The sequence below is a fragment of the Nelumbo lutea genome, chromosome 1 (assembly GCF_056320005.1).
Source record: "Nelumbo lutea isolate HS-2025 chromosome 1, American lotus-T2T, whole genome shotgun sequence".
In the NCBI taxonomy this organism is placed as follows: Eukaryota; Viridiplantae; Streptophyta; class Magnoliopsida; order Proteales; family Nelumbonaceae; genus Nelumbo; species Nelumbo lutea.
In genome coordinates this window covers 94566630-94710808 of record NC_142684.1, presented here as the reverse complement: position 1 = coordinate 94710808, position 144179 = coordinate 94566630, and the positions used below count along the sequence as shown (strand labels likewise).

Sequence of the window (144179 nt, the reverse complement as noted above, 5' to 3'; positions counted from 1 at the left end):
GGAGATGTTCTTCCCAAGTATTGTTCAATTGATGCCTACTTATCAGACTGCAAAGAAAATTATATAGGACAGCATGCTTTATAAACTAGTTAGGTGAACTTAAACAAATACATATACTCAATGTAACTATATTTTTTTTATCAATAATGTAACTGAATTATGATGGCAGACTGCAAAGAAAATTATATAGGACAGCATGCTTTATAAACTAGTAAGGTGAACTTAAACAAATACATATACTCAATGTAACTATATTTTTTTTATCAATAATGTAACTGAATTATGATGGTTGAGATTTATGGGTTGTAGAACTAGGAGGGATATAATTAGAAATAAACTCATTAACAGGAACTCAGAGGAGTAGGAGGGTGTAAGTGAAGAGCTTTAAAAGAGTAAGGAAGTGATTGATTGGTTTGAGTTAGAAGAATGGATACAACAGCTAATTTTTCAACAGTGGCTCCATATACAGCGAAATGATTGAGAAAGGCTTATTTAGCATATTGATAAGGCTTTGATGATGATGGTTTCTGAAATTTGTATGGTATCTTTATATCCACTCCAAATTTAGGATCAGCTTAGTATTAGAAACTTCTAGGATCAGCTTAGTAAATATCACCAGTGACTGTAAATAGATTAATAATTATACATTTTGGTAAATGACATTTTATAAAATACCATAGCCATACAAACAGCCATGTTTTTATGGAGCAGAATTTTTTTTTGTTAGTCTTTGATTTTTGGATTGTTAGTTGTGTAACTTTATTGGTCATAGAAAAAGAATGTTATTAGCAACTTACATAGTGATATGCCTTTTGTTAGGCTAGTCTCCACTCCTCTTTTTTACATATTTGTTTACGTGTGATCCTCATTGGTTACCCCCCCCCTCCCCCCACACCATCAGTCCCTTGTTGATTCCATGTCTTGCAGGTGAATCAGCTAAAAACTTGGCTAATCTTGTTATTCCCAGAGCTGTTGCTCCAATTCTCTTACTAAGCTCCTTATCTCCCTCGAAGTGTGTCTATAATGCCATGTTCCTTGACTGGCTTTCCTTAACCATCACACCAGAATTCTAGGATCTGCTACTACTTTGTTACTCATGCTTAACCTTATACTCAGTCTGAGGCCTTGTAGGACAGCCATCAATTGAGCTCATGTGGAGTTCCCAAAGCCTATAGGATCAGAATATAATGCCATCACTGCTCCTTGGCTGTTCTAGATTTATGAAAAGCAATGTGGTTAGCCAAGAAACATCTTTCATAGAATTGGTGTAGTTTAACAGAAGATGTTAAGATTCTGACACTATCAAGTGCAAGTGTGTCACTTGTGGATTTCCTTTTTTTCCTATTTACAATCTGCCAAGCAAAGCCACAAGTGAGTGGCTACTGCCACCTAATCCAAACACTAACTTCAAACCCTAGTCCTTCCCCAAAATAGCTGACCCCTATTTACCGTGTTTGGATGGTGCATCTTCCGTAGAGTTTGCTGATCTTTGTTTCCAAGCATATTCAATTTTCATCCCTCTTGTTAGAGCCCTTATCTCTTTAAATGTGTTCCTGTAAAGCCAGGAACCTCTGCTGTTTTCTTGAGCCAGTCCACTATATATTCCTTATCTCATCAGAGCCCTTATTTGTATGCCCTTGTGTCATATGAAGTAAACCTTTAGCAGATAGATTATGTATAGTATCCATTTCAATGGAAAGTTTCCTTAAGGTCAGTTTGGTAAGAGTACAACTGCAAATATATAGAGTGCAAAACATTATATTTTGTATGCATTTACACTGTACATATTTGTATTTGTACTCTTTCCAAACCGAGCCTTACAGAAAATCTCCTATTAAACCTTTGTCCTTACAAATGTTAATTGTTTTTCTGACTCTTTTTGCTATTGTTGGTCTATGTAGAGAATTTTCGTAAATCTCATTCCTTGACTGTTAGAATTTTAGGCAATGCTTTAAAAACCGACCCGTAGGCCGAACCATTTTTGCCTCCGGATTACAGGTCACTAGTTTGACTGTGCCATGTCATCGCATATATATGTGTGTGTATAAATATATTTTAGATATGTTATATGTATTATTTATATTTAATTTATGTTTGTAATTCATTTTTAATTTTTAAATATATAAAAAATATTAAAAATTGCAATTTGAGGCCAAAAAAAGGGTTTTTACACGAAAATAGCAGGGCAAGGCGCCTATGGCTCCTTGGGACGCATAGATCTCAAAAAGTTACCCAAAATAAAAAAGATATCCCAACAGGACATCGGAGTGCAAAGTTATGGCCTTTAAAAGATTTGTATGCAATTGAGTGTGCAACCCGTGACCCAATCACTGGGTTGAATGGTTATGGTTGAACTAGCCAGGTTGAATGGTTCTTGACAAAGTCAACGGTTTTTGACCGTCTAATGGGTCTTGACTGAACCAGACCCGGAATTCTAACCGGGTGATGGTTTGAACAGTTCGACCAGCCAAGTCAACGGCGGGTTGAAAACATAGATTTTAGGTTATTCTCTTTTTGTTCGATATGTTCTGTTGGACATAGGTGAAGGTTCCTTAAATTTCATGTTATATACTCCATAGAAGTTTCATTCTCAGTTCTAACTAAGAAATTCTTGAATGCATCACCTACAAGGCATGAAATCAGCAATGGACGCATGGTCATGTTCGTCATTTCTTTTTATTTTTCCCTCTTTTCATTAACTTCTCGGAGATGTTGCTTTTGGATATAATGTAATGCTAGAATGAGGTTCCAATCCAGTTGTTGACCATTAGATTTAAATAAACTCATAGTTCAATTCTCATAGTTTATTGATAGCTAGCAAATAGGGTTGTCAACTTTGGGTCCAGGCCAGGGTCCATGTTTAGTTTGGTCTTGGGGTGGTCCTTAATCCAATTTAATCCATCTAATTTATACCCCTGCATTATCAAGAGAGTCAAGGGGTGAGAAGCGATTTGATGAAGAAGTAACAAACATCAACTTTTGGAGAGAGAGAGAGGGAGAGAGTTTTAATAATGATCTTATTAGAGAGAGAGTAATGACAGGTTTTATTAGAGAAAATGAAAACCTAAAATGGTTTTTATTCTGACATTCTATATTTAAAACAGTTTAATTTAAAAATAGATAACCACATGTGTGAGAGGACTGTTGGCTTCCCCCTCTTCCCTCTTTCGATACAGATGCTCTCTGATTATAACACGAGTCATGACTGAAGGAGGTGGGAGCATTGAGTGTTAGTGTAGCAAGATGTTCCAACCATATTTCAGCTTTTGCTTCAATTTTCATTTTGCAACTCCTTAGAAAATATCACCATTTTTTTTTGGGTATTGAAAAACTCGCCTTGTACCCTTATAGGGGCTGTAATCGTGGTGGTAGGAGTGAGGATATTTTTTTCATTTTATTTTATTTATTTATTTGTTTGGAAGGAGGGTGTTCAAACGTTTTAGACAGTTTAATCTTTCTTTTGTTAAAAATGTAAAAATGTTTTATGAGACATAATGAACATCAAGACATTTTGGGTTGATCGATTTTGGTACCGTAGCTGTTTCTATCTGAAACATTTTGAATTGATTAATACAAATTGGTGAGATACATATTATCACGTTACATATAAGAGTCAGTTCAGCTAGAATGATTGGTACCATTGATGTTTCCACATGAAAGACCAAGTTAAGCTTTCTAAAAGTCACTATAAACAATTGTATAGATCAAACCCAAAATGCTTCAGTTTAAACCATTGGGTGACATGCATGCATTCATGGTTCTAAATATCGATATTGACCGATATACCAGATGGGGTGTAGAGGACTTTTTAACATAAAACTTTATAAATTTTTTAATTTTTTTTTTTCAAACCTGTTCAGGGGGGGTTGGTGTAAAGCTTGATTACCCCATGTAACAAGTCAAAACCCCAAAGCCTAAGAATTTCATATGTCAGTGATCCACCAAGACAATGCGTATCAGCCCAGCCGATATGTTGCAAAATATTGATCCTTACGTGCACATAGAAAAGCCAATAATTATCCATTGAGGTTGATTTATCACAAAAAAAAAAAAAAGATGCATTGAGGTTGTCTATATATGTGCAAGAGGATCCATGCCGGTACAAGGTCTTGTGTGTTGTTTAATGGATTTGAATATAGGATGGTTGTAACTTGTAAGAGAGAACTTTCAAATATTGGCGCATCTGGAAAATGAGTAGCATGGTTAAGAGTTAACAAGTGATCCTAAAATTAATATCAGAGCTATGGATTCATAGCCTCATAGGAATAATGGGCTAATATTTTCTGGAGATGCAGCTTGGGTAGGTTCGGGTTGAGATTTTGTTAAAATATGAAGGGGCTGGGCCCGAGGGATGAGACCCAAATGCATTGTAAATTCTTTAAAATTGTATTGCTGGTGCCAAATAGGTTCATAAAATCAGTTCAACCATTGGACAGATTGATTATTTATTCAAAGTATTTGGGACCATTCTTTTATTCAAAGTATTTGGAAAGGATGCTTCTCTGCAACCTTCCTTTTAAACACAATGATGCTATTGTCTTAGTTGTGATGTGGACGCATAAAAGCAATTGAACAAGTTCTATTTTTTTTTTCCCCTCAAATCTCTTGCAAGTGTTAACATCTATTTTTTGCCTTCTTTTTTCTTCTTTTCATTTAATGGAACATTACGCATTAATGGGGACAGTAGTGGGTACTTGGCTAATAAGTATATATCAGCTTTGGAGTTAAATTTGGTTTGTCCCTTTCATGGAAATGGAAGCACTTAAAAAGTAGCCACTCGAAATAAAATTGAAGTTAGGATAAGATGGCCATCCCCATCGCATCAAGTAGAACTTAGAAGGAATCCATAAAGAGGAGGCTAATGTACATGGAGAAATTAGGAGATGCTCCCAGTCCCACTTTATGTGTTTTAGGCAAAAAGGGTTTTTTGAGATTTGATGTTTAGGATCAGAAATCTGAGCATCTCTATTAACTATGAAGCCCAAACAGGATATTTCTCTTTCTATCTTTGGAAACAATCAAATTGCATTAGATAAAGTGAAAAAAAATATAAACCAATTAGCTACCATCTCACCCACGTGTTACTCTCTCTCTCTCTCTCTCTCTTCCATTATTGCAGCAGATATCAATCAAAATCTCTTACCATATTGTCTCCAACCCCTAAACAGGGATCTTGGTCTCAGGCCCCCTATGACTTTGTACCTGTACACTGTCCCAACTCCCATGTTTCGCGAACCACAGCCTCTACCAAAATAAGTCAGTATGATCAGATTGATTTTCTAACCATATGACTGAGGTATTCTTTGGAGAATTTTTCTTTTGGCGTTGGGATAAGATAGCTAGTGATTGGCACGATCATGAAGAGGATTCGATTCCACTTCTGGGGTTTCAAACTCCTACAGATATTGATTGTAGAGATCCTGCTTAACTTTAAGAACTTTTCCCACCGATCAATTCAATGCCAAAAGATTGATTAAAAACAATACGATGTTGCTAATTTCCATGCTTGCTTGAAGGAAAAACAAGCAAACGATGCCTGTGTTTACTACCCACTCACCTAGAGATACTGAGATACACGAACCAGGACAAAATGCAATATTCGAATACATTTTAATATGTTCTTTCATTCAAATTGAATCCAAATATTCAGTTGGTCGACTCATTAAAATGTTAATATGGATGGAACTACATATTCCGTAAGATCCTAGGCTTTTTGACTTATTTGTCTTATTGAACGGTATTATTTAGGCTTTGTTCGTTTTACAGTATCCGGGTAATGCACTTACCTGGACAAATAGTTCTCGGGCAAGAGTTATCAAAGCAAATTACAGTGCCAATGTTTGATTGCACTGATACTTGGGTAAAGACTTTGGCAGAAGATTTTTAGGCTCCGTTTGCTTTTCAGTAAGTTATTTATTCGGGTACATGCAATTATCTGAGTAAATTTTTTCTAGAAAATACTTATCCAGGTAAGTGTATTTATCCATATTTTTTTATTTCTCAGGTAAATAAGGTAATTATGACCATTTTAGTCATAAACATTCATTATTAAAAGGGGCATTTTTGTCCCATTCAAGTATTATCAACTTTCTTCCTAGGTGGAAAAGTTCTTTACCCACCTAGGAGATGGGTGTGTAAGTAATACCCAAGAAAATAAACTTTCTCAGATCCCCACATTAATCTGAAAAATGAACATGGAATTCTTGGTCAATGAGAACCAAAATCCCATTGACCAACTTTCCTCCTCTCAAAATCCAGAAAAAAAAGAAACGCCCCCTTAACTTAAGCAACTTACCCACCCATAGGGGAGTATCAGGTACCCGACACTTAGAACGTGGAAACCAATACCCTTCAGAAAATAATCTTTCCATGAGACCCATTATGCTGGCACTTGAACACAGGAAATTTGGTCAATTATCCAGTTGACCAACATACCCTTCCCTCTCCCTCGGGATAAACATACGAGGCCTTAATCTATTCTACAAAATTTAGGGGTACTTTAAATATCTTTGCTTCAACTTTTATTTTGTTCTATTTACAATGCAAAATAACCATTACTTAAGTACCATTTAGGGGTAATAGGTCCAATCAACAACCTCATACTCATGTGAAACAAGAAGCAAGTTAAGGTCTATTGTATAGCTTACCTACAGGAAAACAAGTCTAAATAGAGCTCTGTTTCGTTGGATATTGATGTAGGCACACATGGCACAGCCCTGGATTGTGCCACATGGCATCAATCAGATGTGATTTTGGTCGTTCATCTCTAACTGCCTCTAACCACTCCATGGAAAGGTCAATTATAAAAGGCAGTGCCCAGCTCAAGATAAATTCATCTTCCTCACTCTTGCTCTCTTGCATTCCTATTCTCGAGAGGCCTCATCTGAGCTCTTAAAGACTAAGCCCTGAGCCCTCGTCTTAAGCCTAATCCGACCCCTTTTTAAGCACTTGATTAACTTGACCGTTGGAGCCTCCGCCCCTAGGATAATACCTGGGGTCTCTGACGTGTGCTCTTCTCCTGTTCACAGGTTGAACCCATTGGCCTCAGACATTAGTGAAGTTACATTGTTGTCCTCGGCCCCATCCTTGGCAGCAACAGATATCATTTCTCTCTACAGGTAATTGGACTAGGGTAAAATTGAAGCTCGAACCCATCTAAGCATGCCATTTTTCAGCGTTGGCTGAGCTTGAATTCTGAAATGGGCAAAGAAATGGGTTCCTTGGTGTTTGGAACTGGGCACATTTTTGAACCAGGGTCTTACCGATCAGCTGTCAGCATGCTTATTGATTCATTAAAAAATGGAAAAGCTTGACCAATTGATAAAGCAAAAGTGATCCTTCCAAAGCACTTTGCTTTACAATGTGGACACTTTTGAGGTATATATTCCAATTTTAAGTGAAACATGTCTCCAAACAATGTCATTATATTATGAAAAATTCTATGCTTGGTTTGACAAACTCTGTGTTGTGGGTCTTGCCCTTGATTCAGCTTTTAGAAAATTCATTTTGTAGACAACCTCTTGCTTGGTGCATAACCAAAGTGGTGTTCCCCAACATTAATCACCTTTTTGGGATGTCATTCCCAGGAAATTGGGCCCCATAAAGTGATTTCAGTTTCATGATTTCCAATAATAAAAAGAGAAGTAGAAGTGCTTGCTTTAATATGGATTGATTCTTCTCAGATGGGACCCATGTATTGCATCAGCAAAGAAAAAAGAAAAACCAGCAAAGCAGAGAAATGGTGGGATTATCAAAAGCCTCTAAGTTTGAGATTCCTGAATTGGTGGGGGGGCAGTATTTAGAAATTGAGTTGTCTTGGATTTCATGACTATTTCAAAATCAAGTGGTTGGGGAATGAGATTCCTCCATTGAACCTTTAAATGATAATGACAAGAACATGAAAACAATGTTTGGCTGTAAATCAGCTGCTCTCTCTCTCTCTCCATGTGCAATCTAGTGTGACTGGTTATTGTCCTCCTCAACTCAATTCAAGTTAATGCTATCAGCACTTCTTTTGTTATTTGGTGTTGGTAATACATTCGTTACTGAAGTCGTTGGAAATGAAATTGTGACAAATTCCAATAGAACTGAAAAACCAAAACGAAAAATGTCGACGAAAACACAGCACAAACAACACGGTATGCAAAATTTGTCTGTACAAGGGTATTTTGGTCAATGCACATGGATTAGGGCATCAGCAATTGTAAACTCTAGTCCAATAATATAAGAATTAAGAAATAGTTTTGTGCTAGGGCTATGACAATTTGAATCGAAATAGTGGAACTTCATAGAGATCTTCTGTGGACATAGGCTTAATTCAATATTGGGGCCATGTAAATCTGTAAATGCGTTCTTGTCCTTCGATCCATTTTCTATTCTTTGTTCTCTTTAGTCTTCAGAACACCATCCAAACCAAGCACAGCATTACGTATTTCTCTATCTTACCTCGTCAAAATAAAGTGGAATATGCAAAAGTTACTCCCATCATTCCCTGGTCGAAGGATGAAAGTCTACACTCTGTAGTCTTACACTCTTACCCCCTGGTTTTCCATTGCTTGGGTAATGTTTAAAAAGTCAGTCACCATAAATACCGAGTCAGAGACTAGACAGTCTGGATTCCAAGTTCCATAGCTTTAAGAGATTTTGATTCATGAAAACTCAAATTCCCTCCCTTTCTCCATTGTTTGAATACCCCCTTTCATCCCTTTCATCTCAAGTCATGGTGCTCCAAATTGTGAAACTGCAATTAGTGTAGGACCCACCAAAATATTAGAGTAGTAATGTAGGACCCACATGCAACTAGTTCCACCCAAGGATGATGCACCATATCATACTACATCTTGGTTTCCTGGTGAGCCGAGTTGGATGATTGAAAACCCACCTGTTCATGATCTCACTCTTTGCGGGGAAGTTATTTACCCGAGTAAGGCTGCATTTGGCATTTCTTATTTTAAGGATTTATCTCTTTTTTGCTATTAAAATGCTCCTATGAATATTGAATTTTTTTTAAGTCCTACCCACAAGAACACTGCCCAATGTTTACCCACATAACATCACATCTAGAACGTCTCATTCTCCTACAAAATATTAGGTACACCTGGCAAAAAGTTGACCCAACCTGTGAACCCGACCCAACCTAATCCGAAAAAACAGGGTTAGGGTCTCATATTTAGCTACCCGAACGTGAAAATGACCCAACCCGACCCACCCCGAAAAAACTGGGTTGGGTTGTGTCATGGGTCAACCCGTTGACCCGATTGTCAAGTCTAATTGGGATTATTTATGCATTGTTAGAAGTTTCCACTCTTTAATTTTTTCTATTTAGTATTTACTTTTTATTGTTTACTCATTAAATTGTTAAATGTTCAAGCTTTTTATTTTATATTTGGAATTTTAAGGTTAATTCTTTTAATTTTGACATTTTTCATATAATTTTTCTTTATTTTTTTAAATTTCAATTATTTTTTGGGATGACTCGAATTGACCTATGGGTCAACCCTAACCCGAACATTTAGGGATAGGGTCTAGCATTTGATAATCCAACCCAAAATTCAACCTGAAGTACCTTGACCCAACCCGAACCCGACCCACCCATTGCCAGGTCTAGTATTATGTATGGGGAGATGTTTCCAATGCACAGGGGTAGTATGTTGGGGGTAAAGTTCGTGTAGACAGGAGATCTAGAGTCAAATTTTAATTGTAAAAAGGAAATAAGTCCTTAAAATAAAGAATGCTAAATGCAACATAAATATACTTATCCGGGTAAGTGTTTTCTAGGAAATAGTTATTTGGGTAAGTGAATATTTACCCATGTTTTTTATTTTCTAGATAAATAAGAAAATGACCATTTTGGCCATAAAAATCCATTATTAAAAGGGTAATTTTTAATGCATAGGGGTAGTGTGTTGTGGGTAGAGTTTGTGTGGACAGGAGACCTAGAGTCAATTTTTAATTGTAAAAAGGAGATAAGTCCTTAAAGTAAGGAATGCCAAATGCAGCATATCCAGGTAAGTATTTCCTAGAAAATAGTTATTTGGGTAACTGCATTTACCCATGTTTTTTATTTTCCAAATAAATCAGAAAATGATCATTTTAGCCATAAAAATCCATTATTAAAAGGGTAACTTTTAATGCACAGGGGTAGTGTGTTATGGGTAGAGTTCATGTGGATAGGAGATCTGGAGTCAGTTTTTAATTGTAAAAAGGAGATAAGTCCTTAAAATAAGAAATGCTAAATGTAGCATAAATATACTTATCCAGGTAAGTGTTTCCTAGAAAATAGTTATTTGGGTAAATGCATTTACCCATGTTTTTTATTTTTTCAGATAAATAAGAAAATGACCATTTTAGACATAAAAATCCATTATTAAAAGGGTAATTTTGTCCCATCCAAGTATTGCCAACTTTCCCCCCAAGTGGGAAAGTTATTTACTTGCCTAAGAGACCCAAGGAAAATAAATTTTCCATTGACCCCACAAAAATCTGAAAAAATAACATGAGTATCTTGGTCAATGAGAACCAAAACCCCATTGACCAACTTTCCCCCTCTCAAAATCTCAAAGAACAGCCCCTTAATTAGATTCCTTAGATGGTGATCCTAATTTTGTTATGTAGAAAAAGAAATACTACTATGGCGTGTGAGGAATTATTCTCAAGAATCAAAATATCGATACGATAGCTGTATCGTATCATCTCTATTTCTATACAGGTCTAAATAATAAAAAGATAGGAGTATCATCTCTATCGAAATTTTGATCCTAGATTATCTCTTGTGTGAAATTTGGTCCAAACCTTGTGCAGACCGGATGGCCAGTCTAGCTGAACCAAAGAAACAGGGTCTGAGACAGTATGTTTGATCTAAAATTCCATTGAAACTTGAATGCTTAAAAGTTACCTGAATGATTTTGTCTGCCTTGTCATCAGTTAGGTTCTAAAATATGATGAGATGGTGAAGGCTTTGAATTAGAACTTCTGGTCAGCCAAGCAAGCTGAACCGAGAGCACATGTGCTAGCTAGCTACAACCACCCAATGAAAATACAGGCAGATCAGCGATGGAAGTTTTTAGTGCAAATCCATTTTGACGAAAGAAAGCATAAAACCAATTCGTCTGGGCCATAGAGATCGACCTCTGAAATGAAAAGCATCTATGAGATTAAGATCCACAATAGTGTGTCAAGAATAGATTATTCATCAGATTTGCTTTAAGCACTTTGTCTTCACAGTGAAATCCAATACTCAAAGTAGGTTCATTCTGTCGGCAAGCCAGCATATGTTTTGATTAGAATCCTTGGTGGGGTAGTATTGTGCCCATTTTGCTCTTTGAGTCATTTTCCTTGCAGCGATCCAAACATGTGTGCCACTTGTCCCAAGTTCTTTCATGCATGTATGAACATATCCATGTTCAGCTCCCATTATTGAAGAAAATTATCAGCATAATTGGAATATCTTAGTCACTTAATCCACTAGGGAGGAAACTTCCAAAAGATAAAAGAAAGAAAGGTTAACTGAATGGATGGTTTGATTTAATGAATAATGATGGCGCCTAGACAATGAAAAATGAAAGCCCCCTCAAATTATTCATTGATTTAATGAATAATGATGGCGCCTAGACAATGAAAAATGAAAGCCCCCTCAAATTATGCATATCTGTGGGGTGTCCTAGTGTGTGCGAGAGAGAGAGCGAGAGAGATGATGATGAAAAATAAAAGAGCTCCATTAGCTTAGATTAGATATACATGTGGAGTGTTTTGGTGTGTGTGAAAGAAAGAGAGAATGGAAAGTGTTACTAGATTAGACATACATGTGGGCTGTCATGGTGTGTGTGAGAGAGAGAGGGAGAATGAAAATTGAAAGCCCCATTGCCTTGTACTAGACATACATGTGCAGTGCCCCTGAGAGAGAGAGAGAGAGGAGAGAAGGAGTGAAAAGTGAAAGCCCCATTGGCTTGGATTAGACATTCATGTGGAGTGTCCTGGTGTGTGTGAGAGAAAGAGAGAATGGAAAGTGTTACTAGATTAGACATACATGTGGGCTGTTATGGTGTGTGTGTGTGAGAGAGAGAGAGTGAAAAGTAAAAGCCCCTTGGATTAGACATACATGTGTAGTGCTCTTGCCTTGTGTGTATGAGAGAGAGAGAATGAATAATGAAAGCCCCATTATGTTAGGTTAAAGATACATCTGTTGTGCCTTAATGTATGTATGTAATATGAGAGAGAATGAAAAATGAAAGAGAACCATTGGCTTAGATTAGACATACATGTGTAGTTTCTTGATGTGTGCGTATATATGTGTGTGTGAGAGTGAGAGTGAAAGGGATACATGTGTAGTTTCTTGATGTGTGCGTATATATGTGTGTGTGAGAGTGAGAGTGAAAGGGAGAGAGGTGAGTGAATATGATTTAGAGTTTATTTTCTTATTCTCAATACTGGAGAATGAGTTTTTAGAAATTGAATTTGTGCGTTATGAATATCTAGAAGGGAAGAGTTACATGCCAATCACAAAGTTCTGAAGTGAATAAGAGAGGACAATCTAACAAAAATTGGGAACAGTAATGAAAAGGGTGCTTAGCAATGTTAAAAGTATCCATATGCCCCATGTCAGTTATATCAATACAGTATTATGATATGCTGGACAGGGCAAGATTTTTAAAATTGAACCAGACAATGAACTGGTCAGGGGTCGGGTTCTTGAGTCGAACAGTTCGATTATTTGAATCGAATGGATGGTCTATTCTGATAAGAAAATTAAAAATAATAATAAATAATAAAAAATGGTAAAAACCATTAGACAGTTCAAACAGTTTTTGGCGAAATAACGGTTCTAAGGTAAAATGGAACTGATTACCTAACTGATTCCCAGTTTTTCCAGTTTGGTCTAATTTTGAAAACCATGGGACAAGGTGTATCTGACTTTAATATCAAACATTTTCATTTTATTTTAGTTTTTTTCAAAACAGGTTCATGAGGGTCAGTATAAGACTTGGATAATTGTTACGGGGGTAATCGTTGGGGCCCCGTGCGGCACTCGAAATGGGCGAGTAAGCCTACGAAACAAAGCAAACACACACACAAAGGCAACAAGATGGCACACGAATTAGCAAAAGGCTATTTGTATTGCATTAATCAGTGGTAAGCACAAGCACACAGTACAGTGTCGAGGGGATCTCGTGCTTAACCTTTACACGCTTATGAGCTCACTCGACTACCTAACTCCCCTCAAAGAGTACGTTAAGCTTTTGGGGTAGTGACAATAGGAAATATCAAAATGATGGAAAAGCATACTAAGTAATTACAATAACGCCATTGGTGGTCCCCCTTACAAAATACAAGCAAAGCCCACCCATGACACACATGTTGACACCATGAAAGCACGCGGTTGGCACTCGGATGGCTCACTGTAGGTGCTTGATGGCGCGACGAAGGAGTCACCTGTGACATTCTCCCCCACTCAATTCGATGTACGTCCTCGGAGATCGGCTTCGGCTGGTCGCTTAGAGTCACTGTTGCGGAAGGAGGGTTCTTCTGCTGCTCCCCGAACCGGCTGTCGTCCAAGGCCAAGGTGTATATTTTGGTGGCATGGTCGGGTTGGCTCATTCTGTTGGGGTTTCCTATGGCTAAGTCCTTTCCTGGCAGCCTCAAGGTATGTTAGTGGCTGGTCCTGCTTGGCTAAGGGGTAGGTTTGGGCCAGGTAAGGATCAAAATGGTGTTTTGGATTATTAAGGTGTGGATTCCCATGCATTTTTCCCCAGGGGTATCTCACAGGGCTACTACGGGAACTAGCCTTAGGGATGATGTGAATGTGGTCCCTAGATGGCTTGGGTGGCACTCGCTCTCCCCGGTGGTTGTGGTAGTAGATGTGGGCAAGGTTTGACACGGCTTTGGGTCTTCTTCTGTTGGGCCCACCAGTTGCGGGCACTTGCGGCTTCTGCTGTGAAGTCGACTTCTGCTGATGTGGTTGGCGTTGAAGCTGATGTTGCTATTGGTGTTGACTTGGGCGCTGACATTGGTGTTGGCACTGAAAATGGAACTGTCTTGGGGGTGACTTCTTCCTGGTGACGACTTCCCAATCAGTTCCAGTGTCGATGTGAGGTACTTGACAGGGGTTCTTCCTTGTTGACGCAGAGCTGTCTTCATGGTTGATAGTTTCTTGGTACAACTGCAAGGCTGAAAGCTGCTTCCCAAGTATCTGCAAGGCTGACGAGACAGGAACCATGCAAGGGGAGTGTTCGTCCAGAATAAGCAAACTGTTGATGTGTGGCATAAGTGCTGCTTCCGCCTGCTTGAGGAACTCCACTCCAAGAACCACCTGAAAATCATCCAAGGGAACCACAGATAGATTGATGGGTCCTTTCCATGGTCCAACTCGGAGTTCTACTCCACGGGCCGTGCCCTCTACTGCTTTGTTCCCGGAGTTGACAGTCTTGACCCACCCAGTTTGTTTGGTGGTGGTCAAGCCGAGTCGCTTTGCCTCCGCAAGCGAAATGAAGTTATGGGTGGCCCCAGTGTCCACCAAGGCTTGGGTCGGCCTCCCGCCGAGGGTGATGTCTACATAACTCAGCCCCTTGTGGGCTTTGGTGGGCCGCTTTGATGTGGCCTCTTTCTTGACCATGGCATTGATGAGTTGGAGGGCGCCTACTCTGGGCGCCGCTGTGGGTTTCTCCTCATCGCTCTCTTCACTATCACTGAGTTTGGCGATGAGGGCAGTTATTTTCTTTCGGGTTGGACAGTCACTCATCCAATGCTTCCCGTTGCAAAGGTAACACGGTGCAGGAGGAGGTCTCCTAGAGGATTGGTGGCCCTGGTAGCTTGGGCCTCCTTGTGGTTTCTTCCCTTGTTGGTAAGTGTAGGGCTTGTCCGCGGGCACTGGCTTCTCCTTTGTAGGGGTTGATTGTGGATCTCCCCCACTCAAACTCATGGTACCTGGGCTGGATGGTCTTTGTACATCTTCCTTAGGTGTTCTCAGATCAACAAGCTGTTCAGCTATGGCCATGGCGGTGGCGAGGTCCTCAACCCCACGTCGCTGGAGTTCGAGCTCAGCCCATGGTCTGAGGCCGTCCATAAAATTGAACAGAAGATCCTTGTCTGACATGTCAGTGATCTCCAGCGTCAAGGCCGAAAACTCCTTGACATAGTCATGTAGTGATTCTTGATGTCTGAGATTCTTCATTCTTCGGCGCGCCAAGTACTCCACATTTTCTGGGTAGAACTGCCGCTTGATCTCACGCTTGAATCCAACCCAAGTGTCGATGGTACGGGTTCCACGTTCAATGTCTTGGCAACACCTACGCCACCATAACATTGCGATATCAGTCAAATACATAGCAGTTGTACATACCTGAGTTTGGTTGTCAATGATGCCAATGACAGAGAAATATTGCTCCAATTGCCACAAGAAGTTGTCAAGCTCCCTAGCATCCCGAGCACCCGAGTAAGGTGTTGGCTCTCGGATCTTGATGTTCATGGAAGCTAGGGTGGAGGGAGTGCTTGGTGTGTTGGCCACTGCCCTCTTTAGGAGAGTCATCTCATCTCTCATCTCATCCAATTGCGCTTGGAATCTGTCTAGCAAGCCCTATAGGCTGCTTTGGGTAGGCCCAGCTCCCGAATTCTATATGGTGGTGTGCATGTCTCTGAAGGCGCCATTGAAACGTCCTTCTAGTTCCACCACTGCATTCTCAACCGTCTCTAGGTTGAGGTGGAGTTCATCAACCCGATCTCGGGTTTCTCCCACTGTCACCTCGCAACGTAGGAGGCGCATGTCCACGGTAGCTAGTTGGTCGACTGATTTGTCGCGCTTGCTAGCTTTGGTTGTACGCCCCTTTGGGGCTTGTGTCTTGGTAGGTTCGTCAAGTGGAGCTTCGTCAGTGTCGTGGCCTTGAATCCGCCCATGTGGTGTGTCATCGGAAACGCCCCGATTTCTCTTCATTGGGTTGATGTAGGGACGAAGACGGTCCAGAGTATTTGTAGGAGCACCTGCTCTGATACCAACTGTCACGGGGTAATCATTGGGGCCCCGTGCGGCACTCGAAATGGGCGAGTAAGCCTACGAAACAAAGCAAACACACACACAAAGGCAACAAGATGGCACACGAATTAGCAAAAGGCTATTTGTATTGCATTAATCAGTGGTAAGCACAAGCACACAGTACAGTGTCGAGGGGATCTCGTGCTTAACCTTTACACGCTTATGAGCTCACTCGACTACCTACCTCCCCTCAAAGAGTACGTTAAGCTTTTGGGGGAGTGACAATAGGAAACATCAAAATGATGGAAAAGCATACTAAGTAATTACAATAACGCCATTGGTGGTCCCCCTTACAAAATACAAGCAAAGCCCACCCATGACACACATGTTGACACCATGAAAGCACGCGGTTGGCACTCGGATGGCTCATTGTAGGTGCTTGATGGCGCGACGAAGGAATCACCTGTGACATAATGGATACTCTCTGAAACTCTATATTTTGTGTACGTATTGGCTGAGTAATACATTGTGAAATTTTGATCCTTGGTCTTGGCTCAATTCCTGAAACTAATTATTATTTTTTTTTTTATCTAAGTGTATTGCCCGAAAGAAATGCCCAATGCCCAATTTTTGCTTAGGTTTTTCTGGAAATGTTGACTTAGTCGAAATTACCCCAAATACAAGTGCAACTTATTTTATACATTGTTTTACAACCATTTTGATAAAAAGTAGGTTTAGAGTGTTTAAATGCTTTGTTTTGCTTGGAAAAATAAAATCATATTGGCAAACACCCCTTTAGCAACTAAACCAAGGTCATCAACCAGCCCTTTTGTTTTTCGTTTTATTTTCTTTTATTTTCTCCTATTTCTTTTTATAATCTTAATAAGTGTAAATGTTTTCAACCCATGGTTGAATTGGACGGTGCCCTAACTTGTCGCTAGCTAGGTTTTCCGGTCTGTTTAGTTCCCAAACTGTTTATTTGCAAAAACATTGATTCAATCAATGACCCAATGATCTGGTTGGTCGAATAGCTAAACCGTTTTACCTAATTAGTGTGTAATGACCTAGTGGATTAGACACTAATTATTTTTTATATTTTTAGCCATTTCTATCATTAATAATAATAATAATAATAATAATAATAATAATAATATTTTCATTTATTACACATATTTTTTGTTTAATATAATCAGTATATAATATGGGAGACATCTAAATTTTATGCAAATCTTTTATAATTCTCTGTATTTTTATATTTTTATATTTTTATTATTTGATTTATGACATCATGAACTGACTCATTTGACCTGGACATTTGAGACATTGACCCACTACCCAAACGAATAAGCATTTCAGTTTCCATGTCATAATTTAAAACATTGTTGAACACTTGATAAATAAAAATCTTGACGGTTAAGAGTTTTTCTTTTTTTTTTTTTTTCGAGTGGAGATAAGAACGTTGATAGTTAAGATAGGAATATAATATGGTCTTTGAAGAAATGATTTGCCACAAGTTGAAAGAGCTAGAAGTGGTAGGGGTAGAGCAAAAGGAGACATTATATTGGTAGGAGCCCAGATTTTCTATTCACTTTTCCTACCCATTTTCTACCCACCGTGAATTGAAGCCACACATGATAGAGATGTGTGGCAGCAATTCAAGGAAAAGTGAGTAGGAAATCCCAGTGCATTGGTAGAAATAGTATGAAATGATATATATTTAGGTGCCAATAATTTAACAATGCATATGATATTAAATAAAATAGAATGACAAAACAGGATTCACGTAGCCAATTCTATATAATTGGGATAAGGCTTGAATGATAATAATGAATATTATATAGTCATTGATGTTTATTTGTGTCTTCTAGCTTAGGATAAATTTGTCATGACTATAGGGATCTGAGCCAGGAGTCTAGAATTTTACATAGTGGGAAATGTTGGATTTCCCTAACATCTCTATCTAATGGTATATTTCCTTTCAGTCATCTGGTGGTGAAGTGATGCAATTGGAAATAAATTCAATGGAATCTTATGTAAACAATTACATTAAACAGAAAAAAGGTATTTGCTTTCAATTCATGTGCACAACTTCAAAATTTTTTTAGTCAAAAAACAAATCCCTTTTCAAGTAGACATAAAATAATTCCTTTCCTAAGGCCAAATCAGGTTTTATTTGACATGCTTTCAAAGAATTAACTCTAGCGAATTTTGTGATTCTCATCATCATCATCTAATCTTTGTCCCAATTATATGAGGTCGGCCACTTGAAGTGTATTTTGCCATTTTGTTCTGTTCAGTGTCATATCATATATCGTTATGGGAAAATTTTGTGATTCTAAGAATCATTAGTTAAATTAACTTCAAAAAATAATATATTTTGCTCAAAACTCATTTTTCAAATAGTGATTCCTTGGAATAGAATTTTAAGCAAACATAGCATTAGAATCTAAAAAGGCCCAATATATCATTAGGAAGAAACATGGATTATTTAAAAACTTCTAATCACATTAACCCTACTTTATAGAGCAGAAATTAGATTAATATGTAGAGTCCTTTGGTTTGTGGGAATATCAATTTGGAATCAGGATCAGAATGACTCCAACTGTTTGATAGAGTGGAATTGGAATTTGATCTTCATTTCTTGTGGAATGGCCATTTCCTCTCCCTTCCTTGAGAACGAGAATTCCATTCCGTTCCAATTGACTCTGATTTCAATTCTAATTCTTGTCCGGGCCAAACAGGAAATGGGAATAGATCATTCCATTTCGATTCTGAAGAATTTCAATTCCAATTCTAATTCCAACTGTGAAACAAATATGGACCCATAAATATTAAAGACTATTTAAAAAAAGAAAAAAACTACAAAAACAATAGAAATACTGCAAAATGTTTTCTCAGCGCTCAATGAAGAATAAGATAGAAATGGACTATACTTAGTGAGAGAACCATATGCTCCTGGACAAGCACATTTGGTTTCTTTCTCCCTAGGTGCCTCCTGTCCCACGAATAAATAGAGATTAGGATTCTGAGGTCAAGCTCTTGGCAACATTACTTAGTGGCGCATGCAATAACTAATAAATGCGGCCTTCTTTCTCATCTCCTTCATTCCTCTTATGATAATAGAGAGTGGTATATATAATGGCTAAATCAGATTGTAAGTTCACTAAATCGTATATTTGGTTTATTGTTCCTGAATTTTTAAACTCTTTAATTCATGGAAGATTTGATGCAAGGAATTGCATGTTCTTCATGTTCTATTAATTGCCTTCTTCCACTTAAGGCCATTTGCTGCCATGACATCGGGGGTGGAGCTAAGATTTTCTTTTGAGGGGTCAAAATGTAATAATCATGGATAGGGGGGCTAAAAGTTAGTAAATATAGGTAAAGGGACCAAAATATAGGTAAAGTTAAAATGGATATTCTAGGAATTTTCAAGGCATAAGGGGGGCCACGGCCCCCCTCTGCCACCCCTGGCTCCGCCCCTGCATGACATCAACTTTCTTCACAAGATTGAAGTAAAAATAATGCTTAGAAATTGAAAGAAAAAAGAGGACATTGGAGAGGAGAAGAAATTACTTTGTCAAAGGGCTTTTAAAAAATCAATAATTAATTCAACCATTTAGGTCAAATGGATCAATTCATGCAAGTAATAAAAATATAAATATAAACAAATATATAATTACGAAAAAACTAAGCATATTTTTAATATTATATATTCATCATATTAGACTAAAAAAGTATGACAAATGAGAATTATTGTATGAATGATGGAAATGGTTAAAATAAAATAAAAGGAAAGAGAATTAATGTTTAACCCATGACCTATTCATTGGATAAAATGGTTCACGACCAAGTCATTGAATCAACTTTTTCTTTTTAGTAAACAGTTTGGGAGTTAAATAGACCTGGACAATTAGCAATCTGAGTGGATCAACCAGTTTGCATGACCCAAGCTGAAAACATTGGATACAACTATGAGGAACAATCATGAAAGACAAGGCAACGAAAGAAAAGTCAAGGAAAAGAGATAACAATGGCAATAGTCTTCCTTTTTTATGTTATAAAGCAGAAGTAGAAAACGTGCCCGAATCTCCTATAAAAAAAAAAAAAAAAAGCTATGTACATATACGGCACCCAGCTGTACATTGGAAATATCTATCATACATGTGTGTAAAATTCTTAGAGAGATGTTTCGGATTTGCAGCTAGATGCCGCTGCTTTTCAAGTGTGTGTAGTGTTTTTACTTGTAGGAAATTCCATTGCACAACAGACACCTTGAAATTGCCAACCCTTAGTGGCTAAGATGGGGATGTACCTTCAACTGCAACTTTAAGTAAACGTATATAAATATGAAATATGAAAGTGCACAGATTTCAAATGAATTGGAACTGTCAGCATAGTGAAAAGTATTAATACACCCAATATGCAAGAAGTGTTTTAAGGGGTACACTCCCATTTTTTTCTGATAATTCCCCAAAATTTGACAAGGGGTTTAGGCCTGGTTACCCGTGAAACAACCCAAAACCCTAATTAAGTTGAACGTATTGGTAACCTAAAGATATAATATGATAATGTTTCTTCAAAAATGAAATCTTTGAATAAGTTTTTAATCTCTAACAGTATTAATACTTTGAACTTTCACTGCAACAACATTTCGATACAGAAGATCGTGTATTTGCTCTGTGCTCCCTCACATGGCTGATGGCCCTAAAAGAACAAGTAATCTATACAAACAAAACCGCTCTCAGCCAACAGATTTCAGCAGCACCAGGTTTCCTAAATTCTATGTGTCAGCTTTTTTCAAATTTTATGAGAAAAAACCGTTGTAATGTTATACTAGCTAGCCTCTTTATGACTATCCAGATGAGATGAGACCGGATGAATCATACTATGCCGTATTAAGAAACCTAATCATACCAATAGGACCAATCGGTCCAAGCATTGCCGAAATGCGAATTCTAGGATTTCTTTTTTTTTCTTTTTTTTTATTTGTTAGGCAGTTTTAAAGTATTAATATCGAGCGTATCGTAGCGTATCTTTTGAAAATGATATGGTTTGAATCTCCAATTTTTTTAATAATAAAAAGCATATTAAAAGTTTCTCAAAAAACCAAAATTTGAAAAAAAAACTAAAATAAAATAGAATTCCAATCATTTCTAAGTGCCGATATGATACGGCCGTAACTCATATCGTATTGATACTTTGAGCCTTGCTCTTAGGGATGCAAAACGGATTGGATGGGTTTCGAATTTGATCTGAAAATTGAATCTTTGTATCTGATTCGATCTAATTTGTTTTCTTTAAAAATTAATCAATTGTTAAAAGAAAAGTAAAATATATTAATTTAAATAAAATAAAAAATATAAATATTTTTTAATTATTTTTGTCATATATGTATATATTTTTTTATAAAAAAATAAATAATATAACACATTTATAAATAAATAATATAAAACATATATTTATAAATAAATAAAATATATATATGTAGATAGAGGTGATCCGAATCCAATCCAATTTCTGATCGAATCATGTTATCCGATCTTATCAGAACAGGGTGACCAAATAGGATCGGATCACCATTTGCACCCCCTACTCTCTCTCTCTCTCTCTCTCTCTCTCTCTCTCTCTCTCTCTCTATCCTTTTTTGCAACACAGACAAAAAAAAAGTGCAGCAAATTCAGTGTTTACGGAGAAGGCTCCAATGCTCTCTTTTATTCAAAGTCTGAAAAAAAAAAAACACTTTATCTTTTCATGAGGTTCAAAGTCTCTGATACCCCTAAGAAAAGGGAACAGGTGTGCAGATTTTTTGGACATTTTGGGCATCTCCAAGAAGAGACATGGTCATGTTTATGACTCGATTCATGGGGTTCCTTGTGAACTGATAAGGTTGCTTAAAGAAGAGTTCAAATCAGCCCCCCACAACGTTCCACAGCACATCCCCGCCGTGTATTGTGAACATCTCTCGATGATGGCATCATCATTTCTAGTATCATCATCAGGAGATGTTTCCAATACATGGCTTGAATGTGCTATTGGACATTGTGGGGGGCTGATTTGCTCTCCTTAAAGAAAACTACATGAGGCTTCTGGTTTTACGTCTTGACTAATGCCTTATTCAGAATTATTTAATATTTATTATATTATTTTTTTTGTTCTTCTTTTGTTTCTTTGATTCCTTTTGGGCAGGGTTGAGTGGGTGAGGAAGTTTGTTTTTATTTTGGGTTTTGGGAAAGGTAGGATATGTCATTTCCTCTATTAACTTTCCTTTCGTTTTATTGGTTGATTAATAAAATAGGAATTCTCATCTGCACCCCACAACACATCCCAACCATGTATTGAGAATATCTTCGGCCCCATAACAAGTACAAGAGATGTTCCTGATGCATGGTGAGACATGCATGTGGGACAGGCTTTGTGGATGGCCAACTGAACTCATAAAATAGGTCATCATCCCTCCATCTGGTGTAAGGTTTAGAACTACTTTGTTGTAAAAAATGAAAGAAAATATCTGGGTTTACAGCAATATATAGCAGGACCCTTGTGTTGTTCACAGCTTTAATTATAAAAATAAAATAAAATAAACTAAAGGGCTAGTATATTTTAATTTTTTTGGGTGAATATTTGAATTGCTAGTACACAAGTCCCATTAACCTTTTCTGTGGGTTTTTGAAATATTTTGTTTGGAAAACTAATGACTAAAGTATGTTTAATTAAGATTATGACATAAGGCAAGGAAATATCTATATCTATACTATATATAAAAGTGTGGATGTAGAGCGAAAGTTTTTTGGGACTAAAATTATCCTTTATTTCTTTGTTTGAAAAATGTTATAAAAGCCGTTTTATCACAGTTTTAATGTCAGATTTAATGACTACTAAAATACTCATTTTTTATAAAAGAAAATATCTGGGTTTACAGCAATATATATTAGGATACTTATGCTGTTTACAGCTTTACTTATAAAAAATTAAAAAAAAATGAAAGGCTAGTATATTTTCATTTTTTTGGGTGAATATTTGAATTGCTAGTACACGAGTCCCATTAACCTTTTCTGTGGGTATTTGAAATATTTTGTTTGGAAAACTAATGACTAAAGTTTGCTAAAGAGTATGACATGAGGCAAGGCAATATCTATATCTATACTATATATAAAAGTGTGAAAGTTTTGACTAAAATTATCATTTATTTCTTTGTTTGAGAAATGCTATAAAATTCACTTTATTACAGTTTTAATATCAGCTTTAAGGGCTAATAAAATACTCATATTTGTGTATTTAGTCAATCTCTAATTCTAAGGGTTAAAAATGTAACTTCAATTATTACTTTCACTTCATTTTCTTATGCTTAACTCCCATTTTCTTTTATTAAATCCTATATCTAAGTCATTTTTCACTAATAAATGCCATTAATTAGATCTATGCCAATATTTTTAACAATATAAACCCATATATTTTAAAACTGACTCAAAAACAAAACCATTCTTTATCTAAGTGGTGGCTAAGCAATTTAAACAATCAATCAAATTGATCAACCTATGAAGTTATAGTTAAGTAATAAAATTTTTAAAATAGAAATAAATATAGATAACTACTAAAATGAAGAAAAAGAAACATTTATGATACTTTTATTAATCAAATAAAAAATTATAATAATCAAGAATCAATTTTATTGATAATGAAAATGAAAGACATAATTTGGAACAAATAAAAAATGAAATTATTTTACTATTTGGCAAAGATTAATAAATGTGTCAACATTTAATGTCACAAATAAATAATAAAAATTAATAAAATATAAAAATACAAAAATGAAGCAAATACATAATTTTTGCACGAAAACATTCAGACATATGTATGATATCATATAATTATCATATTAAACAGAATGTAAGTGTGATATATCATAATTATTTTTACACACAAAAAATATAAAAAAAATATAGAAAAAATTGAGCACATCAATAATTCTATATTAACCATGATACTAAAAATGTGAACAAGATTGTGGAACTTTCTTTTGATTAAAATAATTTTGCATTTAGTTCCTATTTAATTGTATGGTTTAAATTGGTAAATTGAACTATTACTTCCGGCTCATTCAATTCTCTCTACTTAAATTATACATTTTTTTTTATAAATGGAAAAAAAAAATACACCAAAAAAATAAAAATATTATAAAAAGAAGAGTCTAGCCAAGCAGGTAGGCCTACCGATGATACTTGAAACTTCTCAATTCAATCCGATTATCACATATTTGGGTGAGGTGTTTATGTAATCAGATTTGGATTTTGAAATTTGCATTTGATTAATAATAAAAAATATATAAAGCTTATAGGAAAATTTGGATATAGTATTCCTATTATTATCATCAAAGAAAAATATACCTCTTAAAATAATATGGAAAACATTTTTTTTGGATATTATCTATGTATTTTTGCTTTGCCATAATTCAATGTCATTTAGTTGATTTGGCCACTTCAACCATTATCGAACATCCTCAATAGTTTACCTAATACAAACGGTTGAAGATGAGATTTATAGTAAAAAAGTGTACCATCTTAGGGTGCAACATTTACAACCAAGGCTGCAAATTTTAGAGCCTTAAACATTACATGTTGTTTATAAAAAATGAGAAAGAAATAAAGAAAACATGTTTGAGATATGCATTCACCCCAATGAACAAGCTTTTTCACAGAATGTCAAAAACCGACCAAACAGACTAGATCGACCCAACTCCACCCAATGTGGTTGGTTTTTAACTTAATTTGGTTGGTTTGGTTTAGAAATATACATAACCCAACTAATTGGTTTGGTTGCGAGTTATAACTTTGTAAACCGAAATAAATTGACCCGAATTGACCATATGAATGATGCTTTCATGTCCTAGTTCAATCTTTAAAAAAAAAGCCAAAAAGCCAAAAGTCTTTTTATGAGATAACGTGCAAGAGGGTGGAAGTGTGAAGTGTAATCTAAATCTTAGGCCTAGCCCTTAGGTATAGTACAACAAGCCTAAAGTTTTAAATGCTAATAGGACAATAATAAGACTCTACATGTATTATGTATTATTTTATTACTTTTTCTTTTTCTATATGTATTATTTTTTGTAACCTTTTCTTATTTTACTATGTTTTGAATTTAATTTAGTATATGAAATGACATAAAAGAATTCTCACCAAAAAAAAAGAATGACAGAAAAGAATAAAATTTCTTGGGTTGTGGGCTTTAAGTCCTATCAATAATAGTAAGAGTAGGTAGGAGGTCTCGATTCGGTTGAAACCGACCAACTGATAATTTCTATTGCAAGTCGGTTTTTTGTTTCTTTGGGTCAGTTTTGGTTGATTTAGTAGTCAACCTGATATAGTTGGTTTGGTCGACAAAACTATGTATAACCAAATTGAACTGACCCGTGTACAGGCCTACCAAAGAAGAGTGTGGAAAAGCAACTTTTCTTCGGTGCCAAATGGATTGGAGACAAAATCATGCACAGTAGTATGGTTGACCAATTATGAATGAACATTCCATTGTTTTGTATACAAGAGACCCACATGAGATCCACACCTTATTGTATGGAACATTAGTGTGTTCACTTGTGATAGGTTGCCCAATCCACCATGTATGATTTTGTCTATGATCAATCCTGACTCCTCTATCTCTCTCAGTCTCTCTCTTATTAACTTGACTAGTCTATTGATGTGTGCAAGATATCTATGCAATATAAAGCAAATACTTGCCTTCATTTTAGTGTAGGTCATAAAAGCTAAAGTTGTTTAATAAGACTAGTGTCTTCACTTGTGATAAGTTTCCCCACTATGTATGAGTTTGTCTCTGGTCAAATCCATACTCCTCTCTCTCTCTCTCTCTCTCTCTCTCTCTCTCTCTCTCTCTCTCTCTCTCTCTCGCTAATTAACTTGACTAGAGTAATGACATGTGCAAAATATCTATGCAATATAAAGCAAATACTTGCCTTTTAGCGCAAGTCATAAAAATTAAAATTGATTAAAAGACATTTAGGTTTTGATTTTTTAAGTGTGGTTCTTTAAATATCTTAACTTAGTGATAAGATTTAAAGATTGAAATATTAGGAAACCTACTCTTTACAAGAACCATATCATCTATATCATCATCCATGAAGCCTTATCCCAACTATATAGGATTTGACTACATGAATCATGTTTTATCATTATGTTCTATCTAGTGCCATATTTAAGGTATAGTGCATTGTTTTTGGAAAATGCCTTAACATGAGCACACTTGCAATGGAAAAGTAATCATCTTCCATTTAAGCTTGAGATTAGTGGTGTATGATAAGATCATTGATGATGCACGATCTGGTCGCTCCCACGTGTATTGTGACTTGGATAGAACAATGTTTCAATCTGGCAGAGCCGAGCTGTATGACCCAGCTGATGTCTAGATGTCTAAGCTGAAGTGAGCTGTAGAGAAAGAAGAGTGAGAGTGCCCAGGTAGGTTTTACCCAAGGAGAACATTCCGATGCTTAAGTTAGAAAGGTGGTATGCAAATATTTTGAGTGTGAGAGAGCTTGAGTGTATCAATGCGCATACCTTCCCAAATGGATTCAGAGTCCTTTTATAGTTATCGGGGATTCAGGTGCTTTGGGAAAGGTCTATGAGTCTTTGACGAAGCTGTTTCTGCAATATAAGGTGTGTTATGTGTCATTTAGTAGATCCGCGCAGCGGTTACAAGTCGCCCACTTAAATTGTGGCGTGCGATTCGGTGAGCTACTCCCATGGCCGATGTGTGGCGCATTGTGACACTAGCAAGTGCACTAGCCGTTCAAGTAATAAAGTAGTGAGTGAAGTATCGTTCCCACGAGGATTTAGGAAACAATTATCAATACTAAATTGAACATTTCTTATCTGATCAACAAATAAATCAAAACTCTAATGAAAGCTAAGAAATCCTAAATTAAAATCTATCTAAATCATTGGTCCAATTGCCTTCAATTCAGGTTAGAAGAGTAAGCAGTAAATGTCAATCTCAGAATTCAGCAATCTATCAATTTGGATCATTCGAATGAATCATGATTGAGCCTTGGTTTGATGAAACCCCAAGGTCATGAACAGCCTCTCTCAAGCGCATGTTCATCCTATGCATGAGTGACGGTTCTTCTATCTCTAGCAAGAATCTAATCCCCATGCATGCATTTCTTCAAACACTTCTAAGGCATCAATTCAAATCTGAATTGATCACCAACTGAATTGTGCAAGTTATCTCTAACCTTGCACTCAATTCAGTTCTTGAATAGTAGATCTGAATTCCTAGAGTCTCTCTCAAGCACTCTAGGAATTCCAAGCTGTAGATTAATTCGCCCAATCTGAAATTTGCAGATCTGAATTCTCTTTCAAGCAATTCAGATCTTGCAATCTCAGATCTGAGAATTCAGATCTGAGTTTTGAAGGTTAGTTGGCCGAATTGATCTGCAATCACACCCTTATTCAAGAAACTTCAAGTACAATGCATGATCATTTGAATGAATCAAAAAGAATTAGATTGCTGAACTGAAATTTTACAAGCTGAAATACATCAAGGAAGAATGGAAACAAGGAGAAAGAAGAAAGAACATATAACTAAGAAACTGAATTCAAATCAAAAGAGAATGAAACTACAAATGATTTATTACAAAAAATCTTTGAATCACAATCCCTCAATTCGAACTCACCTTCTTCTTCTAGCTTGCTTGTCTTGAACTTCCTTCAGCCCTTCTTCTTCTTCTTCCTTGCGCTTAGCCTTCTTCTCTTCTCTTCTCTCAAGGTGGCTGAACCTCTAAGAGTGGGAGAGCTTTCCTCTCAAGCAATTGAACAACTTTCTCCCCTCCTAGAGGCCTCCTTATATAGTTTTTCAAGGGGGCTCTTGCCCCTTCTTGAAGCCTCTAGAATGGGGTGTATTACACCCCTCATGAACCTTCTAGAGTGCTCCCTCCTTCTCTTCAAGAAACTCCTAGAAGTTGCCGCCCCTAGCTCCCTTTGGGCTGCTATTTGGGCTACAACTTAGCTTGCTTTTGAGCTCATGTGGGCTACACTCTAGGCTGTTATTTGGGCTAAAAATGGGCCTTCCTTGCTGGGCCGAATTCTCCTCATAGCTAGGCTTTATTTTCTGGGGTTTTCTCAAGGAATTCACTTGCTCTTTTTGGGCCGAAGTGCTCTCTCTTGCTTCCACGACCGGGCTGGACTGAAATTGGTCTTTTTGAACCTTCTTTTCTTGCCTTTTTCCTTCCTTCTCTTGGATTGATTATCCCTGAACCTATTCTTAGCATTAAGCTAAATTAAGGCAAAAATTAATAAAACCGGCATAAAAATCCATGCTAAAGTCCTCAAAAATTATAGATAAATTGTAAGTTCATCAAATACCCCCACACTTAAGCTTTTGCTTGTCCTCAAGCAAAGACATCAGCCATAAACTTAACATTCCCCCCTTCTGTTCTCACCATTTACCTGGTGAACTTTTTAAGATAGAAATGCATTGAGTAGTCGGGGAACTTTTGTAAGTGCTCAACTCTTATTCTTGTAAATTACCAATTAAGATATGTATCAGATCCAAGGAAAGGAGAATATGAATTTCATCATAGTCTAGCCTTCACTCCTAATTCATATATAAATCAGCTCCTTAATTGTCAAGGTTAATAATCAAATTTCACTAAGTTTCACATCTGTAACTGAATCTCAATGAGAGTTCAACTTTAGAGTGCCCCTTTGAACCTCAGCTATCACCACAATTTCTTAATTCTAGGGGTGAGTGCATCTTATGCTCCATCTCACCCTTTTCTTTTCTTTTTTTTTTTTTTTTTTTTCGGTGTGAGTGCATTTTATGCTCCATCTCACACACTTTTCTCTCTCTTTTACTTTTCTTTTTTTTTTTTTTTTTTTTTTGGTGTGAGTGCATCTTATGCTCCATCTCACACTGGTCACTTACTTGAGGTAGGTAAATAGGACTCATGTTCTGAGCTGCTAGTTTTACTATTCAGCTCAAAATAGCGGAGTCAATTTGGGCTTTTGTCCTTCTTTGCAATTATTGAACCTCAAGAATCAACACTTCAGATGTGCACTTAGCTTTCTTGACCATTAACAATGAAATCAAGGGCTTCCATACACATGAAGGAAGTTAGGGCTAGTCATGCTGAAAGGCATATTCAGCTCCCCTTTTCTCTTGCATATATCAAATTGGGTCATTCACAAGAATAAAAACTTAACAAGTACATCAGTCTCCCTCAACTCATTGAATTTCTTCTTAAAAAAAATCATCAAATAAATAGTAATGAACTTGAGGGGTTCCAGTCTTTTTTTGGGTTATGTCATTGCCTGCATATGTGTGTTGGGGTGCATGGTTTCAGCCCTCATACCCTAGCCTCGGGCTCACTCCCCCACACTTAAGATGAACATTGTCCTCAATGTTCGTAGTGTTAGGCAGTAACAATAAAACTAGCAAGAGCATCAACAAGTAATAGGAGGTATTTAGAGGACTTCCCTGAAGATCATTCTTAAATTCTGCAATATGTTGTCGGTGGAAAACTTCTTCTGCTAGAAATCACTTGCAAACTAGAAGAGGAGATCAGTATCTTTATTCAATTAAATTCTAAGAAAAACTAACTAAACTTAAATGCTATGAAAAATAAAAACAAAAAGCAAGTAAGACAGTTTATGACTAAGTATCTGAATTGGGAATTCTCCCAACAGCCTCTTGTTCCCTTGGGTTTACCATGGTGTTACTAGGTAAGGTACCCGGAGCCCTTTCTGAAATCATCTGTGCCAGCTGCCCAACCTGAGTTTCCAAGTTCCTTATCGATGTTTCGTTTTTCTGAAATCTATTTTCCGCACTAGCTATGAACTTGGTCATCAGCTCCTCCAAGTTAGATTTCGGTTCCGGCTGATAGAAGTTTTGGTGGAAAGGCTTAGGTGCATGCTGATTCAGGTGGCCTCTCCATCCGGGGTTATGGGCATGATGGTACTGATTTCCTGGCTGTCTTGTAAAGTTGCCAACAAAGTCTACTTGTTCTGTGGACTGAAAAGTCTGACTGCCAACTTGGAATTCAGTGCTATCATGGCCTCCCCCACACTTATCATACTGTACATGCATAGCTGCCATCTGCATCTCATCAAATTTTTTGCTAAGTGCTCCTATTTGTGCAGAGAGAGCTGTGTATGTATCCACATTATGAAGGCCATGCTGCTTTCTAACTGGTGTCCTTTCTGAATGCCATTGGTAGTTATTGGCTGCCATCTCCTCGATGAGTGCATGGGCAACCTCGGGAGTCTTATTGTTTATGGAGCCCCCAGCTGCTGCATCTAAGATGGTCTTGTTTGAATCGGTCAGACCATTATAAAATGTTTGCACCTGCAGCCAAATCGGAAGGCCATGGTGAGGAACCCTCCTTAGTAGCTCTTTGTAACGTTCCCAGGACTCATAGAGAGATTCCCCCTCTTGCTGGAAAAATGTAGTGATGTCATTCCTCATTTTAGCAGTTTTAGAAGGGGGAAAATATTTAGAGAGAAAACGACTGGCCATTTCATCCCATGTGGCTATAGATCCTGCCGGTAATGAGTTCAACCAAGCTTTGGCTTTATACTTCAAAGAAAATGGGAATAACCTCAGCCGGATGGCATCATCACTTACACCATTGTGTTTGAAGGTGTCACAGATTTCCAAGAAGTTAGCAATATGGGCATTCGGATCCTCATGGGCCATACCACAAAACTGAACCGTATTTTGTATCATTTGGATTATGGCCGGTTTAATTTCGAAGTTATTGGCAGCAATAGTTGGCCTGATAATGCTGGAGACAGTCCCGGTGAGGGTGGGCTTGGCATAATCCATCATAGTTCTTTGTTCAGCCATTTCTTGTGCTTCTTGTCTGACTTGCTTAGCAGCTCTCAAACGGACACGGAGAGTCCGTTCAATCTCCGGGTCGTAAAGGATCTCTTCCAGTTCAGGTCTGCTTGTCATAAACTGTAAAGGTCAAAGCAATAAAAAGGCCAATATTCACAAAAGAAAATAAATAACTAATCCTATTACAACTGAAAATGTAAAGTGAAGTATTGGAATATACAAACCTACATCCTAAAATAAATAAATGCAGCTAACTAAAAGCATATCAACATCTTATTCAATATACAAAATTCAGTAGCAATTTACAAACAGGTCTGAATTCAGTAATCTCTGAGTAGAACAACAGTTTACAAATTCCTCTTCTTTATATTGCTGAAATCAGGGACGGGATTTAATTACACAGATCTAAACTGCTGAGAGCTGAAATCTCAGTAGCTACTGAGAACAGTAATATACAGTTATGAAATCTTAGCAGCTACTGAGGACAGCCAAGTGCGGATCAGCAGTGATTGTGTTCAGGTCTGAGTTTCATATTAAAAGGCTCTTCTGTGCTACTGAAGGTCAATCAATGTACAAATGATTGATAGCAATTCAGACATCAGTTCTATACAAAATTGAGATCAGCTCTGAAATCTCAGAAGCCACTGAGAACAACAATAAATATAATAGCAGCTGCTGATAACAGTACAGTTGTGCTCAGGTCTGATTTCCATATTGGAAGGCTACTAAATATCAGATCTGAGCCCACTGTTTTGATGAGCTATGCATCACCAAACACCAGATGGAGTAGCCATACTAAAACTGAGCAATTCAGCAGGATAACCTACTGATATCAGCAATGAAACATGCTGTATACAGATCTGCACAAAACCAAAATCAATCAGTTAGTAAAAAAAAATCTGAAATCAGACCTGTATTCACCATGGTGTGGCTGCTGGGATCTTATTTTCTTTTTCTTTTCTTTTTCTATTTTTCTTTTCTTTTCTTTTTTTTTTTTTTTTTTTTTAAAGGAAGAAAACTAAAACAAAATACAGCAATGCAACCAAAATCTTTTTGGATGAGTGCAGGTCTGATTGATGAATGCAATTCAGATCTGAACTCATTTTGAGATTTATTTATTTATTTATTTATATATATATATATATTTTTTAGAACCAAAAGAAGAAGAGAAATTTGATTTGCATAAGCTACATTAAAACTGAAACTAAGGATGGAACAATCAAGTATCAAGAGAAGAAACATGGCTCCATCAATGTAGCCCTTGATGGAGTATACACTTATTGGAATGTAGTACACATGGCTGCACACACCCATTCAGATCTGCTAGACTTTCTATTCATGCATAGCTGAAATCAGAGCTATCTATCTTGAAAAAAAAAAAATTTCAAAGATCAGCCTAGGACAATTCACAATGCCAATTTAGTAATGTTAATTGTAATACAAACCTGTTCAAAACCTGCCCTGGTTCAGTCTTGCTGTAGCAGGTCTGCTATAGTAGCCCTGCTATAGGTCTGAACTCTAATAGAAAAAATGGTGTGGAAGTGCCACTTTTCATGAAATCTCTTGAGGCATAAAAAATTCTCAGATTAAATATACTTTTCTTCAACCAAATCAGCTCAGATAGATCGGAGTACAAGTTATTTAATACAGCAAAGTATGCCCTGTATCCTGCTCTGTTCACAACCCCAGTTCAGATCTAGGTGATTGCAGATTCGAATTTTTTTTTTTTTTTTTTTTTTTTAACCATGACTATCCAATTATTTTTGGGAGATAGCAGATTTTTTGTAGGGTGTATTGGGGTGAAGATAACCCCCAATTACCCTTTGAATTTACATCAGTTCAGGACTGAGTTCAAGAGAACTCAGATCTGAACTGTTGCAGATCTGCTACAGCAGAACTCAGATCTGAACTCAGATCTGAGTTCTGATCCGAATCCTTGGTTTCCATGGTTCTTTCTCTCTCTCTCTTTTTTTTTCACTATCTAAATATATATTTTTTTTCTTTTTGCAACGAAAGAAAAGAATAATAAAGGGCTGAGAACAGATATTTTTTTTTCTGAGTATTGCAGTTCTGCTATAGCAGAGTTCAGGTCTGAACTCAAGTCTGAGTTCGGATCTGAAATCTCAATTGCCTTACCTTCAGTTATTGCTACCAAATTGTTTTTGGGGAATAGCAGAAGTGCCCTAGGGTGAATTGGGGTGGTGATGACACTCAATTCCCCTCAAAATTTCATCAGTTCAGGTCTGAGTTCAGAGGAACTCAGATCTGAACTGTTGCAGATCTGCAATAGCAGAATTCAGATCTGAACTCAGATCTGAGTTCTGATCCGAATTCTCAATTGCTCCTCTGGTTGTTCAAAATATCTCCCCCTTTTTTTTTTTCATTTGTTTTTTTTTTCTTTTTGTAATGAAAGAAAAGAATAATAAAATCTGAAACACAAGCAACTCTTTTCGGCTGAGTGCTGCAGATCTGAAATCTGCTGATCTGAGTGCCGAATGCAACTCAGATCTGCAACACTCATGTTTATGTGAATTTTTTCTTTTTTTTTTTTTTTTCTTTTTGAAGGGAACAACATCGATATTGAATAGAAATCAAATATGCCTTTATTAAAATGAAACTGAAACCAGAAAAAGAGAGTAATCTACTTAAGAAAGAAGAAACATAACTACATGAGTACAGCAGTTGCATTCAAAACTAAAATGTAAAGTTAAGCAAATTAAACCAACTATGAATGCAATGCTGAATGATACCAGATTAAGAATACTCAATGTTTCCTAATATTGCTTCTATAAATCCCCGGCAACGGCGCCAAAAACTTGATGTGTGGCTCATTGTGACACTAGCAAGTGCACTAGCCGTTCAAGTAATAAAGTAGTGAGTGAAGTATCGTTCCCACGAGGATTTAGGAAACAATTATCAATACTAAATTGAACATTTCTTATCTGATCAACAAATAAATCAAAACTCTAATGAAAGCTAAGAAATCCTAAATTAAAATCTATCTAAATCATTGGTCCAATTGCCTTCAATTCAGGTTAGAAGAGTAAGCAGTAAATGTCAATCTCAGAATTCAGCAATCTATCAATTTGGATCATTCGAATGAATCATGATTGAGCCTTGGTTTGATGAAACCCCAAGGTCATGAACAGCCTCTCTCAAGCGCATGTTCATCCTATGCATGAGTGACGGTTCTTCTATCTCTAGCAAGAATCTAATCCCCATGCATGCATTTCTTCAAACACTTCTAAGGCATCAATTCAAATCTGAATTGATCACCAACTGAATTGTGCAAGTTATCTCTAACCTTGCACTCAATTCAGTTCTTGAATAGTAGATCTGAATTCCTAGAGTCTCTCTCAAGCACTCTAGGAATTCCAAGCTGTAGATTAATTCGCCCAATCTGAAATTTGCAGATCTGAATTCTCTTTCAAGCAATTCAGATCTTGCAATCTCAGATCTGAGAATTCAGATCTGAGTTTTGAAGGTTAGTTGGCCGAATTGATCTGCAATCACACCCTTATTCAAGAAACTTCAAGTACAATGCATGATCATTTGAATGAATCAAAAAGAATTAGATTGCTGAACTGAAATTTTACAAGCTGAAATACATCAAGGAAGAATGGAAACAAGGAGAAAGAAGAAAGAACATATAACTAAGAAACTGAATTCAAATCAAAAGAGAATGAAACTACAAATGATTTATTACAAAAAATCTTTGAATCACAATCCCTCAATTCGAACTCACCTTCTTCTTCTAGCTTGCTTGTCTTGAACTTCCTTCAGCCCTTCTTCTTCTTCTTCCTTGCGCTTAGCCTTCTTCTCTTCTCTTCTCTCAAGGTGGCTGAACCTCTAAGAGTGGGAGAGCTTTCCTCTCAAGCAATTGAACAACTTTCTCCCCTCCTAGAGGCCTCCTTATATAGTTTTTCAAGGGGGCTCTTGCCCCTTCTTGAAGCCTCTAGAATGGGGTGTATTACACCCCTCATGAACCTTCTAGAGTGCTCCCTCCTTCTCTTCAAGAAACTCCTAGAAGTTGCCGCCCCTAGCTCCCTTTGGGCTGCTATTTGGGCTACAACTTAGCTTGCTTTTGAGCTCATGTGGGCTACACTCTAGGCTGTTATTTGGGCTAAAAATGGGCCTTCCTTGCTGGGCCGAATTCTCCTCATAGCTAGGCTTTATTTTCTGGGGTTTTCTCAAGGAATTCACTTGCTCTTTTTGGGCCGAAGTGCTCTCTCTTGCTTCCACGACCGGGCTGGACTGAAATTGGTCTTTTTGAACCTTCTTTTCTTGCCTTTTTCCTTCCTTCTCTTGGATTGATTATCCCTGAACCTATTCTTAGCATTAAGCTAAATTAAGGCAAAAATTAATAAAACCGGCATAAAAATCCATGCTAAAGTCCTCAAAAATTATAGATAAATTGTAAGTTCATCAAGGGCGGGGCACACGAATGATTTAGGCGAGCATGCCTCGCTAGTTGCCCAAGCTCACCCCAATTCGACTGTCTTTCTGGTTAGTCTGTGTGAGGTGCTCCAGGCTGACCCATCAAGCTGGTCTGCTAACTTGGTGTTGTGTTGTTGAAAACATCCACGTGTCGCTATTTGTGTGGGAGGACCAAAATTCCCTCCATCAATCATATTCATAGAATTGCTCATTATAAGCATCATATGACTTTATTAAAATACTCAAATGGATTTGATCCCATGTCTCAGCTACAACGTGTCAAAGATCCTACCAATTAAACCACCATTAGTTGGTGTAATGCACAATTGTAATTAATACTAAGGCCCCGTTCTCTTTTTGGAAAGTTACTTACCTAGGTAAATGCACTTACTCAGGTAAATATTTCCTAGGATGCTTACCCATATAGGGGCATTCACCCATGTTCTTTTATTTCCCATGTAAATAAGAAAATGACTATTCTAGCCATAAAAAGCCATTATTAAAAGAGGCAAATTTCTTAAAGTACTCCTTAGGTTTAGGAAATTGACTAACTCAACCCTTACTATTTAGATAATGTCTTAAAAATACCCCCAAATTTTCTGACAATTGACATCGTTGTTAAGCACTAACAAAAAAATTAAAATTCTGAATTTGCCTTCCACTATTCCTCAAATTTTCAGAATAAAACTCAACTGATAAAAATTTCAAGAAGAGCTTCCTCAAGTCAAGTTTACCATCCAAAGCAGTTGAGATAGTTCAACATTAAGGCCCAACTACTCTTACCCATTAGTTGAACATCCTAGGAGAGCTAATTTGGATTAATTGATTACAATTCGAGCCGTCAACAAAAATGATCTCTACAACTACACTTGTGCATTCCTATGTTAAGTTTTTGCAACGTCCCCAAGTCCCGATTGTAGGCTTTGTGATGATCGGAATGGGCCCACCAACATTGAACTAATAATGACTCTCTTAGATTCTTTTGAATCCAAAGGAGGACCTGTGGCCATTGGGAAATTTTCAATATTAAGGTTTCTAATTTAGATGGAGACTTGGAGAATAATAGCGGAAGCAACAGTAGTGGAGGGTAGGGGAAGTAATCGCTGGCAACGTTGAAGCTCTTTAGGCTCCGTTTGGTTTGTGGGAAGATTTGGGTGGGATGGGAAAAGAGGGATAGGATGAGATGGTAAAGTGTAAAAAATTAAGTTTCCATTATTTGATTTTATTGGGATGGGATGGGATGGGAAAATGTAAAAAGGGGGAGAAATTTATTAAGGAATCCACTATTCACCTTCATTCTCCTCTCGATCGAACAAAGTGGTGACTAGGAAGAGAAGCGGCGGATCTGAACCCATCTCCAGCTTCCCTCTTCCGCTCTCTCTCCCTGATCTTCTTCTCTCTTCTCCTTCTTCTTCCCCTCTTCCCCCATTTTCTCTTTCGCTCCGATCCATCACCACTGCTGCAAGTTGCAGCGGCGGTAGATCTGTGTGTCCCCTCTCTCTCTCTCTCTCTCTCTCTCTTCTTCTTCTTCTTCTTCTTCTTCTTTTTCTTTTTTGTTTTTCGTCACCACTGAACGAAGGTGGCGCCGACGTACTAGTATGGATTCCTTCTCTGTTAATGCGTGTGGGATCTTCGACATGGTCATTTTACGGGAGGAGGGAGATGGAAACTCAAGTTTTCTCACCGGGGTCGCACCAAAACAGTGCGACCCCGAATCTACGATTTTTGGATTTGCATTCTATCCCCTTCTTTCCCTCAAAACAAATATGAGAAAAGGTAATATTTTTGGAATATTCGCTATTTCTTATCCCCATCCCACAAACTAAACAGAGCCTTAGGGAACTCATAGCTTTCTCTTTTCACTATTCTCAAGTGTCTCGAAAGCTTGGATTAAGGTAATTCTCCCTCTTTCTCTCTCTCTCTCTCTCTCTCTCTCTCTTGAGCTGTAACTCTTTGGGTTTTACCATAGTGATGTAAGGGATTGTTATTGTACGGTCTCCTAGGCATAGGAAAGGTGTCTGACTTAACTTCATTTTGATTTCATGGCCCAAAAAAATTTAATTTTGCTATTGTTAATAGTTATTCTTTAGTTCTTGTGATTTGAATACGAATTGTGCCTTGCAATATTTGTTAAGATTTATGAAGCAAATTTTTGGACTTTATCGTTTCTTAGACAAGCTTGGTTTGTGCCATTGTTCCAGAATGCAATGCTCACTTGACTGTAATTAGATACCACTAAATTCTTTAGTTCTTAATGACACTAGTCATTTACTTATTATCTTGGCGATTATGATGATAATTGGTTAGTGAATTGGCAGTTCAATTGATTTTGTATGCATTCACTCAAATTATTTGTTGTCATTTTATTGATTTTAATTCCACCATGTGGGTTATCTCTATAGTCCACATTCTGTTCACAGAGCACATGCTGGAGAAAGTGAGAAAATTCTACAAGAGGCTTTTTCAGAAGCACTATCTTTTTAAGAAGTATTGCATAGTAGCAGCAAGGTTCGATTTCTTGTTAAAAAATAATCCACTTTCTAGAAGTTTTCTAGAAGTTTCCTAGAAGTTCAAACTTCTAGATTTAATTAGCACTCTAGAAATTAAATCTCAGTCTCTAGAAAAAGTAATACATTTTCTAGAGGTTCTAACTTCTAGAATGTATTTGGGTTTAGAAGATGATGATTTCTAGAAAAGGTAAAATTCTAGAGAGAAATGTCTAGAATGTTGGTTGGCTTTGCTCCACCTACTTGGCTCTACTATAAATAGGGCTAAGCTTGTACATTTGAGAACAATCCAATACAAGTTCCCATTTTCCCAACAACTTGAGCTTTTATCATTTGCTACCATCCTATCTCACCTAGTCTACTCTCTCTCACAGTCCAAGTCCTAACAACTCTACTCTCTTTCATATCCCAATAGTGGTATCAGAGCTTGTTCGATTATTTTTGGGTGTCATTTCATTTTAGCTAAAATTCCCTATTATCTCAAAACTTATCATGGCCACTATTCTAGCTAATAGCCAAATTCCAATCCCTATTTTTTTGGAGAAAATTATGACTATTGGGCCATTAAAATGAGGACTTTCTTCATGTCTCAAGGTTCATGGGAAACTGTAGATAAATCCTTGAAAGCAGCTCTACTCTATCTGCAATAGAGCAAAAGAAATTACAGAAGAATATGGAGAAGGATAATCTTGCTCTCTATCCCATACAGATGGCAATGGCATAATCGATTTTTCCAAGAATTAGTGGTGCTACAAGTGCCAAAGGTGCATGGGATACCTTAAAGGAGGAGTTTCAAAGTAGTGCCAAAGTACTTACTGTTAAACTTCAAAATCTTAGAGGGGATTTGGAGAATATGAAGATGAAGGATTCTTAGACCATTAAAGATTATTATTCTAAGTAAAGAGAAATTGTCAATCAATTGAGAGCCTATGGAGAAGATATTACTGAAAAAGGGGTGGTTGAAAAAATATTAATTAGTGTGGTAGAAAAATATGATCCAATAGTAACCACCGTTGAGGAGACAAAAGATATCACCACTCTGTTAGTAACAGAGTTGGTGGGCTCTCTAGAAGCTTACAAAAAAAGACTGAGTAGGCATGATGAAAGCTCTATGGAGAATGCCTTTCAGTCTAAGCTCCATATAAGGTCTCAGAAATCCAAAAGAGATGAAAGAAAATTTATAGAAAATTCTAGAAAAGAAGCAAGTTGTAGAAACAATGAGAATGGAGGAGATATTAGGAGAGATAAAAAAGGAAAATATCTGCCATGTCGTATTTGCAAGAAAACCAGTCACCTTGAGAAAGATTGTTGGTTTTAGGGAAAACTAGAATGTCAAAATTGTAAAAAACTTGGGCATGTAGAGAAGGATTGTCATCTTAAGGAAAGACATCAAGGTAATTACTCTGAAGAGAAGAATAAAAATAATTATATATTCTATGCTTGTCATGCTGCTTCAGAAGTAAAGGATGATACTTGGTATTTGGGTAGCAGCTGTACTAATCACATGACAGGTAATGAAAAGATCTTTAAAGATATAGACAAGTCAGTCAAGTCACAAGTCAAGCTTGAAAATGGAGAATTAGTGGAGGTTGAAGGTAAAGGAACTATCACTGTTAAGACAAGGAATGGGACACAACTCATACAAGATGTGTTGTTAGTCCCAAGACTGGAGACAAATCTATTAAGTGTTGGGCAAATGGTGGAAAGAAGATATTCTCTACTCTTCAAAGGAGACTCGTGCATGATATATGACAACAAAAATAAAAGCTTGGAGATTGCTAAAGTAAAGATGCAACACCAAAGAAATTTTCCAATCATATGGCAATACATCGAGATAGCAATGAAGGCTCAGGAAGATGAATCATGGCTTTGGCATCGAAGATTTGGCCACTTCAATTTGCATGGGCTAAAAGTACTTCATCAAAAAGACATTATGGAGGATCTACCATCACTCAAGTGATGAATGACATATGCGAAGGATGCTTACTTGGTAAGCAACATCCGAAATAGTTCCCATCAAGCGGTGCATGGAGAGCCAAGGGAATCCACGAGCTTGTACATATAGATGTTTGTGGACCAATGAGAATGATATCCTTCGAACAAAGCAAGTACTTTATTCTCTTCATTGATGATTTTACAAGAATGACTTGGGTTTTATTTTATGCGTGAAATGCTAGAAGTCTTTTAAGATTTTTAAAAGATTTAAGAATCTTGTTGAAAAACAAACAGGCCAAAGCATAAAAGTGATCAAAAGTGATAGAGGAAAAGAATATACTTCAAATAAGTTCAACAAGTTTTGCAAAGATGACGACTTGGAGCATCCATTGACCATTGGCTACGCTCGAAAGCAAAATGGAGTTTCAAAAAGGAAGAATAGAACAATAATGGAGATGGCAAGATCAATGCTATTGGAACAAGGCATGCTTAAGATGTTTTGGGTAGAAGCAGTATATACTGCAGTCTATCTACTTAACAGACGTCCAACAAGAGCAGTAGAAAACAAGACTCCTATAGAAGCTTGGAGGAAGGAAGCCGTTGGTACAACACTGAGAGTTTTTGGATGCATTTGCTATGTTCACATTCCAGTAGAGAAAAGGCACAAGCTATAAGAGAAGACAGAGAATGGAATATTCCTGGGATACAGTACACAATCAAAAGGCTATAGAATTTATAGCCTAAAGAGCAAGAAGCTAATTATTAATCGAAAATGTGGAGTTTGACGAGAATGCTACATGAAAATGGAAAAAAGAAAAAGTGGAGAAACATAGCATCATGGTACCAAAAGTACAAAGACTAAAGTCAATCAGCAATGAAGGAGAAGAAGGACAAAAAAGTCCTCAATCTACATAATCACCATCAACTCCATCATCAGCCACAATAGAAGAAGAACAAGAAGAGTCATCTCTAGAATCGCCACTAAGGACGAGGCCACTTAGTGAGATATATGAGACATGCAACTTTGTAACTATAGAGCCTGAAAGCTTTGAAGCAGCAACAAAACAAGAAGTATGGGTAAAGGCGATGAAAGAAGAAATCATAATGATTGAGAAAAACAAGACATGGGAATTAGTGGATGGTCCTCAAGACAAAGAAGTGATTGGAATCAATCTATAGAAGCCTTATTGGGAGTTTACTCTATTTCACAGCTACGCAGCCAGACATTATGTATGCAACAAGTTTACTCTTGAGGTTCATGCAAATCCCAAGTCAAGTTCACTATGGAACAGCAAAAAGAATACTAAGATACTTGTAGGGCACAAAAGAATATGGCATTTGGTACAAACTAACTCAAGATTGATTGGCTATATTGATAATGATTGGGCAGGACCAATGGATGACATGAGGAGTACCTCAACCTATGCCTTTTCACAAGGATCTAGAATATTCTCTTGGGCATCAAAGAAGCAAGCCACGGTAGCACAATCATCAATAGAAGTTAAGCACATAGCAGTGGTAGCAATAACAAGTCAAGCTATATGGCTAAGAAGAATACTTGAAGACATGGGTGACGACAAAAGGAACCGACAACAAGTCTGCTATAGCAATGGAAAAAAATGCAGTATACCACAATAGGACGAAACACATTCCAATCAAGTGTTACTTTTTACGAGAGGTAACTAGCAAAGGATAGGTTGAGCTCAAGCACTGCAAGTTCAAAGAATAATTAGCAAATGTTGGGGACATGGCTGAGCTGGCTATGAGGCCCCTGGCCATCTATCATAGCTCGGCCACGTTGGCACAGTCCGGCTGGGCTACGGCATTGCCATGATCCCGCCAACCACGTCAGATACACCCCATGGATAAGCCCGCCTAACAAATAGGGATGGGGAGACAACTCCGCCGAGGAGTAGGACTCTACCCCTATAACCTCGGTAGGGAACTTTGTCCCAATTTCCCTAGAAACCTACTTCGATCAAGATACGGACCCTCTGGGTATAAAATGGTACTCCATGCTCGAGGTAAGGGACTTTTGACTTCGAACACCCACATTGCTAATTAGCCTGGACCATCATCCCTATAGCTCAACCCAGTCATCCACCACCTCCTACTGAATTGAGCGTTTGAGTACTTACCCGGTGGTAATTCCTCGGGCCTCTAACTTCTTCCTTGATCATAGATTTTCAATCGCAGTCTCATCCTTGAAGCTCGGCCCCGACCTGCCAGCGAGAATTATCTGATTGCCATCCTCAGTTCGTGCACTACCTCGGATTGAGAAGTATCAGATTAGCGTCGTCTGTGGGAGCAGCACAAAAAGCCTTTTTGGAAAATCTCATTCCTTGCCACGCAATTAAGAAAGCGATTAAGATGCCTAAAAACTAGTCTAAATGATCAGCAGGACATTCCCCATCTCGGGAGAACCAAGAAGTCCCGCAACCTTCAGCCGCAGTAGATCCATCACAATTCCAAGCCATGTAGGAAAAGGGTTGATAAGATCTTCGACTTCATGCAAACTCTAGGGTCTGCTGCGCCACCTAATCGGGCTGTCCCCCCTCACACACCGATGCACACGAAGGACGATCCTCGGACCGAGGACCCCAAAGCGTGCTAGTCAGATGTAAGGGGAGAGTGGTTTGAGCAAATGAGATAGGACGCGACTCGAAGGTCCACCGCCACCGCCCATTCCCATGGACGGGATTACCAAAGCCAGACACACCAATCGACGTGCGTCCCCGCCAAAGAAAGGCTTGGCAAAAGGACACCGCCCTTCATAGTCTCAGTCACCGATTCTAGCTCGATCAAGGATCACCCCACACGACCCAAAATGGAGGCCATACACACTGCAGCCCCTGGCAATAGAGATGCCAAAATTAAAGAGCCCCGGCAACTTTTGGAAGAGTTAGAGCGCACTTCCGCCCATAAGAGTGCAATTCCCGCAGTAGACCAACCTGTGCAGGCCACCGCGCATATCACCAAGGAGCCACCCTTCATCCAGGACATAGTGGACGGGATACCCCCTATCGGATGGCGAGCCCCCCAATTTGACAAATACGACGGGAACTCCTACCCTTTTGACCATGTCATAGTGCTCAAAGCCCAAATGATGCTACATGGTGCATTAGAGGGACTGATGTGCAAAGCCCTTGTAACCACGCTGCAAGGCCCAGCCTTGGCATGGTACTCTTCCCTGCCACCGAGGTCTATAGCGTCATGGACCCAACTGAAGACCTAGTTCTTGGCATAGTTCACAGCTAGTCAGAAGCATTGGAAAACCTTGGCTCGCCTTATGCAGGTTCGACAGAGAAAGGCAGAGTCCCTTAGAGATTACCTGGCGAGGTTCAACAAAGAAGCACCTCAAGTCAGGGACTTAAATCAATTAGTCACGGTGACGGTCATACAACATGGACTCCGACCTTCCCCATTCAACTTCTCCATCTCTAAGAATCCTCCTCAAACGTTAGCTGCACTAATGAGCCACGCATAGAAGTATATCAACGCTGAAGAGGCCTAAGCACAACTCAGAGACGAGGATGAGAAGCCCGACAGAAAAAGGAGAGAGAATGACAAGCGAAAGTCTGAGAGATTGGACAAAGACCACAAGAGACAAGACCGCCAGACTGACCATAGACCTCGCACCCCTCCGCCGACTTATCAGAATTTCACGCCACTTAATATTCCGTAGTTTGAAGTTCTGATGCAAATCCGCGATCGCAACTATGTTAGGTGGCCTGAGAAGATGAAGACGCAAATAACAAGAGGAACCGAGACAAATATTGCGAGTTCCACAAGGACCAAGGCCACAATACAAAGAACTGTTTCAAGTTGTGCAACCACATCAAAGATCTAATCAGGCGTGGTTATCTCAGCAACTTCATAAACAGAAAGGAGAAGTCAGCCGAAGAGGAACGAAGAGTGGACGAAGCATGGCAACCCCCACCCCGAGGCCCCCCAGCTGGCGTCATCCATGTGATATCGGGAGGAACTGCCTTCAGAGGGGAAAGTAGCTCGGGTGGAAAAGAAATGCTCGACTGTGCAAGATAGACAACCAAGGTCACGGGAGGAGGCGCGACACATCTATCATCTTCACCAACGATGACCTCCGAGGGGTCCAGACACCGCACGATGATGCTTTGGTCATCACAACTGAAGTGGCCAATTTTAAGCTGTGGAAGATCCTAATTGACACCGGGAGTTCTGCTAACGTATTGTTTGAAGATGCATTTGAAAAGCTCGACATTGACAAAGAACGGCTTACACCAATTAGCACTCCCTTAATGGGATTTCTAGCCTACTAGGAGGATAACTCTTCCCCTCCTGATCGGATATGGTGACGTGACTACAACAGTTATAGTAGACTTCATTGTGGTGCGTTGCCCCTCCTCTTACAACATGATCTTCGACAGTCGACCCTCAACGCCCTGCAAGTCGTAGTCTCAACATACCACCTCACCATGAAATTTCCATCCAAGTATGGCATAGGGGTGGTGCACGGAGTCCAGAAAACAGTGCGACATTCCTATCAATTATCCTGCCGAGGACCACGTCCAGTGATCGAAACATTGATGGCGGAAGCATATGACCTATGTGATGAAGTAAAGGTACAGCACGACCGGCCCATGGAAGACCTCATCCAGGTCCCCCTATTTGAGGAAGATCCTGAAAAGATCGTCAAAGTTGGCTCCCTACTAGGCGACTATCTCTGAAAGGAACTTGTTCGACTACTGAGGAATAATGTCGATGTATTTGCTTGGTCGGCAAAAGACATGCCTAGAATCGATCCTGAAGTCATCATACATCGGCTGAACGTCAACCCTCATTACCGACTTGTGAAGCAAAAGAAGAGAAACTTCACCACAGAGCGGTGGCAAGTGATCACTGATGAAGTACAAAAGTTGCTCAACGCCGGTTTCATTAGAGAAGTCAAATACCCTGATTAGCTGGCCAACATAGTGATGGTGAAGAAGGCCAATGGAAAATGGAGAATCTGCATCGACTTCACCGACCTAAATAAGGCCTATCCAAAGATAATTTTCCCCTGCCAAGGATCGACCAGCTCGTCGATGCAACAGCAGGACATGAGCTCCTAAGCTTCATGGACGCCTTCTCAGGCTACAACCAAATTCGGATGGACTTGGATGACCAAGAGAGAATAGCTTTTATCACTGACTACGGCTTGTATTGCTACAAGGTAATGCCCTTTGGCCTCAAAAACGTTGGCACCATGTATCAGCGGTTGGTGAATAAGGTATTCAAAGAATAGCTTGGTAGGAACGTGGAGGCATATGCCGACAATATGCTCGTGAAGAGCAAAAAGGCCGAACACCACCTGGTTGACCACCGCGAAGTGTTCGACACACTTAGAAAGTACAAGATGAGGTTAAACCCAACCAAGTGCTCCTTCAGGGTTGGCTTCGACAAGTTTCTGGGGTTTATGGTAACACAGAGAGGAATCAAAGCAAATCTGAAGAAGATAAAAGACATTCTTGACATGCCATCCCCCCAAACCCACAAAGAAGTGCAACAGCTCACTGGGATAATAGCCACCCTTGGTAGGTTTATGTCCAAGTCCGTGGACCGGTGCCTCCCCTTTTTCAAAGCCCTCAAACAACCAAACAACATCCATTGGACAGAAAAGTGTGAGCAGTCTTTCCAGGAACTAAAGCAGTACATGAGCTCGCCGGCCCTCCTAACTAAGCCAAGCCCAGAAGACGAGCTATTGCTCTACCATTTGGCCAGGGATGAGGTTGTCAGCTCAGTACTGGTCAAAGAAGAGGACTGGATACAGAGGCCGATCTACTACACCAGCAAGGTCCTTAGTGGCGTAGAGACCCGATACTCCAATCTCAAAAAGTTGGCTCTGGCCCTCGTCATCGTAGCCAGAAAACTCAGACCCTACTTCCAGGCCCACAACATTTGAGTACTCACCAGCCAGCCCCTCAAAAAATTGCTACAGAGACCGGAAGTGTTAGGCCGCCTAGTCAAGTGGAGCGTGGAGCAGAGTGAATTCGACATCAAGTACACACCCTGACTGGCGACCAAAGCCCAGGCCTTGGCAGATTTCATCGCTAAAGGTACATTTACCATTGAGGAACCGGCCCCACTGCCCCCAACATGGACCCTCCATGTTGATGGCTCGTCAAACTAGCAAGACAGCGGCGTCGACCTTACCCTCCTCAGCCCGGACGATGTAGTGTTGGAACACACTCTTAGGTTCAAGTTCAAAGCATCCAACAATGAGGCTGGTGAGGCCCTGATTGCTAGGCTCCACCTTGCTTTAGACCTCGGGGCACGACGAATCGAGGCATTCAACGACTCTCACCTCGTGGTCAACCAAATCCACGGCTAGTTCGAGGCTCAAACTCCCTCTATGGCGAGCTACCTACAGAAGGTGCAGGAGCTCATTTAGCAACTCGAGCACTTTGACACCCAGCAGATCTCTCGAGCCGAGAACACTTGAGCCGATGCCCTTTCAAAACTCACTAGCTCGTCATAGACCGACCTTGACTCAATTGTCCGGTTAGACACATTGGCCCAGCCGAGCATTGCACCATCATCCCTCCTCATCCTTCTAGTGCAACATGGCTCATCTTGGATGGACCCCATAATCGAGTATCTTTAAGAGGGCACTCCCCGATGGATCAAGCATAAGCGAAAAGACTCCAACATAGAGCAGCCATGTATTGTCTGATACAGGGTCAACTCTACCATTGTTCCAACACGCTTCCCTACTTGAAATGCCTCCCCCTAGCCGAGGCAGACTACGTCCTTAGGGAAATACATGAGGGCATTGCGGAGATCACCCCGACGTGTGCACACTAGCCCATAAGGCGCTACTATAGGAGTATTTCAAGCTGACAATGAAGCAGGATGTCGCCCAGTTAGTCCAGAAGTGCGATAGTTACCAAAGTCACTCTAATCTACAACACTAGCCTACAAACCCTTTGAGACTAATCCCCATCCCATTGTTGTTTGCCCAATGGGGAATGGACATCCTCAACCCCTTCCCCACCGCGGTTGCACAGAAGAAGTTCCTTCTCATAGTAGTGAACTACTTCACGAAGTGGGTAGAAGCCGAAGCCCTGGCATGCATCACTGCCCGCAATGCCCGAAACTTCCTTTGGTAGGGAATCATTTAATTCTTCAGTATCCCGCATGTGCTCATCACAGACAATGTAACAGAGTTCACCAACAAGAAGTTCAAGGCCCTTTGTGTCGACCTAAGGATCGATCACCGGACTACCGCAATACACTGACCTTAGAGCAATGGGCAGACCTAGGTAACCAACCGCATCCTACTACACAGCCTGAAAACACGCCTGGATCAGGCCAAGGGAAGGTGGGTTGAGGAGCTGTCGAGCATTCTCTGGGCTTATAGGACGACCCTGCGAACTGCCACTGGAGAGACCCTTTTCAATTTGACCTACGAGGCCGAGGCCATGATCCCCATGTAGATAGGTTCCCCAACCCTTCAGATCGAGCTCTTTGACGAGGGGTAGAATGACGAAGATCCACGTGCGGAGTTAAACCTAGTAGAAGAAGCTCGAGACCGAACACATGTGAAGATGGTTGCACAACAACAGAAGGTGGCATGACATTACGATTCTAAGTTAAGAAGACGCGAATTCAAGACAGGTGACGCCATTCTGCGCAAAGTCAGTCCCTACACTAGGAGAAGGAAAGCTCGGACCGAATTGAGAAGGGCCGTATAGGGTCACCAGAGTCCTCAAACCAGGTACTTATAGACTTGAAGACCTTGAAGGTCGACCAATACTGAGTAGTTGGAACTCGGGAAACCTCAGCATGTACTACCAGTAGACCCCGAAGCAATAAAAGTCTCCTTTTAAGCTACTTCTTAGACCCAGAGGCCCACCCATGACCACTGCACACACTACACACACACATGCTAAGTTGCACTACCAACTATGTTGACTCCGCCGATCCCCAAACGGTTGAGCCCACTACGCCTAGCTTGGCAACACATTGCCAAGCAAGCTACCCGACTCAGTTGCCAATGGCTGAGCCTAAATGTGGAGGAAAAACATCCCCGCCCACCAAGGCCTGAGGGTGGTCGAGGAACTCCGCACTACCGTTGGCTTAACGACTGAGCTAGTTGGGAAACAACTAGCCCTAAAAGAGCCCCAAAAGCTCCCGAGACCAAAAACTTAGCATCCCATGGCTGAGAGCTCATGAACTGAAAGATTCAGACAACGACACCTCGATCACCGCAATACTAGGGACGCCGAGGCATAGCCCGACCAGCTACACCTTGGTCAGTACAAGATTGGGGGCGCCAAGACATAGCCCGACCGGTTACACCTCGGTCAACACAAAACTCGGGACGCCGAGGCATAGCCCGATTGGCTACACCTCGGCTAACGACACCTCAGTCAGTACAAGATTAGGGACACCAAGTTATAGCCTGGCCGGCTACACCTCGGCCAACGATACCTTGGTCTGCACAAGATTGGAGATGCCGAGGCATAGTCCGGCCGGTTATGCCTCAGCCAACCATACGTCGGTTGGGGAACTAAAATTGTGAAGTGCAAAGAGGCCACCCAAGGCACAACCAACCCTGGCCCATGCAATGGCATAGCCGGCCACACTCTGACCAACATAATCACAAGAGGCATAGCCCAGCCCGGCACACACAACAGCCCGACCAAATGGGCCTCGGCTGGAAAAGGAGACACAAGTATAGCAACACGTGATTAGATAAAGAAATATTAACATTTAACTAAATTGTTCATTACATTGTTTAAAGGCTCGGCATATCGAGCCCCAAAAAAAATCAAACACAGAAGATAATAAACATAGGAGGCCGCCGATCAATCCTCAACGGTAGAATCAACAGCACCAACAACAGCTTCAGCCTCATCTTTAGCTCCCTCGATGGACCCTTGCGGAGAATTTGGATCAAGGCATCCTAGCCTTGCGACTCAATGGCCAACTTCGGGTGACAGCGAAGTATCCTTCATCAGAAAAGACTGAACCCAGCCGCGAAGGAAGCCTCGGCGTACTCGTCCTTATGCAGCTGCATTTCCTCTGATGCCTTGTACTCATTGATGGCTTCCTCAGCATCCTCCTGCCTCAACCTGTCCCACTCAGACTTAAGCTCGGCGATCTCCCGCTTCAACTCCCGGACAAGACTAGCCAGCTCAGCCACCTGCTCCTTTAGCTCGGACACCTCCCTCTACAGCACGATCGACCACTCCCTAGTAGCTTGAAGCTCAGCCAACTGGGCCTTCTATCGTAGATACTCAGAGTGTTCCCACTTGTACGATGATCGAATGTCTCGAAGACGATCAACCAGCACGACCTCTGCAAAGCATTTTGTAGATGAATATGATAAGTATACCGAAATGGAGAGGAAAACACAAGGAATAAGAAGAAGAGGATTTAACTAGGCAGCAGACCGCAGCAGCGCACATTCCAAGGCTCCTCGACCAATTCCTGAGCTATGGACATTGTCATGATTCCCCGTAGTAATTGCTCAGGAACCCTGGGCGTCTCCAGATTATCATCTATACGAATCGACCACCTCGGCACGTGAAGACCTAAGCTGCTTCTTGCCTCAATTACCGATGCACCAGCGGGGCGACAGACCCCTTCAGGGTCAACCATGACAATGTCATCCTCCTCGACCTCTCGTTGTCGAACTCTCTTCGCCAACGAGCCGCCTTGTCAACCACACCAGCTCGTTCCTACCTTTTTCGGAGCGCTTTCATCTGATGAACAATTTCTTCCTCGCTAGCCATGCTCACACCTGCAACGTAGGATACCCAAGATAAGTACAAAGCATGCAAGGTAAATTTAATTCGGCAAACAAAAGTAAAGGAAACAGACCAGCCACCCTTTCCATCAACCTATTGAGCATTAGCATCTCCGAGCATGTGTACGCGATAATGTCAATTTCCTAGATCATGCTCGAGGCAGATCATTCCTTCCAAGTAAGCACTGACCATTGGGGTTGTCATAGAGTCGTCCTTAGCCTTCGTAGCTCGATAGGACAAATCCTCGGACTAGGCCGCTTAGGGCTACAAGGCTGCATAGTAGTCTGGTCGAGCACTCCCCCTCCTCGACAACAGAACTGGGGGAGTGGTTCAGGAACCGAAATTTCAATTCTTATTTAAGTTCTACGGCCGACGATCGAAGGACTCTTAGGCAACGACCAACATGGCACGGACAATATGCATGCTCAGAAGTTCCTCAATCGGGCAACGAACCTAGGAAACTTCCTCCCTAGGCTTCGAAACTGGGGGAGTGGTGTTGGGGACATGGTTGAGTTGGACATGAGGTCCCTGGCCATCTGTCACAGCTCGGCCACGTCGGCACAGTCCGACCATCCTATTGTATTGCCATGATCCCACCAACCACGTCAGCTACGCCCCATGGATAAGCTCGCCTAACGGATAGGGATGGGAAGACAACTCCGTCGAGGAGTAGGACTCTACCCCCTATAACCTCGGTGGGGAACTCTGCCCCGATTTCCTTGGAAACCTACTCCGATCAGGATACGGACCCTCTAGCTATAAAAAGGTACTCCATGCTCGAGGTAAGGGACTTTTGACTTTGAACACCCACATTGATAATTAGCCCAGACCAGCATCCCTATATCTCAGCACGGTCATCCACCACCTCCTACTAACTTGAGTGGCGAAGTACTTACTCGGGAGTAATTCCTTGGGCCTCTGACTTCTTCCTTGATTGCAGATCTTGAAGTGCGGCCTTGTCCTTGAAGCTCGGTCCTGACCTGCCAGCGATGACTATCTAATTTCCATCCTTGATTTGTGCACTACCTCATATTGAGCAGCACCAGCAAACATTTTCACAAAGGCATTACCGCGTTAAAAGTTTGAGTTGTTACGGGAGCAACTAGGAGTTACAAGAAAGTGCATTAACGAGGAGTATTAAAAAAATAATCCACTTTCTAGAAGTTTTCTAGAAGTTTCCTAGAAGTTCAAACTTCTAGAATTAATTAGCACTCTAGAAATTAAATCTCTAAGTGTAATACACTTTCTAGAGGTTCTAACTTCTAGAATGTATCTGGGTCTAGAAGATGATGATTTCTAGAAAAGGTAAAATTATAGAGAGAGAGATGTCTAGAATGTTGGTTGGCTTTGCTCCACCTACTTGGCTCTACTATAAATAGAGCTAAGCTTGTACATTTGAGAACAACCTAATACAAGTTCCCATTTTCCCAACAACTCAAACCTTTATCATTTGCTACCATCCTATCTTACCTAGTCTACTCTCTCTCGTAGCCCAAGTCCTAACAGCTCTACTCTCCTCCATATCCCAACATTTCTCTATACTTGAAGCAGATACGAGGAGCGACAAGCCTTTGCAAAGGAGGAAGTTGAATGTGTGTTGCTTCAAAACCACCCCATCTTCACCACCGACAACTCTAACGTCACCAATTCGTCTACATCTCCAATGCCTCCTACCAATTTCATTTCCTAAGACAGATCCTCTTACCTTTTCTTCTAGAACTTTGACAAGCAATGCCTCCATCGTCTCTTTGTTCGTTTGAACTGTAGACTGAGGAATCATGATCAAGTTTTTCCTGTAAGTTCAAATACATCGACTTCGATTAACATAGGGTGGAGGTATTGGCCACTAGTGTTGCTGTGCATGAGTTGGATTTGAGGTTAACGACCATTGCTTTGGTAAACAACAACGGAAATGATGTCTGTAGAGGGGGTTATCACCGCCACTGGATTTGCCGTTGTTGAAAGGAAGAAGAAGAAGAAGAAGGAGGAGGAGGAGGAGGAGGAGGAGGAGGAGGAGGGTAAAATTGGATTTAAAAAAATTTGTACATCACATGGTGTCATGTGTGTATGGCTTTTGACGGAATATTAACAGATGATAACAATAAGGGTAGAGCTAATCAATTGTGAAAAATAGTACGGATACTTTAATACAATAGTCAAATAGTAGGGGTAGAGTTAATCAATTAGCTAAACCTTAGGGGTACTTTAAAGAAATTTGTCCAAAAGTTATTTACCCACATGGGTACCCAAGTAAGTGTTATCCAGATAAAATAAAATTTCCATGAGCCTCACATAAATCTGAAAAAAGAACATGCATATCTTGGTCAATGGGAACCAAAATCCCATTGACCAACTTCCCCCCTTTCAAAATCCAAAAAAAAAAAAGAACAGACCCTAGGCTCCGTTCACTTTTTGGTAAGTAACTTACCAATTAAGTGCATTTACCCATGTTCTTTTATTTTCAAGGTAAATAAATCGATGACAATTTTAGCCATAAAAACCCATTATTAAGAGGGGCATTTTTGTCCCATCCAAGTGTTGGCAACTTCCCCTTGGGTGAAAAAGTTGCTTACCCACCTATGAGTGAAACCTAGGAAAATAAACTTTCCATGACCCCACATTAATCTGAAAAAAGAGCATGGGTATCTTGGTCAATGGGGTTGTGAATCCCATTTACTAACTTTCCTCCTCTCGATTTCCCAAAAATGAATGCTCTCTAGGAAAAATCTCCAATCAAAATGATTTATTATTTTACTTAAGATAATTAGGAAAAAGAGAACTCAAATGTCCATATTAAGATGATGCTAAATTGAATTGATTTCCCATGTCGGCCAAGATTTCATTTATCAAATTGATTTTTTTTGGAAGTCATTTATCCAATTGATTTTTCAATAACTTATTTGTCTTGATTGCGTTTACTAAATAAATGTTTGTACTTGATTTGTCTTCAAAACTAAGAAAAAGTAATTGATAAACTGTATATTAACAATTAGACGCCATTAAGAGCTACACTAATGGAATAGTGAATAAATGCTTAACCATTGGGGGAAGCGTTGATACACACTTAAAATCAAGACCAACTTTTATCAATACCTATGCGTACGACGCCGGGCGCCACATAAGTGGAATAATGAATAAATGCTTAAGGAAGCATTGACAGAAACTTAAAATCAAGACCAACTTTTATCAATAATTATGCGTACGAATTGATATGATGGGATAAATGCTGATTTAGCAATGACATGACACCGCTTATCAAATAAGCATAAGCCATACCAAACACCGCCTACATCTAACAAATTCAACCCAACAACCCTAGTTATTAAAAACAACTTTGCCACGTGGCAAAAGAAAAAAATGGCTGAAGTGGATTGGGACTGATATTAAAACTTAACTCCAACTTCGTTGTTCCATTTGGTCTATTTTATTTTTCAACATTAAAAGTAAAAAATATTTCAATGAGAGTTGCTTTTGAAAAAGATGGGCCATGAGCCCACAGCCCACGTATGTACGTCAAAGCTCAATCCAGTAAAACCACCGCAAGTAAGCGTGTGTGAAACCAGAAACCCAATGAAGTCACTGTCTGAAACCAGAAACCCAACGGAGTCTAGAGTCATAATTGTGGGGCACCCGCTGGGTAAACCCGTTTCTGACCTTCTCATTCTCTGAAGTCACTGTCTGAGCATGTTTCACAGCCCACGTGATATATCAGAACCTCTCGTATCACGGTATCAGAGCTCATTCTCTGAAAGTGTCGTCTAAAATTTGGAGGCAATAAAAACTGGATAGCTCATCAAAAACTTGATTAATCTGTTTCAGTAGAGAAAATTGTTAGCTGACACGTGGTTTACAAAAGGAGAGGATTCCCTGAAAATTGTTAACTAACACGTCACGTAACGTAAGCATCATTTGGCCACGTCGGATAACACATTTAGCCACCCCAAAATGATGTATGCGATACGTGGCTAACAGGAGTGGAAGGAACGGTGTTTTGTGCGAGACGTCGATTGTGGATTTGTGTCGATTGTCCACCACCGTCCACCGGACCACCGGCAAGCGGCAACGCAAAAAGAGAAGTTTTCAAATTCGATAGCAGTCCTTCTCAGAATTTTTATTAACTTAAAAAGGCCTTTTTCAGTTTTCAACTTTACATTCAGTTCATAGCAGACTGTTGCCTCATGGCACCTGGCAGTAGCCCCAGTTTATCCAGAACTCTACGAACCCTATCCACTCCACATTTTGTGGTTTCACATTTTCACTTCGAAAAGCAGTTCAGACAAAACAAAAATACATAGAAAAATAGGACTGTTTATGCTACTGTAGCTGCATTTGTTGGCTTGTCCGAACCGCTCTCTGAACACTGACATTTTTAACGTTCTGTTTGAGCTTGTATGAGCTAGAGCAGTGAGGACGAATTTAGCCCTGTACCTTTGTGGAAATCTCTAACCTTTCCTGTGTACAGATTCTCTCAACCGTCAAAGATCCCTTGGTTGTGTCGCTGACCGACCTCTTCCGATCTTCATATCTCTGTTTCCACCTCTTGAGATCTTTTCTTTATATATATATATATATATATATATATATATATAAATATTTGGAATCAGTTTCTTGGGTTTTTTTTTTCAGATTTTGCTTTTGGTGACGGGAGGATTGGTTTTAGTTTGATTTGAAGAGAGAGAGAGAGAGAGAGGGAGAAAGAGATAAGAGATATGGAGCTGCTTGAAGGAGTTGGAGAGAGCTCTTCTCCTCAGCGTAGCTTTGGGGGGTTTAGTGGGTATGATATAAGGACGGATGTGTTTAATCGGTTGATGGAGTGTGGGAATGAGGAAGCAACGTGTAATCCCGAGCTCCGCGAGCAGCTGGATGCTCATTTTAATCGCTTGCCTGCTAGGTATTGGCTGTTTGTCATATTTGAGTTTTAGATTGAATTATAATACCATCTCGGCCATGGTTTGGCTTTAAATTTTGCAGCTTTGATTGGAATTTGGTGGAAACTTGATTTTGTTGCTTGTGTTGGAACTGTTTCTGGTGATGACATGGATGAGTTTTCATATGGAAAAGCTGGGCAATGTGTTGAGTGTTTATCGTATGGAGTGATATACTCATTTGGAAGGGAGAAGTGTGGAATTTTAGCTTCAGTGTGCTTTTCTTGATCTAAACTGGTTTTGGGTTGTTATTTGTTAGGCTCGTCAGTGGAATTTCTGTTTTTCTCATTCTGTCTTGATGTTCCTGTTGTACTTTTCATTTTTCTTCTTGCTGGTTCCATGGATTGTTGTTGGGTTGTACTCTTCGACCTTTGCTGCCAAAACTTATTGTGTTGCTTGTTCTGTGTTTTAGTTATGCGCTAGATGTTAATATGGATAGAGTGGAAGATGTCTTGATACATCAAAAGCTTCTTGCTCAGGCAAAGGACCCAGAAAGGCAACCTGTCTTCCATGTCCGTTTCTTGGAGGTACTGCTTCTCATTAGTTCAATTATCTGATAGCCAAAGATCTGCACCCAGTTTGAATTTAGCACGGGTGGTGGGTGGTTGGACTTACATGTTCTGGTTTGTTGAAAGTTGAAAGTTTAGTGCTTATCAATTAAAGCTGCATTTAGTTGTAGATTTCATTTCTTAAAGAATGTGACAAGACTGTTTTCCCACGTTCATTTGGTCCCTAGTTGTAGATTTTGTTAGATAATGGGAAATCCATAAGGACATTATCCAGGTTGAGCATCCGGATAAGTGTTTTTATGATATCTCTACACCATCATTTTGATTGTAGAGAAACGGGAATGCTCAAGAATGGCTAGGTTCTTCAGGATGGGTCTTTCCTGACCACATAGGATGACCTTATTTTAGAAATTCAACCTAAAAAGATCATCTCAAATTTAGGAACGTTGGAAATGGAAACAAAAGAGTTTGATCAAATAGTTAAAGAGTTTACTGAGTAAAGTTGATTATATTGCTATAATAATGCTAATTAAACATGAAGAATTTCTTTTCTCATATGTCTAGCATTGCAGGTTGCATCATGCATGTTATGCATATCAGCCATTTCTTAGGACACGTTCAATTTTCATCTTCAAGTATCCTTGCAAAAGAAACCTTCAATATATTACATAGTCTTGTATATACTTTTGTCATCTGGAATTTACGTAACAAATATATGCCTTTCTATGCTAACATCTAGTTAGCATTGTAACAAATATATTGTTAGATTTATTTAATTCTTGACATGGTTGGGACAAGGCTTAGATGGTGATAATGATGATAATAATTTGATTGTTGACATGTTGCCTCCAACCTCACTAAGTTTGATGCTTGTATGGAACTCAAGGTCAGGCGGCTACATAGGCATGAATTCTGAGACCATCTTGTTGTTTGAATTGCAATCCTTGCAGGAGCTTAAAATATGCTCTAATTGTGGTTATTCCAAAAATAGAAGGAACAAATAGGGAAGAAAGAAGAAAGATGAAGGAATGGAAGGATAGGGGGCAGGGATCATCATTCTTAGCCTGGATAGGAAATTCCAGGCTTGGGCCTAGTTTTTTTTTGTCCAGGTCCAGCTTGGGTTGCAATCTTTATATATATATATATATATATATATATATATCTAAAGATTAAGCAATGGGGATTCTATCTTTTGCTTGAACACATTGGTTTTATGGTGTTTAGGGCCCGAGAGCAGCATTTAGGTTCTGTATGTATATTGGCTCTTGATTAATCGGTTTTAACTCACCTGACTGCATTTAAATTAAAGTTTGTAAAGATCCAAAAAATAACTATATTTTTTCACTGTCCTTTCAAGTACTTCACAAGACAAAATTCTAAAATAAATATGCAGTAAATGTCAGAAATAAATAATTCTACCAAAGAAAAGAAAAATAGTTTTATAAATTAGAGAAAGAAAGGCACTGTTTACTATGAAAAAAGGCATAAGAATACCAAAGAAAAGAAAATTAGTTTTATAAATTAGAGAAAGAAAGGCACTGTTTACTATGAAAAAAGGCATAAGAATATTTATCAGCAAAAGAGAAGGAATGAAGGACAAGGAAGCAACTTCGTTAGTAGGAAATGAACCAAATACGGAGGATGTTCTAGAGATCTCATTATTTTCAGACCATGAAGGATAGTCTGTATTTCTGCTGTCTAGGAGTTTCGAATTCCATTTGGTCCTGTGTGGCTCATAAAAATGTTATGACTGTGATCTCTAACTGCACCCCCAATTCTTGAGGGTGCTGGGTTTCCAAGGCTGCACCCATCAAAGTTTAATTTGAGTCTGTCCATTTGTGGAGCTTGCCATAGTACTACAGTTTTGTCTATGGGCATAACTTGCCACTGAAGCCCATCTCCTTAGAATATGATCTATTAATAAGCCTTTGAAATCTTTTCTTGTCAACACCTGATGAGCTGTCTTTACCATACAATTCTCTATTATGGTTCCCATCCCCATGGTTTTTCTTGTTTTGTATGTGTATCTTCTGTCTCAGATGCTTGCACAATAATATTCTCTTTAGATGTTCATGACAGTAGTCAATTTACTGGATTTCTGTAAAGTCTCGTTATGAAAGACAAACCTTTTACAAAGTTTCATAAGTTTCATGGTTGGCCCTTAATGATTTCTTTGTTTGAGTTTTTTGTTTTTGCTTTTGCTTTTGTTTTTACTTCTATGCTTCATCTTGTCTGGTTTACAGTTTCAGTTGGTATTCTTTTAGTTATATTATTGGCAGCTCTTTGTTTCTAACACTTTGTCTTTTCCGTATAATGCTGCCTATGATGTGGTTTTCATATGTCAAAATTTTCATTTTTTGATTGGTAACTGAAGAGTGAAGACTTTATTAAAATAACAAAATGAATGTTGTCTACAACATGCCTTGCACCCCACAAAATAGGCTGGAACCTGACCTAATCCTTTTGCTGTGTATGTAAATTACAATGAAGCCCAGAAGAGTTCCTTACTAATTCAAATTTGTCATTTCATGTATCTGTGTTTGATAACTTGCTATTTTTTTTAGTATAGCTCTATTTATATGAAAACCACCTACCACCACCACCACTACCACAAACATCTCACTCCCTAGTTAGAATCTTCCTCCTATAGGAGTGCCTCCTTGGATCTTTTTTGTCTATCTTAAGTACATTTTTGAATTGTTTTGCTAGCCTTTGCTATATGATTTCTTATTGATGTTTTTCTTTTTAAATGCTTGGAAGAATCTAAGGACCAGAGGGGATGAGATTGATGATCTAGAACCATCTCTAAGATTTGATTCAAAGGCACCTTGTAATGCAAAACCTAAAGAAGATAAGCCATCACATGACAAGTATGTTACCTATGAAAAATCTTCATCTATTTAACTTATATTGTGGTCCTTTCTATGTCATATGCAGAAAACAGTTCACTGATAAAAAAGCAGGATAGAGTTTTTTAGGTCTTGCTGCATCTCTTAATAATGAAATTTCCAGAATGTATTTGATTTAAGTGTCCACTTATTAATCTCTTATCTTTTTCTTTTTATCTTTTATTTTTGTTAGTGGCACTTCTATAAGCAGGAATAAGAATTGTCAGGTTGAATTTGAACCTTGGTCAAAGCTTGAGGACTTAAATTTGGATGTTAAAAACCATGTCGGGAACACGGAAAACTTTTCTGGAAGGTACTCCTTTAGGTGGTTGTTGTGAACTGTTGATTCTAATTGATAGCAGTTTCTTTCTTTTCTTTTCGTTTCTTTGTTTTTTTGGTGGGGGGAGGGGGAGTAGGGATGAACAGAAAAAAAGTCCATCTAATTGAGCTGATTATTTGAGTTCATTTTGAACAGGATTCTTCTAAGACTTGTGTGGGTGAGGATTTGTAGGGATACTTTTTCAGTAACATCATATGAGTGCCCTGGTGTTCCTTCTTGCTTGGTCTTTGGTGTGTGTGTTTGTGTTTTGTGGGCATTTGGGGGGGGGGGGGGGGCGATAAACAGGAAAAAAGTCCATCTCATTGAGCTGATTATTTGAGTTCATTTTGAACAGGATTCTTCTAAGACTTGTGTGGGTGAGAATTTGTAGGGATGCTCTTGCAGTAAGATCATATGAGTGTCCTGGTGTTCCTTCTTGCTTGGTTTTTGTTGTGGGGTTATTTATGTTCTTCCATGCTTCTGGGATGAGGTTCCAAGTTTTTGGCTACTGCAATAGGCCTAGAAGGGAATGGCTATAATTGTTCGGTTTTGACATTTAAACCTACATAAATTATGATTCTGCTGAAATGATCAGAACATTATGCAGAACTGAAGTTCTATATTAATAATAAAGATGCTTTTTACATAATACATATTTTTAACATGAAGCATATAAGTTCTAGTTTCAAAATATTATGGTGCAGGCCAGAATTTACACATGTTCCAATACATGAAGTTATATTCTCAACTGTTGACAAACCGAAGCTTCTTAGCCAGGTATTTTGTAGAACATATATGACACCTATTCTTTGTTGTTTTGTGAAGAAAACTAATTCAATGTAAATATATTTAATTACTTCATTTTCATATGTTTTGAGATATTTATTTGGTTGCAGTCATTTTCTTGAAAGAATACAACCACTTACCAACAAAATAGAATTGTTTTAGTTGTATGTCAAGGAAAGCTCTGGAGGAACATTCTTCGTATTCTGTTGACTATTCTGGTCTCATACTTTCTAAAACTTCTTGAAAGAATACAACCTCTTACCAACAAAATTGAACTGTTTTAGTTGTATGTCAAGGAAAGCTCTGGAGGAACATTCTTCCTATTCTGTTGACTATTGTGTTGAGTTATTGGGCCGACTTTATTTATTTTTATTTACACAACTTAGGAAGTTATTGGGCCTTAGGCCCATTGGTTTATGTTAAGTGTGTTTTCTAGCTTCTTACAAGTAGCCGACTTACTAAGGGCATACTTGTACTTGTACACTCTTTTTATGGGTATATAAATTAAAAGGAAAGGGGCGGCCAGATCTGATTTTTTGGCTTCCTCTCATTCTCTTCTATTTCTCCTTTTTTTTTCTTTTCTAGCAGAAACTTTTCCCTTCTTTTTTCTTTTTCACAAAGTTTATATCGAAACAACTATCAAAACTTTTCTACTTGGTATCAGAGCAAGTTTAAAGACTTCTTGATCTGCTCCATCATGCAACCCTAGATCGGTCGATTGCATGATGAGGTGAAGGGCTGGTTGAAGACCTCAGGTAAGTCTAATTTTTGGATTTTTTGGTGGAATTACAATCACTTGTAGTTGGTCTAAGGTTTTACACCAAAATCAGGAAGAACTGGAGAAAGGGGATAGTCATGTTTTAGTAGGGCTCTTTAGTTTTGATCTAGGAAGTGGCACCCTAGTTTTCTAGGGTTCCTTTAAGATTTTTGTAGGGGGCGGTTCAAGTCCCACCTTTTTTGTAGGCCTCTGGAGGGAGTGGTAGCCTCTTCTCCTGCTTCCATGGAAAAAAGGAATCTTTGAAGGGAGGAGCTTCTAGGGTACCAGAAGGATGTTTGAGGTGTCTGAAGGAAGTAAATACTTCTTTTTTCATCTCAAGTTGATTTCCCGACCCTTTTTGGGAGTTATGGAGGGCTGTGGAGTTGAAACAAACTGGGAAGTGAGATGGGACAAGGGAGAGGAGGTGTTGGAGACCTCTTTGGGGCTGGAACCATCACTCTAAGTTAGATGGTACAAACTACTTAGAGTGGTCACAATCTGCAAAGATGGCCATTGGTGCTTGTGGGAAATTGGGGTATCTCACCGGTGAGGAAAAGAAACCCGAAACTAACTACTCCCGATGGGTATAGGAGAACTATATGGTAATGACTTGGCTGTTTAATTCCATGTTGCCCCATATAAGTAAAAATTTTCTATGGGCTAACACAACTAAGGAGATTTGGGATGGAGTTGTAGAAACCTATTCACAGAATGAGAATGTTGCTAGAGCCTACTGGTTGAGAAACCGGGTAATTGCTACCAGATAGGGAGATAAATCTGTTGCTATTTATTGCTATGGCAAGAGATAGATTATTTGGAGACTGTGGTTTGGGAAAGTAGCAAGGATGCAACAACTTATTAGAAATTGGTAGAGAAGAATATGGTTTTTGAGTTTCTGGCTGGACTTAACCCCGAGTATGACGTTGCATGACATCATATTCTTTCCAGCGATAATGTAACTCAGGCATATGCCTTTGTGTTAGGAGAGGAGAATAGGAGGAATGTGATGATGAGGAACCTGGGTCTCGAGCAGTTAGCTATGGTTAGCACAGTGATACCTAAGCAGAGTGGAGACAAGGGTGGAAATGAACTTAGGAAGGGAGATAAGAAGGATTTGAACCGTGACTACTGTAAGAAGCCGAAACATACCGGAGATACTTGCTGGAAGCTTTACCCTCACCTTGTGCCGAGTCGACTCAGAAACAAGAGGGGAAATGTGAATATGGCAGTGACTGGTGGCTTATTAGGACCATCTACTACAATTTCCCTAGAGTTTGTTGCAACAACTGCAGTAAGGGCCGAATTGGAGAGATATGGGCAGTTACTAAATCAGAGAGATATAGTCAGCCCTAACACATTATCAAGTGGATAGCAAGGTACAGGTGGATCAGGAGGTATCCATTCTACTTCTTTTGTACATACAGGTAGTTTACATGCCATTGCAAACTATGTTTCCATTACATGTAAGGAGGGACCCCCTTGGATTATAGATTTAGGAGCCTCAGAGCATATGACCAACATTTTCACCATTTTCTCCTCATTCCACCTCAGCTTTGGCAAAGATAGAGTTTCCACAGCTGATGGATCACATGTTCCCATTGCTAGGAAAGGGTTTGTCAAGATAACCAATACCATTTCCCTACCCTCTGTCCTCCATGCTCCTAGACTGAGTAACAAGGTTTAGAATGTCGATGTTGGTGGAAATGTCGGTTATCCTAATATAAGAAACATGTCGGAAATGTCGGAAATATCGTATGGAAATATTGTAAAAATTATAGACATGGTGGAAACGTTTTGAAATATGCAAAATATAGAAAGATATTTTATGAAATAAAAAAACAAGCGTGATGGCTCCATTTTAGATTACAAGCTGACACTTACTGAATGCTGGGGAAAACCCAAATGTAATTATAATGAGAACTGTGGTCTCTCTTCTGGGGTCGAGGGTTGAGGAAGGTGGAATGGACAAGGGCAGGTTTAGAGTAGTAGGAAGGTGGAGGTCTGAGGTGTCGATCGAAGCCAAGACTTTCAAGTTCGAAGAGGAAAGGATCAAAGGTGAGGATGTTTTGAAAATCAGAGAGAATAACAGGGCTTTGGTGTCAAAGGAGGTCTTAGTCTGGTTGAAAGGCTTCATAGATGGGGCTATCAACTCTGGTAAGGTGATTGGATGGACAAATTCTTTGGCTGTACCAGGTAAGAAATATGTAACAGAATTGAAAAGAAACAGAAAGGGTTGGTTTATCTCTGTGGTGGAGTTTTTTGGAATAAGTGGAAAGCAACTACTGTGTGTGCCAGAAGGGAGGCTACGGAAAGGGTGGATGGATTTTGTGAAGGTGCCACAGTCTTTTCTTGTAGCCTTGGAAGTGAAGAGAGCAGAGGGGTGAAGAGAACTGGTCAAAATTCCAAAGACCAGGGTAAAAAAGCTCAGGAAGGGGCAGTTTCGTTTAGTTCCTCTGGGAGCGTAGAAGTGCAAGGCACTTCGACTGAAGTGGTGGTTGCTTGCGCGTCTAGTCCTCGAAGATTAATGGTAGGAGCAGGGAAGGATGAGTGGAAGAAAAGAAGGGTTTTAGTGGCCGATAGAGGAATGGCAGACTGGAGAAGGGTTCTGTGTACAGTGGCAGGGGAGTTAGGATCTGGGAGTGAAGCTTTGTTGTTCCCTTTTGCAGAGACGAAAGTTGTGCTTGATGTAGGCGACCGGGAGCAAAGTTTTAAAGCAGTAGTGGTGGATGGAGTTCTGATACAGGTTTAGAACTGGAGTCCATTTTGCAATGAAGTCGAAGTCCAAGATGGTTGTGTCTGGATGAAGCTTGTAGGCCTTCCATTTCACCTTTGGCGGAACTTTGTTCTTGAACACATTGTGCATTGTCTGGGAGGTATCTTGATGAAAGCTGATAAACGATTTCTGGGGGCCGTGGAGTTATAGGTTGCTGGTGTAAGGCATGAGAACTTGCCGAGGGTCATTGAAAAATGCTCGGATGATGCCTGGTACAAGGTGTGGGTGGCTGCTGAAGTTGAATGGTCGTGGTGGGGAGGTGTTCCTAAGGTAGAAGATGATGAGCTGGCGGGGTGGTGGACACGTGGAGGGTGTTTGTTGGGAGTCAAAAAGGTGGAGCAGATGCAAGGTTTTTTTGGGGTTACTGAGCCGGTTGGGGAAAACCAAATGACAAGAAATCCCATTAAGGAAATTTTTTCAAATAGGTTTGAATTAAGCAAGTTAATGGCGGGATTCTCTTCATTTGCTGACATGGCGAAAGGGCAGGGTGGGTTGGGGAGCCGAAAGGGTTGGTCTGAGCTGTTGAAGGTGGTGGGTGGGTTGGGCGGGGTGAAGGTTGAGCCGGGACAAAAGTGGAAGGGCTCACGTGACAAATTAAAAGGTCACGTGGGCGGGTTGGGTGGGCGTAACACCGAAAGGGGGATCCGGTTGAAGGACCTACATGATAACTTAAGTCATCATGTGGGTCGGGGCAAAGGGGCTTCCCTTGGGGCGCTGATAGATAGTGCTAATGGTCTATCATCGTCCCAAGTCGTGAGAAGGGGGAGGGGGCTTGTGCGTAGCGATGGAAGCTGGAGAAGAAACCGGTGTTGCAGTGGGTTTCCTGACGATGTTTGGAGGAGGATAGCCAACTGTGACGCTCCTCAAAAAGGCTGAATCCAAGATTCGATAGGGACAGAACTGAAGAGAGGGAAGTGAAGGATGAAGGATGGGCGCAGTGCAGTGAAGGAGATGAAGAAGCGGAGGACCTTTCTGCTGATGGTACTAGCGTGGGTAGTGTAAACGACGAAGGTAGTTGTGCTGGTGGTGACGTGGATGGGTGGAATATTGCTAGCTTATTTCAGGGTGTAGGTTGCAATCGAGTCAACTCATTTCCAAGATTACAGAGTGTGCAAGGATTATTAGAAGGGGTAAACCGGGAGAACATGAAGCTGAGCAGGAACACCATCTAGGGGTGAACCAAGGGTAGAGGGGAAAGATCACCAGGTTGGCCAAAGGACAGAAATACTTCCCAACCAACCGAGGGAGACAGATGCTTACCAACCTCTAGAACATGAGAGGGAGGTCGGGAGCAATCCTTTTCTAGCTAGTCCACCAATCCCAGGTAACCCAGTGAATTCGGTTTGTGCTACTAATGTGTCTCCTGTGTCTTTGGTTCTAGATTCCGTTTCTGTTCCATGTCCTGTAGCCCATGAGTATGCAACCGTGCTAGAAGGCGGGTTCTTCGAGGAGGGGGAGAAGGGGATGAAGGAAAGTGGGAAGGTGAGGGAAGGAAGGTTTAGGAGTGAAAAAGTGTGGGAAATCATTGAAAATGTGTTTAAGGAAGTGGAAGGAAAATTGATTTGGAGGAGGGAAGGTGAGGAAGGAAGAGGGGAGGGGCTAGTGGAGAGGAGGGGAAGGTTTGAGGGTAGAGATGGAGGGAAAGGAATAGGGAAGGAGGGAAGTAATAGGAGAGGGAGGTTGGATGGAGAGGAAAGAACAAAGGTGGGACCAGGGGAGAGGAAGAACGAGCAGATGGTTAGAGATGGAGGGGTTTCTGTAGGAAGGGTAGGGGTGGAGGACTCGGTGAGAGAAGACTTTCTAGCTGAATTTATAGAGAAGTTGGGTTGTAGGTTGGAAGATTTGAATGTGTTGAAAGAAAGTTTATAGAAGAGGAAGAAGGAGATTAGAACAAAGAAGAGGAGATTGAGTGAAGTAGAGAGATTGAAGAGAGATGTAGGAGACAACAATCTCGGGGTAAAAGGAGATAGGAGGAAAGGAGGAAAGTAGTGGAAAGTGGCAAGGGGTTTAAATAAGAAGTGGAATGAAGATCCTCAGTTGAAATGTGAAGGGAATTGGGAGTGCAAGGAAGAGAGCGACAATAAAAGAGGTAATAAAACGGTTTGACCTAGACATTGTGCTGTTGCAAGAGTCTAAGAGAATGAAGTTTAATAACAATTGGGCACGGAGTGTATGGAATGCTAGGGGGTCAGTTGGGTGGCTGCTCCCTCTTGGGGTGCATCCGGGGGGATTGTAACAATGTGGAAGAGGGATGTGGTTGAAGGCCTGGAGAAGTTGATCGGAAAGTTCTCGGTTTCCGTGAAGTTTAAGCAGCTTGAGCGTGATTTTACATGGGTTCTCACAAATGTTTACGGACCGAATGACTACAGAAAGAGAAAGGAGTTGTGGGAAGAATTGGCGGATGTTAGTGAAGGGATGAGAGATCCATCGTATGGACGCCCAAAGATTGCGGAATAAGGGGGCGAATTTCAAAAATTTTTCTCTCCCTTGAATTGGGAATCGCATTCCCTATTTAGAAAATCATATTTTCAAGGATCATTCTTGAATCATAAACTGAACCAGATCTGAACCAAAAGGAGTGGGAGAAGATTATACCTGATACGGAGAAATAGTATCCCCCAAGGAAGGTGTTCATGCCCAAGGAAGGATCCAAAGATTGCTCCCACTGAAGATGGCGAAGTGCAGGATGGAGCAGAATCAGCAGCGTTCTTCTCCAAGAACTCTGTCCTTCGCAAGAATCAATAGGATGGCACGTGAGCACAACTTCCTATCAATTCTTTCTCAAAGAATTGATGTCAAGATCGAATCTTGACTTCTCCCACAACTGGAGATCGAACTAGAAAATAGGGGCGGCAAGAACAGGGAGGTGGCAAGAAAGAATTCTGCAGGAATGCTTGATTCTTCCTTCTGTGATTTCAGCACTGAAGAGGATGTGAATGTGTGTCTCTTCTAAAGGCTGCCGCCCCCTCCTTCTTTTGTTAACCTAAAAGATTAGGAGCTGCTTATCTAAATCATATTTGGATCAACCTTCTCTTTAGGTGATAAGGATAAACCCTTATCTTATCTGAAGATTACATCAACTTTCTCCTAATCTCATTAGGAGGTTTCTAGATCTGAATCACATTCAGATCTAGACTCTTTGAGGTGATAGGGTCAAGACCCTATCCTATCTGCTAATCCATCTCAGAGAGGAGCAGCAGATCTGAGAGCTATCATTCATATTAGGGCGGTACAGTGGCTGAAATCTTTGGAGCTTTTCACAGATTACACTGTGGATGACATGTTGAGGAAGTGGGGTGAAATTGCAAGTTGCACACATACTAAATCAGTAATGAGTGTGGCTTGGACCTCTCTGTTAGACAGTTTTGTATGCCCTTAGCTTCAATTAGAATGATGTGCTTTATGAGTTTATTGTAAATGAATAAAAGTGCATATTTGATTCATGTTCCCTTTGTATGTTTCTGTATAATACCCTTAAAATGGACACTTAATGAGATTCATGTTAGTTTAGAATGTTCACAGCCAGTGGGTCGGTCTGGGGAGACCTATCTCGACAAGGCTGACAATGTGGTGCCACCAAGTCGGTTGGGGTGGCCTGTCTCAGCTGCCAGGGTGAGACCCTAGGCACATACAATGTAGGATTAATTGAATCTATGAACTGGACCAGATTTCCAGTATTGCCCTGGACCTTGGAGATTGATGGGCAAAACTGGAAAGTTACACCCGACCCCTAGACTCGATTATGATATTGCACTAGGTGTCGGATTGGGCTGTCTTTGATATACCAATCAGTGAGATCTTTGGCGGGGGTCAAAACCTGGATATGTTGGGACAGTCTGAGAATTCATCTAAGTGAGTGATCATAGTGACAGGATCAGCCCCTTTGTCAGACAAAGGTAATGATCGGGGATGCACTCACTGATGGAAACCAAGACTGCCGGCAGCCGATTTCAATCGTTGAGATTTGTTTTGAAAAATATATTTTATATGAGATATAAAAGTATATATATTATGGTTTCGAAATGATTTGCAAAATGTTTTAATTCCCGGGATCCATATAAGTAGAGAGTGCAACACTGTTCCTTGCAGTCGAGGGAGAAGTCCTCTCTTATCGGGCAGTGTGTGATCATTATGGGCTGAGAGGTTAAGTGTACGACCATTGATGATAATACTTGATGGGCAAATTCTGCATCTACTCACAGTCCCTGGGTGTTACAAGGTGGCTTGGCCCAGGGACCACTTAGGGTAAGTGTTGGGCCCATAGAGCCCATAAGATGGGTTTCAGAGGGTGCACTGTCCATAACAGTGTATTTGGCCAGGCCGTATAACAGAGGCTGGGCTGAACCCATGTGGCTGATGTGTAGATCAATGTTTGGGTCTCACACCATACAAGGAAGCCCAACTGGGCAACAGTTTGGAAGGCTAAGTGAGTACATAACCTTAAATGGGCCTTAAGCCCATTTCGAATTAGGCTGATTTGATCAGTCAATTAAAAAAGGGGCGAATTCTGAGATAGATCAGCTGATAGGATTGGGCTCAGACCCTATCCACTTAGAGAATCCAAGATCTAAATAAGATTTAGATTTGGAAGCCTTCTAATTAGATTAGGAGATGGCTGATCTGATCTACAGATAAGATAAGGATTATCCCTTATCACTTAAAGGGACTTCTAACCAAATATGATTTGGATCAGCAACTCTTAATGGGATTAGGAGCTGATCTCTTTAAGATTATAAAAGGAGGAGGGGGCGGCAGCCTTTTGACATGCAACCAATACATTCTTGTCTTCAGAGCTGAAATCACAAGAGAGAATTCTGCACCCTGCGAATACTCTCTTGCCGCCTCCTTCCTGCAGCCGCTGCCTCCAGCAGTTCGACCTCCTACTCTCTGCAGGAGTAATCAAGATTTGATCTTAATACCAATCTTTTGGAGAAAAGATTGATTGGAGCTGTATTCACAAGCCATCCTGTTGATTCTTGCAAAGGGTCAAGTTCTTTTGGAAGAACATTGCGGATTCCGCTCCATCCTGCACTGCACCATTTTCAGTGGGAGCAGATTTTGGATCCTTCCTTGGGCATGAACACCTCCATTGGGAGATACTGTTTCTCCGTATCAGGTATAATCCTTTCCTACTCCTTTTGGTTCAGATCTGGTTCAGTTTATGGTTCAAGAATGATCATTGAAAATAAGATTTTCTAAATAGGGAATGCGATTCCTAGTTGAAGAGAGAGAAAAAATTTTTGAAATTCACCCCCCTTATTCTGCAATCTTTGGGCGTCCATGTGATGGATATCCTATCCCTTCACCCTCCACCTAGTGGGTTCATCAAACTAAACTTTGATGGGTGTAGTAGGGGAAATCCGAGACAATCGGGGATTGGGGGTGTTTTTAGGGATGGAAATGGGGTCATTTCTGCCATGTTCTCAGGCTCAATTGGAGTGGGTGACTCCCTTAGAGCTAAAGATCTTTGCAGTTATGGAAGGAGTTTAAAAAGCTAAGGAGTTGAACATCAGGAAACTCTTAATTGAAGGGGATTCAGAGGTGGTAATAGGGTGGCTGCTTAAAGATCACAATGGCTTATGGAAGTACAATAATGAGAGGAGGAAATTCAAGTGGCTGGTGCGGGAGATGGAAGTTAAGATACGTTGGGTTAAAAGATCGGCTAATTCCCTAGTTGACGGTTTAGCTAAACAAGGGGCAGAAAGGGATTCACTTTTTTGGGCCAAGCTGTAACTTTAGGTTCTTTGTTGCTTTTGGAAGATAAGCGTGTTTGTCTTCCTTTTGTAAATCTTCTATTGATGAATTAATGAAAGTGTTATTGATCAAAAAAAAAAAAAGAAGCATAGACACACCTTTTTAAATTATTATCTTGTTGCAAATCATTAAACAAAGCTAAGAAACTAATGTTATAGACAAAATAATACGTTTTGAAGTTGCCCTGTAAACTTTAAGATTCAGAGCTTCATGGTTGTAAAGAGACTGGGCCGAATGGGCCCTAACAGCCTTTCGTGTGATATCCTTTATTTTATCTTTTATTTTATGTTGATGGGCCTCACTTAATGGGCCTGTTATTTGTTCTTATTTTATTTTCTTTATGTAACTGCCAAGCTGGCCGCCCACTTAAGGGTATACTTGTCATTATCAATTTTTTAGAGATTAATAAAATAGGGTTAGAGGAGAAGGGTGATTAATTCGACTTCTTCTTCTCTTACCTCTTCTCTTCGCCATCTTTTGATAGCTATAAATATATAACCCTAGCAAGTGCACTAGTTATCAAGTAGTATAAAAATATCGTTCCCACGGGGATTTAACAAAATAAGTATTAGACCCACAGCCTTCCATAATTATTTGGACAATCAAAATTCAGATTTGAGCAAGAACTACTGGAAATAAAAACTAGCAAAACAAAATAAAAGCAAGGGTGACCACTAACCGAATATGCAAAGGATGAAATCGCTAGGACTTTTAGGTCCACCTAACCAATGTAATGAATATTAATGGATTCGATTAACCAAGATTATTTGTCATTCCCATAAGCTGAGGTCTTTCCAATTTTATTTAATATTCTCTCTCGAGATATACTAAAACTACGTCCATCAGGTAACCCTTCGATCTCTCGAGTAGAGCTCTCAAGATGGAAATGCATTAAGTCCAAGAAAAACCATTAAGTTCAGATGAATTATGTATATATATCTCTATATACCATTCAATTCACACTATGAATTATTCAGTTGATTATGTGAATTCCTCTCTTGATTCATTCACATAACACAAATCAATTAAGAGGTGGCCAAGCTCTTAATTGCATTAAGCACAATAATTCATAGACTATATGGAAATCACAATTTGGATAAATCATAAAGATAAAAATATATTCATTAACATGGTTAGGCTTTCCGCAACCCTAGCAAGAAACAAATCAGTTCATGATAAGAGAATTAAAGCAAACAAAGGGAAAGATAGAACTCTGAATTCGCCCATGGTGCTAAGATCTCCTCTTCTTGCTGCCACCTTCTTTTTGAAGTTTCTTGAATTCTTGATCACCTTTCCTCTGTTTCTTGACTTATTTTCTCCTTTCTTGACTGATTGCTCAATGCAATTCGTTATCCCCTTAGGCTGGTGCGCCCAGCTCTCATATAGCTTACAATTTCTTGGAGTTATCTCAAGAATGGATAATCCAACCTTGATCCAAACTCCTCCTATCCTATCATATCTTCTCTCCTCTCTCCTTATCTAAAACCTTTCTTAATCTTTCTGGAGTTACATTTAAAAGTTTAAATCTAAGAGGACTCTCGAACTCTTGAGTTCGAATGGGTTGCTTTAATATGTTGGGCTGCCTCAATGTTCTTCTGCGAAATGGGCTTCAGATGGGAATTGGGCCTCACTACGAAAGTGCTCCATCTTTGGGGCCGGATTTGACTTCGATGTATGCCGAATCTACGAAAGCCCAAAACATGAAAGTTGTAGTTTTATCTCTTATCCTTCCAGTGGATCTTGAATCAACCCAATCGGAGCTCGGATATGAAAGTTAGGCCCGGATTACTGATCGTTGTCGAAACTGTGAAAAACCCATCCGATTAGCCTTTCTTTGCTCCTAATGCTTTCTTTCATGCCCTGAATCAAAATACAAGAGACATGAGTCCAATTAAGTACTAATTAGGTATGAAAGACAATATTTGGGGATAAAAATGTGATAAATTCTACCCTCGTCATCTTCCTCTCTTATACAGTTATTCAGATCCGTGCTATTTTGCTAATCACTAAGTTTAATCTTGATATTAGAGGACTGATTTACATCCTGTTATCAAAGCAGGTTCAGTTCCTCTTCCTTCTTTTTCTTTGTTCTTGTACATTCTAGAATCAAGAGAGTGTATGGAGAGATAGGTTCTCTATAGTATAGAGAATCACTTGCCTAGTTGGTAGAAGGGTTTGGAGAGTTTAGTTCTGGCCAGATTTTTCCAAGAAGTGATGTTGTTTTGCTGTTGCCCAAAACCCTAGCCGACTAGAGATTTTCGAAGTTACCAGGAAAGGTGAAGCTTGGGTGTGGCGCTCTATGCTTGGAAGGTGTCTTGTGACTGCTAAAGGAGGGCGATTTAGGTTTGGAAGAGTTTGGGTTAGTCTGGTAGGTGTGACGGTGTCTTCTCTCTTCCTCCCATCTACTGGACGGAGCAAAACCCTAGTTTTTCAAGCACCCAAGTTCTGGTTTGACTTCAAGTAAGTTTACATAGTCAAAATTTTCTGTTCTTTGAGTTCCGTTTGATTAATGGAGGCATACGGAAGTGAGTTTAAGCAGGTGCCAGTTTCTGGACCTGCTTCAGTAGATTCTGTTTTGACTGGTTTTACCACAATTAAGCTAGATGGGACGAACTATCTTGCTTGTCACAATCTATAAAAATCTATGTTTGTAGTAGAGGAAAACTCGGGTATCTCACAGACATTAAGGTGAAACCCGAAGAGACAGACTTTGAATTTGAAAAATGGGTGCAAGAGAACTATACTGTTATAGGATGGTTAGTCAACTCTATGCAACCCCATATAAGTTAGCACTATCTCTGGATGTCATCGGCTAAGGAGATGTGGGACAATGTAACTAAGACCTATTCACAGAAATTGAATGTAGCCAGAGCATACAAATTGAAAAGTGATGTGAAGAACCTGAGATAGGGGGAGAAGAGTGTGGCAATCTACTACTCTATACTAAAATCCCTATGGCAGGAAATTGATGTTATGGAGACAGTGGTATGAGAGAGTAAAAAGGATGCTGAAATGTATAGAAAGCTAGTGGAGAGAAATAGGGTGTTTGAGTTTCTCACTGGACTCAACCCTGAGTTTGATATTATCAGACATAACATTTTGGCCAAGGATGAGGTTACTTTTTCACAAGCATATGCTATGATAAGTAGTGAGGAGAGTAGGCGGCAGGTGCAGTTGCAGAGTCCATCTACAGAACAATTTTCACATATGGGAATGAAACCGAAGGGCCCTACTGAGAAAAGAGAGTAGATGTGTGAATATTGCAAGAAACCATGGCATACAAAGGACACCTGCTGGAAGCTTCATCCTGAACTTTTTCCTAATAGGTTTAAGAACAATAATAACCCTAAGAAGGGCAATCAGGTGGGAAAATCCAAGACTGCTAATGCTGCTACAGTGCCTGAAGGGGGAAAGTAAGGAAAGCGAAGAAAAATCAACTATTGAACAGTTGGCTGCAATGAAGCTGGATTTTGAGAAGTATGGGAGGCTCCTAAATCACCTGGAAGCTACGGTTTCTTCAACTCACTCTTCTAACAGTACATCATTTTCATCGGCATTTGCTCACTCGGGTACTTGTGCTTTTGCGAATCATGCTTTAGCTTCAGGTAATCATAAAATCCCTTGGATTATTGATTCTGGTGCATCAAACCATATGACCAGCCTATCTAACCTGTTTTGCTCATATCACCTCCTCTCTGGGAAAGAGAAAATATCCCTTGTCGATGGGTCCCTTGCTCCCATCTCTGGTAAAGGTGATATAAAGACCTCTGACACCTTGTTCTTATCTTCTGTTCTTCATGTCCCTAAGCTTAACACAAACCTCTTATCTGTTAGTAGCTTAACAAAGTCAATGAATTGCAGCATAACTTTTTTTCCCACTCATTGTGTTTTTCAGGACCTACAGTATCAGAGGATGATTGGGAGTGGCTATGAGGCGAACGGAATATACTTGCTGGACACATCAGATCAAGCTTTGGGACCACCTCATGGAGTTGCCTTAGAGTCAGTCGTGTTAGAGTCTGCTAACAAAATTTTATTATGTCATTTTCAGTTTGGTCACTTGTCATTTTCTGCTTTGAGTCATCTGTTCCCAGATATGTTTAAAGGAGTGTCTTTATCGAGTCTTCATTGTGAATCATGTGAGCTGGCAAAGCATTGTAGACATTCCTATTCAATTAGCAATAAAAGATTATTTTCTCCTTTTCATATTGTTCACTCTAATGTGTGGGGGCCATATCACATGCCAACCATGGGGGGTTACAGGTACTTTATCCTTTTTATTGATGATTATTCACGTTACACTTGGATTTATCTCATGAAATCCAGGGATGAAGTACCAGTTATTGTGAAAAATCTTCATGAACTCATCCTCACCCAGTTTAATACCTATATCAAAATATTCCGCTTTGATAATGCTAAGGAGTATTTTGAGAGAACCCTCTCCACCTATCTTGAAACTTTTGGGGTTATTCATTAAAGTTCTTGTTCCTACACTACACAACAAAACGGAGTGGTGGAAAGAAAGAACAAGCATGTGGTTGAGGTTGCCAGATCCTTCTTATTTGCATCCCATGTTCCTATAAAGTTTTGGGGAGATGCTGTTCTTACTGCTACCTTTCTGATCAACCGTATTCCCTCCCGGGTCTTTGGCTTTAAAACCCTTTTAGTTTTCTCTTCCCGGATGAGGATCTCTTTTCTCTTCCTCTCCGTGTGTTTGGGTGTACTTGCTATGTGCATATTCATAGTCACCAAAGGCACAAGTTTGAACCTAAGGCTCATAAGTGCGTGTTTCTGGGATATGTTTCTACACAAAAGGGTTATTGTTGTTTTGATCCAGTTCGTGGCACCCGCTTTGTATCTCAGAATGTCACCTTTGCAGAGTTGACTCCCTTCTTTAGTATTCCTCCTGAGGGGGAGAAATCTGATGAGTACTTTGCTATGTTTCCGGCTGTTCCTCTTCCCATCCCTTGTGAGTCCGATCATGGGGTGTCCACCTCTTCCACTGGACCTACCCTTGATGTCCCTGCTCCCCCTCCTGCTTCTGCTCCTGCTCTCCAAAGGTGGTACCAAAGGCAGAGATTCAGACATGTGCAGGTTATTTCCACTCCTTCAGAAGGGCATCTTGCCACTCCCATCATTTATGAGGAAATAGGTCAGCCCTTTACTGACCCATCTCAGACTGTTCCAGACCTTGACCTTCTTATTGCTCTTTGCAAGGGCAAGCGGAAGTGTACAGCTTATTGTATCTCCGAACACTTATCTTACAACTTTCTCTCCCCTTCCTACTACTCTTTTCTTGCCTCTGTTTCTTCTCATGTGATACCTAGGTCTGTACTGGAAGCTTTATCTCAAGCTGAATGGAGGGAAGCTATGATGACCGAACTTGATGCATTGCATAAGAATCATACCTAGGATATTGTGGACTTGCCGGAAGGGAAGGAATCAGTGGGTTGTAAATGGGTGTTTACTATTAAATATCACTCTGATGGCTTTGTTGAGAGGTTTAAGGCTCGGTTGGTTGCTAAGGGTTACACCCAAATGTATGGCATTGATTATCTTCTTGAATAGCTTTATCTCAATTCTCTAGCAGCTACTTTTGACTGGCCCCTACACCAGTTCGATGTTAAAAATGCCTTCTTGAATAGTGAACTGCATGAAGAGGTCTATATGTCTCTACCTCCAAGAGTGTATGGGAAAGAAATGAAAGGCAAGGTGTGTAAACTACACAAATCTATTTATGGTCTCAAACAATCTCCTCGGGCTTGGTTTGAGAGATTTCGGGCTGCTCTTGTCTCTTTTGGCTACATTTAAACACAATTGAAGAGAAATGACTCTCTGGTGACCTTCTTGGTTGTTATGTTGATGATATTGTGGTCACAGGTAATGTTATTGAAGAGGCCAGTAAACTAAAAGCATTTCTCAACTCTAAATTTGAAATCAAAGATTTGGGAGATCTTCGGTATTTCCTGGGCATTGAAGTTGCTCGATCTAAGGATGGTATATTCATATCTCAATGAAAATGTCATTGATCTTCTTGCTGAAACTATTTAATTTGGAGCTAAACCCATCTCCACTCCCATTGATCCTAATCATAAGCTTTCTGCCACAGATGGTGAACTTTTGTCTGATAAGGGAGTGTTTAAGAGACTGCTTGGGAAGCTGTTATACCTTTGCATGACTTGGCCAGATATTTCCTATGCAGTTAGTGTTATCAGTCAATTTATGCATTCTCCCAGAGATACTCATCTAGCTGTGCAGAAAGGGTTCTATGCTACTTGAAAGGTACTCCAGGGAAATGTATTCTATTTGCTAAGCATGGTCACATGAAGCTGGAAGCCTTTATTGATGTAGATTGGGCAGGATGTATTGATGACAAAAGGTCCACTTCTGGTTATTGTGCTCTAGTTGCTAGGAATATTGTGTCTTGGAGGAGTAAGAAACAATCGTTAGTTGCTAGATCCTTAGCTGAAGCAGAATACAGGGCAATGGCTCATGGTGTGTTAGAATTACTATGGCTACGATCCCTTCTAGAGGAATTGGGGGTGGACTACGAGAAACCAAAGATGCTCTATTGTGACAACCAAGCTGCTATCAACATTGCTCATAATCCTGTTCAACATGGCAGAACTAAGCACATTGAGGTTGATAGGCATTTCATAAGGGAAAGAGTCTCTTTAGGAGAAGTTTGCTTACCATTTATCACATCAGAAGAGCAACTAGCTAATATTTTGACCATGGGTGTTCCCAGGGGGAAATTGACACACTATATAAGCAAGCTGGTCATGATTGACATCTATGCTCAGCTTGAGGGGGAGTGTAAAGAGACTGGGCCGAATGGGCCCCAACAGCCTTTCGTGTGATATCCTTTATTTTATCTTTTATTTTATGTTGATGGGCCTCACTTAATGGGCTTGTTATTTGTTCTTATTTTATTTTTTTTATGTAACTGCCAAGCTGGCCGCCCACTTAAGGGTATACTTGTCATCATCAATTTTTTTAGAGATTAATAAAATAGGGTTAGAGGAGAAGGGTGATTAATTCGACTTCTTCTTCTCTTACCTCTTCTCTTCGCCATCTTCCTCTCTTATACAGTTGTTCAGATCTGTTCTATTCTGCTAATCACTAAGTTTAATCTTGATATTAGAGGACTGATTTACATCTATGGTAAAATGAGTTAAAGCAAAATTAACTCATAGAAAATGTAAATGATTGTAATAGATCAACCAAATAATCTATTGCACAAACAAAAAACTAATATTTAACTTCATATTTGGAATGAATATTGAGCTAGCTCAAAGTGGTAATCATGTAAGTTAGGCGGACAGTAAAATTGTTACTTAACATATTTACAATATTATACCAACTTATGTATAATACTATCCCTTGGACTCCACATAATATTGGTAGTGTTCATTGGGAAATATGTTGATTCCAATAAAATTTCATGTCGCTACCCATGGAAGTGGAAATGGAAATATGTTGTGGAAACTATTTGTTGTACTCCACATAGTGTTGGTAGTGTTCATTGGGGAAATGTTGATTCCGGTAAAATTTCGTGTCGCTACCCATGGAAATGGAAATATGTCGTGGAAATATTAGGGAAATTATGGACATTTTAAACCATGTTGAGTACTAACCTTTTATCTGTGAGTAGTTTGACAAAGAATTTGAATTGTTTAGTGATTTTCTCTCCTAGTCATTGTGTTTAGTAGGTTTTGGAATCAAAGAGGACACTTGGGAGTGGTCGTGAGGTGAATGGAATCTACCTTCTTGATGCATTTCCTAGTCATCAGAGTCATCATGTTAGTAGGGGTATTGAGTCAGAGTTAGTGGTCAGATTATGCTTTGGCATAATCGGTTAGGGTATTTGTCTTTTGCTTCTTTGCGTTTCTTGTTTTCAAAGTTGTTTGAGTTTGTTAGTTTATCCAGTTTAGAGTGTGAATGTTGTCAATTTGGAAAACATTGTAGACACTCATTTAAAGGTAGTAATAAAAGATGTTCTGCTTTTGATATTGTTCATACTGATGTGTGGGGGCCATATCGCATTCCCTTTATAGGTGGTTATTGGTATTTCCTTCTGTTGGTGGATGATTATTCTCAATATTCTTGGCTATATTTGATGAGATTCCGTTATGAGGTGCTATCTTTGGTTCGACAATTTCATCAGGTGGTGCTAATGCAGTTTGGGGTACGGGTGTAAGTTTTTAGATTAGACAATGCCAAGGAATATTTTGAAAGAAACCTAGCATCATACCTATCAGAGCATGGAGTAATCCATCAAAACAGTTGTTCATACATTCCATAGTAGAATGGTGTAGTAGAAAGGAAGAACAAACACATTGTGGAAGTTGCAAGAAGCATGATGATGACCTTTATTGTTCCGGTTTGTTTTTGGGATGATGCAGTTCTTACAACGGTTTTCTTGATTAATTGGGTGCCTTCTCGTGTTCTTGGATATAGCACCCCGTTCAACCTTCTTTTTCTTGAGGGGGAGATGTTCCATATTCCTTTAAGGGTGTTTGGTTCTGTATGCTTTGTCCATGTTCTTGGTCCTCATCACTCAAAATTATACCCTAAGGCAAAGGAATGTGTCTTCCTTGGGTATGCAGGAAACTAGAAGGGGTATTGTTGCTATGACCTAGTCTTTGGGAGTCAGTATATTACTATGGATGTCACCTTTTTGAGTCCACACCTTTCTTCCTGTGGGGTTCTTCTCAAGGGGAGTGTTTTGGGGAAGGAAGTGAGCAATCTATACCACTTTCGGTTCCAACCCCTTTATCAATTCCAGTGTCCAACCCTCCTATTTCACCCACTTTACCACCTCCCTTGCGTCTTGTTTCTCAGTGTTTTACACGATAGCGTCTACGACTACACAAGGAAGTTGATTCCATAAAAGAATCCACATCACTTCTTATCGACTCCTCAGAGACTCCAGGTTCGACTGACATTGATCCAGGTATGCCCCTTGCTCCCTCTGATGGTTTAGTTCCTATTGATACTACTAACCCCATTGCAAATGACCTTGACCTTCCTATTGCACTTTAGAAAAGGGAAGAGAAAGTGTACTACTCATTGCATCTCACACTCTCTCTTCTACAGTGGACTATCTCCTTTCTATCGGGCTTCCTTTCCTCCCTTGACTCCGTGTCCATATCCAAGGGTGTTAGTGAGGCTATCTCCAAACCTGAGTGGAAGACAACTATGCAGGAGGAAATGAAAGTTTTGATTAAGAATCAGACATGGGAGATTGTGGATCTACTAGAATGCAAGGAGACAGTTGGATGCAGATGGGTTTGTATAGTGAAATACAAGGCGGATGGAAGTATAGAAAGGTATAAGTCAAGGCTAGTTGCAAAAGGGTATACTCAGACTTATGACATAGATTACTTAGAAACTTTTTGCACCAGTGGAAAAGATGAGCTCAGTCCAGATTCTTCTATCACTAGCAATTACATACTCTTGGCCACTCTTCCAACTTGATGTGAAGAATGTTTTTTTCAATGGAAACTTGCAAGAAGAAGTGTATATGGATCTTCCAGCTGGTTTCTACAATGATGTTGGAAAGGGAAAGGTATGTAGGTTAAAGAAGTCTCTATATGGTTTGAAACAATCACCCATAGCTTTGTTTGATAGGTCTAGAAGAGCATTGATTGGTTTTGGCTATACTCAAACCCAATCAGATCATACTCTATTTGTGAAGAGGAGGGGGTCTCTGGTGTCAATTTTGATAGTGTATGTGGATGACATTGTAATTATAGGAAATGACCTGAATGTGATTGATACCTTGAAGAGGAATCTGCACATGAAATTAAGGATCTTGGGGCAAGGGCATCTAATACACCCATTGATCAGAACCACAGGATAAATGCTTTGGAAGGTGAACTAGTGAAGGATGTTAGGAGGTATTAGAGATTAGTGGGGCGGTTGCTATACTTATGTATGGCACTGTTAGACAGTCTTGTATGCCCTTAGCTTCAATCGGATTTGATGTACTTTTGTTATTTAGTGGAAATAAATTAAAGTGCATATTTGATTCATATTGTTTGGTATAATTCTGTGTAAGACCCTAAAACTGGACACTTATAGAAACTTGTGTTAGTTTTAAATGTTCACAGCCATTGGATAAGTCTGGGGAGGTTTATCCTGCCAAGGCTGATACTGATGTGCCAACAAGTGTTGGGATGGCTTGTTTCGGCCATCAGGGTAAGACCCAAGGCACATGCAGTATGGGATTGCTTGAACCCTTGAACCGGACCAGATTTCCAGTATTGCCCTAGACCTTGGAGACAGATGGGCAAAACTGGAAAGTTACACCTGACCCCTAGACTCGATTATGACACATCACTAGGTGTCAGATCGGGCTGTCTTTGATGTGTCAATCAGTGAGATCCTTAGTGGGGGTCAAAACCTGGACATGTTGGGGCAGTTTGAGAATTCATCTGAGTGAGTGGCCATAGTGACAGGATCAGCCCCTTTGTCGGACAATGGTAATGATCGGGAATGCACTCTCTCTGATGGAAACCAAACTGTCGGCAGTTGATTTCAATCGTTGGAATTTTGTTTTGCAAAATTAAGATATATATATGTATATGTACGGTTTCAAAAGATTTGCAAAAGGTTTTAATTCCCGGGATCCTTGTGAGTAGATAGTGCGGCACTGTTCCTTGCAGCCGAGAGAGAGGTCTTCTCTTGTTGGGCAGTGCTTGATCATTAAGGGCTGAGAGATTAAGTGTAAGACCATTTAGGATAATACCTGATGGGCTAATCTTGCACCTGCCCACAGTCCTTGGGTTTTTATAAGATGGCTTGGCCCAGGGATCACTTAATGTAAGTGTTGGGCCCATAGAGTCCATGTGATGGGCTCAAGGGGGTCACTGAGTCTATCAGTGAATTCGGCTGGGCCTTGTAATAAAGGCTGGGCCGAACCCATGTGGCTGGTGTGTAGATCAATTCTTGGGTCCCACGCCATACAAAAAAGCCCAACTGAGCAGCAGATTGGAAACTGGTTAAACACTGAACACTTAATGGGCCAAAAGCCCATTTCGAACTGGGCTGATATAATCACCAGTTCATGGGGCGAATCTGAGATTAATGTTAGTAAAAGGATTGGGTCTTTGACCTTATCCACTCCAAGAGACCAAATTCAAATTAGATTTGAATATGGTAACCTCCTGATAAGATCAGGAGTTAACTAACTTAATTTGCAGATAGGATTAAGATTAAGCCCTATCCAAATACTGATTTGGATTGGGATAACTCCCAAAATATTGGGAGGTTTCTTAATCAAGAAGAAAGAGGAGAAAACCCTAGCAGAAATATCAGATTTTGAATTAGGGGGTTTGAGGAAGCAAGAAACACATCCTGCAATCTGAGATCAGATCTCTCACAGACTCCAGAGAGAAGAGACAGTTCTGCCCTCTTCATCCCTGGACTTCTCCTCTAGCTGCCGCCACTCCCCGTTGGAAGATTGGATCTTTGCAGCAACAGGAAGTCAAGAAATCAATTCTTGACAATAGTCTTGCAAGAAAGACAAAAGGATTCGGTTCTTGTGAAGAATCCAGTGTGTAGGACGCACCCTGCTGGTTCCGTTCCATCCACAGCTGTGTCATCTTCAGCAGGAGCGGATCTTGGTTACTTCTTTGGGCGTGAACACCAACTTTGGGAGATATTATTTCTCCGGATCAGGTATAATCTTTCCTGTTTCCTTTTGGTTCAGATCTGGTTTGTTTATGGTTCAAGTAGGATCCTTGAATAGTGTATTCTAAATTTAGGGAATATGATTCCCAGTTAGAAGAAGGTAGGAAATTTTTTTTGAAATTCGCCCCTCCATTTCGCACCCTTCTTGGCGTCCATTAGGTGGATCCTACCATTTTTTCAGGCACGACCAGACATCTTTTATGCAGTGAATGTGGTGAGTTAATACATGCATGCCCCATGAGTTCAACATTGGGAGGCTATTGACAAGATACTTTCTTATTTGAAGGGACACCTAGGTAGAGGCATATTGTTTGTTGACCATGGACAGTTGAAGCTAGAGGTTTACATAGATGCTGATTGGGCAGGGTGTTTAGATGATAGGAGATCTACATCAAGAGTTTGCACTCTTATTGGAGGTAATCTAGTTTCATGGAAGAGTAAGAAACAAACAGTTGTGGCAAGGTCAAGTGCAAGAGCTGAATGCAAAGCCATGACACATGATGTTTCAGAGCTCCTTTGGATCCATTCCTTGTTAGGGGAGATTAGAAAGGCAGAGGAACCTATGATGCTATACTGTGACAATCAAGCAGCAATTAACATCACCCACAACCCAGTTCAGCATGATAGGATGAAACACATTGAAGCGGACAGACATTTTATAAGAGAAAGGGTGACTTTAGGGGAAGTTTGCTTGCCATATGTTGCATCTGATGTGCAACTTGCTGATGTTCTTACAAAAGGTGTTACAAGAAACAAGCTGGAGCATGATCTACGCAAGTTGAGAATGTGGGACATTTATTCCCAACTTGAGGGAGTGTTGAGTTATTGGGCCTAAAGTTATTGGGCTAACTTTATTTATTTTTATTTATATAACTTAGTTAAGAATTTATTGGGCCTTAGGCCCATTAGTTTATGTTAAGTGTGTTTTCTAGCTTCCTACAAGTAGCCGACTTACTAAGGGCATACTTGTGCTTGTACACTCTTTTTTATGAGTATATAAATTAAAAGGAAAGGGGCGGCCAGATCTGAATTTTTTGGCTTCCTCTCATTCTCTTATATTTCTCCTTTTTTTTTTCTTTTCTAACAGAAACTTTTCCCTTCTTTTTTCTTTTTCACAAAGTTTATATCGAAACAGCTATCAAAACTTTTCTACTTGTTGCAAACCATTTATGATATTAGTTATCATTATTTTAATAAAAAAGTTGAAGCGATTCTCTCTGGAGGGTATGGAGTATAAATGGGATAACCTCTTTCCCTTTTGGTTCTTTGTTTTATTTTTAGCTGTTGGGTGTCACAATGTATAAGCCCTCACCGTACTTGGATGGGTATGCCTGTGATAGTCTTTAAGTATAATTAGCTTTCTTAAAAATGGATGAAGAGACTTGGATCTGTTACCTTGACTAAAAAAATGATCTTCATTACAAGATGAATGTTGGTGAATTTTTGTTACCAGCAACAGCAATTTAAAATTTTATTGAAATAATAGGAACTCTCTTTCCAGAAGATTGAAATAAGAATTGATAAAACATCTGAAGGCTGACAACATACATGAAAACAGAATGATACACCTTATTACAAGTTCACTGATGGGCCTGGTTCTCCCAATATCAGATTGTCCCTGGTTTCCCCTTTCCTTACATGATCATTTGCAATATTGTTTCCTAACCTTGATATCCACTTGAACAGGAACTTTTTTTTTAATTTATTATTTTTTATATGTTTATGTGATCCCACTTTTGGTGTTTGAATTTCTGAAAACAGTATCATCTAAATGCCAAACCATACTTCATATCTATTTTTTCTTCCAAAATCACAAAAGTACTTTACAAAAGTCTATCCTAACTGCATTATGGGGTTTAAATCTGATAAACAAGTACATTCTACTAGATCTCCCCCAAATCTTGACTGCTTCTCTGTTCAATCACTGGGGTCACCAGACCCAATCTGAGACGAGATGCCCAACTAAAGCCACCGACACCTTAATAGATTTTAATACACCCAGCCTGATCTATAAGCGAGTTGTAGTCCTTGAAGGGCTTCCTACACCTTATATTTTGACTTTCATGTTATTTTTGGTCATTACTAACATCCTGGATAAGTTATGTTCTTACAATTTTAGTTGTAGTCTCCCATTGTACTTATCCATAGATGTACATGTCATATTCTTCTTTTATAGCAATATAAATTATACTTTGTAAAACAAAAAGTCTAAGCAAATTTTATTCCTCGAAGGACTGAATATTGTTATTTCTGTTTTTTTTTTTTCTTTAAAAATGGTATTTTTTGTGTTTGCTTGGCAATATATAAAAATGGTATTTTTTTGTGCTTTTTAAGCTTATTTATGTACCTTCACAAATCTTCTAACTTTGTTGCATGGTCTCCTAGCTCTCTGCTTTGCTTTCTGACATAGGGCTAAACATTCGTGAAGCACATGTCTTCTCAACAAATGATGGCTACTCGTTGGATGTTTTTGTGGTGGACGGGTGGCCTGTTAAGGTAGTTTCTTCCTCTTATGATATGATTGCTTTTTATGGTGAACTATCTTTTCCAATTTTAATTTGCTACTATAATTTTCTGTTCATAAAAAAGTAAAATGGTTGTGGAGGTGGCCCATAGAACGGGAGAATGGTTGTAGGAGGAGAGAGGAGGGTGGGTTGGGTCTAGGGAATTTGGTTTTAAAGAATAAAGCTCTATTAGGAAAATGGTTTTGGAGGTGGTCCATAGAATGGGAGAGACTATGGCATGAGGTGATAGATAGTATACATGGCAGTTTGGGAAATGGATGGGATGCTGGTGTATCGCATTGAGCCACGTTGGCAACTCCTTGGACAGCAATTCAGAGTATCCTAACTCAATTCCTCAGTTTTATCAGGTATGATGTCAACTCTGGGTGGGCAGTTCTGCTCTTAAGGATATTTTCCCTTCTCTCTATTCCCTTGCTCTCTACAAGGATAAAGCAATCTCTCACTTTCTTCCAACACCTGTTTCTCCATCCTCTCTGAATTGGGGTTTTGGGTTTCGTAGGGGTTTGAGGGATCATGAATTCCCTTGTGTGGAAGACCTTTTGTCACTACTTGAAAGTGTTTTTCTGGACCCTCTCAATTCTGATGTGAGACTTTGGTCCTCTCATCCAAAAGGTTACTTCACGTGTGCCTCTTTCTTTAAGTCCCTTTGCTCTTCCCCTGGACAGTTGGGTAGCTAAGGAGATCTGGTCTAGACCTGTACCTCCTAAAATTATTATTTTCTGTTGGGAGGTGTTCTATAGGAAAATCAACACTTTAGGCTACTTGCAGAAGAGAAGGCCTTCCATGTGTTTGTCTCCTAACTGGTGTATACTTTGCAGGGCTAATGGTGAGGATTGCTCCCACTTACTTTTAACCTGTTCTTTTTCTGATGCTATTTGGGGTTGGATCTTTGCCTTGTTTGGGTGCACATGGAATTTGACTACAGCCGTAGATCAGCTCTTTGACCCTTCTTTCTTTATGTGGCCCACAAAATCTGGTAAAACAATGTGGGGATGCATTAGAGGTGCTGCTTTGTGGACAATTTGGGAAGAAAGAAATGCGAGGCTTTTCCAAGAGAAGGAGAGAAATATTTAGACTGTAAAGGATTGTATTTTGACTAGGGCAATCCACTGGCTGAGATCATTGGACTCCTTTCACATATTCTCTTTTGATGACATTTGGAGGAATTGGATAGTTGTGGCTAGTAGCAGTACCAGGAAGAATAGGGTACTAGCTGTGTGGGTGCCTCCTGAAGGCTGGACAAAGCTGAATTTTGATGGTAGCAACCAAGGCAACCCAGGTCCCTCAGGGATAGGAGGGGTGCTGAGAGATAAAGACAACAATATTTTAGCTTTATTCTCAGGCCCCGTGGGTATAGGAGATTCTATTAGAGCTGAACTTCTAGTGGCAGTACAAGGTATTCAGATTGTAGACCAGTTAGGAGTTCAGAACCTGCTTATTGAAGGAGATTGCAAAGTTGTGGTGGGTTGGTTAAAAAATCCAGATTCAGTTATTTGGTGCTACAGGGACCTTCTGAGGAAAGTTAATTGGTTTTCAAGGAACATGACTGTTAATTCTCAGTGGGCGGGTAGAACAGCTAATACCATAGCGGATGGGTTAGCTAAGCAAGGGGCATCAAGGGAACATTTATTCTGGGCAGCTCTGCAATTTTTCGTTTCCTAGTTTGATTTAATACATTGTTGTTGTTTGGGAGAGGTACTAGCTCGTGCCTCTCCTTGGGCAGTTTGTACTATATTATCATATTGTTCTCGTTTGAATAAAATATCACTCAATTATCAAAAAAAAAAAAAAGAATGAAAATGCATTAGCACCAGTTGAAACATGGTGTCATGTTTCTTAAAGAAATACATCCAGTGTACATGATGTCATGTTTCTTAATCTTCCCCTTATCTTTTTTTTCTTCCCTTTTCTTTTCTTTTGTTTTCTCTTTTTTTCTTCTCTTTCTTTCATTTTTCATTTTTCATTTTTTTTTGTCTTTTTATATGAGGTGTGCATGAGGTGCATGAGGCATATGCTTGTAGCACGCCTCTTGAACAGTGTATGAGGCGTACACCTCTTGCACCTGAGGCATACGCCTTGGAGGTGTCAACGCCTTAGAGAGAGAGAGGTCTAATTTTTATTAGGTCTAGTTTATAATTTTTATTTCAGTTTTTAATTCTTTATAAATATAAAAAGGATAAAAATGGAAATTGAGGTTAAAAAGGTCTTTTTTTGGCAAAAATAGTGGGCCTTTACACCTCGGGTGCACGTAAATCTCGAAAAGTTACCCAAAATAAAAAAATCACCACAATCCAAAAACTGAGAGCAAAGTTATGGCCTTGGGAAATTTCAATACATTTTAGTGTGCAGCCCGTGATCTGGTGACCTGGTTGAACAGGTCAAAGATTCAACCAGCTGGGTTGGCGGGTTTCTGATCAAGTCAATGTTTTTGACTGGTTTGTGGATTTTATGAAAACTGGACCCGGAAAATGTGCCTGGTGATGGTTTGGATGGTTCGAACGTCTAGGCCAATGGCAGGTTTGAAATGTTGACTATGACTATCAGGTAATCCAAGGTAACTTAACATGTAGAGTGATAATTTCACATCATCACAACACTTCCATGTGAATCACTAATCATTTAACCAAACACAAACATGCTACCCATCAAATGAAAAACAAAACCACCCACTTAGTGCATGTTTATTGCTGTTACCCCAAATGATACAAGAAAACCCGCTATCATATGAAAGAAGAGACTACCTCTAGTCATAGTTGTCAAGGCAATGCCTAGGTGATAAGGCACTCATGGAGGGCTGCCTTGCTTAATCACTAAGATATTTTTTATAAGGTGCTCTTGGCTACTTTTACGTTTTTAACTTTTTGATATTATAATATTAAAACAAGCATTATTACACTAAATTATTCAATTTGACCAAAGCTTTTTATGGGTGTGAACCACTTTCCATTTTTCCATATGAGCTGGGTTCCACGACTGTTGCCTTTGTAGATGATTACCTCATTCATAAAGACAAGGTACTTCAGTTGTTGAAAACAAATCTCATTAGGGTCCAACAGAAAATGGAATTCTTCTATCACCAAAAGTGCTGCCCTCTTGAGTTTTAAGTTAGGGATTATGTTTACCTCTAAAACTATATCCTTACAGACAAACAGTAGCCTGGCGACTCCCAAGTGTTCTCTCCTCGATTTTTTTGGGCCTTTCCACATCCTTGAGTGCATCGGCCAAGTTGCTTATAAGCCTGACCTCCCAGCCTCTTCCAAGCTCCATCCAGTCTTCCACGTTTCCTTGCTTTGGAAACATTTGGGATGACAGGCCATTGCAAGTCCCATGGTGCTGGAGTTCACAGAGTGAGGGGTCCACAGCTCAAGCCTCTTCAAACCACTGACTTCCACTGGTTCCAATTTGGTAAGATAATTCAAGAAGCTTTGGTAGTCTGGGCCCAGTTCCCACTTGAAGATGCCACATGGGAATCATACAAAGAGTTGCAAGAATGTTTCACTCAGATCAGCCATGAGGGCAAGGTTACACTTAAGCTGGGGGGGAGCTGATGGGACCTATAATGGCTCGGCCAAAAGCCCACATCCTTCAGATCGAGTAGCTCCACGACCTGGGCCTGAACAGCCCATTGAGTCCGTCAGGGGTTAGCAAGGAGTGTGAGTTACATCATCCTGCCCACCATTACCTCATAAAGCCTGAGATATCTGATATTTCTACAGGAGTTTATGTGGTCCCAATTAGTTATACCATATTAGAGCATCCTAGTTAGTTACTTTCACCAGAGCTGTGATGTAAAACTATATAATGATGTTGACATGGTCAAAATGGGCATGTGCAGTTGATTTCCTCATTATCTTCTCTCTTTTTTTTTCTGTAGGAGGTTGGGCCCTCTTGAAGAAGCACCTTTGTTTTGCAGGAACCCAATGCTAAGTGTCAAAAAACACCCTGACTAACCCCACAGACTTTGGGCTGATATTGCATCACCAAAAGAGCAATTGTTAATTCTTTCAGCACCAACAACCTGTTGCTCTAAAGAGCAATGGGTATTCCTGATGACCTCATCCCTTTTCAACCTGATGAAATGTCCTTCGTTTTCTTTTTTTTTTTTTTTTCAAAAATGCCAAATAACTGCCCTTAGATTTTTTTTTTTTTTTTTTTGAAGTGGAGAATAATTGCCACCAGAATTCTGCACTAAACTAAAGACCCCTTCTTGGAAGTCCTAGGCATATGCCAACTATTAAGGGCCTCCAAGACTGATTTTGGATAGAACAAACTGATTTTTAGAATACAAAGTACATTAAGCCAGATCCTTCAACTCAACTAGCAATGCAAGAAAAGATGTTTGGCTGCTTCAAATTCATACTCTTGAAAGTCACACAACCTCTTCCACCTCCACCCCACTTCTGATCTACTTAACTATTGTGGGATATTTCTCTCATGCAGCAGTTCAGATCAGAAAAGAAATTTTAGATGTTATTGGAGGGTTCCAAGTAACCTTACTAGGGAAATTGATACCTGCTCTGTGATGAAGTCTTTTGACAACGGATTGAATTGAACCAAGAAGTGACCTGAAGGTTCCCATCTGCATACGCACACTTCTTTCGAATCCAGGGCGCCTAAATGCAGGTGCTCATGCTGAAGCAATTGAAGGAACCGAATAGTGTCCTCCAATTCCCAATATTGCATATTCCTCTGAAAAGCAGGGATCTAGATTACCTGATCTTATCTTGCTTCAAAACAAGGACAGAGATTGAATTCCTTATCCACAGAAATTGGAAAGAGGCTTGGGAACACAAGGAAAAACGGATTAGGTCCATGCCATTTGTCCAACAAAAACGGAACCCTAGTTCCATTACCCACTTTAAAGCCATATCCTTTGGAAAACAGGTCATGCAGCCTTTCAAAGCCCTTCAAATGGAACACCAATAGGAATTGGTTGACATGTTGGCATCCCAGCCATTGTTTGTGGTGCAAAAATTCTTATGCTGTCTTACTTATTATCTACATAAACCCCCAGCTTGTGCGTTTACGCATGCAAAGAAAGAATGCACTCGGGCAGTTATTTGACATCTTTCCATGAGAGTGGTGCTGGTGCTTTATCATCATGTTTGCACTTACAATTCATATTATCAGCTGTATTTAATATGAACAGTTTAAGCATCATCCTACAAGGATGGTAATCCCATAGTTTATTAAGGAGCATTGTGATTCTATTTTCCTTCATGACAGGGATCTCTGCCAAGCCCGAATGTTGCTGACTTTGCAATGATGTGGTCAGGACACAGATGGTTTGCATAAGGCGATGGAGAAGGCAATTGCCAGAAGTGATGTAAGTTGTGTCACTTGTTTTCTAATTATATGTTTTTTTCCCGTCATGAAGTGTTAGTGGTTTGTTCATATTGTTGCCAAAAATTAGATAGCTTGTGTCCCTCTGCTTTCTCAATTCATTTTTATCATTTATTTATATTGTTGATAAATGCACCCTAATTTCTATCATATATTGTTTAGAGTGGGTTCCATGTTAGGAAAGTAACTTTTGAAGTCATTCTAAGCATAATTAATAAATCGGAGGTAATTTGAATATTTCTCACATAATATCCTACCATTAGCTACATATGTGAGTAGAAGCAATGCAAACTATGTCCAAATTAATACTAAAGCATTGTCAACAAAGTGTCACATCTTCAGAAAAAAGTTCAGTGTTTTCACAAGGAAAAGGATATTAAAGGACAATCCTTTTCAAATAAAATATCCACCAATTTCTGTTTCATGATATTAATTGTTTGATTTACCATGTAGTGTATTTGGAAGTCAATAGTGGAGTTGTAGAAGCCATGGTACTTCATATTTCCTCCCTGTTCATAAATTATTTGATGTGTGCACTATTATGTTACAGGACAGTATCATGATGATGTTTCTCATTTCACCTTGCTTGGTTATAAATGGTTGTATGTGGGATGCTTAACTTTTTTATTAGCTTATAGCTCCTATATAAGCTATGGTGCATAATTGTCTAGGGGAGCTAGGATTCCTTACTGAACCTTGCTTTGTTTAACATGGTCAAGTGTTTGGGACTGTGGGGATGAAAGTGTGGTGCATTGGCAAGGCAAGCATTGACTGCAGCTAGAGAGGCAGGCTTCATGGCGAGTTACAACAGATTAGTGCTCATTTGCTGGAGGGTAATTTGATAGTTGTGCTGGAGGGTAATTTGATAATTGTGCTTGGTTGCTTGTATGAGCAATTAGTGATCATTAGACTCATGATGCATGGCAAGAGAGAACCTGATGCGGATGGAAGTTCCTCATTTTTATCAAGAAGGTAGTCAAGGGGGCTGACTTTCATACTAGTGTAGGGCTTGGTCATTCAAACTCAATTAGGTAGCAGGATAGGCAAATCCTTGAGATTGAGGACTTTGTCAGAGGCTACAGATTGATTATTGTAGTAATCTACCTGTTCTCAGCATCTTACATTTAGAGTTTTGTGTTACAAAGGATGGGGCACAGCCACTTCTTGTCCAACTGTAGCTGTTGAGTTAATGAAAGAGAGAATAGCTTTTCTTAAATATGTGGTTGGTTGCCTTGAGGAGAAATGATTAGGAACTTTCTTCCACATTTTAAAACCACATGCCGAAAATATATTCTAGCTTATTTTAGCATTTTTCATTATAACTTCAACTTATGAAAAAATTCAATTTCAATGTTTTAATTTCCAGGTAACTATTTACCATTACTTAGTTCTCTGTTCTCGAGGTTTGTTTGTTTTTATAATGGAATGGTCGTGGTATGTATTATTTTCATATTACAAAAAAATAATGATTAACTAGTACTTTCTTTAATGGTTTAATGCAAAATCAAAGGAACACATGCATATCCAGTATGTTTGGCCTGTGGATTTAGTTGTATATCACAATAAAGATAACCATTTTATGGAATTTGGTAGATATTATGGTTTAATAAAAATAACTTTTATTCTCAATATGTAAAACAGCTAGATTAGTATCTTTTGACATTGTGTATATCAATGTTTGACCTAGTTCAACTTTAAAAGCTATCTTTTTGTTCCTTTTTGTCTTCTTATACCAAGCTAATATGCAAGGGGCAAGGACATGTATATAAAATAATACTTGTTTTTTCTGTTTCTTTATTTCTGTACTTTTTGCTTGAATTCTGCAATAGTTTCTTTTGTTTACGTTTGAGTAAAGAAAGTGTAACATACTGAGTCTTCACACTCACCATACATTTTGTGTACCGTTTTTGACACTAATAAACATGCCCATCTCCAAGAATCTTCCAATCATTTTATTTACAGTATCTCTCTCCAAGCCATTACTGAAGGAAAAAACATAAGTAACACCAGTTATTGATATCTCCTGAAACTATAGGGCTCGTGGTCTGGTTCTTCACCTTCCCATTCAGTCATAGAGAAAGCATTAGCAAACCAACCAAAATCTTGTGAGCGGGAGATTGATAGAAGATTCTTGAAGCTAGGGGAAAAAATAGCATCTGGATCTTGTGGAGATTTGTAAGTTGCAAATAATATTAGAAATATGCCACTTCTGACCATTTTGTGTTACAATTTCAATCTCTGTTGCTCACTATGTCTTTTTGAAAGGTATCATGGAGTTTACTCAGGTGAGGATGTTGCTGTTAAAGTTCTTAGATCTGAGCATCTGAATGAAGCCTTGGAGGTAGAGTTTACCCAGGAAGTACTGATCCTAAGGTGAATATTTGCATGTTACTATGTTACTTTTCTTATTCATTTGGTTCCTAATTTTAAAACTATTGAATGAATGAGATCCTGTTAAATTGTGACACAAACTACCCAACAGATTCTAACTTTTCATGTATACATACAAGTGAGTAGACTTTTTGATGTTATTTTGTATTTTTCTTGTTGTTTTGCATTCTTCCAATAAAAGGAAAGCAAAGATCATAAAATAATTTGAGAATTCCCTTGCAGACATGATTTTGGATTATGGATACATCTAATTATCTTTTTATATAAGTAGACGTCAGTTTTGAACCCTAATAGATTTCAGGTTCAAAAATAGAAGAAAAGGTATAGAGAAGAGAGGAGAAAGAGAAGAGAGAGCAGTAGAACACAAGAGTTGAAAAGAGGGACAGAATCTTAATGTTCTGCTGCCGCCACTTTATTTAGTATTTATAGGTTATGCTCATTACATGGAAAGGACAGATCTGCCCTTAGTATTTACATAACAAATAGAATAAAATAAAACTGAAATAACCAACTGATCACCAGCTAACCCTAGGATGACTAGAACACATTCTACCCTACGAACACAGTGGGACCATAGCTGTGGGGCCCACATCAGTGTTCTCTACACTCTCTCTCAAGTTGGGAATAAATGTTTATCATTCCCAACTTGGAGAGATCCACCTCTAGCTTCTTCCTTGGTACAACTTTGGTGAGGATATCTGCTAGCTGCATGTTGGATGTGATGTACGGGAGACACACTTCTTGTGATGAGACCCTCTCTCGTACAAAATGTCGATCAACTTCAATATGTTTAGTTCTGTCATGCTGCACCGGATTGTGTGCTATATTAATAGCCGCTTGATTATCACAATACAACATCAGCGGCTTCTCATACTCAATACCCAACTCCTCAAGTAGTGATCTCAGCCATAGAATTTCAGCCGCTCCATTAGCCATTGACCTGTATTCAGCTTCAGCACTAGATCGGGAGACAACACTCTGTTTTTTATTCCTCCAAGAGACAAGGTTACCTACCACAGGGGCACAATATCCAGAGGTAGACCTTCTGTCATCAACACTCCCAGCCCAATCGGCATCCGTATAGACCTCCACCTTCATGTGGTCATTGTTCTTGAACAATATACCTCTACCCGGGCATCTCTTCAAGTATGCTATTATTCTTTCTACTGCAAGAAGGTGCGTGGTTCTAGGAGAATGCATGTACTGGCTAACAATATTAACTACATAACTGATATCTGGTCGAGTGAGGCAGAGATATAAGAGCTTTCCCACTAATCGCTGGAACATAACTTTGTCTTCAAGAGGCTCCCCATTCTCTGCACAATTCCTGTGGTTCTGTTCAATGGGTGTATCCGTAGGCTTTGTTGGATAGTTTTGTATGCCCTTAGCTTCAATCAGAATGATGTACTTTATGAGTTTATTGTAAATGAATAAAAGTACATATTTGATTCATGTTCCCTTGGTATGTTTTTGTGTAATACCCTTAAACTGGACACTTAATGAGACTCGTGTTAGTTTAGAATGTTCACAGCCAGTGGGTTGGTCTGGGGCTATCCTGATAAGGCTGACACTGTGGTGCCACCAAGTCGGTTGGGGTGGCCTGTCTCAGCTGCCAGGGTGAGACCCTAGGCACATACAGTGTAGGATTAATTGAATCTTTGAACTGGACCAGATTTCCAGTATTGCCCTGGACCTTGGAGATTGATGGGCAAAACTGGAAAGTTACACCCGACCCCTAGACTCGATTATGATATTGCACTAGGTGTCGGATTGGGCTGTCTTTGATGTACCAATCAGTGAGATCCTTAGCGGGGGTCAAAACCTGGGTATGTTGGGACAGTCTGAGAATTCATCTGAGTGGGTGATCATAGTGACAGGATCAACCCCTTTGTTGAACAAAGGTAATGATCGAGGATGCATTCTCACTAATGGAAACCAAGACTGCCGGCAGCCGATTTCAATTGTTGAGATTTGTTTTGCAAAGTATATTTTATATGAGATATAAAAGTATATATATTATGGTTTCTAAAATGTTTCCAAAAGGTTTTAATTCCCGGGATCCATATAAGTAGAGAGTGCAACACTGTTTCTTGTAGCCGAGGGAGAGGTCCTCTCTTGTCGGGTAGTGTATGATCATTATGGGCTGAGAGTTTAAATGTAAGACCATTGAGGATAATACATGTTGGGCTAATCTTGCATCTACCCATAGTCCCTGGGTGTTACAAGGTGGTTTGGCTCAGGGACCACTTAGGGTAAGTGTTGGGCCCATAGAGCCCATTTGATGGGTTTCAGGGGGTGCACTGTCCATAGTAGTGTATTTGGTTAGGCCTTGTAACAAAGGCTGGGTCGAACCCATGTGGCTGATGTGTAGATCAATGCTTGGGTCCCACACCATACAAGGAAGCCCATCTGGGCAGCAGTTAGGAAGGATAAGTGAGCACATAAGCTTAATGAGCCTAAAGCCCATTTCGAACTAGACTTATTTAATAAGTTAAATATGGGCGAATTCTGAGATGGATCAGCAGATAGGATAGGGTCTTAACCCTATCCACTCAGAGAGTCCAGATCTGAATATGATTCAGATCTAAAAACCTCTTAATGAGATTAGGAGAAAGCTGATCTAATCTGCAGATAAGATAAGGGTTTATCCTTATCACATAAGGGGATGTCTGATCCAACTCCTGATTGGATTGGGAGTTGATCCTTTGGGTTTACAAAAGAAGGAGGGGACGACAGCCTTTAGTAGAATCATATAATCAGATCCTCTTCAGAGTTGAAATTACAGAAGAAAGATTTCTACAATCCCTACAAAGATCTTTCTTGTCGCCTCCTTCCTATAGCCGCCAGACATCTAGTTCGATCTCTAGTTTGGGAGAAGTCAAGATTCGATCTTGACATCAGTTCTTTGAGAAAGAATTGATAGAAAGCTGTGCTCACGTGCCATCCTGCTGTTTTTGTGAAGGACAGAGTTCTTGGAGAAGAACACTGCTGATTTTGCTCCATCCTACACTGCACCATCTTCAGTGGAAGCAGTCTTTGGATCATTCCTTGAGCGTGAACACCTTCGTTGGGAGATATCATTTCTCCGTATCAGGTATAATCCTCTCCTACTCCTTTTGGTTCAGATCTGGTTCAGTTATGGTTCAAGATTGATCCATGAAAATATGATTTTCATGATAGTGAATGCGATTCCCAGTTGAAAGGGAGAGAAAATTTTTTGAAATTCGCCCCTTTATTCCGCAAGATTTGGGCGTCCATACGATGGATCTCTCATCCCTTCAGGCTTGACACCTAACTTTCCAGTTTCCGCCAACAGATCTAGAACATGTTTCCTCTGAGAGACAAAGATCCCCTGTTTAGATCTAGCAACCTCAATACCTAAAAAATACCGTAGTGCACCAAGATCTTTCACCTCAAACTCTTGATGAATGAGCTGTTTGAGGGACTCAATCTCATGGCTATCATTTCCTGTCACCACAATATCATCAACATATACTACAAGTAGTGTTAGAGAGGACTCCACCCTCTTGATGAACAGTGTATGATCTGACTGGGCCTGCACGTAACCGAACTTCCCAAGGGCTAGTCTGAATCTATTGAACCAAGCTCTAGGTGACTGTTTCAAACCATACAATGCCTTATTGAGCCGACAGACCTTCTTACCTGTCTCTGTATCATAGAATCCAAGAGGCAACTGCATGTAAACCTCTTCCTACAAGTCTCCATTCAGAAAAGCATTTTTAACATCCATTTGGTACAAAGGCCAAGTGTGGCTTGCTGCAAGAGATAATAGAACTCGAATGGTGGTCATCTTGGCTACTGGGGCAAATGTCTCCAAGTAATCTATACCATAAGTCTGGGTGAACCCTTTTGCAACTAGCCGAGCTTTGTACCTCTCAATGGAGCCATCCGCATTGTGCTTCACAGTAAATACCCATCTGCATCCAACTGGTTTTTTTCCTTTGGGCAAATCAACTAGCTCCCATATATTATTTTTCAACAGGGCATCCATTTTAACTTGCATTGCACCTCTTCACTCCGGGACTGATAGGGCTTCTTGCACTGTTCTTGGAATAGGGACATTAGCAACGGAAGTAAAATAGGACCTGTAGGAGGGAGATAGGCGATCATAGGATAAAAACTAGGAAATGCAGTGGGCTGTAGATGTGGTGCAATGTCGTTTTCCTTTACGGATGGCAATGGGAAGGTCAAGGTCGTCTGCAAGGGGTGAAGTGGCAACAATGGAAGGAGTCTCTGTGGGTCCTGGGACTGTAATACCTGGACTTGGAGCTGCAGAAGAGGTTGGAGCTGGCCACTCTCAACCTGCTTGCATTGCTTGTGATAGACTCTCAACTCCTGATCCCTCTGACCACTCTCACTACTACAACCCTCATCACGCAATGGAATAGGTAAAGGAACAGCCCCAAAAGTATTAACCCTACCCTCATTGCGCTCCCCCTGAAGAAAAGGACCCAAATCCCCACTCTCACTGCTCTCCCCCTGAGGAGAAACCCGAGAATAATAGGGTGTCTCCTCAAAGAAAGTGACATCCATGGAGACAAACTTCTTCCCTGAGACAGGATCATAGCAACAATAACCCTTTTGGGTGTGTGCATAACCAAGAAAGATGCATTTGGAGACCTTTGGTTCGAACTTGGAGTGATGGGGTCTGAGAAGCTGAACAAAACAGGTACAACCAAATGTTTTAAGGGGAACATCAAACAACTCCTCATTTGGGTATAGAAGGGAAAAATGAGGTTTCATATCAAGAACCCGGGAAGGAACCCGATTAATAAGATATACCGCTGTGAGTATAGCATCACCCTAGAAGCGAATAGGGACATTGGAGGTAAACATAATACTTCTAGCCACCTCCAAGATGTGCCTATTCTTCCTTTCTGCAACCCCATTCTGCTGAGGTGTATGAGGGATAGTGCTCTGGTGGATGACCCCATGATTAAGAAGGTAAGATGCCAATGGCTTAGTAAAGTATTCCTTTGCATTATCAGATCTAAGAACTTTGATCTTGGCATCAAACTAGGTTAGGATCATTTGGTGGAAGTTTTGGATCAGGGCGGGAACCTAATCTCGTGAACGCATAAGATAAACCCAAGAAAACCGAGTATGGTCATCAACAAATAACAAAAAATATCTGTACCCACCCACAGAAGGGATGCGATATGGCCCCCAAACATCAGTATGCACAAATATCAAACGAACTATTACTCCTTTTATTACTCAATGAATAAGAATTTCTACAATGTTTAGCAAACTCACAACTTTCACATTTCAACTGGGACAACTCAACAAACTCAAACAAAGTAGGAAATAGACTCTTAAAGGACCGAAAAGACAAATGACCCAATCGGTTATGCCAAATATGCCAAAGCATAACCAGACTCACAATCTAAGAAACAAGTGACTTCTTATCCACTGACTCTTCCCGACGAGAACTCTTCCCGAGCAGATAGATCCCATTCGTCTCATGGCCAGTCCCAATCACCACCTTCTTCGTCTCTAGGTCCTGAAAAACACATCAGTTAGGGAAGAAAGTTACTGAGTAGTTCATATGTTTGATAATACTACTAACTGAAAGAATGTTAGTATCAAGTTTAGGAACATGCAAGGCAAAAGACAAGGAGATAGTATCTGACAGTTTGATGTCACCCTTGCTAGAAATGGGGACAAGAGAGCCATCAACAATAGATACTTTATCCCTACTAGAAGATAAATGATAAGTGGTAAATAATGAAGGCAAGCTAGTCATATGGTCGGATGCACTTGAATCTATTACCCAACAGGGTTCAGTAGTACCTGGAGCTGAGGCATGGTAGGCTGAGGCTCGAGTACCTGAATGTGCGAAAACAGATGTGGCAGGGGCTGATGGTGACTGCGGTGACTGAGTTGAGTTCCCAACTTCCTTTTCCAACTGTATTAGAGCAGCCCGAACTGCAGCTAAGGTCTCTAAGGGTGTGCCTCTTGTGCCAGACGAGGATGCTGAATCAGTAGTCATGACCACATGAGCATTACCCTTCTTGCTTCTCAACTTTGCCGGGACCAAATGAGGATGCAGCTTCCAACATGTTTCTTTTGTGTGTTTAGGTTTCTTACAATGCTCACATACCACATCCCTTTTATCTTCCTTCTTCCTGTCCCTCTCTGAATCACCCCCTGATTTGGGTTTAACAGCTACAAGGGCCGGTGTAAGAGGCTGAGGTTGCATCATGACTTTCCTCTTGGTCTCTTCACTATGCACTAAGGAGTATGCCTGATAGAGGGTCACACTATCTCTAGTCAAAATCTGTTGCCGCACAATACCATACTCTGAATTCAGGCCTGCCAGAAACTCAAACACCCTGTTTGTCTCGATGTGCTTTCTATGGGTTTGTGCATCTTTGGAACTCTCCCACTCAAGAGTTCTAAGTGATCAATCTCATGCCACAGGGACTTCAAGGTAGAGAAGTAAACCGAAACCTATGCCATAGGGACTTCAAGGTAGAGAAGTAAACCAAAACCGGTTTCTCTCACTGTTTAAGAGTATTCACTTCACATTTCAATTTATATGCTCTGACAACATTAAGGGGTTGGGAGTAAGTTTCTTTCATAACATCCCATATCTCCTTGGCTGTCTTTGCCCACAAGTAATTTCGGCTGATATGAGGTTGCATGGAATTACACAGCCATGTCATAACCAACTAGTTTTCTTGGACCCACTTGGTATACATGGGGTCTCCCTTGGAGGGTTATTTTACATCTCCCAAGAGATACCCTACTTTACCCCTTCCCCCAATAGCCATCATGGCTGATTGGGCCCATTCCAAATAGTTTGATCCATCAAATCTTATGGTTGTAATCTGAAAACCTGTCTCAGAAACACCATCATAACTGCTGTTCCCAAAACTGCCTTTTGCCTAATTCTTAAACTCCATTTCGGTCAAGAACCAGTAGTCTCAAAAAATAGGGTTACTACAGTCAAAAACAACACTTGGACTATCAATCACAATAAAAAATCAGTATAGAACCAATCTGTATTCACGGTATATGTGCATGAAACAGGTATAAGTCTGATCTGAAACCAATTAGCAAACACAACAGCAATAGTCTGTACAGTTTTCACCCCTTAGAAGAGTTTGAAACCCCAAAAAAGATCTGAAAACAGCTTAGAGAATAATCTGATATGCTGAAGCAGAATTAGGGTTTTAATCAGTCCTTAAAAGAAAATTCTCAGCCACACATTCCAGGCAGTACCATACGGATAAGACTTGTAGTAGGGTAGATCACAAGGTTCAGCCCAACATTAGGGTTTGCCGCAGGGTTAAGACAAAACCCTAGAGAATAGAAGAAAGAAAGGAAGAAAACCCTAGAGTGGTTCGGTCGCCCTTTCTAGATAGGTCCAACCTATCTTCTTTGATTGTACTTCTCTCAAAAAATAAAAAACTTACAAGAGAATGCTGTTCGCTGCCTTCCAAGGTTATCCGAACCCTAGCCTTCTCTGATTCTTCCTGATCACCAACACTCTGCAACCGTGGCAAATCTTTAAACAGCTGCTAAACCCTCTGGCGATCTCCAAGAATCAGTCAACGAACTCTACTTTCTCAGCTTCCAGCCTTAGATGGTTCTCATGTGGTCGGCTGGACTAAACTCACATGAGAAACCCTAGCTCTGATACCAAGTAGACGTTCAAGACTGCTATCAGTCTTGAACCCTAATAGATTTCAGGTTTGAAAATAGAAGAAAAGGTATAGAGAAGAGAGGAGAAAGAGAAGAGAGAGCAGTAGAACACAAGAGTTGAAAGGAGGGACAAAATCTTAATGTTCTGCTGCCGCCACTTTATTTAGTATTTATAGGTTATGCTCATTACATGGAAAGGACAGATCTGCCCTTAGTATTTACATAACAAATGAAATAAATAACAACTGAAATAACCAACTGACCACCAACTAACCCTACAAACACAGTGGGACCATAGCTGTGGGGCCCACATCAGTGTTCTCTACAATATACAAATAAAAAAATGGATAGATATGTAAGTAAAGTATCAGGTTAAGCTTGTTATATAATCCACTCAAATAAGATTTTTCTTGATGGCTTCTACAATTGAACTAGAAGAAAACTGGCAGTTAAATTGGTTAAAATCTTTTGTCATCTTGTTGGTTTTCAATGTGATCAAATTTTCTTATGGCTGGGTAGGGACATTGAGATTCAATACAGCTGGGTGAAGAGGAGTGCCAACTCATTTGCGGATGGGTTGGCCAAGCAAGGAGTGAATAGGGAGGCTGTTTTTTGGGCTAGTTTTTAATTTTCTTTGCATTCCCTGTGTTTTCTGTTTTGGGGGAGCTAAGTTATTTTATCTCCCTTTGTATTCTTTTCCCTCTCTTCTCTTAATTTAATGAAGATGTTATTGATCAAACAAAAAAAAGTGATCAAATTTTCTTGTATTCGGAGAATGTTTTCATTATATGAAATCCAGAAATTCCTATTCTATTTAGTTATTATAACATAGTTGATATTCATGATTTTTCTCATTGCATTAGATTCAGAAAGTATCCTCTCTTGAGTTAGTGAGTTACTAAATTTAGTAGAGCTAGAATTCTTTATTTCCGTACCTGTATATATAAATTTGCCTAGCTCTCTCTCTCTCTCTCTCTCTGTTGTGTGTGGGTATCTGAGTTTCTATGCTTGACACAAATTTATAGAGGTGTGGTATTGAACTCTTGATAGAAATAATTTATCCAAGATATTTTTTGTATGCTTCCATTACCTTTCTGCTCCTTCCATGCCATGAAGTCTAGATAAGTCTTTTACATGCTCCAAATCCTGTTGGGATTTCTCCAAGTTCAATTACTTGTTTCATATCCTTGTCTTTGTACAAAAGTTCTGATATCTATTTACTCTCCCTTTGTTTTATTCTTATGTGAATGTTATAGGGAAGTTCAGCATGGGAATGTTGTCCGTTTTATTGGTGCTTGCACAAAACCTCCACAATTGTGCATAGTGACAGGTGAGAATTTCACATTGGGAATTTGGAATATTTATTTTCAACTTTTCCTGTATTGTTTTGTATTGATATTTCTTTCCTCTAAGGGTTTTCAATCGACATAACTCATGAAATAATGTTGAACATGAAATTACTTATGACATAGGTTATGTAATGTATTATCTTTTCAATCCATGTAATTTGTGTGTATGGATCATGCAATTGTTCATAATATAGGTTATACATACATGATCTTGATCACCCAAACTAAGGGTTTTCAATCGACATAACTCATGAAATAATGTTGAACATGAAATTACTTATGATGTAGGTTATGTATGTATTGTCTTTTCAATCCATGTAATTTGTGAATGGTGTATGGATCATGCAATTGTTCATAATATAGGTTATGCATACATGATCTTGATCACCCAAACTAGTAAATTTTCTCCTATGCAATTGATCTCAATTTAGGTTACGTAGTTAGGGAATGCAAGTTCCTAGTTTTAAAATATGGATATGTGTGGATGTGATCCTACTGTAGGGCGTCCAACAAAATAGGTTTAAGGTGAAAATTCATACCATATGTAGAGGTGCAGATAGATAAAAGGGGAACTTTTGGGTTTAATGATAAGTATTACAGAAAGTTATGGAACCTCTAGGGCTGCTTTGTTGGGTGGCCATAAAGGATATCCTACCTTTATCTTGGTTGTTGGAATTTTATATTCTCTCACAAACCAAAGAACAAAGAAAGATTGCAAAATATATAAAAAAAGAACAAGAATGTACTAGCAGTATTTCCAAGAGGAAAAACAGAAATTTCATTGAATGACAAAAATAATCTGACCATCAAATTACTAGTCTTGATAATCTGTTCCTATGGTTGGATTTATTAGAAGGTACATTCTACTTCCTTTTGGATCTTTATCTATCATGTCATGATTCAGATTAACCTGAGATGGCATTAGATCATCATCATCAAAGTCTTATCCCTACTATATGTAGTTGGTTACATGAATCCTCTTTCACCATTCCATTCTGTCTAGTACCATATCCATTCTTAAATTATGGGTGCCTAAATCATTTTTTACTACAACCAATGACCTTTTGGTCTGCTCCTAACCCTTGTAGTTCCTTCAACTAGCAACAGCTCGCTTTTTCAGGAAGAGTTTGCAGGTATATTGAATTTAAAAACTATGAACTACCTTAATGGTATATATTTTCCATAAATGTGTATGCGAGCCCATGTTTTCTCACCTTGTTGAGTCAGACTTATGGACATGTGTTGGATTTTGATTCCTGTCTTCCATATCCATGCAACATTGGCAGAGAGGAGCACATATAACACATGTAACAGCCTATGCATATTATTATTATTATTATTATACAGAAAAAAATCTGTTTCTAAACTTTTACTTGGGAGCTACCAGAATCCTCGGCAGCAGTAATTTGGACAAGTAAATTAATTTTCAGAAAGGAATGACCGAATCCTGTTTGATGCTAATAGACTAAAATAATGAAGATCTCTTAAAATTCTTGTAAGACTCCCTACTGTTGAACCGAATACCAAACCTTGACTCACACCCATGATCAGTCTTCAATCTTAATTCCCAGAAATTAAAGAAAAAAAACTGGAACAAGAAATTTCTAGTTCCCAAGCAAACCACTTTCATTGGTGGTTGGCAAATGGTGGAAATTAATTTGGTCCATCACTATTATTTTGCAATATAGATAACACTGATTCAAACATGTGGCCCCACCAAATGCTAGCCTGTCCCTGTAATTTTCCCCTGCTTTTCTTTCAATCCAGTTTGGTTTACACAAGTTATCGGAACAGAGAAGAGGGGTAAAATAGGGTTTTTAAAAATTTAAATAGCTAATATGACATAACAGTTAACAGTTCTTAACATTTTAGTAATGGAGGGTATGTTTAAGTCCAGTTGGGTCAACCCACAAGGTATATTTAAGTCTATTTGACAAACATAGGGTGTGTTTAAGTCAATTTATGAAAACTCAGGGCATATTTAAGTCTTTTATCCAAAAATAAATTATATATTTATTTTGAAGTATTTGTACTTTATCATTTAATATTTTCTGCTTGCAGAATATATGCCAGGAGGGAGTCTTTATGATTTTCTACATAAGCATCATAATGCCTTGGAACTCTCTCAATTGTTGAAGTTTGCAATTGATATCTGTAAAGGAATGGAGTATTTGCACCAGAAAAACATAATCCATAGAGATTTGAAGACAGCCAATCTGCTTATGGACACTAACAAGGTATCTAGCATTTGTAAATATTCCTAATGTGATTTAGTTTGCTAAATGTCAAACTTAGCTCAGATTTTCTTTAAACACCTTTGATTACTTGGTATTATGATTCGGCCTTCCCTTGAGTTCTGTTAGTCTGATAACAGCCAAGAAGAGAGAAGAAGAAAGAATAAAGAAAGAGAGAGAGAAAAGAGGAGAAAAGGAGAGAAGAAAAGTCTGGTTCGAATGAGAGAAAAAATTACCTCTCCCATTCAGCCAGACATGTTTTATATTACTAACATAATGGAAAAGACACATGTGCCCTTACTTAAGTAAGGGACACTAGTTCTAATATAATATTACTGATCAGCAACCTCAACATATGTATAAAGATAGAAATACCCCTACATACTCGACACTAACACTCCCCCTCAAGCTGGTGAGTATATATCATATAATCCCAGCTTGTTACATATGTAGTCCACTCTTCCCCGACTCAACCCTTTAGTAAATAAGTCTGCCCATTGGTTCCCTGTGTTAACATATGCAATGTCTATCACTCTATTCAACACCTTCTCTCTCACAAAGTGGCAGTCAACCTCTATGTGCTTGGTTCTTTTATGAAACATCAGATTAGAAGAAGTATGAACTGCAACCTGATTGTCACAGTAGAGCTTCATTGGAGTGTTAACATTATATGCTATCTACTGTAGAAGGTTCCTTAGCCACACTAATTCACAAGTAATATGTGCCATAGCTCTATAATCTGCCTTTGCACTGCTTCTCGCCACGATTGTCTGTTTCTTACATTTCCATGTCACCAGATTATCCCCAAGAAAAGTGCAATAGCCTATGGTAGACCTCCTATCAGACATAGAACGGGCCTAGTCAGCATTAGTATATCCTTCTATTTTAACTTTTCCACCACTTTTGTTTATCAAACCACAACCAGGAGCCCCTTTTAAATACCTCACAATTCTTAGAACCACATCCCAATGAGGAACCCGAGGTTTTTGCATGAATTGACTTACCACACTAACCGCAAATGAAATATCTGGCCGAGTAATGGTTAGGTAGTTCAATTTACCTACAAGTTGTCGGTATCTGTCAAGGTCTTCAAACACTTCACCCATATCACTACTCAGCTTAGTATTTGTTTCCATAGGTGTTTCAGTTGGTTTAACACCTAACAAATCTGTTTCCTCCAGCAAATCAAGCACTTATTTCCTCTGATACAAATTAATACCATGCTTAGACCTTGTTACTTCTATCCCCAAGAAATACTTCAATTTACCAAGGTCCTTTGTTTGAAAATGTTCTTGTAGAGAAGTCTTCAACCTGTCAATGCCCATTTTATCATTCCTGGTAATAACAATATCATCTACATACACCATAAATATGATTTTTCTTGCATGAGAGTCATGATTGAAGACTGAATGATCAACTTGACACTGTTTCATACCAAACTTCTTTACCACCTCACTGAACCTACCAAACCATGCTCGAGGAAACTGTTTAAGCCCATAAATAGCCTTCTTTAGTCTGCATACCTTACCATCCTCCCCTCGAGCAACAAACCCCGGTGGTTGCTCCATATAGACCTCCTCGAGCAAATTACCATGCAAGAAAGCACTTTTGATATCAAGCTGATAGAGGGGCGAATCATACATAGCAGCAAGAGAGATCACAACATGAACTGAACCTATCTTAGCAACTGGGGAGAATGTCTCTGTGTAGTCAATACCATAAGTTTGGGAGTATCCTTTTGCAACCAATCTAGCTTTCAGGCGCTCTACACTACCATCAGCTAAATACTTAACAGCATAAACTCACTTACTGAAGAGATGAGAGATCCATTGTATGGACGCCCAAATCTTGCGGAATTAGGTGGGCGAATTTAAAAAATTTTTCTCTCCCTTCAACTGAGAATCGCATTCACTATTTAGAAAATCATATTTTCAAGGATCAATTTTGTACCATAAACTGAACCAGATCTGAACAAAAGCAGTAGAAGAGGATTATACCTGATACGGAGAAATAATATCTCCCAACGAAGGTGTTCACGCCCAAGGAAGGATCCAAAGACTACTCCCACTGAAGATGGCGCAGTGTAGGATGGAGCAGAATCAGTAGTGTTCTTCTCCAAGAACCTAGTCCTTTGCAAGAAATAGCAGGATTGCACGTGAGCACAGCTTCCTATCAGTCCCTTCACAAGGAACTGATATCAAGATCAAATCTTGATTTCTCCCACTAAAAAGGAGGTCGAACTGGCAGGTGAGGTGGCAGCAAGAAGGAGGCGGCAAGAGAGAATTTTTGCAGGTATGCTGAATTCTCCCTTCTGTGATTTCAGCTCTAAAGAGGATGTGAATGTGTCTCTTCTAAAGGCTGCCGCCCCCTCCTTTTGTAACCTTAAAGGATCAGCTCCTAATCCCATTAGGAGTTGCTGATCCAAATCATATTTGGATCAGACATCCCTTAAGATGATAAGGATAAACCCTTATCTTATTTGTAGATTAGATCAGCCTTCTCCTAATCTCATTAGGAGGTTTCCAGATCTGAATCACATTCAGATCTGGACTCTCTGAGTGGATAGGGTTAAGACCTTATCCTATATGCTAATCCATTCCAAAATTCGCCCCATATTTAACTACTTAAATTAACCCAGTTCGAAATGGGCTTTAAGCCCATTAAGGTTATGTGCTCACTTAGCCTTCCTAACTACTGCCCAATTGGGCTTCCTTGTATGGCGTGGGACCCAACCACTGATCTACACATCAGCCACATGGGTTCGGCCCAGCTTTTTTTACAAGGCCTGACCGAATACACTGTTATGGACAGTGCACCCCCTGAAACCCATCACATGGGCTCTATGGGACCAACACTTACCCTAAGTGATCCCTGGGCCAAGCCACCTTGTAACAACCAGGGACTGTGGGCAGATGCAAGATTAGCCCATCAGGTATCACTCTCTATGGTATTATACTCAACCTCTCAGCCCATAATGATCAAACACTGCCCGACAAGGGAGGACCTCTCCCTTGGCTGCAAGGAACAGTGTTGCACTCTCTGCTTATATGGATCCCGGGAATTAAAACCTTCTTGCAAACATTTTGGAAACCGTAATATATATACTTTTATATCTCATATAAAATATATTTTGCAAAACAAATCTCAACGATTGAAATTGACTGCAAGTAGTCTTGGTTTCCATCAGTGAGAGTGCATCCCCAATCATTACCTTTGTCCGACAAAAGGGCTGATCCTGTCACTATGATCAACCACTCAGATGAATTCTTAGATTGCCCCAACATACCCAGGTTTTGAGCCCCGCTAAGGATCTCACTGATTGGTACATCAAAGATAGCCCAATTCGACACCTAGTGTAGTATCATAATCAATCTAGGGGTCGGGTGTAACTTTCCAGTTTTGCCCATTAATCTCAAGGTCCAGAGCAATACTGGAAATCTGGTCCGGTTCAAAGATTCAATTAATCCTACACTACATGTGCCTTGGGTCTCACCCTGGAGGCTGAGACAGGCCACCCCAACCGACTTGGTGGCACATCAGTGTCAGCCTTATCAGGATAGGTTTCCCCAGACCAACCCACTGGCTGCGAACATTCTAAACTAACACGAGTCTCATTAAGTGTCCAGTTTAAGGGTATTACGCAGAAACACACCAAAGGAACATGAATCAAATATGTACTTTATTCATTTACAATAAACTCATAATGTACATCATTCTGATTGAAGCTAAGGGCATACAAAAACTATCTAACACTTACAACCGATAGCCTGCTTCCCAAGAGGAAGAGTGGTGAGGTCTCAAGTATGATTATGAGTTAGAGTTGAGAGTTCTTCTTCCATTGCACGACACCACCCTGGAGAGGCAAGGGCTTCCTGGACATCCTTTGGGACAACAACTGAGGATAACAAAGAGATAAATTGGTGATGGGAAGCAGAAAGGTGAGTGAGTGAAACATAATTAGAAATAGGATGAAGGGTACAAGTGTGTTTACCTTTCCGCATGGCAATGGGAAGATCAAGATCAGATACTGGGTTTGGGGTTGGTGTGGGGACAACTGACGGAACTGTCGATGTTGATGGAGCTGGAGGAGTAGCAACCGGTACATGTGGGTGATGTGTATACACTTGACGGATGGGTGGCCGTTCAACAAGTGGTAGCAGTGGAGGCAAGGACATGGTCACAGTTGGAACAAGGGGAACAAAATCCGCAACTGGAAGTGGAAGAGAAGGAGGTGATGGGGAGGAAGAAGCATCATCGAACCCCAAGAAAAACGGAGTAGACTCAAAGTAGGTAGCATTAGCACACACAAAGGAACATTGAGAACTATGATGATAACATTTATACCCTTTCTGGGTCTGGGAATAGCCAAGGAAGATGCACTTAATGGATCGTGCATCTAACTTGTCCTTCCCGGGGCCCAGATTATGGACGAAGCAGACACACCCAAAAACCCGAGGAGAAAGAGGAAACGGAGACAAGGTGGGAAATAAGGTAGTGAATGGGGAATGACCATCAAGGATAGATATGGGCATCCGATTAATCAAGAAGCAAGAAGTAAGCACTGCATCACTCTAAAAGGGTTTGGGCACATTCATGTGATGCATGAGGGATCGAGCTATTTTCAAAAGATGACGATTCTTTCTCTCAGCCACCCCATTTTGTTGTGGAGTGTAGGTATATGAGGTCTGATGTATAATGCCATGTTGGTCCAAGTATTCTTGAAATGATGAAGAGAAATATTCATGACCATTATCGGAACGAAAAAATTTGGTGTGAACACCAAATTGGTTGCGAATCTCAGCATAAAATTTTTGGAAGATGGTAAACAATTCACTCATTTCTTTCATTAAATAGAGCCACGTCATCCTTGAATAATCATCAACAAAAATGATAAAATATCTATATCCATTGTATGACATCACTTTATAAGGACCCCAAACATCTGAATGAACCAAAGAAAAAAGGACTCGACACACAGTTATCAACCCTAGGACTAAAGGGAACACAATGATGTTTCCCCAACTGACATGACTCACAATCTAAAACAGAAAGGTGACTCAACGAATGAACCAAAGACTTCAAAACTTTCATCGAAGGATGACCAAATTGACATTGCCACTGGAGAGGAGAGAGAGATGACTGAAGAGATGTTGATGTTCTTCCACCATCGTCAAGATAATACAATCCACTAGCTTTATGCCATCCACCAATCTTCATCCCTGTCTTAAGATCCTGAAAAACACACGAAGAGGGTAAAAAGTAATAGAGCAATTGAGTGACTTCGTCAACTTACTAACAAACATAAGGTTAAATGGAAATTTAGGGACATACAAAACTGAGGATAAAGATAAGGGGATCATGTTAACATTGCCAACACCACAAATGGAAGATGTGGAACCATTAGCAAGGGTAACAGATTGTGATGTTGAGCAATGAGAAGGAAGAAAACACCTGGAGTTCCAGTCATGTGATCGGAGGCTCTAGAGTCAATAATCCAGGGATTGGGCGTGGATGCCAAACAAGCCATACTTGAGTGTGCAAAAGTAGCCATGTTCTATTGAGATGCGGATTGGACAAACCTCTCATACTCATCACGGGTAACACTCACCATCTCCTTCTCAGGAACATTTGTGGATGTAGGAGGCATCTGATAAGCTGAATGACTCTCCTGTCTAAAACTGGTGTCACTAGTCATGGCATAATTGGCCCAAGTTGAGGGTGGACCATGCAAGTCATAGCAATAATTAATGGTATGTCCATCCATACCACAATGAGTACATTTCCTCGGACCTGAGCCACGTCTTCTGCCACAGGCTCCCCCTGAATCTCTACCTCCAATATGACCATCACCATGGTTATATGTAGGTCCACCACCACTTCGGCCATATATTGGACCACTGCTACCACTACGGCCAGACTGAGCTCCTCGATCTCCACCTCTAACACCACGACCCCTTGATACTGCAAAGGTTGATCTATCAGAAACATTAGAGTTCTCAGTACATCCAATAGAAGTCCTCCGAAGTCGAGCAAACACCTCTTCTAAGGAAGGGAGAGCTGACCCTCCTAGTATCTGAGCCCGCACTGGTTCATACTTAGATTTCAGTCCCACAAAAAATCGAGTCACAAAAAGCTGTTCTCTCTGTTATTGCTGAATTTTGACATCAGAAGTGAGGGGGTGATAAACATGCAACTCATTGTGAATGTTTCTCATACTAGCATAGTACTTCTCAAGACTCTGATTTCCCTGTTGCAGATTAAAGTATTCCTAATACAACTGATATACTCTGGTTATATTGTCTTGACCAGAATACAACTTCTTAGCATGGTCCCACACATGTTTGGCAGTGTTAAGAAGCATGAAATTCACACTAATCTTGAGTTCCATACTGTTCCATAACCACGTGATAATCTGCGCATCCTCTTGTTCCCAATCATCATACTCGTGAGAATCAGTGGAGGGTTTCTCCTCCCTTATGCGTTTCACCTTCTTCTTTTCCTTTAGAAAAACTTCTACAGATTTAGCCCAAGGTACATAATTCTCTCCATTCAGTTTAATGGAGGTCATTTGAACATTCAGGTAGTCAATAGGTATCATCACATTAGATTTAGATTTTCTATCAATGCTATCTCCGATTGCTGAATTCTGTTATTACTAAATTTGAGACACTGCACACTACTTGATCACACTGATCACACTGGTTTCAGCACTTGTTATTGCTGAAGATTGCACTCTTTACACCACAAACCCTATCCCACGACTACCTGAAATCTCACCACACTATATGAGGACCACTCCCCCTTCGAATCACACTAAAAAACAGCATAAACCCTAGCACACTATAGTCTGAAATCCCACCATACGATCTGAAACATACTTCCTATTTGATTCATAACAAAAATATGCATAGAAATCTCTTATCTCATCACCCAAAAAACAAACCACACAAAAAGAAATCAGACCACACAAGACACCCACTACACCACACAAATCAGCCCTCTTCTCTTCATCGATTAGGGGAGGGCGACCACTCCTTTTCAGCCCTTTCCCTTATCTCCAATCGATGGTAGAAAAATCAAGAGAAAACCCTAGACTGAGTGCGTAGAAAACAGAAATCTGGGCAGGTCCGAGTTGCTTAGTTGTGCTCTGATACCATATTATGATTCGGCCTGCCCTTGAGTTCTGTTAGTCTGATAACAGCCAAGAAGAGAGAAGAAGGAAGAAGAAAGAAAGAGAGAGAGAAAAGAGGAGAAAAGGAGAGAAGAAAAGTCTGGTTCGAATGAGAGAAAAAATTACCTCTCCCATTCAGCCAGACATGTTTTATATTACTAATATAATGGAAAAGACAGGTGCCCTTACTTTAGTAAGGGACACTAGTTCTAATATAATGTTACAGATCAGCAACTTCAACATAAGTATAAAGACATAAATACCCCTACATATTTGACACTAACACTTGGGAAGTTGGCTTAAAGGTCCCCTCCCCTCAAACCCTTTCCTTTAATTAAGATACAGCAATATCCTGTACCCTACTTGTAGTGCCCCAAAACAAATGCTCCTTGTGGGCCCCTTGTCTTTCCAATTGCCATTGCCTTTTCTACTAATCCAGTCAATGGTGGATAAGCAGGTTACTTCTCTTGTGGTGCATCTATAACACCAAGGATCTTTACTTTTGTTCTTCATGCACCCAATGGTCGTGAAAGAATCACCTTCTGTTATGGACGCATTCCTCGGGAAGACATACCATCGTCACTGGCAGCAGCAGGAACCTGACCCACCGCCAGTAGCAGTAATGATTTAGTGATTCTCAGTCTACCCAGTTCGGCAGCAACAGTCTCATCCAGATTAGATTAGCTTATCTTGCTTGTTCTTATCTTATTCTATTGCTCTTATCTTATCTTGTTAGTAAGTTATCAGATTAGGGTTAGCTTATCTTATCCTTGGCAAGATAGAACTGGAAGTCTCCCTATTCAACAAGGAGACTCCCTCAGATTAGGACTCTTGTAATCTCCTATTTAAGCATTGAATGATATCATCAAATTATTCAGTCGAGTGAGTTAGGAGAGTTGGTGATCTCTTGGACAAATCACCAAAGGCGCCAAGATAGGTTCATCACGAACAGGAAGGAACAAGGGAAAACAGGAGGTTTTCCCCGTGGACCGACACGTGACGAGATCCTATTCTCAGGCCCTCAACAACTTGGTATCAGAGCAAGGCGTCATGGGAGATCTGGAATAGCTACCATCTAGGGTCCACGACCTCGAGCACCAACTCGTGGAGACTAGCTCCGAAGTTTGTGAGATCAAAGGCGAAGTGAGGGAACTGCGACGTCTGATGGAGATGTTCCTTTCTAGCAGGGAAAGGAACTCTGAAGGAGGGACAACCGCTAACGACCGCCGACCAGATCTGCCGGAGTCTTCCGGTGAACAACAGTCTGTTAGCCATGGAGCAGCCGTTGTTCCCAAGTACAGCAGGCTGGAGTTTCCGTCGTACAACGGCAACGGAGACCCCCTAGGCTGGTTGTATCGCTGCAAGCAATTCTTTCGGAATCAACGGACAGATGACCGGGATAAGGTAAGCCTAGCCGCCTTTCATTTAATAGAAGAAGCACAACTTTTGTTTTATCGGTTAGAGCAAGAAGAACCCGGGCTCAGTTGGCCCCAGTTTAAATCCTATTGCCTTCTTCGGTTTGGACCCCCACTGACCAGCAACCCATTGGGCGAGCTAATTAACCTTAAACAGAAAGGAACAGTTGCTGAATACCAGCGATAGTTCCAAACCCTCCTCGCGAGGGCATCCTCCGTGCGACTCGACCAGCAAGTGGATATGTTCACAGCAGGGCTAGCAGAACCCCTACGAGTGGATGTTGAGATGCAGAATCCCCCAAATTTGGTCACAACCATGAACTTAGCCCACGCATTTGAGCGCAAGTTGCAGCTCAGTCGCGGAATTTTTAATGTGGGTCGTCCATCGAACTCGTGGGTGCCCCCAAGATCAACAGCAACGACCCCCTCTTCTGCTACCAACTGGGAACTGAAACCTCACACGACCACCACCTCTAGAGCAGTGACAAGTATAGGTAGTAACATGGCCACTCCTCCCATCAAACGTTTGACCAGAGCAGAAATGGCAGAACGTCGAGCGAGAGGTCAATGTTTCAACTATGATGACCTCTACTCGGCAGGCCATAGATGCAAGAGGCTTTTTTGCCTTCTCATCGATGAGCAAGAGGAGGAGGAAGGGGATCTCCCCGCATTCGAGCCAGAGATCTCTCTCCATGCGATCACCGGTATTAAAACTTCTCAGACCATGCAGTTACAGGCACAGATCGCAGGTCAGCCGATGCGCATTCTCGTCGATTTAGGGAGCACACACAACTTCATAAGTGAACAGGCCGCCCTGCAGTTAAAACTACCAATGGAACTCTGGCCATGACTACAAGTAGCCGTCACAAATGGTGAGAAAGTTCACAGTCCAGGGATTTGTAAGGATGTCCCGATACAGGTCAATTCTGAACTAATTCTTGTTGATTTATTTGTACTCTCATTGGATGGGTTCGATATTGTTCTTGGGGTCAATTGGTTAATCACCCTAGGGCCGATTTTATGGGACTTCAGTGCACTCACAATGACATTTCACCTAAATGGGAAACAAGTTTCATGGTACGGTTGCAGGGTTAAAGAAAAGAGACCACAGGTCCATACTCTTCAGACAGAACCGACAGCTATGGAAAAACTCCTCATCGAGTTTTCAGATTTATTCCAGTAACCCAAGGGACTCCCTCCTCCCCGAGCTTGCGACCATCGCATCCCTTTAGTGGCAGGGTCAGCGCCAGTCGTTGTTCGGCCTTATCGCTACCCTCACCTACAGAAGGATGAGATAGAAAGACAGTGTATAGTGATGCTGCAACAAGGAATCATACACAAAAGTCACTCCCCCTTCTCTTTGCCGGTTCTATTGGTGGCAAAGCAGGATGGAACGTGGAGGTTCTATGTTGACTATAGAGAACTCAATGACCGGACGATCAAGGATAAGTTCTTTATTCCCGTTGTGGACGAACTGCTGGACGAATTGCATGGTGCACAGTATTTCTCTAAGTTGGACCTCAGATCAGGGTATTTTCAGGTTTGCATGGCTCCCGGTGACGTGAAGAAGACTGCCTTCCGCACCCACCATGGCCACTTCGAATTTTTGGTCATGCCATTCGGTCTCTCCAATGTCCCATCCACATTTCAGTCATTAATGAACGAGGTATTTCAACCCCATCTGCGCAAATTTGTTTTAGTTTTCTTTGACAATATCCTCGTTTACAGCGAATCATGGGTAGAGCATGTGCATCATTTGCGATCAGTTTTTGAGCTCCTGTGCCAACACAAATTATTCCTCAAAAGGTCCAAGTGTTCCTACGGGGAGCGACAGGTTCTTTATCTCGGCCACGTCATCCATGGGAAGGGTGTGACAGTGGATGGTTCCAAGATTCAGGCTATCAAAGAATGGCCCAAACCTCAATCAGCCAAGGCCTTGTGCGGATTCCTCGAATTAACGGGTTACAATCGCAAATTTGTTCAGAACTATGGATTGTTGGCAGCACCGTTAACCAACCTGTTAAAGAAAAATTCCTTCCGCTGGGACGACACAGCAGAGGAAGCTTTTTTGGCGCTAAGGATTGCCCTGTCCTCCACCCCGGTCCTACAGTTACCTAATTTTGCCCTTGAGTTTACTGTCGAGTGCGATGCTTCCGGAGTAGGTATCGGCGTCGTATTACAGCAGCAAGGGCACCCAATTGTTTTCTTCAGCTGCCGACTGGCCGATCGGCATCTAAAGCTTCCAGCCTATGAGCGCTAACTGATGGGCCTCACCTGAGCCGTCCAGCACTGGAGACCATATTTGTGGGGGCGATCGTTTGTCGTCAAAACTGATCATTACAGCCTCAAATACCTGTTAGAGCAACGTCTCACCACTACCCCTCAGCAACATTGGGTTAGCAAACTGCTCGGGTTCGACTTCCGGGTGGAGTACAAGGTGGGGTCCTCCAATTGCACAGTTGATGCCTTATCTAGGCGAGATGAAGACGCGATGACTCTGTATGGCATTTCCCAACCTCAGATCTCTTTGTTTGACGACATTAAGAAGGCAGCACCACAATCTCCAGAATGGTCACCCTTGGTCAAGAAGATCCAGTCAGGCACTGCCGACCCCAATTGGTCGCTTCAAGACAGGTTGGTACTATATAAGGGACGGGTCCATCTTCCGTCTGACTCCCTGTTGATTTCCACCATCATCACCAGCATCCATAACTCCACCCATGAAGGCGTTCAGAAAACGCTACACCGCATCCAGAATGGTTTCCATTGGCGAGGTATGAAAACTTCTATTTGAGATTTTGTCCAGAAATGCTCCACATGCCAACAACATAAATGGGAGAACCTACACCCAGTAGGCCTCCTTCAGCCCCTTTTCATTCTGTCACAGATCTGGGCCGACATCTCCATGGACTTCATTGAAGGACTACCCAAGGTAGGTGGCAAATCAGTTCTCTTCGTGGTAGTCGATTGTTTCTCTAAATACGCCCACTTCATTTCTCTATCACACCCGTACAGTGCCACTTCAGTTGCCCTCGCCTTCTTTACACATATTTTTTGCTTACATGGGTTACCAGAATCCATTGTCAGCAATAGGGACCCGGTTTTCACCAGTGCCTTCTGGAAGGAGTTATTCCGGCTGCACAGCACCACCCTGGCCTACTCTTCAGCTTACCGGCCGTAGAGCGACAGTCAGACAGAGGTGGTCAACCGCACCATTGAAATGTACCTCCGTTGTTTCATCGGTGATCAACTGCGACGGTGGGTGGATTGGCTCCCTTGGGCTAAGTACTTTTACAACACAGCCTACCATTCTTCCCTCGGCATGACTCCCTTTCGCGTCGTTTATGGCCGGGACCCTCCCCGCTTGCTGTCCTACGAGCCTAGTTCTACTCGTTTGGACGCAATTGATCACTCCTTACAAGAACGGGACGCCCTCCTAGCCAACGTCCACCTTCGCTTACAGCAAGCCCAACTCCGCATGAAGCTCACCTATGACAAGCACCACCGGGAACTGTTGTTCGATCCAGGACAATTTGTTTGGTTAAAGCTCCAGCCCTACCAGCAACGCTCCTTGCGCCACAGGGCTGCCCCGAAGCTGTCCCCTAAGTTCTATGGGCCTTTCAAGGTTCTACAACGGATTGGCAGTGTGGCCTACCAGCTAGAACTGCCAGCGACCAGCCGGATTCATGATGTCTTCCACATCTTCTTACTAAAGCCATTTACAGGTGTTCCTCCGGACCAAGTTCCCCCCCTACCACCCCTGAAAGATGGCAAGCTGGTCCCCCAACCTAAAGCTCTCCTCCGCTCTCGTTTCAATCGAGGAGTTCTTGAAGTCTTGGTGGAATGGTGTAACTTACCATCGGCCGAAGCCACATGGATCCCATTGACAGAGTTCCAGGCCACGTACCTGGAATTTGAGTTTGAGGACAAGCTCTTAGTCCAGGAGGGGAGTAATGTTATGGACGCGTTCCTCGGGAAGACATACCATCGCCACCGGTAGCAGCAGGAACCTGACCCACCGCCAGTAGCAGTAATGATTCAGTGATTCTCAGTCTACCCAGTTCGGCAGCAGCAGTCTCATCCAAATTAGATTAGCTTATCTTGCTTTTCTTATCTTATTCTATTGCTCTTATCTTCTCTTGTTAGTAAGTTATCAGATTAGGATTAGCTTATCTTATCCTTAGCAAGATAGAACTGGAAGTCTCCCTATTCAACAAGGAGACTCCCTCAGATTAGGACTCTTGTAATCTCTTATTTAAGGAGACACCCTCATTGAATGAAATCATCAAATTATTCAGTCAACGAGTGAGTTAGGAGAGTTGGTGATCTCTTGGACAAATCACCAAAGGCGCCAAGATATGTTCATCGCGAACAGGAAGGAACAAGGGAAAACAGGAGGTTTTCCCCGTGGACCGACCTGTGACGAGATCCTATTCTCGGGCCCTCAACACCTTCCATAATAGATTGTTATAATTTAATGTTTTGTCAAGTTTCAACCCCTGCACTAGTGCCAATATTCTGCCTTGATTGAGTTGCCTAGTCTTTTGTTGTATTTTTTTTTTTGTTGCCTTTGTCAAATTCTTTGGCTAAGGTCCTTATATAGGAGGATACCTGTTTTTCTTCCTAATTTTTTGATTTATTCAATGAAACTTTTTCATTATTTATCAAATAATGATAACCTGAAACCAAATATGACATTATCCCAATTTTCTCTTTCCAAACAGTATTGGAAGAATGGAGAACATCAAATAAATTTTGACCTTCTTGAAAGGTGAAAACAGGGTAGATGTGATCCTTATGGATTTTCTATGGGGCACTTAGAACAATGGATTGGTTTCGATACCATTCTTCAGTGTTATCTAAGTATACACTGGTTTTAAATTTCTTTAAATGCTTCATCATAACGGTTCCTCAAATGTCCTTTCTATTCCCTGGCCTTCTCATCATGAGACTTCTGGGGAGACATACCATATATTTGTGTTATCTAGTAACTTTGCCTTAAAAAATAGTTTTAATTAGTTGGACACTAAGTATGACTTCGCACTTCTTAAAATTGCATCTTTAAAGCTAGAAACATTTCTAGTCTTTCTAATGCATGGAAAAAATTATATTGTTTTTCTGAAGGTTGTAAAGGTGGCAGATTTTGGTGTTGCTCGGTTCCAAAATCAAGGGGGAGAAATGACAGCAGAGACTGGAACATACAGATGGATGGCACCTGAGGTGATGCTATGTTTAATTTGTAATGTCTTTGTTGCATGGACTTGATTCAGAAATTCTGGGCAATCTTACTTTTTGTGTTTTCATATTCGGTTCTTGATTCCTGTTGTTCAACTCCCTCTATTGGGTCTTTAGATGTAGGATGCATATTGGCTACTCAATTTGAAGGATTTTTACAGCATCAGGCACTGTCCATCTGGCTGGGCCCCTTCAAATTTTAACCCAGGCCTGCTCAAATTGCATCCTATTTATGCATCGAGTTAAACATTTGATGATGGCTACAGCAGGGACCGAGTTTATAGCCACCATTTACAATAAGATAGTATTAGCCTATTGTTAGTTGACCCGGGGTAAATGTGTTACTATTTTGGCCATTGAAGAGGCCCTATTCTCCTGTAACTTGAGCATCTAATTTCTCATTTCTAGCATTTTTAATGCCAAAATACTAGTACTATTTTTTATATTGATTTAAAATTTTAGAGTTCATCCTAATTATGATACTCTTGATTTGGGACAAGGTTATAAACCATCAACCATATGACCAGAACGCTGATGTTTTCAGTTTCTCTATAGTACTCTGGGAGCTGACTACAGGCAAGGTACATGCTCCGATTGCAGCAGGGCACTAGTTACCATGTGGTGATTAAGAAAATTTAGACTGCAGAATGTTTCCATTTTATGAAGGCTGTTTTTGCATTGCAGGTCCCATATGAAAATATGACCCCTTTACAAGCTGCCCTAGGAGTGAGACAGGTTTGCAATTTTATTAAATTTAGTTTTAAAATTTATATAGTATAAAGCTTTTGCATTGTGACATAACCCTTTCCTCCATTATGAGATTATCAGAATCTCATAGAAAGGGATGTTCCACGGCAGCCACAACATGCAGCATCTAACCTTATGTACTTGGGAAATAGGTTCACTCGGTGAATTGTTAATGAATGACACTCCAGATCAGGCTTTCTGCTGATTACAAGATTACCTGTTTGAGGTTGTTATGATTTGTCATGACTAGTTTAATCATTGACGTTATCAGAAGGCATGTAAGCATCATGGTGTGGTGTTTCAAATACAATTCACTTGTCAAAAATACAAAAAGAATAGTTGGGACAAGGCTTGGATGATGATGAAAAGCATACAAAAACAAAACGGAGTGATGAAATTTTGGTATTTGGATCCTGTAAAGATCATGGGAGATGGAAACAAATATATTAAATTATTAGCATATCATAATGACTAATGGACTATGGAATTAACAGATTAAGTCCATCTTAAGTCTCCAAGAAGTTAGCCTATGGTTGATGAGTTTCCTGATGCAAAACCTTGCTCAAGAAGTATTATTCCATCCAGTGCCGTATCTGGTGAAACAGAGATTCTTAGTCAACTTAAATTGATCATGGTCAAGGATGTTCCATAGAGCCAGTGATGTTAATCTTCCATATGAGAAAAGAATACTTAAATAAGGCGTACTGAGTACTGACTAAAACCTCCTTTCTAAAGCCAGATATGTGAAACAGAGTTATGGCCTATGAGAGACAATGAGATTAATTTTCCATATAAAACGCACATCCAAAAAATCATGTTACTACTAAAACTCAAAATGAGAAAGTTCAAAAGAGAGTTCCACTTCAAGGAAGGTGATGCTCATCTGCTGTAACTATCCCTACAAGGTCACTTATACTTCCAAAGGTTGTGTTAGAAATGTGCACATATTGAGTCCACATGAAGGAACTAACATCCCAACATTGACCTGGTATCACTCAACATCCCCTTTTTATGGTATTTTAATGTATATGTGTTTGCCTTCGTCAGAAGCTGATTAGAAAGCCCTTTCCCCGGTATACTTCTGTGTCCATAAATTATTGTGCCGTATATCTGAGTGCAGCCTATTGGTTTGATGATAGTGGCTGTTCATTTATGAAAACTGTGTCTAAGTTACACGGAACTCATTTTGTGCTTCCAAATAAATATATCAATCTACTACTCACTTATCTGTTGCTATAACAGGGTCTTCGACCAGCTCTTCCTGAGAAAACACACCCTAAACTGTTGGACTTGATGCAGAGGTGTTGGGAAGCAGTTCCCTCTAAACGGCCTTCCTTCTCAGAGATAGTTGCTGAACTAGAAGAATTTCTCCAAGAGATTCAGGTAGGTTAGTCTCCTTGTTCTCATCCTAGTTGCATCTTTATTAACTGAGCTCGGATCCCCTATCCCTGCCTACCCACAGGACACTACAGCTGTACATTGGGAACATCTTCCACGTTTACATGTTAACATTCGTGGGGATATGTCCCCAATGTGCAGCAGAGTGTCCTGTGGATAGGACATCCGGATTCTTATTAACTTGCTCTCTTATCAACAGGAAAGTTCAAGCAGCAATTGAGCACCTGGATCCACAATCTTTCAAGCGGCCCATCTCTGTAGATCTGGTTGAGGAAGTTTTGTTTTTTCTTCAATCCCCATCCCTATTTTTCTTCAGTTTCCCTTTTCCCATTTTGTCCAATAGGTTTGTCACTTGATTATAGAGACTTAAAAATAGAAAGAGGAAAAGCTACGACAACTTGTATCGTGGATTGGCTTGTTTCAGCTGCTATCATATCCAGAGGTCCCCTGTAAAATGCCTTTTTTGTAATATCTGTTTTATTTTCCACAGAAATAAAAGTGTAAACCTTCACTGATCAGACCAGCATGAAACACGTTTTGGTTGAACATAAAATGGCATCATTCCATTGATTTCATTGTCTTCAGCGTACTAAAAAAAACAGCAGATGGAAGCATGGGGCCAAATCAACACAACTATTGTGCTGGCCATTAAAGCAAGTGATGCTTCATCCTCTAACCATAAAGCAGATTTTAATCGCTATCCTATAGGACATGATAAGGAACTGTATCAACCTGTACTCATGAATACGGTTACTAGTCAAATTCAGATTTCAGAGATGTACTAGAGACTATTGGTCGGCAACTTGGCTTTGGAGACTGCTGATATTTAGAAAGATTTTTGGCTTCCTGATCAACCAAACTTTTTTATGTCCTGATGCTTCACCTTGAAGGGGGTGAAGAGCAAGGAATTGTCAACACCATCAGCTCTAAGGACAGAGGACATACATTTTCTGCCTGAATAACTCTGCTGTACTGACTTGCCATTATGGAGCATATCCTGTCATGTTTTACATGTGTTGCTGATACTTACTTGCTTGCCATTATGTGCATTTGGTGCACATTTAGCTGGCATTTAAGAATCATCAGTTGACACTGATAAAAACTAAACCCTGGTTTCTGAGGTTACTGTGCAGACACCTGACCTGCTGTCTGAGTTGATACAGCACTTACTGCTCGAAGTACCAATTTGATGTAAGGTTACCATGAGATGATCTAAATCGCTCACGGAAAGATAATTAATAAAAAAAATCTTAGAGAGAAGTAAAGCATTGAATAAAATAATGAAGAAAATCTTCATTATCACCATCTTAGGCAAAAAAAAAAAAAAAACTGTATGGGGTCGGGTCTGTCCTATTTAATCTTACACGAAAAGACAATCCCGGTCAAGTTAAAACTATCTGTTAAAAAGAAAGTCACCATATGTTTTTAGTTCAAATCAGCCCCTCACAAGATTGCCCCCCACAGCACATTCTGCCGTCTATTGAGAACGTCTCTCGATGATGATATCATCCTTTTTGGGATCATCGGGAGATGTTTCGAATAGACGGAGGGGATGTGCTGTGAGACGTTGTGGGGGGCTGATTTGGTCTCGTTTTTACCATCCTATTCAGTTGGGAAAGCTTTGGCTGTTTGGCCTGTGCTGTTGGGAATTTTGGAATCTGATTTTCCTTCTCACAGAATAGTCTTTGCACCCACCTCACAGCATTTGCAGCCGTGTATTCGAAACATTATCCCATTGAATAAAAACTTGCAAGTATACATTTTTCCAGAAATGTTTTTGGGCATGATAGTTGTCATGAATGTGTGGGATAAAATAGTAATTGCATTCATTTTACCGAAAAGAGAAGTAAAGGGATAAATGGATCCCAATCTATATCCAAACCCTGTTTCTTTGTACCCGTTTTCTAGTACGGAAACCTAAATTCGGAGAAAGTTCATTTGGCATTTTGGCGCGTGGGAGAAGCAACCGTTTTAACGGTAATTTCTTGTTAATACTTCATGGTGGATCCTAATACTGTTTTTTGGGTATAAACAACTATAAGTCTACTGTTAGAACTTAGGAAGTAATTTATTCAAAATTCCATGATATACTCCCCTTTACTATTTTACCATCAGATGCTTATTTAGGAGTTTTTTTTTTTTATTATTGTTATTTTTAATTTCCACCGCTTTTGCAGGAGAAATTCGCTTTGAAAGAAACCCTAATTCTCCGGCAATCTCATTCTGAGAGAGCCTAGAAAAGAGTAGCGCTCTAAAACCCTAATTTTCCAGTGCTCGAATGGTGGAAGAGAAAGGAGGGGAAGAAAATAGCAGGTCGGGTTCAGCAGCTCCTGCTGACGCTGCTGATCCTGAAAACGGTGCTCGTTCGTCTCTACCCCCACGAAAGAGACTCCTCGGTATGAAGCAAGATGGACGGGCTTCTCCGGATTCTGCTTGTTCGGATACTGCAGACCGGTTGAGAAAGAAAACCAGAAATTTGCCGAATTTCTCTGATTGCCATGGCTGTGGTGCTCGGGTGACTAACAAAGGCAAGGATAAGCTCCTAACCCTAGATAGCGAGTGGCGTATTGTTCTTGTTTGTAAGACTTGTTTTAGCGGTATAAAATCTGCGGAAATTTGCTCGTATTGTCTTAACAAAGTGTCTGAGAATGGAGTCGATTGTGGCAAGTGTCAACGCAGAGTTCACAAAGATTGTATTTTGAAGTATCAAGGGTTTGGTTCATATTCTAATTCGTTTTCTAATTTTTTTACGTGCATTGATTGTTGGGTTCCAAGATCACTTTCCAATTCGAATGGGACCTGTAGGAGTGGAAACCCTACTGGAGATAGCAAGGTTGTGTCGGATGCTTGTTCCATGGGGAGTTCTAGGGTATCGGCTGTTAGGGTTTGTTCCAAGTCGTTGGAGGATGTCGTGAATGAGGCAAATTCTGTTGTGGATAAGAAGATTGCTGCCGCTGTTGTGGCCAAAGAGAAGGCTCTAAAGAAAGCTGTGGTAGCAAGAAGAGCTGCCGAGTTGGCAAAGGATGCATTGGATTTGGCTATGGTTGTTGCAGGACAAGAGGATGGAGTCAAGGATTCTCCAGTGAGTTGTGCTTCGGTTGTTGATGATGCAGAATTAGCATTCCAATTGCATCGGGCAATTAACAGCTCCCCTAGGATTTCCAAGAACTTGTGCTCAGTCAATACAGAATGTTGGGTTCCACCAAAGATATGGCAATGTACTAGTAATTCGTTACATAAGATATCTGATTCTGGAAGTCCTAGTGTTTGTGGAAAGCTTGAAGTTTGTACTGATAACAAGTTATTTGAGAACCCAGACAGAACTATTTCAGAGCCATCAGTTTGCATTGACACATTGGATAAGGATTCGGTTATTGATTTGGGTGCTTTAAGGGCAAACAGAAAGATGTACAGGACAAGTTCTCAAGATGAGGAATGCAAAGTAAATGAGGAGGGTGGTAAAGTGGTAAGTTATGATAGAGAATTGGAAGGACATCATGTAAAGAAACCTGATAGTGAAGATGATAAAGTGACACTGCATATGGAGGAAGAGGCAAGCTGTTCTAATAAGTTAATTACTTCCATTGGCGATGACAACAGTATAAACTCTCCACCACAATCTTGTCAGAAGCAAGCTGAGTTGGAATATAAGGTCGCTGCAGATAATAGCAATACCCATTATCAATTGGCATGTGGTGGAAATAGTTCTGTACTGCAAAAGAACAGTTTTGGTGAATCTGATCGATATTTTATAAAGTATAGCAAGAGACACTCAAGCTTAAAAGCTGTTCTAAGTCGAAAAGCCAAGTTTCTTTATGAAGATTTCCCCATTGAAAGTGAGGCTTCAGCTCCTGAGCTACCTCTTTTACCACTGAACTGCTCCAAGGCATCTAGGACCTTTTCTGATGCTTCTTTCCAAACTCCTTCAGTTCCTCTGCAAGCTTCTGCATGTGCAAGTGGCCCATCTGGAAAGCTGTCTTAACCATAGCAGGTAATAAAGAAAATGTTACATGTTTCCTCTACATTCTATTTTCATTTTCCTTATTTTGTGGATTATATGATGTCCAATTAACTTTAATCGTACCTCATAAGCATTTTACTAAACTCATTCTCAAAGTTCCTTTTTGCTTATGTTGGGTCAACAGACTATAGATTTCATCTTTGTACTTTTTACCTTGCAGACATTTATACATTAGGATGCAGTGTCATATATAGTTGTTAGCTTTTTGGTCTTTTGGTAAATCAAACAGCAGCTCATTATACACATGTTATACTCATATGTGCTTAAAAAGCAAATAGCTTTGTTGGAATGTTAAGGGAAAGCAAGAAAAGGAACTGATGTAGGGGGAAGTAATGTGGATCAATGAAGGTAATCGTTTGGAATGATGAAAGTTTTTAGATATTTACAAAAGCTTGCACTTGTATGAGAGTAAGTAGTTCAAAAGTGGATTTAGTCTTGATTTAGGATACTGGCTTTGGTTTTTGTGCATTTTTTTTTGGGGGGGGGGATAGAAGATGCTTTGTGGTGTTCAAGAATAAGAAATGGATATTGACTCAAATATAGGATAACGAGGAGATATCAACTATATCAAACTCTAGGGTGAGGAGGATTTGTGTGGATGAATTGTTTTGCAGATATGAAAAAGTGGAAAGAAAACGTTGAAGAAGAAATTGTTTTCCTCTCCACTGGTGATTTCATAATTTTGGTGGTTTTCTATTCTTGGTTAATTTTAGTTTTTTATGTTATTTTTTAATGTAATAGGCTTAACCATCTTAAAAGGTCAAAATAATTTAAAATGTCATTAACAAAAATAAACAAAAAGCTTGAAGATTCTTTTTTGAGTTTGTTTGTAAATTTGATGGGTGTAGTCTTGGCAACAAAGGAGCTTCAAGTATTGAAGGTGTGATAACAGCAATATTTTCCTCAGCTTTTCTGGACCAATTGGACAAGGAAACTCCCTAAGGGCTCAACTACTAGATTTAATAAGGTTTAAACTTTAAAGTTGATGGGTGGAGGGAGACTGTCTAACAATAATTTCCTGGAGGAAGACAAATGAGGAAATCCTGTAGAGTTTTAGGCCACTAGTGAGGCAGGCACAGATACTAGGTGCCCGTTTGTAGTAGCTTTTGGCATTACAAGGTAGGCCCCAAATGGAAAGCCTAGAAGCTATGTTTGGTGACTATGGAGCTGTTCTCAGGTTATTCTGTGGCTGATTTGGTAAGAAGTTGGAAAGAGATAGCTTCCTTTGCCCTATGTAAGAGGACTCGTAGTCCTTCTTGGTCCCCTCCTCCCTCTGGGTTCATAAAACTGAATTTTGATGGTAGCTGCTTAAGGAACCCAGTGCCTTCTGGGATTGGGGGAGTGTTTAGGAATGAGGCTGGGGTTATCACTGCCATGTTCTTAGGCCCAATTGGAGAAGGAGACTCTCTTAGGGCTGTGATTCTTGCAGCCCTGGAAGGCATCCAAAGAGCAAGGGATTTGAACATCAGATGTTTGGTCCTTGAAGGTGACTCGGAGGTGGTGATTAGGTGGCTAAAGGAAGAAGACAGTGGTTTGTGGAGTTATAACAATGAGAAGAAAAAATTCAAATGGTTGAGTAGAGATATTGTGTAGCATTACAGCCGGGTGAAGAGGACTGCTAACTCATTTGCTGATGGGTCAGCCAAGCAAGGGGTTAATAGGGAATCTATATTTTGGGCTAACTTTTGACTTTCTTCCATTGTATTCTGTTGTGGGGCGTTGAGGCTTTTTTTTTATTTTTTTTGATCAGCAAAGAAGAATTTTATTTGAAACTAGAGTTACAAAGTGTTACAACTTTGTGTATGGGGTTATAGCTCCCACACTGTTACATATTTCTGTCCTTTACATTGCAGCCCAAAACAGTTGGTGCCTCAAAGCCCCTTGTTTAGCAAGATGACAGCTAGCCCATTTGCACTCCTTCTAACCCATTTAAATTCAGCCTCTACCTCCCTTGTGATCCTTTCCACTTCCCTTATCACTTGTTTGAAAGTCCACGGAATAGTTCTATTGTTTTTAGCCCAAGAGATGATCACCTTGGAGTCCCCTTCAACCTCAACATGCCTCATTCCTAGTTTCTTAGCTATCTTCAATCCTTGTAGCATTGCCATTAACTCAGCTTTTAGAGAGTTGCCCATGCCAATAGGTCCAGAGAACAATGCTACTATTCTCCTTTCAGAATTTTTTATTACTCCCTCGATACCTAACAGTCCCGGATTTCCAAAGGAGCTTCCATCAAAATTCAGTTTAATCCTGTTACCATTTGGAGGTTTCCATCCATCCTTACTCTCTCTTTCACTCTTGAAGATTGTGCTACTTCTGTCCATGATCTTATAATGTCTATGACTGAGAACTCTTGAACGATAATGCAAGAATCTTATCCAATGAGCTACTTTAACTTTAATTGTGTCAATTACCTCCTCCCTTGTTCTACTCTTATCCAAAAATATTTTGTTATTCCTTTCTTTCCATATTACCCAACAAGTAGCTGCCTTTGTAGTTTTCCACATAACCTTCCCTCTTTTCTTTGATTGCTTGAAAAAGTCTCGGTTGAAAAGTCTTGCCACATCTTGAGGGGGAACCCACCTGCCACCAAAGAGAAAACAAAAAGAATCCCAAATGTGATGCACAAAAGAACAAGATAAAAATAGATGCGTCAAGGTGTCACCACTTTCCTTACAAAGGAAGCACACGTGAGGAGAAAGGCAAGCAAAAGGCCTTCTTCTCTGCAGCATATCACAAGTATTAACCTTACCAAGGAAAATTTCCCAACAGAAGGCTTGAATTTTTGGGGGAATAGGCTTACTCCAAATTTCTTTTATAGGAAAGTCCCCAACTAGGTTGCTAGGTGTGGCAAGAACACTAAAGAAGGAGGAACAAGAGAAGAGACCATCTAAGGAACCTTTCCAAATTCTAGAATCTTCCAAGGTTGGGTCCAAATGAACTTGTCCTAACAGATCCAACAATTGGACTAAAGAGGCACATTCATTTTCCCTGACCCTCTTGAATCCCAGATTCCAATTGACCCCATTTGGGCCAGGATTACCCAAAATGCTTATTGTTTCCCCTTTGAAGTTTGACAAGTGTATAGAGGTCAGGGAAGAGATCTTAAAATGGACTAACTCCTACCCAAAGGTCTTCCTAGAAACGAATTTTATTACCCTGGCCCACATCAAATCGAATAGAATTAAGGAATGTTGGATAAATTTCAAAAATTGCTTTCCAAGGAGAAGATGAGGAAACATGAGGGGCAGCTTTTGCATCCCAACCATTTCCAACCAAACCATGAATACTCACAATGACTTTGTGCCACAGCCTATCTCTCTCAAACGGGAATCTCCACAACCATTTTCCTAGCAGAGCTACGTTCCTAAGTGAAATATTTCCTATTTCCAGACCCTCTTTATCCTTGGGCATTCTAACTTGATCCCAATTTATCAGGTGAGCCTTCTTCTCCTCCCTTAAGTCCCAAAGGAAATCTCTCATGTATTTTTCTAGCCTCCTTGCTACTCTACAGGGTATTCTAAAGGTTGGGAGGAAGTAAATAGGGAGGTTTGCCAACGTGGCTCTAGTCAATGTTATCCTTCCCCCAAGAGAGATATAATTCCTCCATAGAGGTAGCTTCGTAGCAAATCTTTCAATGACTGGCTTCCAAAAACCTTCTGACCTAGGGTTACCACCTAAAGGTAAACCCAAGTAGCTAATTGGCCACCTTCTAATTTCACATCCCAAAATCTCTGCAAATCTATGAAGTTCCCTTTCCTCTAGATTGACCCCTACAATGCTTGTTCTGGTCCAATTTATCCTTAAACCTGTCACCCCAACAAAGTTATCCAATATCAACTTAAGATTAACAACTCCTTCCTCGTTACCTCCCTCACGAAAGAAGATTGTGTCATATGCAGATTGAAGGTGGGTAACAACCTCTTGATTTCTACCTACCCTCCACCCTCTAAATAAGCCTTGGAGATCAGCTTTCGCCACCATTCTGCTTAACACCTCAGCCACTAAAGTGAAGAGAAAAGGGGATAAGGGGTCTCCTTACCTAATTCCTCTCTCAGTCAGAAAGAAATCCTTCGCTACTCCATTAATAAGGATTGAATAATGGATGGAAATTAGACATCCTCTCATCCAAGATCTCCATTTGGTTCCAAAACCCAACCTTTCTAACACTTGAAGTAGCACTTCCCAGTTAACCATATCATATGCTTTCTCTAGGTCCACCTTACACAACAACCCTTTTCCTCTACCCTTTCTTTTTCTCTGCAACACACTCATTGGCTACTAAAATTTGATCCACAATCTGCCTCCCTTCCACAAAGGCACCTTGAAATGGTGAAATGATCGATGGTAGTACTCTTTTGATCCTTTTTGAGAGAACCTTTGCAATAATTTTATATATACTCCCCACAAGACTAATTGGCCTATAATCTTTAGGGGTTTTTGCCTCCCTCCTCTTCGGGATTAAGGTGATAAAAGTGGCATTCACCCCTTGAGGTACCTCTCCTTTGAGAAAGAATTCATTGAACACTTCCAGAATATCAGTTTTGAACCAATCCCAGCATTCTTGATAAAAGGCCATTGAAAATCCATCTAGTCTGGGGGCTTTTGATCTTTCCATGGAAAATATTGCATTCTTAATCTCTTCCAAGGTGAAGTTCCTCTCCAAAAACAGAGACTGCTCTTCTGAAAGGTGAAGTTCCTCTCCAAGGTGAACTTCCAAGGTGAAGTTCTCATTTCTGGTAGCTCTGTTATCACCCCGCTTGAGTTTGTGAAGATTTCGTTGAAATGATTAACATAGATCCTTGTGATCTGTTGGCTTTCTCTTATTTCCTGACCCCCCTCCTCCACACTAAAGATTAAATTTTTCTTTCTCCTTCCGTTCGAAATTGCATGGAGGAACTTAGTATTACCATCTCCTTCAACAATCCATTGGCACCTTGACTTCTGTCTCCAACATATTTCCTCCATCCTTAGAATCTCTTCCAATTCTTGATTTTCCATTGATTCTCTCTCTCTCTCTCTCTCTCTCTCTCTCTCTCTCCCCTGATAACCTTCTGATAGCCTCTTTCTTGTCAAGCTCCTCTATCTTCCTCACTATATTATCTTTTATTTCCTCTACCCTCCCAAAATGCTCTTTGTTTCACTCTTTTATTTTCCCTTTTAACCTCTTTAATTTCCATGCAAAGCTTAATAGTTTCATACTCCCCAAAGGTCTGAGTTCCTGCCACCAATCCTTCAGTCTAGTTTTGAATGAGTGATCCTCAAACCACATATTTTCGAATCTGTTTGGAGTCGGGCCTCCCCCTAGAATTTCCTTCTCAATGGAAATGGGGCAATGATCTGAGGTAACCCTAGGTAGCCCTTTCACTACTATTGAGCCCCACAATTCTTCCTAGTCGGGCATGATGAGAAATTTATCCAACTTGGAGCAGGTTGGGGGGATTGAAAATTTGACCATGTATAGTCCATCCTTAACATTGGAGGTTCACACATTTCAAGGGAATCAATTAAATTATTAAACTTACTCATGCTGGTAGTGATTCCTTGGTTCGGCTTGTTTGTTTCTCCTGAAAATCTAATAACATTGAAATCACCTCCCACACACCATGGCCCCTCCCAAATTCCTCTAACAGCATATAACTCCTCCCAAAAAGCCTCCCTGTCTCTATAGGAGTTGGGACCATATACATTTGTTACCACCCATTCTCTCCCATCCGAGGGTCTTCTAATTTTTAGGGAGACTGAGTATCTAAGAATCAATTCCTCCACAGATTCCATTTCCTCATTTCTCCAAATGGTCAAGATCCCTTCTGAGGCTCCCCAAGATGGGGCAAACGACCAGCTTAAACCCCTGACTTCCCAAATGTTTCTATCCACCTTCTATTCAGCTTAGATAGTTTGATTTCTTGAATCAAAATCAGATCTGGTCATTCTTTTCTGAGAGTATTCCTGATTATTCTCCTCTTCTTGGCACTTCCAAGGCTTCTTACATTCCAGCTGACTATCTTCATTTCAACCTGCTTGAAACCCCTTATCGACAGTTGCCTCTTGTTCCCCTCTTTTCCTTTTCAGGCTCCCCTCTTCCTTCGTCTCATAATTAATTTCACACTTAAGCTTCTCTAATTATCTTTGCTTTCCTTTCTTCCTTAAATATACCTTACTTCCTTCACTCTTCCTTCCCATTCTTCTGTTTCCTTTTGACTATTCTTTCTCCTCCTGATTCAACCTCCTAACATCCTCCTGGATTAAGGTTTGGGATACTGACTTTGGTTGGGTGAAGGGGTGGTTTACTCTATTTTCACTATTCTCCACTCCTAGGGTCGGGTCCAAAAGGTTTTCCAGAATTAGGAACCAGATTCTGGCTCTCTCTTGTTCTAAGCTATTGTCTGAAAGGTTTTCAGAATCTTGCGTTGTAGCACAGTCCATTATAGTATTCAAAGGAGGAGTGGCATTGGTTGTACCTGCACAATTCGATAAACAAATCTTAGAGGGATGTATACAATGACCCACAAACTAAAAAGGTAAACACAAAGAAACGGGGTTAGGGACTCCCTGTGGCAGCAATTCTGAAACCTTCCCTTTATCAATACCCTCTGAATCGGAACCCTTGGTAGGCAATACTGATATAGCATCAATTTTCTGTTCCTCCTGTGTTTCATTGTTTGGGTTAATGCCAAGATCCAACACTCCTTTATTTGTATCTTGACGATGTGTCTCCCTTGGGATTTCTTCATCTTCCCTCATGACTGGCACTGAGTACACCCCTAAGACTGGTGCAGTTCCATCGCCCGATTCTTCTCTTGCAACCAAACTGGAAGAGTTAGAGGAGTCTTCAAACAGCAGCTCTGTTCCCATCGTTTCATCTTCCCACAGAATGCGCAATTTTAGCAGTGTTGACACTTCCAATGCTCTCTTCTAGCTCTGAATGATACGCCTTCTCTTGCAATAGGTCTTCTCAGTCGCTTTCCTCTTCGGATTCATTGCTCTCGTGTCTGTTAAATTTCGGATTTGGCTTATCAGGGCATGTAGAGTTGTTTGTCGGCACCGGTTTCCATACTCAAGTGTCGTCGCTTCCTTTGCTGGCGTCCCCTGGGACTTTCGTGGCGGCCCTGCTTCTCTGTGTTAAACCTGTGGCAGGGGGACGAACAGCAGGGGTTGATAAAGATGATGATAGACCCTTGCTATTGTCCACCATCCTTTGGGCTGAACCGCGCACTGGTTTGCTCGGTTCACCCATTGGACTGACTAATGGTGCATGCTTAGCATTAAAGGAGGGTTTATTGATCGATCCAGCTGTCACCCCCACAAACGGCCGTTTGGAATCCACGCATGCATTCGGAATCCAGTGGTGGAAAAATGTGAGAAAAGACTGGCCATGTGGAAGAAAATTACCTATCAAAGGGGGAAGACTCACTCTTCTTAAGGCTTCCCTTGCCAATTTTCAAACCTATTATTTGTCGGTTTTCCAAGTCCTGGGCAAAGGAAAAAGTAAGATTGAAAAGCTTGAATGGGATTTCCTATGGGAAGGAGGTGGTGAAAGGAAGCACCATTAGTTTGTTGGAATCAGGTTTGCAAGCCTAAGGAAGCCAATGGATTGGGACTAGGACATATTAAAGAAAGGAACTTAGCCCTTCTTGGAAAATGGTTGAGGTACCCCTTGGAGATGGAAGCTTTGTGGACAAAAATCATCAAGAGCAAGTATTGGAGACATGCCAATGGTTGGGATGGCAATGACAAGGCAGAGGTCTAGGAAAAAGAGGAAGATTATAATGGAGTACGGTGACCCATGCAATCCTGTGGGGTATTTGGACAGAAAGGAACAATAGAATTTTTTAAAACAAAGCTAGAAATGCTGAAGACCTAACTTCCTCAATCACTTTTCTCTGTAACTTTTGGGTGATTGATTCTGAAGCTTTCAAAGGCCTCTCCTTGAATGATCTTCAGAGCAACCTTCCAGCAATTGTGCATTCCTCTCCAAGACCTGAGATGATCATGAGACGTCTTGTTAGAGAATAAGGTGTGATAACTCTAAACATTAATGGCAGTGCCCAAGACTCTACAGGTCAAGCAGGAATTGGAGGTATAATCTGAGGGGAAAGGGGGGTTTTTTGTTGGGTTTATAGTGGTCCGATTGGGAGGGCAGGCGCTACAAAGGTAGAGGTCTTGCCTGCACATACAGGAATTTGTTTTGCCAAATTGCTAGGCTTATCCTCTTTAACCATCAAAGGGGATTCTACAAATACTATAGCTTGGTTAAGGGAGAAGGAAGGAGGGCCTTGGAAACTAGTATACTTACTAGCTGAAGCTAGGGATATCTTAGAACCAGTGAATGTGAAGCTGGTCTGGATTCCTAGGGAGCAAAACACTGTTGCTGGTAGCCTAACAAAATCAAGGGTTCTTAGAGAAAGCTTGTTTAGTGACATCTGTTTGCCTATGTAATTCTACTTTACCCTTTCTAGGCTTCAATACATCCTCTCATGTACTTCCTTTTTTATTTTCATAAAAGTTATTTTTGTTCCAAAAAAAAAAAGTCTGCAGGCAGACAAGGAAGCCCTCTTACTGGTGGTTTGCAGAGGAAAAGTGGAGTTCACAGGAAAGGTTTCGAGCTAGTATGGTGGCCAGTGGCTGTACAACTCTACTATACTAGAGGAACATAATCCAAGGTACTACTGAGAATAAAGAGAAGATTCAGATGCAGACAATATTGGGAAGATGTGAGAGATGAAGAAGATAAAGAGGTGAGCCAACCTTCAAGTATAGGAAGTGTCGATACAACTAAAGCTTGCAGGAAAGTGGAAGGCGAGCTTTCAAGAATGGAGATACTATTCTAGGAACACTAAACTTAGATGTTTTGGATCCAAAAGAAACAAGCAATAGAGATTCTTCCATGTATTGTTAGGTGGATTAAGACGTGCCTAAAGGAGAGGACAATGTATGATCAAATGAATTTAGCATGAAGGGTTTATGTTCTTGGGACCTTAGAATTGCTGCTAAGCCTATTTTGGAAGCACAAGAAGAATACTAGAATAGTTATAGGACAGTGGACAGGTTTTATCCAAAAAGGACTGCAACCAATCAAGGATGAACTTAAGGGAGGCTTGCAAAAGACTTATACTAGAAGTTCTCCTCCTTTGACCTTGAGCTTGGACTTTGGGCCCAATTCTTAGGGTTGGGCTTGTATTGAGTTAAAACTTGGCCTAGCCCTCCCAACTTGAACCCTTATTAGCAATGGTTAGGATGCTGGTGTATCTTAGCAGGCCTTTTTTTTTTTTTTATCAGTAACTGAAAACTTTTATTAAATAAGAGAAATATAAGATATGTACAAGAAAGGGGGAGATAAAATGTCTTAGCTCCCCACCAATAGACTACAAGAAAAAATTTGAAATTAACCCAAAATAAAGAATCCCTATTCGCCCCTTGTGTGTCTAGACCATCAGCAAGTGGGTTGGCACTCCTTTTCACCCACCTGTACTTCACCTCAATACCCCTAGTAAGCCATTTCAATTTCTTCCTTTCATTGCTAAACCTCCACATGCTGCTGGTGTATCTTAGTAGGCCTTTTTCCCTCCTTGAGTTAAAACTTGGAGACAAGATTTTGTTTTGTGAAGATCTTTCGGTTGATAATTCTACTCTTAAGGACATTTTTCCCTCCTTGTATTCCCTCTCCCTGTTCAAAAATGAACCAATCCAAAAATTCTTGAACCCTCGCTTTTTGAGTCCATCTTTACCAGATAGTCGGGTTTGGACCCCTCACCCAAAGGGCTTTTTCTCGTATCCTTTCTTTTTTTACTCTTTGTGTTTTGCTTCCTCCTCTCAGCCAACGTTGAAGCTCTTTGTTGCGAAGTTATCATGGAAAATTAAACACCTTGGACAGTCTACATAAAAGAAGAGCTTTCTTTGCATCTCCCCAAATTGGTGTATCATTTGCAAAGCTAATGGTGAGAGCTGTTACCACTTGTTAATCCCCTGCCCTATTGTTGCTGGCCTTTGGAAAAGGTTGTCTGTACTATTTGGGTGTAAATGAAAATTGCCTTTGCAGATTAGTAGCCTATTTGACCTGGCCACCTTTAGATGACCTAAAAGAAAGGGTAGAATCTTGTGGAGATATGCTATGGCTGCTGTGGTTTGGACAGTCTGGGAGGAGAGAAATGCTAGAATCTTTAGTGATAAGGGAAGAAATTAGGAGACTGTTTAGGAATGCCTCATAAAAAGGGCCATACATTAGGCCAAAACATTGGATTTATTTTCCTAGTTATCATTTGATGATATATGGTGAAAATGGGCGGGCTATGGTGAAAAGTTCAAAGGTTAAGGTTAGACCTACTTCAAATTGGTTGCTTCTTGAAGAAAGGTTTCATAAAGCTCAACTTTGATGGTAGCAGTCTTGGAAATCCAGGACTATCTAGAATGGGGGGGGTGTTCAGGAATGCGAAAGGCATATAATTGCATTATATTCAGGTCCTGTTGGAATAGGGGATTCTATCCATGCTGATTTTCAAGCAGTTTTGCAGGGAGCACAGTTTGCTAAAGAGGTGGAAGCAAAACACAAAGAGCTCCAACCTTGGCTGAACCCAAAACATATGATCCCTATGTACCCCTTAGTTAAGTAGTCAGCTATCCCATTACTCAACCTCCTTTCCCAAGGAAATTTTACAGTCATATTAGTTAAAAGATTTAAATGGTTGACCACTAATATGACTGTAAATCTTCTTTGGGAAAGACGGAAAGGAGGTTGACTAATGGGATAGCTGACTACTTTAACTAAGCAAGGGGTACATAGGGATCATATGTTTTGGGTTCAGTTGTAATCTAAAATATAATTGAGGCTGCATCTCGTGCCTCTCTTTGGGAAGCCTCACTGTATAAGTTGCTATCTTTGATTGTTTAATAAAATTTTTCATTACTTGTAAAAAAATAGCAGTGAATAGCCAGATTTATTTTAAAAATAAAACTTCTTATTTGGTTGTTCCTATGGGTTAGATATGGGTTCCTTCTAGTTTCAAGGCACGAGCTGTTTCTAGCCAGTTTCTTGAGTCTTTTTTTTGTTATTACTTTTTTTATGCTTTCTTGAGTCTAATTTGAATCTATATAGGGAGATCTAGCACTTGCATTTAGTCTATAAATTGAGCAGTGCTATTTGATTTTTGTGTGGAAAAAAATGAGTGTAGTAGTTCATTAAAATATATTAAGAGAGTACTCCAATCCCCAAAAGTAATTCATTAAAATATTTTAAGAGACTGAAACCCCCCTCCCAAAACGATTTCAATTTACAATTCACCCCTATTTGTCTCTTGTTTGGTTAGTGTATCAGCCAAGCCATTTGCTGATCTTCTTACCCATCTGTTGCACCTAACTCCCTTGATAAGCTTATAATCTCCCTCATGGCCTGCCTGTGGATCCGAACTCCCTATCACTAGTTTTGAATCCCACCCCTACTTCAATTTTATGGAGGCTCAATTGTTTTACCAATCTCAGCCCTTGGAGGAGAGCAAGAACTTCAGCTCTTAGAGAATCACCTTTTCTTATTGGCCCTGAATACAATGCCACCACTTTCCCTTCTCCATCTCTTGTTACTCCAATGCCAGATGGACCCAGGTTCCCGAAAGAACTCCCATCAAAGTATAGCTTCTCCACCACTCTCTTGCTACTTCTTTCTTGCTGGATATTTATGATTCTTGCATCTTCAAGCCTAACTAATTTGACTTGAAGGAGTAAAAAATTTAATTTCCTTCCTAGGCTAATAGTTCTATCTCTAAGAACAACATGAAGAGCAACCCTGTGATTGGTTTCTGTTTTGGAGCAGCTACAGTAGTCCGAACCAGTGAAGAAGGAAGAAGAAGATGAGGAAGAAGACAAGAGAAAGAGAGAACAGGAGGGTTTAGTCGAACTGATTAGTCTCCCATTCAGTCGACCCCCTTGTGTTTATTAGGTTCTAATTACACTTACAAAGACTAAACTGCCCTCACTTAAGTGTGGGGCAGAGTACTCTAATAAAACAGCCACATAAGCAAAGTACTTAACTGACATAAGATTACTAAATTACCCTTATTCGGCTCACTCTAACACTCCCCCTCAAGCTGGAGAATATATGTCATATAATCCCAGCTTGTTACATAGATGATTCACTTTCCCTGAGTTTAGAGCTTTTGTAAACAAATCTGCCCATTGATCATTCGAGCCCACATGTTCTGTGTTTATCTCTCCAGCAAGGACCTTCTCCCTCACAAAGTGGCAATCAACCTCTATGTGCTTTGTTCTCTCATGAAATACAGGATTGGATGAGATATGGAGTGCAGCTTGGTTGTCACAATACAGTCTCATAGGTTTATCCATGTGAAACCCAATTTCTTGTAGAAGATTCCTCAACCACACTAACTCACAGGTAGTATGTGCCATGGCCCTATACTCAGCTTCAGCACTACTTCTGGCCACAACCGTCTGCTTTTTACTCTTCCACGTCACAAGATTTCCTCCAAGAAATGTGCAATAGCCCGTAGTAGATCTTCTATCATTCACTGAGCCTGCCCAGTCTGCATCTGTATACCCCACTACTTCAAGTTTTCCTCCTGGTTTATACAATAGTCCACGGCCTAGAGCTCCTTTCAGATACCTCACAATTCTAAGAATTGCATCCCAGTGAGGTATACGAGGGTCCTGCATGAATTGGCTCACCACACTGACTGCAAAGGATATGTCGGGTCTCGTGATAGTTAGATAGTTCAGCTTCCCCACTAGTCGTCTATACCTTCCAGGATCTTCAAATACTTCTCTTGTATCACTGCTCAACTTAACATTTGGTTCCATAGGGGTCTCAGCCGGTTTTGCACCTAACAGTCCTGTTTCTTCCAATAGATCAAGAACATATTTTCTTTGGCACAGATTTACACCTTGTTTTGACCTGGCAACCTCTATTCCCAAGAAATATTTCAATGTTCCAAGATCTTTTGTTTGGAAATGGTTTTGCAAAAATACCTTTAATTTGCCAATCCCCAATTTATCACTGCCAGTAATGACAATATCATCCACATAGACCACTAATAGAATCTTCCCAGCTTCTGAGTCATAGCTGAACACTGAGTGATCTACCTGGCACTGCTTCATTCCAAAACTCTTCACCACTTCACTGAACTTCCCAAACCAAGCACGCGGCGATTGTTTCAACCCATAAATTGCCTTTTTCAATCTGCATACCTTACCATCCTCCCCCTGAGCAACAAACCCAGGTGGTTGCTCCATATATACCTCCTCCACAAGATCACCATGGAGAAAGGCATTCTTGATATCAAGCTGAAACAGAGGCCAATCATACATAACTGCCAGGGAAATTAGTACACGAACAGAACCAATCTTAGCCACCGGAGAGAATGTCTCCATGTAGTCTACTCCATACAACTGGGAGTAACCTTTAGCAACAAGTCTGGCCTTCAGACGCTCTACACTACCATCTGGCAAGTATTTCACAGTATACACCCATTTACATCCCACAGCATGCTTACCAGGTGGGAGAGTAGTAAGTTCCCACGTTTGAGTATGTTGAGGAGCAGAAAGTTCCTCCTCCATTGCCTGTCGCCAATCAGGTGAACTGAGAGCTTCTTGGACATTGTTAGGTATGGAAATAGAGGATAAAAGGGAAACAAACTGGCGATGTGATGTAGAAAGACAAGATAATGAAACGAAATTGGAAATGGGATGGAGGGTAGAACTGCGTTTACCTTTCCGTAAGGAAATGGGTAGATCAAGGTTTGAGGGTTCAACAATAGGAGCCATGAGAGGATCCACAGATGAGGTAGAAGCTGGAGGAGGGGCCGGTGCCGTTCGACGTGTATACACTTGCCGGATTGGTGGACGTTCGGTGGTGATCTGCATGGGATGAGGTGATGAGTCTACTCCAACAACAACATCTGGAACTGGATCACTGACAGGGAGAGGAAGAGGAAGTGCGGGTGGAGACGAGGGTGCTTCAGGACTTGAGAAGAAGGGGACTGACTCAAAAAAGGTGACATCAGGACAGACATAGCACTTCCGGGTAAATGGGATTATAACACTTGTACCCTTTCTGAGTCCGTGAGTAGCCAAGGAAGACACATTTAATTGAGCGTGCATCTAGCTTGTCTATTCCAGGGCTCAGATTGTGGACAAAGCACACACAACCAAAGACACGAGGAATTAATGGGAATGGAGATAAAGTGGGAAACAAGATAGAGAAGGGGGACCGACCATGAAGAATGAAGGAGGGCATCCGATTAATGAGAAAACATGCAGTGAGTACAGCATCACTCCAAAAACGTTTAGGAACATTCATGTGGTGAAGAATAGACCGAGCAGTTTTAAGAAGCTGACGGTTCTTCCGTTCAGCTACCCCATTTTGTTGAGGGGTGTATGCACATGATGTCTGATGAATAATGCCATGCTGTTCTAAATACTGTTGAAATGAAGTAAGAAAGTATTCACGAACATTATTTGAACAGAGAATTTTGATTGGAACACCAAATTGTGTGCGTATTTCAGTATGGAATTTTTGAAAAATAGAAAACAATTCACTTCTTTCTTTCATTAAGTAAATCCATGTCATTCTTGAACAATCATCAATAAAGGAGACAAAATACTTGTACCCATTATAAGACTCTATTTTGATTGGACCCCAAACATCTAAATGAACCAAAGAAAAAGGACTCAACATACGACTCTCAACTCTTGGACTGAAGGACACACGACGATGTTTCCCAAACTGACATGACTCACATTGCAAAACTGACAAATGACTCAATGACGGGACCAAAATCTTGAGAGCCTTGAGAGATGGATGTCCCAATCGGCAATGCCATTGTAGAGGAGTAAGCGAAGTCTGAAGAGCAATTGAAGATCCACTACCGTCAAGATAGTACAGTCCACCAGCTTCATGCCCCCCACCAATCTTCTTCCCCGTCTTGAGATCCTGAAAAACACAGGTGGAAGGAAAGAAGGTAACGGAACAGTTAAGAGCTTTGGTTATTTTACTAACAGACATAAGATTGAATGGAAACTTAGGGACATATAAAACAGATGATAAGGGCACAGGAGCCATGTCAATATTACCAACACCACATATGGGAGATGAGGACCCATTGGCAAGTGTAACAGTTTGTGATGTGGAGGTTTCAGAGAGAGAAGAGAACACACCTGGAGTCCCGGTCATATGATTTGAGGCTCTAGAGTCAATAATCCAGGGAGAGGTTTTAGATGACATGCAAGCAATACCTGATTGGGCAAGTGTGGCAGTGGTATGCTGTGAAGTAGTTTGAAGGAACCGTTCATACTCATCACGCGGTACGCTCACCATTTCCCTCCCAGAGGTAGATGTAGATGTGGGATGAGTTCGGTCTGCCGGTTTACTGTCACTGATATCAACCTCACCCGCTACAGCATGATTAGCCCATTTAGAGGGAGGGCCATGTAGATCATAATGGAAATTCACTGTGTGTCCCTCTCTACCACAATGAGTGCATTTCCTTGTAGAGTTATTCTTCCCTCTGCTACGACCTCCCCCTGAGTCACGACCACCCCGACTAATCATGGAACTGCCACGGCCTCCTCGGGGAGCATGACCTCCCCCTCTTGTACTATATCCAACCCCTCGAGCTGTCACAAGTGCTGATCTATCAGACTGTGTGAAGTTCTCTGTCTGTCCCAAAGAGATTCTACGAAGCCTTGAGAATACTTCCTCAAGTGTAGGAAGAGTAGAGCCCCCCAATATTTGGGCTCTAACTGGTTCATATTCCGACTTCAGCCCCACTAAAAATCTTGTAGCATCTAGTTGCTCCCTTTGCTGTTGCTGAACTTTAATATCTGGAGTAAGGGGGTGATAGACATTGAGTTCATTCCTTATATTCTTCATGTTGGCATAGTATTCTTCTAGTGTTTTGGTTCCTTGTTGTAAATCAAAATACTCTTGATAAAGCTGATACACTCTTGTTGTGTTATCTTGTCCAGAATATAGCTTCTTAGCATGCTCCCATATATCCTTAGCCGTATCAAGAAACATGAAGCTGGCACTAATTTTAGGTTCCATACTATTCCACAGCCAAGTCATGATTTGAGCATCTTCTTGCTCCCAATCATCAAACCCTGGAGAGTCCTCCGATGGCTTTTCATCTCTTACATGCTTTACTTTCTTCTTTGCCTTGAGAAACACTTCCACTGATTTGGCCCATGGAACATAGTTCTCCCCAATCATCTTAATTGAGGTCATTTGTACCCCTAGGTAGTCGGAGGAAATTACCACATTAGGTTTCTGATCATTGTAGCCATCTCCTATTGCTGCCATTGTACTCTTTCACAGTTGCCTCTAACCTTACTTCTCAGCTACAAACTGATTGATGTTGTTCACAGTTTGATACTTCAGCACCTATTGATCTTCTTGCTCCCAATCATCAAACCCTGGAGAGTCCTCCGATGGCTTTTCATCTCTTACATGCTTTACTTTCTTCTTTGCCTTGAGAAACACTTCCATTGATTTGGCCCATGGAACATAGTTCTCCCCATTTAGCTTAATTGAGGTCATTTGTACCCCTAGGTAGTCGGAGGAAATTACCACATTAGGTTTCTGATCATTGTAGCCATCTCCTATTGCTGCCATTGTACTCTTTCACAGTTGCCTCTAACCTTACTTCTCAGCTACAAACTGATTGATGTTGTTCACAGTTTGATACTTCAGCACCTATTGCAGCCCCTAAACACAACAGTGGGAGCACACACTTGTTCTTCTTTACACTACTGCTGACTTCACACACCTACGACCCACATAAGCATCACAAGCACCACAACACAACAGTAGGCCCTCTTACAACCACTCAATAAAAAAAATTGCGCATCACAAGCACCACAACACAGTCAAACTGCTACACCCAGTTCAGATTTGTTTAACACACTTAAGAGGGCATTACACGACCACAAGGAGCTTGGCAAGGTCACTGCATTCCACCTTACACCACTCGGCCACCTACAGCAGCCCTAACACCACTCAACAACTCACAGCGGCCCTACACCATTCGGCTACTGCACACAGCCCTTTTTAGGGCAACAATGAACCTAGTTCTCTAGGTTCTAATCAGTACTAACTGATTCTTGAAGGGTTCCTACCCAGAAATACCAGCAACACAAGAGGACTAAATAACCAACCTTCCTTTGAGAGTATCAGCCAACCATTCACTGCTGAAATCACCTTCCTTGATGAAGAAAACTGTGCGCAGCAGAGAGCAACGAACTGTGATGTCTCAGACCTAGGGCGAACCAGCTCTCTCCATTAACCAACTAGAAACGAAGAGGAGGGTGTCACGAACACAGCTGAGATGCTTTGCCAGCGGAAGCAGGTCAGAAACCTTGCTCTGATACCATGTTTTGGAGCAGCTACAGTAGTCCGAACCAGTGAAGAAGGAAGAAGAAGATGAGGAAGAAGACAAGAGAGAGAGAACAGGAGGGTTTAGTCGAACTGATTAGTCTCCCATTCAGTCGACCCCCTTGTGTTTATTAGGTTCTAATTACACTTACAAAGACTAAACTGCCCTCACTTAAGTGTGGGGCAGAGTACTCAAATAAAACAGCCACATAATCAAAGTACTTAACTGACACAAGATTACTAAATTACCCTTATTCGGCTCACTCTAACAGTTTCTTAACTCTAAAATTCTGACTGTACCATCTTTCCTTAGTTTAGGGCCTGTCTTGGTAAGTGGTAACCCTGTACATTCCTAGGGAAAACTTACATAGCCTAGGTACATCCATAAATCATCCCTAGACCTCGCCACTAATTCTAGGAATTCCATCCCATTACCTGCATGCTAGCAATTGGGTTTTGAAACCACTATGTATCACTAAGACTTTCTAATATCTATACAGATACCACCACAGACAGATACAGGAAGCGGAGACAACCGTGGTCTTAAGCATGATTTGATCAAACCTCAATTTGAATAAATAATGATTTGAAATTATTTTCACCATGTGATCTGAGACATCACAACAACAAAATAATTTTAGTGCATCTTTGAATGCAAAAGTAGGCACAGTCGATGAATATGGCTACCTTTTACATTCTTGATTGTTGATTGATATGTTCATGGCATCTTTCATTTTGCAGGGTATATCAAGTTACGTTGGTCTTACCTCCAACTAGAATTGAAGCAAACGAGGAATTACAGGATATACAATATAATTGTTCACATTCTGGCAAAACATTTCTATTTGCTTATTGTATATACCGTTCAGAATAAAATAGGATGTTCATGGACTTTTCAAGGTGACTGAAGGATCTCAAAGCCTGAAATCTTTTTCAGTTGGATGTATGGTAAGGATTTTTAGTTTTCTTTGCGAGGTATATAGTTTCATTGTGCATTCATCCTGTGTTTGTGGTGGAAAGCTAACCATTGTGCATCCAAAGTTGCTATATGTACCATATATTATCAAAACATCATTGTACTTTTCCTTCCTAATTCAAATAAAGGATAATTCATTTTTCAAACGTTTAGGAATTTAGTTACTTGAACAATTGTAAGCTTTTTATTTATCAAAAAAAAAAACAAAAAAAATTGTAAGCTTTTAGGAACATTTGCAAGCTCAAAACTATTTACTTGCCTTGAAGAAGGAAACAAGAGAACAAAATGTCTATCCAAAGGGGAGTGATTTGGGCGCGCTCCATTTTTCGTAAAGAGGGCACACCCCGAATCATAATTCATAGAATGCATGCTTAAATGACAAATGTACCCCCATAAATTTGATTTCTCTGATATTCAACAGTGCTTTGCCTTTTCAGTAGGGCTCTGCCCATTTTATCAAAAAAATAATCACTCCCCTATCAGAAAACAAAAGCTTATGTTCCTGGAAATTTGAAATAGGAGATATCGGTCCATCATGCCCCACAGATTTCAAGCAAAAATTGTACATATAGATTGTAATCTTGTCTATGCCTGGGAACATGCCCCATGCTTCAGTTTTTAACTACAAAATGCTGTATTGTACTTTCACTTCTGTCTTACCTGCTTAACTAAATTTTTTCTGACCTATTTTTACTAAATCCATACGTGAAAAATCCAAAATAAACATGCTTTAGTTTCATTTATTTATCATTTCCCTCATTGTTGGGGCGGCAAATCTTGTACAGAGTGAACACTGTTGGGCAGTCCAGAGGCAACATGTCCAAAACACGAGGGTAATCAGTGATTATGAGTGTTGAGATGTGAGTGGAAAAACAAAAAATAATAGAAATAGAAATTAATGTTATTCATTAGGAATTAGGGGAACAAGGTTCAAAGTATGATACAAATGCATGGTCTGTTCTAGAATTCCCCATCCTAGTGATACAATTTCGGCCCACCATGTAGCGGGCCATGCCGGCCCAGCACGGCTACTGTAGTGGGCCATGTCAGAATGACCATGAAGGTTGTGGTGGGGACCAGCATGATCCTGGGCCCGTAGTCCACAGGCCTTCATCCATATTTTTAGATTTTGTATTCTTTTTTTTTTAACTTCATTTCAAAAAATTATAAAAATAATGAAGGGTGATATTAATATATGTGTGTGTATGTTATTTCATTTTTCAGATACATGCATGATAAAACTGCTTCAGCCATGCCGAGCTGCAGGCCATGCTGTGCCGCAAGCCAAAATACCTCAGCCCAGCCTAGCACCCGTCACTGTAGCTAGCGGATCATGCCAGGCATGGCCCTATCCGTGTCAGCCTGCAGACGGCCCGGCCCATTTTACACCTCTATCTACATGAAAATAAAATAGTGGAAAGAGTTAAACCAAGTTCAATATTCAGTTAAATTTGGAAGGGGTTTCCAGGTCTTCTATTGGGGAAAAAAAAAGTGTTGGAATTGAGCATCAGCATTTGCAGCAGTTCTAGAGATTTTCCTTAACCATGTACCGGGAAAATTATTTTGCCGCCAAAGGATTGTTTAGAAACCAGAAACCTCCAAAAGAACAGTATCGAATTGGATTTTTTGGTGGTATTGGTAGCAAAGTAAATATTAGATATAAATATATATTAAAGAAAAGTCTTACTAAATAGCATGGAACTAAATTGGTGCAGTTTAGGGATGTCAACGGATTAATTGGACCCCCACGTTTGATTTGGTCTTGATCGAAGGAAAAATACATTCTAAATAGGGACAGTTGCTTGATGCAATGGTAAATCTTAGCAAACAAAAGTGTGAACACGGATTTAAATAGGTTGTGCTGGTAGAGACTAGAGAGATCTGTGCCTTGCCTTGCACAGATGCTCATGCTACATTCAGTTTCATGTGTGTGCGCTTAAATAGCCCTATATTTAATTTTATTTTTTAAAGATGATAAAAAAGCAATATGAAGAGTCTGATGTCGACAACTGCATTACAGAATAGATTTGTTTCTCCAAACCATCTTCACGGACAGTCTTTTCTTTTCGATAATGGATGCTGAGTCTGAATACATAGTTCTTCATAGGTGGATTCGTATACTTGATCCATCAGTAAACCTTTTCCAGCTTAGTTTGGTTTCGATTTCAGATGCAGATTCATCAATAAATCATTCAATTCAGTCACTATGGCCCTACTTTCTCCATCAATGCAACTTCCTGCTAAAAATATTTAATTTAGTTCAACAAATTATGCAAATAGGATCTGGATTTTATCCGATTGGGTTGTCAAATTTATCGGTAGTATTAATAGGGACCCAGGCCCTCTTTGGGAAAGAAATTTTAGAATTTTTGCCTTTTAGAGATTATCAGACTATTGTGTTGCCTTTTTGTTGACGGAATAATCTGGTACAGATATTATCTCATTGGTAGAGGGTAAAGCTAAATAGGTAAAAGACTTTGCTTTGCTTCTGCTTCAGGGACCATGCACTGCAACCATAGTTTGGCTTGTTTTATACACCTTTCTCTCAAAGTGGTAGCATCAAATCTTTGTCTGTAGGTCGCGGAAGAGTGAAGACGTGACATAGCCACAGCCACAGGAGAGTTCTGAATTCTGACCCAGCCCCAGGGCAGTGAGAACTGGGAACTACACTTCACATCAACACAAAAGAAGAGAGAAATTGTCAATTGTGCTAGCTGGCAAGTTGGATTTAGAGGTCACTTTTATCACATCGGATGCCCAAACTGTACTAGCAGAGCAAAATCAAATCTATCATTGGGTTGGGTCTGGGTCGGGACAGTGTGGATCAGTCCCGAACCGATTATTCTATAAAATAGGCCCTAGAAAGCCAATGGATTGGAGCGTGATCCGAAGTTCAACGTTATTTTGTCAGATTTGGATTTCTTCTTTTTTATTTTCGGATATATATATATATATATATATATATATATATATATATATGTGTGTATTATTTATATTGTATTTTTGTAAATTTTTATATTATTGATTTTTTATAAAAAATATGTACATATATGATGAAAATAGTTGAAAATACTTTTATTTTTTGTTTTTCTTTATTGTAATTGTTATATTTTCTTTTTCTTTTAATAATTTATTCATTGTTTCAAATTAAATCAGATCAGATCATTTTCGGATAAAACAAATGTTTTTAACCAAAATTCTCTTATACAATAGATCATGTCATGTCAATATATCTCTCTGTTCTCTCCTATCATTTATTTATTGTGGTCTTTATGAACTTTTATTTTTAAAATTGAATAAAATAATTCAAGTAGCTAATCAATTTTAAGTCTTTAAGATTTTCATTTCTCCTATTCCTCATTAACTCACTTTTAACTCTCTCTTCTCTTTCTCATTAACTCCTTTGGTTATTTTTCCTCATTAATCATTATGCTAACTCTCTCTCTCTCTCTCTCTCTCATCTAATAACTCATTCTACTAATTCTCTCCTCTCAATTACCACATTTATTGTGGCATTTTATAATTACATCTATATCCAATTATAAAATCTTTAGATCCATATCTACATCCAATTATTATGTTGAATTTTGGGTCATACTTGGATTTAATCTACAACCATCCTATTGTGTTTAAAATGACCAAAAAAATAAAAAAGTTTTAAAAAAACTAATTATCTTCAAAGTACAAATCTATATCTATCTATCTATCTATCTATCTATCTATATATAACATCAATTTATATAAATATAAAATATAAAATTTATCAATTATAAATTTTATCTAATGTATACATAATTATATAATATATGCATAAAATGATAATTTTTATTGGACTTCGATTTTAATTGGATTGGATGCGGTTAAATCTGCATCCAAATTGATTATGAATCGGACGCAGGTCCAACATTCAAATCTGATATAATTGGATTTGAAGTCTAATCAGGTGCCAAATACTCAAAGTCTATTGGCAGCCCTAATAGGTAGAGCTCAAGCTAAGCAACCTCTAAAGTTGACTTGGAACTTATATAAATATGATTACATAATATTTAGATAACAAATTTTATATTAATAAATAGAAAGAAATTTTTATATATTTTTATAATAGACTTAAATTAAATAAGAACTTTTATTTGTAAAAAATCATAGTTTCATAATTAGCATCAGCAGGCATATATCTGTCCTAAGTCCAAATAAATATTATTATGTTTGGGCTGTGGTTCGGGCTAGGACCATCAACCTTAAAAACTATTAATACACTATCAAAATTTGGCTCAAGATCAATTAATTTTTTGGTTCTCTGGGCTACACAATGGGGGTAGTCCATTCCCCATAGCTCCTTCGGCTTCAATATTAATAATTTTTATCTAAAAATAGTTAAAAATAAAAAAAATAATGTATTCATGGGTACTCTATTTGGTTTAGTCCAATTAAAAATGTTTCATTGCTCTTAAGGGTGCAACTTGG

The 144179-nt window shown here is 40.0% G+C and overlaps 3 protein-coding genes and 1 non-coding gene across 6 annotated transcripts; 3 read left to right on the top strand and 1 right to left on the bottom strand.

The window, feature by feature from the left end:
* The first annotated feature begins 30329 nt into the window (after nucleotides 1-30329).
* LOC148876228 (small nucleolar RNA R71) lies at nucleotides 30330-30436 on the top strand. The gene has a single exon (XR_016106395.1). It is a non-coding gene; the product is annotated as a small nucleolar RNA R71 (small nucleolar RNA).
* A 23199-nt stretch (nucleotides 30437-53635) lies between these two features.
* LOC148876227 (serine/threonine-protein kinase STY46-like) lies at nucleotides 53636-117897 on the top strand. Of its 3 annotated transcripts, none has more exons than XM_088966356.1 (16): nucleotides 53636-54348; nucleotides 54795-54909; nucleotides 57652-57761; nucleotides 57973-58092; nucleotides 58803-58875; nucleotides 82251-82361; nucleotides 87666-87716; nucleotides 89769-89908; nucleotides 89999-90106; nucleotides 99052-99125; nucleotides 101206-101381; nucleotides 115089-115184; nucleotides 115700-115780; nucleotides 115884-115934; nucleotides 117189-117329; nucleotides 117544-117897. In XM_088966356.1, exons 1-16 carry the CDS (start codon nucleotides 54167-54169, stop codon nucleotides 117562-117564), a joined length of 1650 nt encoding a protein of 549 aa, XP_088822482.1. In that variant the 5' UTR covers nucleotides 53636-54166; the 3' UTR covers nucleotides 117565-117897. The 3 variants fall into 3 exon arrangements, with proteins under 3 accessions (XP_088822482.1, XP_088822481.1, XP_088822483.1); XM_088966355.1 differs by having other exon boundaries at nucleotides 117189-117333; XM_088966357.1 differs by lacking the exon at nucleotides 57652-57761 and having other exon boundaries at nucleotides 53856-54348; nucleotides 117189-117333.
* Nucleotides 117898-118972: 1075 nt separating this feature from the next.
* Nucleotides 118973-139861, top strand: LOC148876225 (uncharacterized). The gene is made up of 2 exons (XM_088966349.1): nucleotides 118973-121335; nucleotides 139481-139861. Exon 1 carries the CDS (start codon nucleotides 119623-119625, stop codon nucleotides 121324-121326), a length of 1704 nt encoding a protein of 567 aa, XP_088822475.1. The 5' UTR covers nucleotides 118973-119622; the 3' UTR covers nucleotides 121327-121335; nucleotides 139481-139861.
* Nucleotides 122544-125349, bottom strand: LOC148876226 (uncharacterized). The gene is made up of 4 exons (XM_088966731.1): nucleotides 124524-125349; nucleotides 124043-124088; nucleotides 123427-123948; nucleotides 122544-122796 (listed from the first exon to the last, which is right to left on the bottom strand). Exons 1-4 carry the CDS (start codon nucleotides 125347-125349, stop codon nucleotides 122544-122546), a joined length of 1647 nt encoding a protein of 548 aa, XP_088822857.1.
* Nucleotides 139862-144179: the final 4318 nt, after the last annotated feature.

Excerpts from the sequence above, each read along its gene's own strand:
- LOC148876227 (XM_088966355.1), top strand. The coding sequence starts at position 54,167 with ATGGAGCTGCTTGAAGGAGTTGGAGAGAGCTCTTCTCCTCAGCGTAGC. Across the intron at positions 58,093-58,802 it reads ACGGAAAACTTTTCTGGAAG|GCCAGAATTTACACATGTTC; the intron begins GTACTCCTTTAG and ends ATTATGGTGCAG. Across the intron at positions 115,185-115,699 it reads ACAGATGGATGGCACCTGAG|GTTATAAACCATCAACCATA; the intron begins GTGATGCTATGT and ends ATTTGGGACAAG.
- LOC148876225 (XM_088966349.1), top strand. The coding sequence starts at position 119,623 with ATGGTGGAAGAGAAAGGAGGGGAAGAAAATAGCAGGTCGGGTTCAGCA.
- LOC148876226 (XM_088966731.1), bottom strand. The coding sequence starts at position 125,349 with ATGGTGGCGAAAGCTGATCTCCAAGGCTTATTTAGAGGGTGGAGGGTA. Across the intron at positions 124,089-124,523 it reads TCGATTTGATGTGGGCCAGG|AGAAGAAGGCCTTTTGCTTG; the intron begins GTAATAAAATTC and ends GATATGCTGCAG. Across the intron at positions 123,949-124,042 it reads TCCTCACGTGTGCTTCCTTT|GTGGGTTCCCCCTCAAGATG; the intron begins GTAAGGAAAGTG and ends CTTTGGTGGCAG.